General features: G+C 39.6%; 1 protein-coding gene and 1 long non-coding RNA gene across 2 annotated transcripts; one reads left to right on the top strand and one right to left on the bottom strand.

Annotated features, from left to right (window-relative positions):
- Positions 1-38,413: 38,413 nt before the first annotated feature.
- Positions 38,414-130,186, bottom strand: LOC111566603 (NALCN channel auxiliary factor 1). The gene is made up of 3 exons (XM_023267292.3): positions 128,711-130,186; positions 47,855-48,026; positions 38,414-44,358 (listed from the first exon to the last, which is right to left on the bottom strand). The coding sequence occupies exons 1-3, from the start codon at positions 129,440-129,442 to the stop codon at positions 44,057-44,059; spliced, it is 1,206 nt and encodes a 401-aa protein (XP_023123060.1). The 5' UTR covers positions 129,443-130,186; the 3' UTR covers positions 38,414-44,056.
- Positions 45,397-125,246, top strand: LOC111566604 (uncharacterized). Its single transcript, XR_002746002.3, has 4 exons — positions 45,397-46,257; positions 64,915-64,995; positions 124,408-124,692; positions 124,792-125,246. It is a non-coding gene; the product is annotated as an uncharacterized LOC111566604 (long non-coding RNA).
- Positions 130,187-133,353: the final 3,167 nt, after the last annotated feature.

Raw genomic sequence — 133,353 nt, 5'->3', positions numbered from 1 at the left:
AATCAATTACCATCTGCAGTCCCAGTAAATCTAATACTCTGAGACAGCCCTGGCTTCACACGAAGGGCAAAGTGACAGCCAGCGCATTATTGACTTTCCCTTTGTGTCACTGTGCAGACTCAGGCTACATTGTCTTGAAACTTAGTAGGCAGACATTCTTTCATAGCTATTGTTTGAACTGATTAACACGGTGGTTATGTCCTCGATCTAAAATATCAAAACAAAGATTAAATAAAAATGCTTATTTGATCTCAGAGTCTCATGGTTAAACATTGTAAAAGCAGACATTTCTCTCACTGCATCAAGTTTTACTGCAATAAACAGCAGGCGGGAGGTTTTCATGCATCTGATAGTAGCATTGCACACATATGGGGAATACTGTTATACAGCCCTCTGTGTCATGGTTTATGAGTGACACTTGGAAAGTGAGGTTTTTTTTTCTGGTGAGCTGAAAGAGGCTGATTTCCCTGCGGTGTCAGGGAGGCCGTTATGCCTTAATCCTCCAACCCACCAGCCACAAACACACACCTGACAGAGTACTTCAGCTTAAGCTGGTTATTATGCACTAATTACAGACAGATGCCAATTATTAGTTCCCACCCACCCCTCATCACTACATTAATACTGGCACATGAAATTTAAATCTCAGTATAAAAATAGCTGTGATGACATCTAGTAAGCACGTTTCACTACCTTATAAATGCATGTCAAAGTATATAGATGTATTACAGGTTACTGTAAATCTGTCAATAGACAAACAGGCTTCTTGACTCCCAGATATTTAGTGTAGTCTGAAATAGTATGAAAAGAAAGTGACACAACTGGATTCATCATTAAAATCAATAAGTTTCCAAATCGATGTTAATGATAAACTATTCAACTGAAGTATACATTGGCCACTGTTTGCTCATTTCTTAGCTGTACCACATTTTAGAGGGGATAATATGTCAATATATTGGGTTTTAATGTACCTAAGAGGTCAGTAAATGGATTACTTCTGCTTTAAGGTTAGGGTTGCATTGTCCAGCTCCCACACATGATTGGATTAAAAGCAATTGTACTTGACGAGGAACATTGAGGGACAGAAGGACACCTACATTTTGTTGCACTTCAGTTTTCTGCAGAAGTATGAAGCAGAAACAGGCACAACCAGCCTGTTCTGGTGAGAGAAATTGCAATTAGACTCGGTGCAGAATGAACAGGAGTGGCAGAAACATTAATACCACTACTGTGTGAGACTCTGATTGTACATTTTGTCACCAGTACTAGTTAGTAACATGCATTTCCAAGATAATTTATAAGCAATGCTGATAGTTTGGGTCTTACATGCCATGTCTTTTAGGTAATAGAAAATGGAATGGGATTTTGCAATTAAAATGGCAAAAGAAAGTCTCAGCATTGTTTTCCCCACAAAACAATTTGTTACTTATTTATCGAGACATTATAATTGATGACATTGACACAGTAGCCTGCTGATTATCTTGTTATTGTTATCAGAAAACATCCTGATGTTGAGTTTTTCAGAGATAAATTTAAATACTTTCAGCATAGACAAATCCCATTTATCTCCATTGTATTGCAATGCTAAAGACGTGAAATATTCCATTGAACTGACAAATTAGCTATCTGCATAGATAAGTAACTCAGAAAATGTATAGTTTTTATAGTCAGTTCATCCAAAATAAAAACACTGTCTACTTTCATTCAGTTTGTCAATCTTGCAGAGATAAAGCGAGATACACAAGACACTAAGAGTAGAAATATGTTGATGTAAATGTCTGTTGTTCTAATGTATACCTTGGTGTGTTACAAAAAAAACCCCAGTAATAGAGGTTAAAGAGTCTCCGCAACAATCAGAACATTTGTTGACTGATCACTATCACACATTCACATTAATTTGGGTAATCAATCATGTTCAGTCAAGACAATGAGGTGGCCTTTATCAAGTGACAAACCCTCACTCACTCTGTGATTATTATGCCCCTGCTGCCAGCTAAACATCCTCATCCTCTTCTTAAAGACCACACAGACATGTTACTGGTTGTTTTGATTGATTTCTCTTCCACCACCGTCAACTCCCTCCGTTCCTGCTTGTTATTACCATTTGACAGTGGCATCTCTTGCCATAAGCTTTATGTGTGCTCATATATCAATGATACCGGATTCCGTGCTGAAACTCTCAATTTTGCTTGGATTGCAGAGAACCCCAATGAGCTCATCCATTTGTTAGCTTAAATTCTTTGACATAAGTGCAGGTGACAAATGGTGCAGCTGTGCTCAGGGGGAATGCTGCTGGAGGACGATAAGGACAATGTCCACAGGTGTTGCAGAGGGAATCTCTGGGGCACAGGGGTTGACAGTTTGCAAGTGTTTAATGCGAGCAAAGCTGATATTTGATGAGCAAATTTGCCCGACTGTGACCAGGCAGCACAGCCTGGTGTATTCATGACAAATCCGAGATGAGATGTGGAAAAAGAAAGCTAGGTTATCTGAATGGCAACTGAAACTGCTTGCGTGGATCTTCTGGCAAAATGGAGCCTGGTCTCAGTCCTAACTGTCACATACCGATGCTTTGTCAGGACCCACAATACAATGCAGTGGGTCATTTTAGTGTCAGTTTTTTAATGCACAGGGTAGGCTGATAGACCTATGAAAATCTGTGCATGTCAGAAATAGATGCCAGGAGCCAATGGCCAAATGGTCCTGCTGGTGTTGTCAGTGTTGCAATGTTGAATCCAAACCACAATCTTTTCCAAAGCTTACCCAAAACGTTTAGGTGCCTAAACTTCAACACCAAGCAGCAAGTGAAATGTGGCTTAAGTCATAAAATCAAACAAAACCAAGTTAGAAAAGAGTGCTGGATGAGAACATCAGTCTCCTATGTGAAAGTCCTATTACCTATACATCCTCCCTCTCTCCAGACTCCTAATGAAGGTCTCTGAAAGGGGGAAAACTCCTATACATCTACAGTATTAGTGTTGAATATTGTGTGTGTCTTGGCCTTGTTAAAATGACAGCATTTGATACAAGATAGTATGATGCAGGCCAGATTTCTAAGTGAACTAATTTTACGGTTTTCCATTTAAGGAGGGGGCTTTAGATAATTAAGGTAGTTTTTAATTATTGGCATATTATGACACCTTATTGTAATCTTAATTTTTCCTTTTTACATAGCTGAAGTAATCATTTAGGCAAAGAAACTGCTTTTGGGAGAGTACTTATCACTCAACTGATAGACTGTATTATGTGTTCTTCAAGTTTGCTTAAGTCCTGCGCAAGTTGCCATGTGGTGCAAAAAATATTTAAACAAATATTAATGTGCAACATGCTTCTTATGTACTATATTATGTTAATATGTCCAGCGCCATTGTGTTTTTTGAGTGAATAAAGCGCAACATTTACTGTATGTACCATGCAAGACTTGCAGGAAGGTGGTTGGGATGGATAAGGGCATAAGACATGGTACAGTTGGACAATAGGACTGTGACACCAGGGTGCACAGCCTGCTGTGTGTGGTTAAGTTTACGTGAAAAAAAGGAGTTTGGTCAAAGTTGGGGAAATACTGTGGTTTTGCAGTGTTAAAAACATGCTGTGTCTCTCTACAGCAACCTTTACCAAGTGCCTCAACACAACCCAATAAAAGCTGAATAATGCCGTAGTCACTACGAGCAGATATTTTATTGCCAAAATCCAATATTCTGGCAGACAACAAGTGAAATACATTGTCAGTGAACATTTCACAGTTAGACTGAAAAGCAACATTTGTGCAGCTTTCCATGTGGGGTAATTAGCGTTAACTTTGATTGACATATTTTCTGTAGTAAATCTAATTTGACGAGATGATGTTGTATGACCACAGTGTAAACTAAAACTGAAGCACTAAAACAAGAGAGCCACATTAGCTAATAATGGAGACCCTCATTTGCTGATTGTGCTTGATTGCAAACTCACAAACAAAAATGTAATTAATTAAATTACCAAAGCAGCACCGTGAATTTGGGGCTTTTGGGATCCCAGGAGGTCTGGAACCTCTTTGCTCAACCAGTAATCCAGCTGAACCCTTTATTTACTTGCACACATTTGCTTATAATACTAGAAGCTTATTGCTGTCACCACAAAGGTTCCATTAACACAACGCTACCTTTTTTGTTAAAAAGGCTGTCACAAGCATGTTTGCTTTGGAAGATGAACAGAATTGACAGTTCTTCATACATGCGTAGCAAGTCGAGCATGAGTTATGTTTTAATATAGTCGTCAGGGTAGTAAAGTATTAAAAAATGTATTAGCTATTTCAGCCATCATATCAATGTGATCCATGTGGAGTGTAGAAATCACATTGTGGAACATAATGATGAGGATTAAAGGCTGCGCTGTCTGAGAGTTAAGTATGTGGGTATTGTTTCATTAGTGTCAATGTTTACTGCCTCTGGGGCACATTTTGGATTAGTGCAACCGTCTTGCTGTGAATGTCAGCAACAATGTGAAGGCACAAATGCCTCTGTTAGCAAATATAAAACCATATTCGCTTCAAACCTCTGCCCATTACCTGCTCATCTGTAGCATATTTAATGTACAAATACTACTCTGGATTGTACTGAAAACAGATGTAAACAATATTAAACCTAAATATTATCTTGTACATTTGCTTAGTGATGTTTTGTAAAAGGAAAGCGCTGACCTTGTGTTTTGGTGATATATATAGTAGCGTGCCATGTTTCTCAGCAGCTTGTTCAGGCTGCAGGCGTCTATGTGGCGAAGGGTTAGAGAAGCATACGAAGGCACATTTAGCTTTACTCCAACAGTCACAGTTGCCAGGCCACCATTGCCTTAAGTGTGTTTTGAGTGTACAGTAGCTGTGCATTTGTGTGTGTGCATGTGTGTGAGTCCTTCATACATCTCCTGTGTGTATACATGAGTCACTATCGTCTGAGGCAAACTGAAAACTGAAGATGTTGTTTCTCCATCCATGGAAAATAATATGGGTGATGACAAGCACCCTTCATCCTGATGAACTCAGCGTTGACTTGACATATTCAGCTGTCTGTGGGCAAATAACTGATAATGGAACAGAGTTTATTGTGATTGATGTCTTTTCTTAATCAGTGACAACTTTGAGAAAACCGTCTCAGAAAATATGTTTGATGTGATTTTCTTGGCTGATGCTGTCTCGACAAGTACGTTGGTGCCGCTATGACATTGTAAAGCCTTAGGTGTTCGCTTGTGGTTTGGAATGTGTAGTTTTCCGTTCTGGTTTATGCTCTACATGGAGGAGGTTCAACAGGTCTACCTCCCGTAAGGACAGCATAGATTCATTGCTATTATGATCGTCATGAAAGCCACTATTCATTGCTTTTAACTTGGCAGACGTGGCAGATGCTATCTCTCAGCAAGAGGATCATCTGGTTAGCATTTGTATATTCTAAGTATGGAAAGTGTTTACTGTAGCTGCTGTGGCTTACTGAAAACTTATGTCTGACGGATACACACTTCCTGGTTTCCTGTCTGTTTCCTTGTCTTTCTGTTTCTCAGATGCACACAGTGTTACATGTACAGCTAAGTGGTTTTCCAGAGGATAGTGAGCTGCTTTAGATTTTTTGTGCAATGTTATGTAATTCTAATAAAGTCTCTACGTAAAAGAAGACCACGTCTTTGTGTGTCGTATTTGTATGAATCTGACACTGCACTGCAATTATATGTGGCTTTATTTCGGCTCTTTTGATGCTCTCCATGAATCTGAAACTCCTTTAATGACCATTTTGCAGGAACAGAGGAGTTACAAATCCATGCAGTCAGGCCTCATTTGAGTAATATTTGGTGCCTCTGTGCAGTTTTTTTCTTTACGTTTTAAGTATGAAGCCATGTGGAAAGTTGAGATGACAAAGTGCACAGGCGTTACCATGGACTTTTTCTCTTGCTTGCTTGGTAGCTCTGCTTAGAGTGATCTTAATGGACTCAAAAGAAAACTTAATGGTGGCTTCGCCCATCAAACCTCTCAAAACACAAAGAGCACAGGAGACATTAATGAATCTATACTTTAAAACTACCTCTTGTTCATAATTTATGCTAAAACTTACAGAAAATGTGGCAAGAGAATTCTGCCGCATGCAGTAATGAAAGATTTCATGTATTAGAATGAAGCAGAGACAGGCTATAAGCACCGTTTTCTTGACCTTGAAAACTCAATGCCCTTCGAGTTATGCCCAATATGTCTTGACAACATGTTAATTATAATAGATGACTGAATGCATGAAGAGGGACTCCCTGCAAAATGAAGATAACTTAATGCTAAGGCTTTGCTTAATGGATGACTATTGATTAAGGGAGTACTTGTCATCAACACTGTAGCTCTGACAAGCGTTGCATGGCTAATTCATGAAGGAGCAGTGTTTATCCATTTCATTCATCATTTATCCCAGAAATGCATTTGAGGAATTTCATCCTTCCTGTGTTTCCTGCTGAGACACACTTTGCCTTGTGTACAAAGCACAATGGATGTGTCCCCATTTCAACAGAAAAAAAGGACGTAATGCCAGTAAATTTCAGGAAGCAATTTTCAGCAATTGCCATTACCTCCTGCTGCGCACCCTTCAATCACCACCTTAGTGCAGTACAAGTATTGAAGGTCAAAGATAGCACTGCCTCAGTACGCCTCTATAGTGAATAGCAGTGGGAGACCAATGTCTCTGCCACTGCACAATGATACCGCACTAGAAAGAAAATAAAATGAAAACTTGATGGACAAAGTGAGATTAATAAAATATGACCATTTTGATCTTGTTTTACTCATACAGATTATATTGTGTATCACATAGACTAATGCCAGCAAATTAATCATACAGATTTCAAAAAAAGACTATAAAAGTAACTTCTGATGTTATTTGACAGCTGACAGTAATGTTGCGCTGTATATCTGAATTTGTCAGACCCTAGACAGACCAACAGCAAAAGCTTAGTCCACTTTAATCTTTCGCCTTGACACAGGAACGGCTGACACCTTCTCAGCCTTTGTGCTGCCCGAGGACAAGATGATAAGTTTGTTCCCCAGACAGAATCTGGGGACCAAACTGTGAAGTGCTTGATAGGCAAAATCTTAAAATCCACCGTGTAGTCCATTTTGTCCTCAACAGCAAAAAACGGCTGATTCAGTAGAAAATATTCCACAGGATACACTTCACCCAGCACAAAATTCAAGAAACGGGATTTATGGATACACCTGTGCATCAATAGAACAATCAGCACCATCTACTTACAATTTCATGCCATGTGGCTCTGCCCGCTCAATAAAATATAAAAAGAAATATTATATTGTAGCATAGGCATTGCATTAATATTCAGATTTGTTAAATTCAGTTGGACGCCAGACAGGGGAATAAAGGCTATTCTCCACCTGTCACTTTAAATTCCATAGCTTAACTCCCTCGTGACAAAAACTACACAGAAAGAAGAAAGCCATAGTCATGAAGTTTCATTATTTAAATGAGGCTATATACCACCCATATCAGAATCAAATGCAAAAATATCAACATAGACAAACCCTCATTAAATCAACAAAAAAATCCAACTAAATATCTGAACTAGAAAAAGGTCACTCAATTTCAGTATCCTGACAGGAATAAAAATAAGCTTCTTGATTAATTTAGAAAAAACTTCAAAATAATGTCCACTGCTCCCATGAGTATCAGCTTTTACCAGGGCAGAGGCAACATGGAGAGATCCATAATGTGGGTCTGTGATGTTGGGATTTCTCTGTAATAGGTGAAGTGCAGCCAAATATTATACGACCAGGTGAATGCTAATGTTCATGCTTTGCAGATAAAATGCTGTTATGCAAAGAAAAGGGAACAAATGCTTGGTCATCCAGGATGTTTTCCCAGATTGGGCCAAATGTCATAATGCTACATTAGTTGTTATTTGGCCAACAAAATTCAAATCAACAATGTGCACACCTCTGCCCTTTAGTTCCAAGGGGGATCATCATGCAACGACATACAATGATGTTGTACATAACAGTGAGCTCTAAACTTTCTTTGTTGCAACTGTTTAGTAAAGTTAAGTAAATGAGAGCAAACTCATTTACTGTTTCAGCACAGCACTGGTCCGGACATTCGTACCGCATTCAGCTGATATCAGAAAAAGGAGGCGCAGGGCCTCAGGACTAAAAACAAGGAACGGGAATGACAATGATCTTTTTCAGATGCCAGAAACATGCCACAGTTTTTGTTTTACATTTTTATTCCACTTTGTGACAGCTTCTACAACATGTTCTCTGACATTGACCAATGGGAATACAAAAAAGCTCTTTCAGTCAAGATAGGCTGAAGGACAGAAAAGCGATAGTCTTCTCTTTCAGATGGATCTGCAGATGATTTTTCTTTTCTGTTCTAGGTTTTTCTGAACACCGAAGACTATATGTATCATGCAGGAAAATGTTCGTTTCCATTCTTGCTTTTGGAAGTTGGTTCCTGGCACCTGTGGTCTTGTGTCTTGGCTGAGTACCACAACAAATAAGACCGTGAAATGCAAAATCCGACACTTACCAGACAGGCTCAGCATTTTAGTTCTAAGACCACACATGGGTAAACAGTGCTCCATTTAAAAAAATACATTTCTCCTCATTCATTTAACCACCGCTAAAGCACAGTTACAGGCCAGTTGTTAAGGATTCTGGGAAAAGCAAGCAAGCCAGTTGAGCTTGAAAGGTTTTCGTTGCCACACCACAGTGCAGTCTCATACAAAAATAGCACAGTGTGTTTGTCTGTGAAATAGTGAAAAGCAGGGTGTGAACTCCCTCCAAGCAGGAGGCATTAAAGGGAAATACATAATGTTAACCCTTTGAGCAGAAACATACATGTAACACATATGATACACATGAGGATGGCAGTGATACATAATTAAGATGTGTGATGTTGTTCATCCAGGGATTCAATGTTTCTAACAGAGCTCACTGGAAGCAGAAACTTATGACAGCTTTTGCCTGTTCTACACAGTTCTACATTACTAATATTTCAAATGCAATACATCTGTCAAAAACACCTTTAACTCTTACTCTGACCATGTTTTTGATACATCTACTATGCAGCATAATGCATTTATGGTTACTGTTTTAACATTCTTCCTCCCTCGTGTTTGTGGGCAAAACAGCTGAGCCTTTGCAATCTACATCTCATCTGAACAGCTCTAGTAAAATTGCATTGAATGGAACAAACAAGTGGAGGGAAATATTGCATGCAGTGCTACTCTTGCTGTGAAGTGACATTTTAGCTTTAAAAATCAGATAGCAACCTTTCAGAATGTTTTGACCAATTGTTGGAACTCGGTGCTCCTGGGGTCAGTAACTGCAGTGTTGGGTGAGGTGCTAAAATCAATCAGCTATTTTATGCCACTTATCTAGGATCTACCTCACTGCCCAACGCTAAACAAAATGTTAATTATATGATAAACATGAATAACAAGCATACACAGTTCATTGTCAAAGCCTGGGAAACCCTTCTATTTCTGCTTGTTAGGTCTTAAAGGTAATATATTGTTCCCCAAAGTAATATTTGTGTTTCATTTTTTCACCTTAAAATACTGGAAAGATTGTTGATTTTATTTTTATAACTCTGGGTTTTAGTTCTGTTCTAAACCCCTGTTGCAGTGTCACTAGCTTTACATGTAGCTCTGCTGCTGCTGCTAACACCGTCTTCAGGAAGAAGACTCTCTGTGTCTGTAATTGATTGTGCAGAGCAACACAGTTGACCACATTCTTGAATGAGTGTGTGAAACCAGAACCTTATACTGCAACTAACTTTACCTGAGGGATCATTTTACATTTAAATGTAAAATCAATTATTCTAAATGGCTCACCATGATAGCAGCAGATATTAAGGTGGCAGGATCATGTAAACTTTGAGCTATACAACTACTGTTTACTGTGTTGGATGCTTAGAGCTTATCTTCTTGTGAAGAGGCTAGAGGAATGACAGAGGTAAATATTCTCATATCTTACCAGCTTTTACTTTACATCTCCTCATTGACAGCAAGCACAAAACACAATAAAAATAGATTTTCACCATATGGGACCTTTAATTGACCTGTTAGAATGTAAAACAGGTCAAGCATTTTCATTAGGAATTATCCGATGACTAATTCAAAGTTCAGAAAATTCTCTGACTCTTTAAACCTTGTTGATAGATAATCTTCATTGTCATAGACTGTTATGATCCTGCTCTAGCCTCTGCCCTTCTTCCTCCTTTTCTCTTTTTCCTTCTTTCTCCCATTGTTCCTCATCTGTTTGTTTTGACCTGTCTCTCTCTCTCTGGCTCCCTCTGTCTGTCTGTCTTCTCTCCCTCCTGTCTCTCTCTCCCTGTCTTGCTCTCCCTGCTTCACCTGCCTGCACTCTGTTTTACTGATTACTGCAATGAGTGTCACCTGCAGTAATTAGTTCACACCATTCACCTGTTCTCCACCTCACCTCCACCCATTTAAGCTCTGTGATTCCAGTCACTCCCCACCGGATCATAGATTCTCATTCCCTTCTTAGATTCTGTTGCCTTCCGAGATTCAGTTTCCGCATGGACTTTGCTTCCCCACCTTTGGCCTCCGTTTTACCCCTTCCTGGATTTTCCCCACATGGACTCAGTTCTCCTACTGGATTCTCACCAGCCCTGTTTCAGTCTCCAGCCTGTTTTTCCTGCCTCGCCTCCATCCGCCCCTGGATTCCCTCAGTCTGTCTTCTCCCTCTGTTGTCAGTTCCCCATCTTGTGAGTACCCCTCTTTAGCTTAGTATTGTTTATTCACTTTAGTTTTGTAGAGGTCCATTTTTGCGTTCTTAGTGTTGGTTTGTAGAGTTTTGATTACTTTGGTTTATTTTGGTCCCCCCCAGTTTGGTTCTCCATTTTATGTATTGGGTTATCTGGTTTAATAAAACTCTTTCCTTTATTTACTTGTCTGCCAGTTTCTGTGTCTGCGCTTGGGTTCTCCAGCCCCCACCATAACACAGACAGAGATTTGAGTTCATAGGTTTGTCTATAAAAACTGTTAAGGTACTACACTACAATATATAAAACACTTCATGACATTAATTTCCACACACAAAAAAAGAAAAAAAAAATCAGTGCTATGAAGTTTTTTGTCAGGGCTGCAATGTCAGATGGGACAACATTTCTGTCAAAGCAAGTTTTTTTTTCATCTTAAAGTGTTGTATTAGCAAAGGAATGGTAACGGTGTAAAATGTCACTCATATCTGAGAGACAGAGAGTGATGAGACGATGATCTCTGAGGCAGTGTGCATGATCTTGCTGGATTTGTTTTGTTGGAGATGGTTAACATTGCACACAAAAAAAACACAACCAAAAAAAACAAGATGCTTCTTTACAATAGCAGCAGAAAATGTGGGGCAACTGAAAACAATGAGCTTTTATTTCATAAAAAGCAACAATACTAGATTGCCGTTTTTGTTAGAGGAGCGATGATGGACATTTCACACATCATGCTCATCCTTTCGTTATTGTACAAGGTTTGTTTATCCAAGAAACCAAATTTAGCAGTGCAGACAGCAGGTTAAACATGTTGTTGGTTAAACATTTCAGCCTCATTTGAGGAACTGCCATAGGATCTGTCTGAGAGAGCTACAAAAACGCAGGCAGATATTGTCATGCTGATGGACTCATGGATGGAGTAACGTTCCAACAGACAGGCGAATAGAAAGACAGACCAGCAACACGACACATGACTCACATCGCTTTAACAAAGCAGCCTGTAGTTTACAGATGTAGGGACAACAAGACCCCCCCACACCCCCCAGCAAAAAACATAAAAGATAGAGAAACACAAAGCATTTTGGGGAGTCTTTCTCTCAGCAGGTTTGGTTTTCAATGGAACATTTCATTCGATGATTTCAGTAGCTTAGCAACTAACTCTGTGATAAAAAAGGAAATAAGATCTTTTGTTTATGTCACAGTGGTGGGATGCAAGCATCTTACCAGACATTGAAAAGGGATTTGGCAGCTTAGAAGAATAATAGCTCGAGTGAATTATGTCTGCCACTCTTTCTAAGTGATTGTACTTTGGACAATCTACATTATATTCAATTCATTAAATAACCCTGGTCTCCACTTGAATACATATTGTGTTTTTAGATAGAGATTGGTTTCTGAGGCAAACTAAGTGCTGTTAAAATACAGGGTCGGGATAGTTGGCCGCTTCTGGAGACTTCCAGTTCGTTTCACAGCTGCTATTTTAGAATAATGAATGATGTTAACTTGAACACCTTCTGAATATCTTTTCTGGAGTTGTGTCTTTATGTATAGCAGGATTTAGGTAGAAACATACATTTGAGGGCTTTATCTGAGCTATTGGAGTGTGTTTACTGAGATAATTACCTGTACAGGCAGCAATGGGTGTGATTTTCACAACACAGGGTACAGTTGGTCTGCACAACTGCAAAAGGTCCTACACAGCTGTTTGACTTGCAACATATTTAATTACATTTAAGAACATTTTTGGAAAGTTAGAAATTAAAATAAATCAATAGTTTGAAATGACAGCCTCTAATTTAGTAGTGGAGTCCCTTAAGTGTGCTGACTGTCAGCTGCTTCTATTTCCCGCAGGAATTCAGTGTGTCATGTTAACTTGCAGTTGTCTTTGAACACGTGTCACAAGAATTTATGAAAATATCAGCACCACTTCACACTACCACGAATCAAGAGGGCAATGGACGCAAAATTATAGCAAATCAAAGGCAATCAAAGAGGCTTTTCACACACTGCACACACAACAGCACACACAGCCAATGGTCTAATGTGTTCATTATGTTTCCCTCCCTGATACTGAGCAGGCATTGGTTCAAAGTATCCTGTGGCTTGAATCTCTAAATTTGGCCCTGTTTGAAAATTATTATTCATAACTAGTTCCAGTTGCTGCACCTGACAGGCTGCTGCTTAAATTAGAGCTGATCCACAGCTCTGCAGCTTTAGTGGCTCATTCAGGAAATCACAATTATACTTTGTAACAATAAGACACTGCAGATGTGAGGCAATTAATAACGTTTTCGAAAGGTTCTGTAAGGAATGGTGAGATTTTCAAGCTGAGCTAGTGTAATAAATGAGCCATTATACAGCAGAAAAATAATAATTAACCAAATGGCATTGCAGGTATGATAATATAATTAAAAAGCAGTATAATTTAAACTGAAAGTGGCTGACATTTTCAGATCATTTTTCTTATGTTTAGATTAAAACGTTTGACTAAAGGGTTAATGCACACAGTGAGGGAAGAGAAGTGCTGTAAAAAGGAAGAAGGAGCATGTAGGCGTGAATGGTCAGTGACTCTCCCATCTCCTCTTACCTAGCTGCCACATTAAAAGACGGGATGGAAAAATGGATAGAGCCTTGAGAGCCATGGAGATAGAGCCAAGAGTGAGTTTTAATGTAGAGTACAGCAATTCCGCAGACCTGATGGAGCTCACTGTAGATACTATTACCACATGGCTAAAAGCGTGCCGCAGAGAAGACCAAGCTCTCTTATTTTCCAAACCTCTACTTTAAAATCCATTAAGGAGCCGTTGCATTTCCTGTCTCGAAGATAGATGTCCTCAAATGGCTTCAGTTCATTTGCAAAATTACAACAGAGAATTTCACAACTTCTCCGGCAAAACGAACGTCGTTGAGACAAATGCAAAGTGACTGAAATCCAGACTTTAGCTTTTTAAGATTCGTGAAATGAGCTTTTAGATTTCAAGCTCCTAAAGATAACTCAATCACACACTTGGAAACCACTCATTTGGAAGAAACATGCTCACCAGAATAAAAATATCAAACTCAAATAGGGGCATTTTGATGCCTTAAGAAAATACAATTGCGGATTCGATGGACTGCAGAGCCCATGCTTCATTGACATTGATTGTAATTCTAGTTGCAGGTGGCACACTTTGACTAGAAATCTGTTATTAATGTCAAACTAAATGCGAACGTGGAGACTTTTCAAAACCCCAAGTACACTTTTCATGTTTTACCTCAAGTTCTCAGGCTTGGAATCTACAGCAGATTCCTATTGACTCTCTTTGTTTAAATTTAGGCACAAAGACAACTTACTTGCAGTAGTTTAGGCGCAAGATGTGTTGAAATGCAGAATCTTCGTTGTTATGGTTACAATAATGAACACATAGTTAAGGGTTTGGAATATATTATCATGTGAGTCCTTTGTTTTGCTCTTATTAATAGCTTATAAATGATTATTTAACCATTAATAAAGCTGCTAATTACAGATTCTAAACCTAAATGCTGCATTATCAGAAGTCTTACCCTGCTGGTTAAAGCACAAAACAAAATGATAAGCTTGCTCAGTGACACTGGACCCATTGACTGCACTTCAGCTCCTCCAACAGGTGATAGGATCTGATACCTTAGCCCCATGGGAGTTGTAGTTATTGAACACAAACCAATGTTCTTTTGTTATATTTCCCTTGAAAAGCAAGGTGGTTCTTAACTTTCACTATCAAACGGTCAATCTGCATGTCAGGCAAGGTCACAGGTATTGCTGTATTATAAAGATGACAGAAGTATTACTTTTAGCTACGCTGAAGAGAAACTGCTGAACATGCAAATCATTAGCAGGGCAGTGGTGACTTTTGCTGTGATTTGGGTTCACATTGGGATCTTATCACAGTTTTTTACTACAATTGCAGCCCTCTGCAAATGGAGCAAAGCGGGAATTTATAGACTCTCTCTGCTGAAAATTAAGTTTTGAATCCACATTGTGTTTTTTATACACTGAAAGTCAGTCAACACCATGGCAGATTATGTCTGCCCTGAAACTACAGTGTACCAGTGGCAAGTTTCAAAACTACGGATTCAAAGAGCCAGGGTTTCACAAGTAATAAACCTTAAAGAACCAATCCTGTCATCTTGCAGGGAGGGGCTTTTTGTATCATTATCAGTTTCTGGGTTCAAGAATCTATTGCTGAATTACTCCAATATTACAACTTGACTTTTTGTAATGTAGAGATGTTGTGCAGTGTTTCAGCAGAGTAATATGTGAGCTGGTGTGTTTGTGCTGCACCCAGCCAGACAGAATGAGGAGTGAAACATGTGAGGACTTTATAGATTTGCATATTCCATAGAAGGCAACATCGAAGAGTTAGATCTAAGCCTCTGTAAAGCAGGAAGGGATTATTTTGATGGGAAAAAAATAAAATTTTGATAAACCAAGATGAGTTTTCAGGGGTTTAATCAATGCCTGGAGAGTGACTTGAATTTATGAAGCAATTTATATGTCTGAATGCCAGTATTGCGGATAAAATTGTGAAATTGCCTAAAACAAACCAGTGTGACTCTAGCTCTGAAGCATACGGCATGAGCTCTCATTGCTTCAATTTAGTGCTGGCCTCTGTCTTACTGAGGGAGTGGGTTGTAAGAAGATTCAAGGAGAGGAGAGTTTGCACAAATCTGCCAATGAGACAGACAGGTGACCTTTAGGTCATTTCATCATGCTAACAGGATATCTCCGCAGGGAAAAGGGTAAAGTGCATTCGAGTCATGGCTGTCACCACTGAAGATGTGAAGTGATGGAGAAGCTGATAATTGGGACAATAATCTTTGGTCACTTTGAAGTCGCTTGGTCCAAACATAGCGACGGTCAGGCTCACCTCAAACACTACAATATGAGTTATCAACAAAAATGAGTAACATTTGAATATTAGAAAAGTTGCACTCTGATATTTTAAAATGATCAGTGCTACATCAATTGTGGAAGTGTAGATTTTACATGATGCAGTGCACCAGTTGCTAGTGAAAAAATAGATATGGAATAATTATGGTTGATTGGCACTGTTCACTTTGCGTCCCATTTACAGAGCCATTTCTTTTTATCCGTCATATAGAACGGACAGCTAGAACATCATGAATGGTAAAAGGCCTGCACTTAAAAAGCATTTTTCTACACTGGCACTCAAAGTGCTCTACAATCTTTTCCATTCATCCATTCGTTCACCAATGGCGACATGAGCTGTGATACAAAGTGCTTGTCTGCCATTGGACGCAACTTTGATTTCGTTGTCTTGCTCAAGGGCACTTTGACATGTGGAACAGCCAACCTTGCAGTCAGTGAACAACCCAGTAAATGGCAGACGTCATCTGTGATGAAAATTCTATATTTTACTGGTTTTACTACTGCTGACATGCTTTTCTTTGGTATGAATGTACTAACTATGTGTTCTCTTTTGTGAAGGTTTGTCTGTTATCGATTCTTGTTTGTGCTTAGGAGGTGAGTTTGACCCTGAGGCCTTACAGTGTACAGGAAGCCTTATCTTGTTGGTTGAAGGCCCACACAGTTAATTCTCTGGAGGCTTTGGAGTGCCTCTCTAGTGGAACAGTTGGACAAAACCCTGAGACTGACCCCCACCTTTTTTCCATGTGTTGGGTGGAGTATGTGGGACAGACTTTCCAATAAGACCGAGTGTGACTTAGTCTTAGAAAGGCAATGAGTCCCATATGCATACTAATGATTTATTTCAATAAATTATGCTCATAAACTTGCTCATCGCATATTTACATTTTAGATGTATTGACAAGTTTAGTGAACATGTTATTTAATGTGCTCAGACTTCATTTGTAGCATTTTTTTTTTAATGCGATGCATGTGTTGGCAACATAGTAAAGGTGTTTTTGAACAATTGCTTGTGCTTTAATCTCTCTTGGAAAGTGCAGATTTAAGCTTTGAAGGTCTATTTTACACCAGTATAGACTTGGTGCTTGTTGTGAAGGCCAAAAAATGTTGCAGATTCTACCAATTAGTTCATGACTTGTGCTTTTAAACTTATTTTTGATATTTTAAATGAACTAATATTGTACGCTAATCCATAAACTTCCAATGTCAGACATGATCAAAGCAAAGACAATGGTTTAACTTTACTTGATAGTTACAGTATAGCTAGCTACTTAAATTCTGCTACTTGATCATGCATGACTTTTCCAAAATATATTGTTTGTGCTATGGGATTCATACTGTACAAACATTTATATATGAACTCCCATGGAAAGTAAACATATTCGACTAAGTGAAATGATGCTCAACAGTAGATGCACGACTGAGGTGAAAGCAACTGAATTGAATATTTTATTTCATCTGTCTGCGTTAGACCACTTAAGATGGAGTCTACTTCCATATTCATGAAGTCCAACTTCAAAGTTAGAAGATGAAAGATGACAAATTGGACTTTGAAATCTAGATTACTCAATTATATGAAGCAAATACTGGCTAGATGAATAGACGTTGAATGCATTGTTGTCCAGAGAGGCGCACAGATACGCAAACACACACACACCAACAATGGCTGCAGGATTGTGTAAGATTACAGGCATAATGTAACCATAATAGTATTAACATGAAATCTGTCTCATCAAAAATAGTTAGAGGTAATTATAGATGTCACCTGCACCTCATTCCCTAATGATGACTGATGTACATTGGAAAGGACATCAGGGAAATAAAGAGGGAGGAATGAGAAAGTGCAACCTGTGTTCAAGATCTTCTCTGGCTGCCCTGCAGGATGTTGATAAATTGCAGTGACAGACATGAATTCCAACATGTTAATCAAACACTGACACAAGGGGGAAATGACTAGTTAACATTGAACTAAGTCCAGCGTTTTCCGGCAAAACAAACTCAGGTAATACACAAGCGAGCACTCTTGAACAGATGCATCCAAACGCAGAGAACACTGTCTAACACACTTAGATTAGTCTATTACCTGCTGACAGAAAGCTGATTGAAACTCTGCCTTGTCATAAAACCTTTACAGCTTCAAATACCATAGTGTATGCCAGTCCAAAATATACAGTTTATACTGATTTATGAACCAGCAGTGGCCTGATAAATTAGCTCAGACTGTGGTTACATCAAAGATGAGCTGTGAATGTCACTGGTATGATGACTGAGCCAAGATGTCTTGTTTTATTATATATTAATGCGCTTCCTGCATCGGGCATGAAAGATCTCATCAACCTTCAATTAACCTTGTGGCTCTTCATCTCCTCTGGCCCATCTTCTTGTGCTTAGAGGTGTGGATGACCGGAGGCTGTTTTTACAGTCGCACCAGGGACCTGACGACTCAGGTAATCAAATCTGTCAGTACAAATTGTTGGCTTCCCCCTCAGTGCCTCTTAGAAGACAGAGAATCAGTGCTGGGATAAAACGGAGCATAAGGAGCGAAGATGATGGCAACAGTAAGAGAAAAGGATGTTTTTTAATGTTTGTACTTCCCTTTGTACCTTTGGATTTTGCAGTTTCCATTTCTAACCTATTTGTTTTTCCTTTATCTGTTGTTTTGTTACTGGCTAATTGTGTAAAAACTGGGCTTCAAATAAGTTGTTGCATCTCACATTCAAAAGCTGCAATGACTAAATAAATGAAATGTTCTTTCCCCAACACCTCTAAAATGTGAATAGACACAGCATTTATTATAAAAAATAAAGGGAGAAAGTTGTGTGGCCATGGATGGATATTGATTGGTGAAAGCAAAATCAGAGAAATGAATTTTTCTCTCATTCATATTAGATATATCTGAAGTTTTATTTTACTCTGAAAATCAGAAGTTATGGAAATTCTAATGAAGGACATTGTAACTGAATCCAGAAAAACAACTTTCATAAATTTAGAATTAAATTGAAAAGACAATTCTGTTTGTTGATTCCTTTTGTTGGAGATATTTGTATGTCTGTAAAATATGTGTTAGATGAATTGCCATAAATTTTGGCATTGTTACGGCCTGTGGTGGCCGTGTGTTGGGAAATGGACTTTTGTACAGGCTTTGTGTCTGGATGGCGTGCGGAGTGGATTGATTACACCTGGCCCAAGACTGAGCTCCAGATCCCACCTGGCAATCATGAGGAGTGAATAGCCTGGAGCTCCACACCTCCTCCCAGCCCTGGTCTTCCACACTTTGAATTGGTCCAGTACCACAACTCCTCCCCCTGCAACATCCCAGCAATTACCTCACATGAGTATATAACTGCAACCAAGACTCTCAGTTGGGGCGGCTGGTATTTGTGACCAGTTCGCCCTGGTGCCTCTGTGTGTATTGTTTGTATTCCTGTGTGGTCCGTGGGTTCCATAGTCACTGAGGGGGGACTACGGACATTTAGAGCGTCTGTTGGTGGCTGATAATTTGGTGTGGAGCCTCAAGTCTTAATGGAGACTGTGGCTCCTGTTAGTAGTCCGTGAGAAGCTTTGTTATTTGAGTCTCTGTGGATTATGTGCTAAATATCTGTGTGTAGAGGCACCAGTTTTGTTTAGTTAGTTCTGTGCACTATTCATTCATTTATTAGTTTCTGTTACTTGTGTTGGGCGTTGCTACTGTGTTTTGGTTTTGACTAGGGTATGTTGGTTTGCTTAGATAGTTTGTGAACTTTGTATGATTTTGTTTAGTTCTTTGTTTTAGCAGCATCCAACAGCCCTTTTTTTTTCTTTGTATTGCCACTGTTCTTTTGTGTTAATTTGCCACTGAGCAATAAATTCCTTCACCTGAACCAATAACACCTGGTTCTTTTGTTACATCCAGCTGACCCTAGAGGTTGGATCGTAACAGTTCCATACCCAAATTTCTGGCTGTGAGAAAAAGTCTGTGGCTTTTTTGAGTGACTGCTCTGGAATACATGATGCGATAACCTGTGGTTTTGCTTCAAAGTATGCTATATTGTCCTGGTTACAATAACAAACATGCAGTTAAGAATTTAAATCTTATCTTTAAAAGAAATCTCACATCCTCCCTTGTAGCTGTCATAATGGTTAGAGGTTGATTTCAAAGTGAAATGGGGAGACCTATGGATTATTATTTTTTTTTTTATCCAAGGACATCCTGACTAATTCTAATGACTAACTTCCAAATACAGTTGTGTTTTCCGGTTTATCACTGACTATCCTCTACAGTACAAGTATCAAAAAGGAGCCTGCTGATACCTCCAGCTGCTTCCTTCTGTCCTATGTCCTTCACCTCATCTGTCCTCATGGTTTGTCCCATGTTCGATACTCAGGCATCCGTCCTTGTTACTTTGACAGGCAGCGGGCCAAGATTCATCATGGACGGTGTTGGATCTGGATGCAGGCGTTCATCTGGGTGAGTGTCATACAGAGATCAGACTAAAACTGATCCAACAGCGCATACACATTCAATTTAATCTGGATGTCAGTGAGGAGGCACATCATACCAAAAATAATTCCTCTGGAGCTTCTTTCAACTGCTCAGCATGAGAAAAGAAAAAAAAATTAAGATAAATGATGCAAATGACATGTAATTATGCTGTACTCAACACACTAGTTTAAAAGTGATTTAAAATCTAAAATCATGCACAAATCAGCCACAGCCAATGCAGTTGATTTTAAGAAGAATATAAATGTAGACGAATGTTTTGTATTCTGCTTTCCAGTTTTCATTTGTTGATCTTTTGGAAAAAAATTTTTATGATTTGAGGATGACTGAGACTTTTAGATAAATGGAAAATCGAAGTTATCGCCAGCACAAGTACTGGAGGTGTTTCTAGAAACCGACCATGGAGACATGGAGGGAAACACAGTCTCTGCCTTCTGTTTGCTTCCCAACACGTAAACACAACCTGACCTTGAGGCCCCTTGTTGGCCTTTCTGATGGAAAGCACTGATTGTAACTTGGAAGATTTAGATAAGGACTGGATAACCGATAGAGTTACCACTTCTGGGTGGAAAAGTGTGTGCCACGGACAATGCTCAGCCTAGACGGGTAGACGTCCACCCACAGCAGCTTAACTGACTGGAATCCTCTGTTGACACGCGGATCTGGCAAAGCTTAACTGGTGACTCAATACAGCGTGTAGAAGAAACAGGAACATCTCCGGGAGGCTTTGCCCACCATGCCCTCCGCATTACATTCGCACACATCACGCACTGAGTGTTCAAACCCACATGAAGTGGAAGTCCACAAACTGGCAGCGAGAGATGGAGTGAATCTGAAACAGGAGAACAGAGGATGAAAAGTGCTTTTACGTAGAGGAATGCATAACAGCAAAACAGAAAGAGAAAACGAGATGAGAGAGAGTTGATTATGGTAGTTAGTTTAAAAATATATATATAGAGAGAGAAATTCTCAGAATCTGGAGAGATACAAATGTATCTGCACAGCTGATGTAAGGTTGACTTGACCATAGCACTTATTTGATGTGTGTGGATGTTATTTATTACTGTTAATACAGATGCAAAAATGTGCTGCTCAAACATTCTTTTTTTTTAGCTTTCTTTCATTCTCATGTTAAAGAAAATTCATGTAAATTAAAAAAATAGTAAATTAAGCATTTAATAGTTTTTCAACAAAGGTTTTGAACAATACTGTCATAATTTTAGCCAGCAGGTAGTCTGTAATGCAACTGATTTATAAATCAAACAAACCCAGCACTGTAGTAATGAACTGCATGTTTGCAGCTCTGTACAAAACCCTTTGGCTGTGAATTTAAAAAAAAAAAAAAAAAAAGAGGATGAAGCCAAAGTGTTTTGCCAACAGTGATATTTGGAAGTTCTGGGATGGACAGCACAGCACTTGGAGCACAGTAGGGGTCCAAGCAAACCCACTTGTCACTATTTTTACTCACCGAGCCTCTTAGAAATATTTCATAACATCAGCTGATATTTTTACACCACCAAACAAACATCTCTTCTAATTCAGTCAATCTCCTGTCTAATTCAAGATGAACTGCAGTCTGGGCTGTCATATGTTTGTCTACTAAAATGTTTCACTCACCTTTTTCCTCCTTGTCTATAATTAACTGGAGCTACCGGCATTAAAAAAGAAGTACAAAAACATCAATAGAATTTGCTTTTGAAGATAGAATGCTGCTGCACATCTTTTAAACAAATCAGATATGTCAGTTAATTGGGTCTTTACAGATGGTGTACAAACAAGAGCTAATTCACACATCTAAGAGGAGTACAGTGATAGACAAGCACCTTTTCAGTAGTTAAAGGGAACTATCTGAGTCCCTTGGCTTGGTGAAGTTGTTGTTTTGTACTGGATGGACACCGCTCCCAGCGGCTATGTAAAGTTGTATATGCTTCCATTTACATAGGTGGCATTTTGTTTGCTAATACATAAATGCAGAAAGGGGGAAGCTTTTCTTGTGTCGGACCTCAGAGTGCCCATGCCTCTTTTGTGGAGACACCGTGTACCAGCATAAGCTTGATTTATCTCAAACTTGTAAAAGTATGTGAACAAATTAGTACATTTTACCACTACTGAGCTTGAAATACATTTTATGATATTCACAGTGGCTTATATTTGAGTGAATTTAACCATAAAAGCAACTTGGTTAAGGTGACAAGATCAAATTTGTGGTTTAGGAATGGAAGTTATTGGTTGGTGAAGATTTACGGATGATCGTGGTCACTGAAAAGTGTTAACTGTTAGTTTGAAAATTGAAATTACAAGCAGTTCCTAAAATCTGATGTTTTATTGACCCATTCATCTGCCCTGACTTTCTCCCAAACCTTTGTTACTCTGTAGTAATGTCACCTGAACTCCTCAATTTCCTCCAGTCCTATCATGGCTTCTGGAGGGCTTTGACCCTTGTCCATGAACTGGAGGCAGTTTTGAGCACTTGCTTAAATGATTAATGCTTAAGTATTGTACTTGAAAGGACAATATCATAGAAGTGTACCACAAGAGAATGGTAAGTAGATTTAATTGGTAGTCAGTGGAAGACACACAAATGGAGATGAAATTAAATTTGATATTTTAGGCAATTTAAATTTGTAAGTGATCTGAGTCACGCTGGGCAGAGCTAGGCCAGGAATTGTCAAATGGCAACAAACTAAACTCATAAAGACAATAAAACTAGTAGTAACATAACATAACGAGAGGGTGAAAAAGAATAATTTGCCCACACAGTCTTGATAAAAGGTCTAGTCATGCAAATTAAGTGTAAACTCCTGTGGGTGCGTTTCATGCTTCAGTTGGAGCTATAAACAATTCAGAAATTAGTTGTGAATTATCACTAGACTCCATAGAATTAATTTAAATTTAACACTGTTCATGGCATTGGCAATTTCTTATCACTGGGGTAATATGATAAGTGATTAGCTGCTCAGGCACATGCACTTTCATGTCTGTTGTATATTTGCACACAACTGACATTTTATGCATTCGGTGAACACAGAATCCCGCTTTCAGTAGTGTTCTTTGAACTATATTTTATCTTTCTTCACACACTATGGATTCTTGTCAATTGGAGCCTGACATTTAGAACATATTACACAGCTCCTGTGTAGAGTAGGTTTCCTGTCCAGTAAAATGTAATAAGGCAGCATGTAATCAAAAAGTCCTTGGCTTGTTTACCAGAGTTATACATGAATACAATGTCTGGCATATTTTGAACCCACATTTTGGGCTAATAATTTAATAATATTAATAGTTTTTAAAATTTTTAAGACTAACAGCACAAAAACGGTTTCCAGTGGCAACATTAAACAATTAGAAATATAAAAACACAAATGCATCAATGACAAAATACAAATGAATGATTCAAAGACCGCATTCAAGAAAATGACCAATAAATCATCCGCAAAGGCTGAACCAGTGAAACGAAGCACATCGAAGGCATGCCTAAATTTAGACTCACTGACAAAATCGAATGCTTGTTCATATCTAAAAAGTCCATTGGCAGACTAACCTTGATGGCACCATATCTGGTGGAATCATCTATCACTCTACTGATTGCCAGTGTAATTGCTGTCAGGCAATAGTAGTAACATTACAATATCAGAGAAGATTAGAAGAAATGCCAACCATTGCGGTCTGCAAAAGTGATGTATGGGAAGAAATACAAATACCTCAGCAAGGCTAAACCAAACTTTATTTATGCCTCCGAATCGAGGAGATCTTTTGCTTTCTCTATATTAGATTTTGTTTGCATTAAGAAAAACACCAATATGTCAGTACTATTGCACTTGACATTGGAGGCTCAGGTGAAGCAGAATAACTACATTTATGGTATCCGTCTGTCTGTGTGATGTCATTTTATTTATTTGCCCTTGCCTTAATCTGCCACTGCTAGTAGCTACTGTGCCACACTGAGCATGGCTTGGTCCTCCACATTATCAACTCTGTGGTAAACATAGTTCACTTTTGCAAAAACGATTTTGTAAAATGTGTTCTTGGGGAATTCTGAAGGACTAATGGGCCTTCGCGTCATTGGATCAAAGTTGGCTCAGTCAAAGGAGGATTTACTGCTATTTAACAACATATGTTTGATAAAAGCGTCTCAGTTTTAAATACAGCAACACAGGTTGACATAAATGTAGCTAATTTGCTGCTAATACAGTATTCACTGTTCATCTATTGATGGGGTGGCCAGGTAGCTAGTAGGAGGCCAGTTTGAGGGTTGTTACACTTCAACAGCTTGGACTCAGTAAAGATTGCCAGATTAGGCAAGGTTTTGCTTGTGCAGATTGAGCCACTTCGGCCTGTGAATTAGTACATTTAGTCACATCTGTACTGACTATGAACTGCAAAACGATTTGGTGGTTAGCATTGTCACCTCACCCGCTAGGAAGTGTTTTATCTTTCGAAAAAAGATTTCCAGAACAATCAGAGCCTGAACTTTAAAGAGAATTGTCAGATTTCCAGTTGTATGATGAACCTTGAACTATGTATATAATTTTGACAAAGATTCGTCTTTGGCGCAACCAGCAAGCCATTGGTGACTCAGCTACCAAGAATCCCATGACAAAAAATTCTGTTACTTTGTAGTTGAAATGGGATGGATTGCAGATTGTATTTACAGACAAGTATGGCAACACAATAAGAATGTAAGTAGTATCTTTAGTAAATACACCCACTAAATATTTCCAATTTTCATAACATCTACTTGGAAAAACTTTGCACATGTTGATTCCAATTTTCTTTCCATTTTTTAATAGTCAATTTTTAAAAATGAATCTCCTTTTGTTATGATTTATGGCATTCTAACTTTTTATATTGCATAAAACATATATTTAAGTTCTCTGTACTTCTAGCCAGGGCTGTGCTGTTTCTACAGGGGTGCAGGGCTTTATTTTGCAGTGAAAAATGAGTTAAAATATAACAGGAGCAAAACTGTATATGGCTCAGAGGTTTAAAAGATTAATTAATGTTCTTGCACACTGAATAATGTTCCTTCTCTGGTGAATTTTGTGCTTACTCATGACATGAGTGGTGATACATTTAGACCACCTTTGTCACTGTACTAATTAATTTTGATTTCACTTTTATTTTGAATGCACTGTGTTTCAATCAATCCTATTTCATTCGTGCCTCAAGAAAAGGAAAAAATCAGGACAACTCCTTAAACTTTTGCTAATTGTGTGTACGTAGCTGCATACATGTGCACATACATGCACATGAGGGAAGAAGATATTTAATCAACAAACCAACAAAGAAAATAACAATTCTGTAACCAAATTGGGTAAACTGCAAAATGACTGTTAAAATTCTGTGTGGCCTATGGCTATCTATATCACAGAGAGTGGGTTTGCATCACACCAGGAATCCTCAGCACTCTTTCTTTGCTGTTTAAGCAGCTCATGTTGATTGATTTAGTACTTGTAGGTATATGGAATAAACAAACAGATAATGGGTACATAAAAGCAGCAGAGTGCTACCACTTCTAATCGCTTAATGGTCTGGAACTGGCCGCTTGATAGAATACAAGAGTTCGACCTTAGCTATCCAACTTTAAAGTTTCATAACCAGTTGATTCAAATTAAGCCATCAAGAAGCAATTATTAACACATTTGTCTTCCATCTTCAAGTCTGAATAGCTTAAATAAACATTAAAGTCATTTCAGAGCTTAGCCCAGTCTTACTTAAAAGGTCTACATTATCAAATCTCACATCTTACACTATATTTATAATGTTCTGTGCTGGATGCAATGAAAGAGAAAACCAAAGAACTCAAGTGATTGTTACAAAAAAAATTTTTGTTTTAGTTTTTGATGTGGTTGAGGAGGTAGTTCAAGCATATTGGCTGCAACAAAGCTTTCTGGTGTAACATCATTACAACAACCTAATTCTTGCCATGGCTGCAGGAATTTTGTTCTTCCGGCACAAAGAAATCAGACTTATTATTATTTTACTTTTTTCTTTTGAATAGTAATGAGCTAATGCCAACTAGAAAATATTCGTATTAGCACAGCCTTAACCTCTAGTAAACACGATCAAACCTTGCTTGCAATATTGCTCAGACAGGATATATCCTTGTGGATTGCACCCTATCCTTGGACAGCTATCATGTGCAGAAATGGAAACAACCAGAGCAGATGTTGTGGAAAATTTCTAGCGTCATGTTCTCCTACACATATTGCCATATATGTGATATTCCCTGCCTTGCTCCATCTGTACTGCATACTGTTCAAGATTAAATGTAAGGTGGAGGTTCAGCCTCTGCTAATGAGTTAATCAGGATCAGTCATTCCACCACTCTGATTAGGTTAATATCCAGTTATGCACTGTGTGAAATCTACAAGTCAAAAAGGTGCATACGTTAATTTGTGCGTAGTGCAAGGCTTCAGTGGGGAGGAGGTTTAGGTTGAAAGAAAACGGAATGAGATGAAAGATGAACATCATCATAAATGTTCATGGCACAGCAACCATTGGATCAAAGACTGATAGCTTCCTTTCCTATTATGATGGTTATTTACTCTCCTGGCATGGTATGTTATTTACAGTGTGTGATTCCTCGTTAGAATCAGTTCCTCTGAGGCTGCAGAGGCTGATTATTTCTGAGGCAGCCGTTCCTCAAGTGTGTTGCCGGGCAGACACGGTGCGTAATCCACACAGTACAAGAGCTGAGGCTTGCTTTTAATGAACACCAGTCATACGATCAAGCTCTCAACTATTAGTGAATCATATGTGCCATCCAATACATTAATGTTTCAGTTTTTTTGTAGGTCATCATCTGAGTTGTAAGCCCTGTGAGGAAAACGCGTCACTATCTATGCTGTTTAACTTAACAGACTCTGTCGCAGTAAGTCTAAACAAGAAGTGAGTCACAGTGCTGGTAACAGAAGGAAATGAGTTGAGATCAGCTGGTGTGTATCTCAGGGTGGAGACTCATTTATGAGATGCAATAGTTCAGCTCCATTACATAGACAGATCATTAATCTGCTCAAAAATATTTGCTCTGACGTCTGTCTAGATTCTCAGTCATTCGTATCATGGTAAACCATTTCACCTCTCATCCAAGAGGCTTCCTCAGTTCATCGGTTCAGAGCTGAGGAAGCCTCTGTTTTCAAGAACCAGCTGTCCTCTACTGATGCTCTTAGGATATTTGTTTTGAAATTTTCAGGAAGCTTCACAGGTAATTGCAGCAGTTACCACTGGTTAGTCTTTATCTCTGCTTCCACACATGTTGACCACAAGCAGGAGAAGTAAACACTATGTGAGTAGTATTCTCTGTAAAATATTACAGTTCTCAGTAATTTCATCAAAATAGCCTTTTAGCTTCTGTCTTTAAAGCTTTTCACAGTAGCCCATTTGTTCACAAAGTTACCAACGGCTTCATTTGATTTCAGTGTCCCAGTATGACGGTACCTTAAAACTGAAGAAGCTAAATTGAATTAATATTAAAATTTACTGATTACTATTGTTTTTATTATTGTTTTAATTTTACTCTAGGTCAACAGAGGCTGCACAGTTCACATCCTGCTGTGGGCCTGGGATCTTTCTGCATGGAGTTTGCATGTTCTCCCTGTGCATGTGTGGTTTTCTCCAGGTTCTCCGGCTTCCTCCCACAGTCCAAAAACATCTTGAGGTTAATTGATGTTTCTAAATTGAATGTGAGTGTGCTTGTTTGTCTCTATGTGTGGCCCTGTGATAGACTGGTGACCTGTCCAGAGTGTCCACTGAAATTGCCCTAAGTCAGCGGGGATAGACTCCAGCCTCCCTGCAACCCTAGTGAGGGTTAGGCAGTAATGGATGGATGGACAAGGTCAACAAGTCTGTGAAAAAGGTCAGTGATGCTGGAAAACCCACACTTGTAAAGATGTCTATAGCCATTTAGAATAGCATGTGGGTTGTCAAGATTCCTAATTTACCAGTTCTGTATCTTAATTTAACGAAAACAAAACAAACATGTAATCATCATTTGCTGCTCTGCCTGAACAATGCTACACAGGTGTCACTGCTCCAGGTCTTTTTATTGCAGACACTGTCAGTCCATCATCCAGTGGCTGATGTCTGCGGCAGATGGCATTAGAAACAGATGCTATCTGTCAGGGTTCAGCTCCATTTGGGTCTAATCACTGATGCTCTGTGTGATCCATGTGTGTTTGTGTGTATGTGTGTGCACTTATTAATGCATGCATGCACGTGTGTGACTGAGAGAGACATTTGAGTACAGGATTGGTTGTCTGTAAGACCACTGACTTGTTATGTTAGCATGCGATGTGTCTGTTAATATACTGTGTGTGTTTGTGTGTGTGTGTGTGTGTAGGATTAGTCAGCTCAAAATAGCCCTTGCAAAGCCGACAGCTAGACAAACAATATTTTTACCCATTTACCTACTAACTTTTAAATCTTCTGTTCATCCCATGAGCCTGGCCTCTTCAGTGACTGATGCAGTGAGTGCAGTGGCTCATGTAGCCGCTCAGCTGCAGCTGGACATCAGTGTTTATGCTTTGTTCTCTGGAGTGCCCTGGAAGCCATGTAGTTGCAGCACACACCACATACAGTAACCACGATGTCCACGCTTTCATTTTGACTAGGCGACCTGCTCTGTGGCACATCATGCCCTTCCCTTTCCCCTTTTCTGGTCCAATAAAGTGAAGAAATGCCACAAAGAAGGTTTTAAAAATTTAACACAAACACTGTAGTGAGGACCAGTAAGGAAATTTGGTTTCAGTGGTCTCACTCTGTGATTTTCCATATGTTTGTGCGTTCATTTGTGAACCAAAATAAGAGAGTAGGAGATTGGAATAAGGGGTCCACAACACCTCAGTAATTGGACAGAGTCAAGCTTTGAAGATTTAAACTCTCAGGCGGCACACAGTCTTATTGAGGAGAAAAATTTGATGGCATATGCCTCCTGCTTTCCAACATGCTTGTCAAGTGAAATTTCAAAATGGCATCATAAATATTCAGGTCTGTGTTGCTAACATTTGAGTATGAGAAGAGTCTTGCAATTGGTAATTTAAAGAACTATTGACAGAGTGTGGTTTCGGTACAATTGGTTGAAACTGTGTCCAGCTTCACTATAAGGTTAACTCATCCAGCGTCTTCTTTGCACAGGAAACTTCTTCAGCTCTTTCACTTCCATACTAACTCTGAGATAAACAGATCCAGCATGTCTAGAACCTCTTCTCATCCGTCTTGTTTGCATATGATCAGGAAGTAGTGGTCAAACCTGAGAAAGATTTCATTTCTAAAAAGGACACATGAATGCAACTGCTGTGTTCACAGTGCTGTAGTGTTTGTGTGACCCACATTCAAGGTGATGTTCTAAGAAGTTCTTAGTGCACATTAGAGCTTCAGACCAGCTCTTTCATGTGCTGCCATGGCGATGAAATGATGGGAATGGCTTCCAGATTGTGCTGTGTTAATGTATAGTGGGAAATGTTCAGACCCCATCGCTAACTCATCTAGAGCACAATGGGGACAAGAATTCTGTTGTGTGTCCTCACTACATTTGTGTGACTTAACAAGGTCCCTCATTTATAGGATCTGCATGTAGCTTTGTATTGCAAAACCGTTTTTAGATACTTTCTCAAATATAAAATGCATCTCCCATCAAAATGTATAAATCAAGTTCGTGATACTTGCTCTAGTTGTGTTATTATCCCTGAGCTCCCTGCACATGGAAGTTGTATAATGCATCCCCTAGCAATTCACTCCTAAAATGGCATGTTGCTTTATTAATAATGCCCCTGAGTTTCATTGGGCGTATATGTTTCCCTCTGATAATCCCATCCAATCAACTAAACTGTATGAAACAGATTTCCATCCCAAAGACCAGCTGATGCCAGATTGTAAATGATAGAGAAAGTCACAGTCTTTCATTTATGATGGAGGGTTCCTGCTGGTTTTCTAGCCATTGTAGATGTAAAGAAGACTTTATGTGCTTGCTCTCCCTATAAAAAAATTCATTTCCACATTATGCACCATTGATTGTATATAAAGATGGATGGATCCGCTTTGACATCACCCACAGCTTTCTAAAGAGCAGTTTTGAAGCTCATTGTTGTGCGTCTGGCTATCTTGGCAGTGCCTGACTAATTCTTGCTAATTCCAGCAAATGGTTTTGGTCATGAACTGCCCTTTGATGGCACCGACCTCTTATTCAAAGTGGTCACCTCCTTAATTGTGTATGTTTGTAAGCTTTAATGCAATTTAAGCACAAGAGTTATTTAGAAATTCACCTCTGTACATTTATCACGAATGGAGAAATAAGCTATAGAGACCAAAACTGTTATTTTATTAGACAGTAAACATGTTTACTTATGTTGTAAAGCTAGGCATTTTAACGTGGGTGTCTATAGTGATTGACTAACCTTTGGAACCTGCCTCTAGTGACCATTTAAGGAAGTGCAGTTTATGGCACTTTACCACTGGCCTAATTTTTCAACCTCTCAGGTTGTTGCTTGATGTCAAGTCAAGCTAAGTCACTGTTAGTAAGATAGCACATTCAAAACAACAGCTGTTGAGGCAAAATGATTTCCAGTAGAAAAATAAGACCGGCATTGCAAATTTACCTAACATGTTTAGTTATTAAAATGTTATTTATGATGTGAATTTAATAGTACTGTTAAGTACCTACAAACTTAAATATGGACAAGATTCTCTATGAGGAAGCATATATGCCACAGTGGAGACGAAAACACCCTTTTTTCGGGGGAGATCCCCAGCAGAACTAGGTCCAGAAAAGCAGGCATTTGCCTCAGCCAATTGGAGTAAAGGATAAGGGGAAGAAAGACAAGGATTGCAGAGATAAGCAAACAACAGAGTTTAAACACTGGACAGATTGGTGGAACCATCAGAGCAGTGTAGATGATGCACACCACTAGAAAAGAGGAAAAAAAGCAACTTTGATAACTGTTCTCTCCTGCCTCAAGTCTTTTGTTTTGTTTTGTTTGCACTGTGTGGATTTCTGTATCTAATGCACAAAATAAAGCTAATCACTAAGCTGGGTTAGACAGGAAATAAGAATATCCCCTAATATGATGCAGTGATTCATTATGCTTGCTATTAGCCACAGCAACAGTAGTCACAGGAAACGAACTGTGAATGGAAAATTGTTCCTTTCATCTAATTGCCTGGAAATATCAGCACGCCTTCCTTCAATACAGAACAAGCCATAGCGGTACATAATAAACTCTTTAACTGCACGAAGAAACAAGCAGAAGGCAAACTTATGTGTGTGTGCTTGTGTGCCTCGCAGTGCTCTGTTAGATATTATTAGTACATTACCTACCAGCTGAGCTTCGTTGACTGAGCACTGCCAAGTTGGAACGGGAATGCGTTGTTTTCTTGTTGTTTATTACTGTGATTTATTTCTTGTTGCTTTATCCAAAATGTACAAATTGCAGAGCCAAAAATTTTATTTGACCAGATTCAGGTGCATCATTAAACATTCAAGCATCTGCTCACTTTAATCTACAAAAGTTTGTTTTCTCCTAAACAGCCTATTAGGTGAGAATCCGAAAAATTTCACATTGGACTTGAATTATCCTCTAGTTGTTTCTGAATTGAAGTGCTCCCTGTGACTTTCAATTGCTACTGTCATTTCTAGACTTATTTATTCATCTTTTATTATAATTCATATGGTTTCATTGTATAAATATTTTTTCTTTGTCTTTCTCATTTAATTTACGTATATCTGTCTACCTCCTCTCTTTGAGTGCTTGAGTGGTTTAATATGTTCAACTATTATTATTATATAAGTGTTCTTGTATGACTCAGAGTTGCCAGCATGGACATTGCAGAAAGGCTGGAACAATTCAAACTGATAATATGTTTCTGTCTTAATAAGTCTTTTTCGCTCACTAGATCAACAACTTGAATTTGTCAATAAAAATGTGTTTGAGTCTCAAGTATCTGAGTAGCTGCCTGGATGTCAGGGTCAGTTGTATTATGTTGTCACATTAGTGATTGAGGTGACACGTGACATTTTATAAATCATTTCGGCTCACGTATGTGCTGCTTATGAGATATTCTGACTGAAAGCAGTATTGCATTAAACATGTGTTGGTGTGGTGTTGCTTCAGGCACTGGTGAGACAATGAGCTGCGATACAGGAAGTCTAGTTTGTGCTCAACATCTAGAAATCTGAGTCTATCAGAAGCTTATGTGAGACAGAATGTGACGACTCTGGAAGTTATCATGGCAACCGTCCTTTACCCCTTCTGACGTAGGTAGAGTGATTACGCTGTTTACATTATAAAGCTGTCTGCTTGAAATACCAGCTTGCATGCGTGTGATGGTTCAAAGCAGCATGGTACACACATTTTCACACTGAGATGAAGTTGTCACACGTTAACCTTCTCATTAAAATGATTGTGGCAGTGGATTTAGATTGGATACAAGCATCCAACCCTATACATCAAGTGCATTCATTATTAGAAAAATACAGATGGTTTTATTTATTTCAGTGAAAGTTACTCTCTAAGATCATATGACAAAATGCTTTGCTTCTTCTGATTTACTTTTACAACACACATGGATTTAGAAGTTTAGAATTCTGATTACAATTTGGAAAATTACATGCAGCTGTGTAAAAACTACGCCAAGTGTAGAACTTGTCTAAATTTATTATCATTGGTCTGTTTATGTACATATTATGAAGTTTAAAAAATCAGTATAGTGGCCACAGTCTCCATAAATTATAAGTCTATCCTTGAAACACTTCCTATAAAAAAAAAAAAAAATGAAGGCTTAATTAAAGGCCTCACTTTCAAAGACGTGGGCAGCCATGTAACCTCACTGATTGGTTTAATAGACTTTTACATATTTATGGTCCCTTGGGTTTTAAACATTTGTATTGCTGAAACCCAATACTTACATCTTAGCGTGTAATCTCTGCACATCATCTTGCAGGGCTGCACAGTTGCTCAGTGGTTAACCACCCGGGATCTTTCTGCATGGAGTTTGCATGTTCTCCCTGTGCATGCGTGGGTTTTCTCTGGGTACTCCGGCTTCCTCCCACAATCTAAAAACATGCTGAGGTTAATTGATGATTTGAAATTGCCCATGGGTGTGAATTCGGGAGTGCTTGCTTGTCTCTGTATGTGGCCCTGCGATAGAGTGGTGACCTGCCCAGGGTACCTCCTGCTTTCACCTCAAGTCAGCTGGGAAAGACTCCAGCCTCCCCACGATCCTAGTGAGGATTAAGCAGTGTATAGTTAATAAGATAAGATAAGTCCTTTATTTCTCCCCACGCCAGGGGAAATTTACATTGTTACAGCAGCTTATGTAGCAATAGACATAGTAATAGGAATAAAATAATAATAGAACAGTAGTAATAATATTTACAATATATACAGAGGTGAGAGATGAGGATGAAATAGATGGAAGGACATCATCTTGCAGAAACCCATTTTGTAATCTCCTGACTTTTTTGATCTTATCCACTGTTCTCAATACATTGCTTTGTGATTGGCATAAACTACGCTCTATCAAGATTTTACCACTGATCACTTACCAGTGTGTAGATATGTGAATAACTGGTTGGATCAACTTGCATGCTACTGTATGGATTCTGTAGATATCTGGAGTCAGACAGAAAGGGATAATTCGAACAAAGAAAGAGAATAGGACTGAGAATCAACAGGAAAAGACATGGAAAAACGCGGGTGAGAAAGCACAAACAGCTCTAAATGAGTTCTTCTCATTATGTCCTGCCATATGCCAAAGGACGTAAGATAAGAGGAGGTGTGACTACAGCAGGCATATGTGAGGTCTGAGCGATCTGGGTGCATTCAACTGGCAGAGAAGGATGCATGCAGGAGTGAATTCTTCTGCCTGAAAGCCAGTGTGTGATTCATGCCCTGTAATCTGCAGTTTGAAAACTAGATGAAAGCCAGACAAAGACATATTCACTATTTTAATATTCTTTGTATCCGTCTACTAGTTTTGAACATTTTGGACTGTGTTTTTGAAGCGTTTTTATTCCAACTGCATTTTTATGTACCTCGTCTCTCATTGTCTGTCCAGACACCCAACCAAAATGCTGCCTGTAATTTCTACACAGCAGTTCCACTGACGATTAAAAGTGTCAGGGTAACATTGCACAGTACTGAGTGATGTCGCTGTAGCTTCATGCATGAGAAATGCAAACGCATGGAAATGTCTCTAGTCTGGAGTCATAGAAAAGTGTATATTGCATTTCTGGTGCCAGTGCTTCAAAATGCATACATGTCATTTCACACAAGGGATTGGTTTCTCATGGTAGCTCCTTGGGCTACCTTTTAAGTTCAGGTGTGATTTCCCCCTCCTTCTTTAATCTAAAGAGATCTACAAAGAGGGTGCACCTCATCAGTAACCGAGGAGGGACTTCTCTCACTGTGACTGACATTTGCCATATTGCCACTCACGCTATCGTAAGCAGTGCCTAAAACCCAGTGTCCAACTCTGCTTAACTAATCAACGATGCTTCAACATCTGTTTAATTATGCCTCATCCATTAAGCCCTGTGATCAACAAAACATGATGCTCATGGATCAGGAGCAGTGCAGCAAAAATGAATAGGTTCCCTTTTTTTTCTTTTTTTTTCATGTGCCAGCAATGATGTGAACGAAGCTGCTGCATCTGATGTGTTGGAACGTCCTCTCAGGCAGATCATCTCCTTTAAATCCCTGTCCTAATGTTGCTTCCCCACCCCCTCCCTCTAGTTATAAAACCTGAACAAGCACAGTAACACACGCTGCAAAAAGTGAGTGAGAAAAAAAACGCAGGAGGATGCGCCAGGACTTGGCTTAAAAACTGTTACGAGAGACAATTACATAAGGATTGCAGAAGCTTTAACTTTCTGAAATATTAAACTAGGCTAACATTTTTTCAACCCCTCTGAAGAGATGCTTTTTCTAGGAATCTATAGGAAGCAACACAACCGTGAAAGATACAATAAGCAAGTGCTTCCAAATTAAATCTAGCAGTGGTGAAATATTTCATGTGAGTGCAGCTTATTATGAAACATTGTAACTTTTACTGTGACAGTGCCCTGTGAGGTGACGTAGTTATAGAGCAATGACGTTCATGTAGGGAGAAGGTCAGGGTTGATAGATGGGTCGGTGAAACATTGCACTTAATCATTGGAGATGTTAACCAGGTAAGGGTGAAAAATTTCACTGCTATACAGGAAACACTTGGATAAATGCCACGTGTAGCTATGCATTGGTAAATTTCCTGTACCTGCACAGTACTGACCTCTGTTGGTGGCTACATGACATCGCAGAGTTATCCCACTAATGTCAGGACCTCAGATATGAAATATTCACATACCATTTTTTTGCTTTCATTAAAGTAAACATGCATATTGTCTACTACCGGGTGATGTCTATTAAGGATTTAAAAACCAGAATCAGTGACCCTTTAATCTTTGCATTCATTAGCAGTGCACCCGGCAATCAACTTCCTTTCTAAAAAAAAAAATAACACATGGCCTTTTAATACCATACATCCACACAGTCTGAGTCTGTGGCTTGAATGACAGGTGGAATATTGGATGCTGACTATTGGCGGGCTAGTTGAGGATTAGTCAGCTGAGCACTTCATCCCTGCAACAAGCTGAAATAGAAATGAGGGCTTTAATCCGAGATGGAAGGGCCACTGGCACAGAGCGGGAGGCAAGCAAGAATATGCAATTTGTTATTGTACTTTACCATCCACCATTAAAATAACACTGTTGTTTTGAGCCTGTCTAGAAACAATGCAGCCTAAAGCTCACACAATAATTGAATTCACACAAAAAGCACAAACAGCACCAACTGTGACTCCATTTCCTGAGTTTTGTACAATATTATGCAAACTCAGGGGGCAGAATGTCACTGATGCTGGATAAACAGCTGAATAAATGTCTGGGCTGTGACATTCAATATTTAAAGGTGAATGAGTATGCAATGGACCCAGCTGGCCCCAGCGGCTCTTGGTCAGCAGTTTCATAATGTATGAATGGAAGATATTTCCAATCCTCTGGGTTAATTCTCGTCTCAGAATGTAGGTATGCACAATATTTGAAGAATGTGGTGCAATACCAAATGAGGTAAATACTTTATGTAGAAACTCATCTCTCTGCTGGGGTGTAGGTACATTGAGTCTGGCTCAGAATTGAATCAGCACATGTCTGTGTAGCTTCCATTCATGATTCCTGTGGCTATGCAAGCTACAATATTTTTTTTCATGGTCTATTTTTGTACTCTTGGACTTATACCAGTCCACACTCCATTTAATGTGCTTTCACTGCCATCTCAAGGTTTCAAGGAGAACTGCATGCTTTCTTTTATATCTGGTTTTAATTGTTTTTTTTTTGCATGGATGGATACTACAGTACAAATATACGCTATAAAATATGACAGCTTATGTGTAATATGTATATTCCAAACCAATGATCCCTGTCAGTGGAGTTTCACTGGACCTTTTAAATTGGGTTTAATTGAGAAAATATGGTTTAATTGAGAAAATATGGTGCTGAATGATTTTACTGCTGAATTTATACCCATAACATGACCGCCTGCCTAATATTGTGTTGGCCCCCTTTTTGCTTCAAAAACAGCCCTGACACATCGAGACATGGACTCCACTGGACCCCTGAAGATGTGCTGTGGTATCTGGCACCAACATGTTAGCAGTAGATCCTTTTAGTTTTGTATGTTGCGAGTTGTCGCCTCCATGGATCAGATTTGTTTGTCCAGCAAATACCACAAATGCTGGACTGGATTGAGATCTGGGGAATTTGGAGGCCAAGCCAACACCTCAACCTTGTTGTTGTGCTCCTCAAACCATTCCTGAACCATTTTTGCTTTGTGCACGGCACATTATCCTGCTGAAAGAGGCCACAGCCATCAGGGAATTCTGTTTCCATGAAAGGGTATACATGGTCTGCAGCAGTGCTTAGGTAGGTGGTACGTGTCAACGTAACATCCACGTGGATGACAGGACCCAAGGTTTCCCAGCAGAACATTGGTCATAGCATCAGACTGCCTCCACCGGCTTGCCTTCTTCACATAGTGCATCCTGGTGCCATGTGTTCCCAGGTAAGCGACGCACATGCGCCCGGCCATCCACGTGATGTAAAAGAAAACATGATTCATCAGACCAGGCCACCTTCTTCCATTGCTCTGTGGTCCTTTTCTGATGCTCACATACCCATTGTTGCCGCTTCCGATGGTGCACAGGGGCCAGTGTTGGCATCCTGCATCCTGACTGGTCTGCAGCTATGCAGCCCCATACACAACAAACTGTGATGCACTGTGAATTCTGAAATCTTTCTATCCAAACCAGCACTAACTTCTTCAGCAAGCTGAGCAACAGTAGCTCGTCTGTTGGATCGGACCATACGGGCCAGCCTTCGCTCTCCACGTGCATCAATGAGCCTTGGCCGTCCATGACCCTGTCGCCGGTTCACCAGTGTTCCTTCCTTGAACCACTTTGATAGTTACTGACCATTGCAGACCCCATAAGAGATGCAGTTTTGGAGATGCTCTGACCCAGTCATCTAGTCATCACAATTTGGCCCTCATCAAACTTGCTCAAATCCTTACACTTGATCAACAGATCAACTTTGAGGACAAAATATTCACTTGCTGCCTAATACATCGAACCCATTAACAGGTGTCATGAAGAGACAGTGTTTGACATTACTAGAAGTGATTTGATCATAAAGTTAAATGAGTATCATGATCTCTACAACACAAATTTTGCTTTTAAGCAAAGATAAAAATAATTTAACGAGGTTAGCAAATGTTACCAGGGAGCACGTTGAACATTTGTTTCTATGTAAGTTTTGAGGTTTGTTGTTTTGTAAAATGTTGGTACTTTTCAGCTTGCTGTCAGGAGACTGGCAACATATCCTTTGTCCTTTGCTGGACACAATATCTGCAAAATGCTTCATGAGGGACTAATGCAACTGCAAACAAAATATGTCATATGATTGCACCTTGAGTTATCACAGTTGTGAAAATTGGTTATTCAGAGATTATTTTAGATGTAAACTCCTTCTCACTCTGTATTTTTTGCAAACTAGTTTAACCTCTTCTTACAAATACAGGTGTTCATATCACATTATTAGCTCATCAAAACTTAGTGTAATTTTGAATATCAGCTGTATGTAGCTAATAGGGTCTCTTAAACTGCAAAGATTGGGTTTGTTGTGACAAGTGTTGAGATATTGTTTTCAATGCTTTTTCTGTATCTTGACTGGAAGTGACATCATGCAAAACCACAACAAAGGAACAGATTATATGTCTGTATTTATTTTCATCAGAACACAATTTTAATCATTGTAGCAGTAGTTTTCATACTTTTCGAAAAGATCATGACTTGTGAGACTGTTTTATAAATCATTTCATCAAAGTTGTTTGTAAAAAAATTAAAGAAGTTACTTGAACTAAAGCATCTATAATATTACAATATACTGGTAGTATAATAGTAATCATAATAATCATAATCGCAATGATACTTCTATATGCCTTTGAACCTTTTTCATTTCTATAATCATAAATCTTTCGCTTTCACACACACAGAACCACAACCTTTCACAATAAGGTTGCGAAGCTGAGGACGAGTCTATTGGTTAAACCTCACCACATTCTCTTTTAACATCAATGATTTCAGACGCTCAAATTAAAGAAAAAGGATTAGAAGAAGGAGAAGAAGAAGAAGAAAGTAACAGCATGACATCAACTCAAAATACACAAGGAGAGACATACATTGTTCAGCATACTAGGGAACGTATTTACAACCAAAAAAGGAATGGGCTTCTGCATAGATCCACAGGATAGAGAACAGAACTATTGTGAAAACAGAGAGAGGCTGAGAAAGAGTGAAAGAGGGCAAATATTAGTGTACATACCATTTGGTGCTGGGTGCACAGGGGGGTGGGGGCAAGAGGCATACATAGTCTATATGTGCAGGGGTTAAACACAAAATCAGTTTTGTAGTGTGTTATGGAATGTGACAGACCATACTCTACGACTGCTACAGACCATTGTCGGGGATCTAGACTGAATCTATAGGACCCTACGCAATTTCTTCTCAGTATAATGCAGTAAAAAATTGACAAACTGAAACGTAAATAAATAAATAAATCATCACAGAGTAACTGCTGCGTGCATGCCTGCATTACTAACAAAAGTCAAATCAGAGATTTACTTCAGTTGAATCTAATTCTATTATCGTTTTGGAAGGAATCTTGCGCACAAAAAAATTGCCAATCCTTGGTGCAAACGTGTGTGAAGGGCAGCGATGGACAACACATACGCACAGCATTCGCACCCATGCAACCACAGTGAGGACGCATTAGTGCATGTAAAGCAGACATGCTCTCTGCATGACTTGTGAATGCAGGCTTATTTGTATGAACAACAGTTGGCTTGTGATGGCTGTTACATCACACTGTGACTGGTGGCATGAGACGCAGAGTGAAACCACACATACGCCGCTTATATGAGATCTCTGGTGTGTGCTGGTGACGAGGGTTGCGTGACCATCGCGAGGCGCAATCATATATTGCTAACATGGCACATTTCTGCAACGCTGGCAGACCCTGTATTCCTCCTTTTGCTCTTTTAATTATATAAAGCACTGTGTTGTGTATCGATTTGGTTTATTTTACTCAATACAAGGAGTGCTTTGGCACCAGTCACTGTCATTTACTTCATGGTCTTATCTGCACTCTGTCTGCCATCCTCTACTTCATTTCATATTGGGGATTGGGGGGTATTCTGTTAAAATAGGGGCAAAGGGAATATAAATCATCCCTGGGCTGTTTCTGGGGTCTTGGGGCAATAATGCAGTTATTACACACTGTACACTACAATGGTTTCATACTACAATTCATGCAGCTTCAAGGCTGCGCTGAGTGATGGGACGGCTAATGTAGCGGCTCCCTGTGCGTCAGAAGACAGTGGTGGTTTGCCACATCTGTCCCGCAGCCCCAAGGTCATGGCAACGCCGATGAGTTCTCCAGAGAACATGCAGCAAGTAGAGATGGACACACATCTATGTATATGCATTTAGGCAGTGGTACACACACACACACACACACACACACACACACACACACACACACAACAGCACACTGTTACCCACAGATGAGTGGGGATTCACATTTTCTTCCACAGCCTTCCTGATCCCTGTATTTCAGACAGTTCCTGTGTAGTCGGTCGTCAGCAGCAGTATCAGAGTAAAAGAATAAATAGATTTCCATCTACTGGTGGCCATTGGTATAGCAGCAGTTTTCTATCACTGAATGCAGTCATTCAAGATGGGCATGGGTGCGCTGTGCCAAATGAGCAGTTGTGTATTTCATGCAAGCAGGAGCGGGGCAGGGTCTAAACAGCAAGTGTCAAAATAAGCCAATATACTTTCTATATAGACATGGTGTGAATAATGATTAATTTTAAATCTTCATATAAGGTGTATAATAAAACTCTTGACATCAGATATCAGATTGGACATCTCATATAAGTAATAAACACACTTTAGAGTGGAAAAGAACAAATGCTTCCAGCTATATCTGCTTGTCTTTATCAGACACCTGATCTCACAGCCATCAAAAAGACACAAAGTAGAACCAGAAACTAAAGAAGAAGTCAGCCCTTAAGGTCACGCCATTCCTTTCTGTTCACACACTGGTCGACATTTAATAAAATAAACCAAAGTGTCAGCTGACTTAGACGATTATCAGGAAATGCTATTAGTGCTCACACAAACAATGACGTGCTCCTCTCTCTGGATTTGTTTCTGTTCCCCCTCTCCAGTAACAGCCAGTAAATGCCTTTGTGTTGAAGTTGTATGAGTTTACAAAGTAGGAAATGAGCCACGTTTCGTTGTCGCTTCATTTTTTTTTTTTTTTAATACCCTTTGCCTGCTAACAATTTGGGCGTTTTCGAATGTGTCTGAATGTGTGGATGAGAATGTTTGAACTGTATATCTTAATAAGCCCTTTAATTAATGAGACATTAGTTTGATGTTTGGAGGAGAAAAGTACGAGACAGTGGGCATGCTACAGGAGCTGATTTGGGATCAGATGTGGTGCTTACAGGGGAACGGGGCTGAGGACAGTCAACAAAAGAGGCAGCCATAACCTCGCACAGCCTCCACATGCAGTTCATGTAGTACACATTTTGATTTAACAGAAACAAACAGACTTTTAACCAAATCGTCTCCGTGTTGGTGGTCAGATGTAGAGCGTCATTCAGTATGCACTGTATAGGACCAGCTCAATGTAATTGGCCAGAGGAGCAGGATTATCATGTCTTAAACCTGTATATTTGCAGGTAGCAAACTACCTTTCTTAGTGAGATGTTTATCTTCTGTATAACTGCATGGGAATTACAGTTGACCAACTGTGAAAAATCTTTAAAGGTAACATCAGGTCATCACATTTCCTTTGAATAAAAAGGCCTGAGGTTAAAATTCCAGTAAAGGACAATCAGTAAATTAGGCTTTCAAGTTGTGTTGGTGGAATTAATTAATATATTACTCATACTGCAGTCACATTATATAATAAATGCATATCAAAGAGAAGACTTCTAACCTTCGGTAACCACTTTTTCTCTGCTGCAGACATAGTTTGACTGGATTTTACCTTTAAAATCTAAACTAAAACCCTTAATGTCTGGAGGAACAGTCTTAAATATATTGACCCAGCGTTACAATCCCCGTATCAGTTAGCTTTGCTGAGCCATGTGGCTGAAAAGTGACCAGAATCTGAACAGGGTTTTGGCAAAGGGACTGAAAGAACTTTCTGGGTTAACACAAGTCAGAGACAGTTTCATATTTGTTTGGTGAGATAAAATTGTCCTATTTTTGCTTTGTTTTTAGTTGAGTGTGCACTTATTAACAAAGGTGAAAGTGATTCCTGGTCTAATATAGAATCAAGGTAACAAGCATCACATAAGGTTGATAACTGAACCCTTTTACTGACTATGAGGGTAGTTTAAAAACAACATAATTTTAACTACCCTCTAGGTTCTCTGGAAATTTTGAATATGTATTTTAATGATTCAAAGATTTATCTGTCATTATCGAGGTACATACAGATATGTGGTATTATTTTGTTCTTATGGCTCAGCCCTATTATATTGTTAACCTGAAGCCTTAATGATCATTCTGCCAGATTACAACTTGGGTTTCTATATATTTTTGCAGTTTTGATGATTTGTCCTGTTGGTTATGACAACATTCTATAAAACATACAAATTGGTGCGATCTTAGAAACATTTCACTACAATAAAATCTAGTGTGTAACTGCCACTTATTTTTCTGATTTGCTATAAAAAACTCAAAATGAACGCATTTGAAATACTCAGAATGATTCCTTCACAGTAAAACAATGACAATGGATTACTGCTTTAGGGTCAATAAATAATTGCGGGACTTTTTGGAACATAGTTGACATTTTTGCTGTTGCTGAACACAATTAAAACTATTTTTGAATAAGATCATTTTATTATTGTTTAGCTAATTAGAAGGTGGTTGTTATTAAATTTGGATGGCTACTGAGTTGACATTTTAGTGATATCCAGTATTTTTTTTTTTATTAATAAGTGATTTTTTTCCATAATAAACAATTATGGAATTTGTAAAGACATGATCATGATGAACATAAAAACCATTAGTTTTTTGTTTTTTTTTTAAACTTTTAATAGAAATGTATGCAAGATATATCCCATGGACATCAAAAGTCCCACAGTTACATATTGACCCATTAAGTTTATGCAGTGAACTGGGCTTTATTTAAGCTGACCACTTAAGTTTCGTCCCTAATGAACTTAATTTTATTGTAGTTGTTGCATGGTTGCATGATAACCACATTGCGATGATAGGAATAAAGGTCAAAACTAAAATAAGTAAATAATAAAAAGCCCAAGTTGTAATAAAAATGAATGGAGATATAATTTTTAGACTTGATTGCAGGACCGCTTGTCTCCGGATGCTTTTTCAAAGTTGAGCCAGGTGTTGGCTTTTTACTGATGTTAATTACGGACATGTTTTGATCCTTGTAAACAGTGTTAATAGGTGAATATTATCTCACGAAACAAAGTGAGGGCATAAACCTGTGGAAAACACAGAATTTAATACGAACATCAGAACCACATTCAAAACCCAGTTAAGCTTTAATGGGATTGTGGCCAAAAAACCAGCATGGCAGAGCTAAGTGACATCTGAGGGGGGGCCTCTGTAAAATCATCAGCTGCACCAGCCTGTTAGGTAGACTTTTAGAATACGTGTTGGCAATACGCACTCATTCTCACACACACACACACATAGGTAAAGACATGCACACAAGCACACGCACACACGGCCACACACACTCGCACGCACACGGTAAACCTAGAAAAACAAACCATCACACACGCACAAACTTGCAGCTAATTTTTTTTTTTTTTTTTTTACACTGTCTTATTTAGAGAACACATTTTCTTCCTGTATGAGAGACCCAGAAACAAAGACAAAGGATGAACATTAGAAAGAGAATATGATTGTGTTTTTCCATAGTCAGCCAGTGCAACAGAAACCAATAATTGGAACACAGTGTAAAAAAGCGTAGTGAGAGAAACTCAGCCATGAGGAAGCTGACCTTCCCTCTCAACAAAAGGCTGTGGCATTGTCCCCTTTTTCCTACCTAAGGGACCGGTCGAATCCCTTAGCATGTCTGTTTGTTTAGTTATTTATTTGTTTTTGATTGATTTGTGTGTCTTTCATCTCAAAGCCTCCCACATTTTTCCATTTGCCGGAGAGCATTGCAGAATGTCCACAGGCACACAGCTCCGGCCGTTCACGCAACTGTGGCTGTATTTTTCCACATCGGTTGCCATGGCGAGGGAATCCCCCCACCCTAACAACCTCAATCTCCTCCTGGCAGCTCTATCACTCCTCGTTGGCAGGGCTCTCCTCCAGAGGCGTGATGGCGGGGAGGCCCAGTCCTGTTGCATTGTGGGATGCAGTGAGGCTGGCGACGGTGTGTAGGAGGACGAGGACCAGCAGGCAGAGTTTGAGCCGGCTGTTACACAGTCTGCAGGCTGCCGAGGAGCTGAGGGAGGTACGGTGCTGGCATGGCGGGTGAGTTCTTTTCAGGGTCCCCCGGGAACGGTTGTCCACTTTCAAGTCCCACCGCACGTCACAGCACTCTGCATGCGGGTCCACACCTGATGGATAGTCCTCCAGCAGCCCTGGAGGAATGAGAGACGCACATTGACTGTACTTGTCTGATGTAACAGAAAGCGCATTGCACCTTGTTCAACCTTTTCCACTGGTAAGTGTGTGATACATCTATTTTGTGGTTTATTTTAGTCCTACCTGGTTTTGTTTGACCTGCAGTATTTCTTTTCTCATTATACTTATTTGCAGCTAGAGTTAATTACTTGAGGGATTAATCTTAAGATGTTTTTGATACTGGTCAATCACTTTTTCCAGGCAAAATGCCAAAAATCCTTTTCATGTATTACTATTTGCTATTAAAAAATAGTTAATCGAATGTCTTTGGGTTATAAAATGCTGTTTGGACAAAGCAAAATATGTGACTATGTCAATATTTTTTAACTAATTAATCAGTCAGGAATGAAAATAATGATGCCCTAGTGGCGGCACCTTTTACATTTCAGTGTGACATAGCATGCAGTGGTAAAGATGTTTTCTTCATTTGTTTGCTTTTTCATGTGTTTTCTAAAACTGCAGTGCATCCAGCAGTCTTTATTTTGATCGATATATACACATATTTATATTTTCTTTCCCTTTGCTACTACACCTCAGAGAATGCATGATGTATGGGAATGTCAAAGAATAAAGTATTTTATACTTTTTGTAAAGCACCTAGAAAGGCAAAATGCCTTTTAAATATGCCAGCAAAAACATTGTGTATCAGAAATTACCAAAAGAGGAGTAAAATCACAAACAATAGACCAATGCAATATCATAAGCAACATGGGGGTTTGTCACCGTCTGTGCGTTTGCTAACATGAAGAGTGAACTTGCTTAATTCTCTAGTTTAACTGTCAACAGTTTAAGTGTGAAAAGATGAACAATGTAATTACTGCTTGTCAACACTTACAGCTACCGTGAAGACACACATTCACATTTACAGTGTGCAAAAGCTGTAGATGCAGACTGAGGAGCTCTGATAGCTGCTATCATGTCACTCACTTACTTAATAACAGAGCCTACATCATTTATCACTGTTGCTGTGTTCACAGAGAAAATCATTTATTTGGAACAGGCTGTGTAATGGGGGAAGCCCATGGCCTAAAATAAGACACAGGCACACATGAAGCAGGCTGTCCACCATCTTGCCTGTTTGATATCTTTTCTTTTGGTTTAGATGTATTTTGCAAATGTTTACATTCAAAGCACGCCTAATACATTTTGCAGTTAGTACAAAAGAAAGACCAAATGGTGCAGCTGCACTGAAAACATTTATTTGCTGAAATGTTCTTCATCTTTTCTCACTTTTACATTTGTCTCCTCCGCTGTCATTGAACAGGAACTGCCAAACCTGCACTGGAGCGTTCCACTGGTCTAAGTAGAGGGATGCACAGAGGAGGAGACCAAGTGTGGTGGAGTAGGGGGGTGTTTTGTTTCATTTGAGGGTTTTTGTCATTGAAACCGTTGTTTTTGATTAAAACATATTTAAAAATTGAATTAATAGCATGTATAATTGATAATATCCTGAATTTGTATATTGCAGCCCTTGTGAACAATTTGTATTAGATAACTGATTTTGTGTCTTGAGTAGGTAGAGCCCACCTGTATAAAAGGCAGAAGGGAGGGGTAAAAGTGGACTGATTGAAAGAGGGAAGCGCAGCTGCAGCTGCAGCCCACAGCTCCTGCCCTGGGCTCTTTGTTTTTTCCTTTAAGTTTTCTGCCCTATTTCCCATTTCCTTTTGTGTACTCTACAATCTTTGAGGAAAAAATTATTTTATTTAGGATTTTTCCCATTTTTTGCTTCTGTCTTGGCCAACAATTTTTCACTACAAATATCTGCACTGGATCCACTGCTGTAAATGAAATCCACTTGGACTGCGATTCCTTATCCACGTGTTGGCTTCTCAGCCAATCATCACAGACTGCCACTGGTAAGACTGTTTTACTGTACAGAAGTCACGCACACCATCCTGTTGCTGTTAATACTCACTCTATGGTTTAAACCATAGCTGATAATATTCTTCTCTGATATATTATCAATGTCTCTTTTAATAATATCATGCGATAATAACTAAAATTCCTGAAATTCCAAACTGCAGGGATATTTTTTAGCAAAATTAATCAATTAGATAGTTACAGACAGACTGCCAAATTAAAGAAAAAAATTATTTACGAATGGACTAACACAACAGTGGTATTAGACTTTTTTATGAGACAAATTATAGATTATTCACAGCCTTAACTTTCAATATCAGTGAGCGACAGCTGTGGACTGATTCGGTATTCTTCATAACAAATATTTAAAATTACCAGTACCAAAAGACACATAACCTGACAACTTAAACATTGTACTTTAAATTTCTTTATACTTTGTGTAAATGTAACCTAATGATCAATATAGCCACCAGAGGGCAGCATCAGCATGTGATACAAGTCCTTGTATTAATCATGTTCTTGAGTGCAAGAATCTGTTCACACAGTCGTATTGTGGGGACTCTCTTCCCTTAAACATGTTGACTGATGACTGATTCTGACACGTTTAATCATTTAGTTAGGATTTAAATGAATGCATATTTGCCTCTATGTGTGTTCTGGGTCATTGTATTCGCTAACATTGGGCTAAAGAATGTGTGTTTCCACAAGTAATTGTTCAGGAACTCAGTCCTCCTAGTCTCTCTGTTTAAGCAATTGGGGTCTAAATTTGGTCCTAGAGTTTTACCCCCTAAAAGTCTCTGCTGTGGAGGTAGTTATTTCTGAAGGATGAAGCTGTTCAGTGAGGGCTTTAGTCCTAAATGTCCCTAGTTGGTCAAGTGTGCTAACAGTCTTCCACACCTGACATTCTTAAAAATCTGCTTCAAGTTGTGGCCAATGGTAATCAGGATGGAGCTGCTGAAGATGTTTTATGTTCGATGGACTGATGATGATGCCCAGGTTGTGGTTAAACAAAACTCCATGCTAAACTTTTATCCATGGGGAAACATCCTGGACGTTAGCGTTAAGGAATTAAAGCACCTCGAATGTCTGGTGGAAAAGAAGTTCAGGATGGAATTAGACCCAAAGAGGCCCACTGTGCAGCTGTGCCTTGCTGCTGTGAGCAACTGGCAATAATTTGTTGTTATGGTGTATTGCCCTGTTGGCCAGATGATTCGACAGAACATCCTGTAACTGTAAAGTCACAAGTGTTTTCTGTGTGTCCATCAGTGGTTTGGTGTCCCACTGAAGTAATACTGAGTGAGATACTCTGAACACGTGTTCACTCTTTGTACTGCTAGCAGCAGAGATTAGAGAAACTTGTTACCTGTAGCTTTGATTCCCAGGATTTAAGGAAGTAACGTTCTTTTATCTGTCAAATAATCAACAAAACACTTCAGACCAGCTGCTTATAGACTACTGGTGAAGAAGTAAAGTTTCACTGGGCACCAGCATGCGCTCTAGTGAGGCCAATCTTTAAAGAAAGACAGTCTGAGAGGGAATAAACACGAAGATTACAAACAGAATGACGCGTAAAAATGTGTGATTATTTTGTACCTGTGCATATAAAACTGGGGCTGCCTCCGTGAATGAGATCATCGTTGTCGGGCAGGACGAAGGGGCACCGCTGTTGCACCTCCAGGCAGTACTGACCACAGGGGATTCGCTTGCTGCAGTGCATCTGGGTGGTCTGGAAGTACTGAGAACACAGCCAGGGCTTATAAACCATCTAGGTGGAAGACAGAGAGGTGAGAGGATATCGACGGGTTAGGGAGGGTTTGCCTTGGATGATGCACACATGCACTCTCTCACATGCATCATCATGACCTCTACAGCTATTGATTCATACAGGACTGAGCAGATATCCCGGTGATCCTAATATCCACTGATTAATGAATGTGGTATGTTGCTGGGCAGTCATCACTTTGTCAGACAATACAGAATATAACAAACCACCTCTTCAAAATAAATACTGCTGTGTACTGCGGCTGCATTGCACTGAAGGATAATTTTTTTTGTTACATGTGATCTTTTGGCAGTGAAACACGCAGTAGATATTGCCGTGAAGTGCTAAATTTTAAAGGTATTAGAGTGCCAGCAAGTGGTTTTAAATATATTAGTACCAGCATCACAAACCAAAATTAACAACTCAGATTTTAACCTACTCTCAAAATACAAAGTAATGAAATCCAAGTGCATTGCTAAATAATTTGTTTACCTCAGCATGGGGGTTTTCATTTTTTTTTTAAGTGAGTATCAGCAAACAAATATACGTCTCTGTGCCAGAAATGCAAGAGAAAAAGTCTGTTTACAGCAGACAAACCACAGTCTGAGTGGATTCATCTTCTTTTAATAAAGAAGATCACATAAGACAGTAAACAGTGTTCCACCGTAATGTAAAATGCACAAACTCATCCATGCGTGCATTTCATGTAACATTATCCACCGTACATCCCATCCAGTCCATGCATGCATTCATCAGTGGAACTCTTGTGTGTGTGTGGAGGTGTGTGCGTGTGTGTGTGTGTCTGTGTGTGTGTGGGTATGCAATTTAACACCTGTGTGGGGAATGCAGTCTCAGCCATGAACTATAAAAATAGGCAATTATGGTGTGCAAATGCACTGAATGGCTATATGTGGAATAAGGCTGACCGTAATTTCTATTTAAGATATTGTGTTTACATTTACTGCATGTTTAAATATAGTTATTACATTCAGAAGGTTTTGACTGCAAAAATAGACTTTACACTGTTTCCAGAATCAGTATTATTAGCTCAGGCTATAGGGAAACAATCACGGGTCTATATATATACCTATATTTGACATGTTTGATATATATTCTCATCTTCAGTTGCTGCACCTGTGTTTTATCCCAATTAGCTTGCAGCTGAAAACTATTTAAATATTGAATGTGCATTACATTGTCAGATTCCAGCACTTTCTCATCCATGAAAGACATTCAAGTCTGCCAAATGATGATTAAGTGGACCACAGTGAATGAAATGTAACAGTGTTAACTTCTTAACTCTTTTTTTTCCAATTCAGACTCTCACTGCTGCATTTTTTATAGATAAATTGACACATGTAATATTTCTACCTACACTGGATTAAAATGGAGGCTCTACTCTGTATTTACCCGTTGCCATGGTGAATCATAATATTGGAGCTCCATTGATGATGGCTTTTGTTCATTCACCATGCACACACTTAATTCAGAGCAAACATAATCAGAGTTGATTGAACTAACTCTGATCGACTGGTCTGGATCCAAAAACTAGAAGTTTCCTCTCAGCGTTAATAAAGTTAACATCAATAACATTCGTGAAGCACGGCAGATGGAAATTAGTCAACAACACTGACGCCTCTGCTAAAACAAATTACACTGTATATTACTATTTTAACATGTAGGTGAGGTGAGCTGAAATGTACAGTATTTGATCAAAACAGGGCCTTTAATACACAATGTTACTGTTTGTTTGAGGTAATTTGGTGAATTTTCTCACCCATTTTCTTGTTTCTGTGAGTGCGCAAGTGGGGACAAATGATTTACTTAGCACCTCATTCTTCCTTTTCTCATGTGATAAGAGAGTCGCCTCATTGTGTGGTATTATCACCTGCAGCAATTAGCTGGTATTTCCTGTGAAGCACTCCAGGGACTGTGAGGCAAGCTAGCACCTGCTGTGAGCTAATCATCGAGCCTAAAAACAGTGCACCAAACCACAGATCATATCGCTGCTGCATGTAGACATACTGCTTACATGTTGCCTGTGTGTGTCTGTGTATGTGTGGGTGTGTAGACAGCAAGACCTGTATGTTGATATCATATATCACGTGTGCTTTCTCTGTGCTGCATGATAGTAATAAAAAGTCTCTTGTGAATGAAACATGCAGTGGCTGGACACACAAGAGAGACAATATTGCTCCATAAGCACAGAATAATGATGAAATATATTAATAGGTTGATGCACAAATCAAAATTGGAGAAGACGGGCAACTAAAAATAGAGTTTTCAATGCCTATTTCTTATACGCACACACCCAAAGGGTTAAATAACACACATTACAGCTTATGTTTAGGAACTAATGGTGATAATAGTAGTGATATGTTTGTCATCACATATCATTTTATCATATTTTATGCTGATGATTTTCAGAACCTTCTGGTGCTCCTCTTAAACATTCTCACTTTTGTTCACCCTGCTTAGTGATATCACATTAATATACACTTTTGTTTCATTTAACACATTATTCTGGATATAAATAAGTAAAAGGCACAAAAGGCGACGGAATGCGTGATGAAATTGTGGAAGAAATAATTAAATTGTCGTATTATGATTTTATTGTTGCTAATATATCAGATAGCTGTGCCGAAATCACACTTCTGCGATTCATGTTTGCGGATTATTTCCAATTTAGGTGAGCACGTATTAGGTTAAAATGTCGTCTTCATTGTGACAAGCAGCGATTGTCTGCTGCTCAAATATCCTTTGAGCTTATAACGGTCTGTCTGACATGCCATCCTCTAGTGTCTGAAATGTGTAATATCATAATATAAATATTGCTTCACGGCGATAGAGGACCTGATGAGTTGTATCATCTGTCATGCATATAACAGACTGAGAGGCATGTAATATATACATGAGCGAACATGTGACCGAACACACGCACACATTCTGAACAATTTACTGCAGAGTAAATTGCTGTGTGCTAATAATTAGATTTCCAGCTAAAGATAAGGCTTGTTCCTGGCGACATCACACACACACACACACACACACACACACACACACACACACACACACTGCCCTTCTCTCTTATCAGCTATCAATATATGAATGTCATGGTATCAAAATATGGTCACATGACCTTCTGCAATGTCTAGCAAACATTCAGCTGCTATTTCTAGATTCTTAACACCCCATATGTACATTTCTACAGATGCACAATACTGTCAAAAGTTTCAGGCCGCTTCGATGTTTAGATTTTCATTCAAGGAGGCATCTGATTGGTCCTGAATTCATTCTGCAGAGTGACTATCAGCCTTTATATGCAGCCAGAGTCATAAAGAGTTATCTGCAACAACAGGAAGAGCACAATATCCTGCAACAGCTGGTATGGCCCTCAGAGAGACATGACCTCAACATTATCAAGTCAGTCTGGGATGACATTAAGAGACAGAAACAGCAGAGACAGCCTAAATCCATAGAAGGACTGAGGAAAGTTCTCCCAAATGCTTTATATAACCTACCTGTCATAAAACACTGCACAGGGACTGGTTTAACTGTATAACCAGCTAAACTTCAAGCAGTTTCTGACAGATATTTCCTCCTGTCACAGTTTTACTCATTGTGGGCTCCACTGCAATATAAAGTCCTTCACCTTTATTAAAACAGCAGATCCATGGCTGAAAGTAGACATAATTAAGAAAATGTCCTCTGTGCAGGACAAGGCAGTTATAATGCCATGCATCATAAATAAATAAAAATGCCTACAGTTGTTGCCAATAATAGGGAAAATGGTAACTCCACATACTAAAGTTGTTTTACTCTTTGCATATTTTTAAGTTGTTTCCAACTGGTCTCTGCTTTGTGTAAACACATCAGTTAAACCAAAGAGTCCCTGACTTTTTGTCACATGAGTGTTTTGGTTACAGATGATTCAGTCATGGCTTCCTGGTTGGACTGAGGACTGCAAATGTTATGTCTTGTTTTGTTTTTTATAACATGAAACTTATTTTTGCAGATTTTGATGAAATATCATGGATTTAAACTTAGATTTGGTGATGAAACAGCTGATGAGTAGTTTAAGGACTGTCAGAAAGTCCAGCTCTGATAAATGATGTAATTTTGGCAGTTTTAAAAAAAACAACATGTCTTTTAAATACATCAGGGGGTTTTAGATTCAGAGGGTTAAAAGCAACATTATTTCTATATTTCTGTTTCTGGACTTGATACAGAATGAACTGATAAGTAAAAAATGATTGCATTATTCCTGAAAGCTTCCTTTCTGTGCTTGAGCACTGACCACTTTTGCACTGTACTGCATCTACTGTATGTGTGTGTGAAGAAAGACTGTCCAAGAAAGTGTGAGGCTGCACTGTTTTGCATTATGCTTGTGCAACACATTTCCATGCCCCCCTGTCCCTGGGCGTTTGGATAACTGTTCATCCTGCAGCTGTCAACTTGGGAAGATAAAGACAAACTGAGTGAAACGCCAGGTTTCCTCTCATTCAGCAACATATCACATTACATTAGCAATGTCACTGGCAATGACTGTAAAGTGGTGTCTGTTTTGGTATCTGTCAGACATTTTCCCAACTCAGCAGAATCTCAGAAAATGATGTTAAAGTCAAGGTCTGTCTGGTCATTTGCCATAGACTTATGACGCAAAATGAAAAGCTGAATAATCCATAACAACTAGAAGGACTGTCTTTTAGCATCATGTAATGCAATCTTTTAGCATTGATTTGAGCCCAGGGAGCCCATCTGTTTCACATTTATCTATATCACAATTCAAGATAATGTTACTGCTGGTTATTTACAGTACAGAGCTACAGCAGGTTACATTTATGTGGCACCTATAGGCAGCCCACAAGCCCAGGTCTCTGAGCACGTCAGTCAGCAGAGCATCTGTCTGAAATGCAAGAGATGTGCTGTAAAAACCTCAGCTCATTTTGGCCCTTTGCCACACCGTCATGTCCTTTTGCACTCAGCCCCAGTTAGTGAAGCCCACTGCTGCTGCATACGAGATCCATCAAACATCAGTCCACTGTAGAAGCGTGACCGCTAATTTATCGTCCGCCTGTCGAATATCTGAGTGAAAGAGGTAGGGAAAGGAGTATCTTGATAGACACAGTGGTAGGATGGACTCTTTCTCCTTTATGTAACTTTTGTGTTCTCTCGGCCCCCTTGGGGAGAGAATAAAATACTGCCTTCTCCTCAATCACAGACTCAGTGAGTTAGAGGTCAGCCAGCTGGCTCTCAAATTTTTATTCCCCTTTTTCCATCACCTTTCACTTCCTTTTACATCTCTCATCCGCTTTCCTTGTCTTAACACTTGTCACTGTGTTATCTCTCCCACTGAGGGCACTCCCACATTATAGGCCCCATGGTGGAAGCATACTTGAAAAAATCTGACTAAATGCAGTTTTAAATAATGCCTGAGTCATAATATTAATAATCAAATTTCAAATATTTGCAGCTCAGATTGCCTTGAAGACAACATATCAAAGAAAAGCTCGAATCTTTGCTTCACTTAGTTAAATATTTAGATGGGATAGTGCACAATAAGCAGGGTCAGTGTTGCGTAAATGTACCAAACAGACAAGAATGGACCATTTCATTGGCAGTTCTATTGGCAGATTGATTCCACATAATTCCAGGAATTGCATATGTATCTCTTTTCCTGTTGTTTTAACTCACTAATTGGTAATAGTAAGACATTTAAGTGTCTGCCAACATATTTTCTGCAGATGTTTTATATTAAAATGATACAAGGACAGGAATTGCCAATCAAGTAGATGTGACATGATTGTGTTGTATTGATGGAATTAATGCTATACAATATAACCTAAAACCTTTAACCTAAATAAGATAAAGATATGTTTAAGTTTGCATTAACAAAAAACTGCATCAGCATCACATAAAGCAGCTCAGAATCAAAAACAGCTTACATAAATTAATAGTAAAGCTCAGACTGTTTTCCAGTGCTATGTTGGAGAATCTAAGTGGTAAATAAGATCTAAGTATAAGGTAAAAACATCTGACTGGAAATAAATTACAACAGAAAAAAATTCCTTAAAAAGTGCTTATAGGCATGACTTGTTTTCACTTTAGACAAAGTAGAATAACTGATCAGGATGAAGAGCTCATAGTCCCTTAAAAGGCTACAAATAGCAAAATGCATTCCATGCATAAGGAAAATACATGTGGCTTTGAATAAAAATGTCTTTCAAATATATGGGTGTAAATTAAAGGACGCCATGTTAAAGAATGTCCTAATTAAGATAAGGAACACATTTATGGATGAAGCTGAACATTTTCCAAGTGCCTAAGATAGTCTCTAGGAATTTACAATCCAAAGAGGAGGCTTGTAAACAACAAAATGGATGGAAAGATGAGGATTCTGATGAACACAAGCATGTTAGCAACAGGTATTGCAAATCTAGGTGAAAACACCAGATTAAAGTGTTTCAACTTGAGTAAAAATAAAGCAGCTTCTCTGCATTGTTTTTCTGATTCCATTAATGAGAAATCATCAGATTTATAAAAAGGGAGATATTCATGGAAAAGAGTCGAAATGATCTTGAAGAAAATGAATGCAACTGGAATTTCTAATATCTAACATCAGTCTGTCAGCTCTGAGGTGTTGGTGCTAGTAATCACAGCAAAGGTGAGTCAGGAAACTTGTTTGTTTCTTGTGATTGAAATGCTGAGAAAAGTAAAATAAATAAAATTTAACTGATACTTCAATCTATTCTTCAGCTCTCCAGTGCATATCAATTTTGTAATCCGAAAGTATCAAAATGTTGTTACAACCCCCTCCCAACCCTACTTTCTGCTGGTTCACTTGCCTGTTGGTGATCTGCAGACTTGAGACTCAGCTGTCTTCTGAATTGGATTATTTCATTACGATTAGGCTAATAAGGTTGTAATTGATGGAAGGCCTTATACCCTGCCCCATGGTATTGGTTTTAAGTGGCCCCGGATGGCCCTGCCTTGTCAGTGCCAGGTCTTTAATGTTTTATCTCGATTTGTGATTGTAGCTAAACTGCTGACAGAGGCTGAGGGGGCTGGTAGCCCACAAAAATGACTCCAACTCATTCTTCTTTAACATACTGTACAGTACAGCAGCATAAATATATGCAAGATCTCACGAGCCGCCTTTTTAAATGCAATTAGCACATAATTCTGTTGTCCTTCATCCTCTTTTCTGCTCTGTTGACTTAAATGATCCTTGTATTACATAATGGACTAGGACATGTGCAGAACACAATACAGTTGTATTTGATTATTTCCAAATTGTGTCAGAATTCAATGAAGGCAATGATGAAGACTGAATGAGTCCAAGTTAGGTCTTTTATCCATTTTTAAAAAAGAAAAAACATCTGTTTTCTTTTATTCTAAGATATTTACTCTGTTATAAAACTGATTATTACTTTCGATTTCATCTACATGCAGCAAAAAGTTCTGTTTCCTGCTTCTATAGTGCTTTGTGCAAAAGCACCCAATTGCCTCTTTTTCTCTCTTGATTTTAATGTGTTCATATTGAAAATAATTGATGGACCCTATATACTGTCCACTGAAGGAAAAAAATCCCATATCTTGTCCAGAGAAGCAGAGCTTATAAGTCTGCATGCTCTCTGCAGTGTTGGATGAAATGAGCAGTCCATTCAAGCAGTGACACTAAGGCTGTCAGAGATAGAAAGGGTCAAACAGAGGGTGCTCTTTAGAGGGAGCCAGCTTGTAAGCTATCCCCTTAATTCCTGCAGCAGCAGTAGCAATGCCTCATGGGAGTTCCACATAAATACGGAACTGAGGGGTCAAATAGCAAAGGTTACACCGAGTATAATCTGTAAAACAACGTCCACATTCACATACGCAAACAAATGTGTGCATGGCTAAACACACCGGTAAGTCAATGAATGTAACCAAGCGTGAATGCAAACACGAAAGGAACAGCAAACCACTGAACTCTGCAAAGAAAAGCACATCAGTCCAATATCCCCGCACTGCTATCATGCTAAGTTGTGCAGATAACATTTAATTAGCTGTTGGATATATGTGCATTGGCCTGTGTGTACAGTGAATTAATGCATGTGTTTATACTGCCTAGCCTGAGGCGCTGATACCTGGCAAACATGCAAAACGTGTCAACAGCAGTTAGGTTGAGGAAATGTAACATAACTAATGATCCTAACAACAAGGCAGACATGAAATAAACAGACATGTTTAGCCAAGATGGTTAGAGGAAAGAATGCAATAGTAAAAAGGCATGAGCAAAAGGCTGGAGCTACATCCCAATTCATTGACTGAAGTGAAGTAGAAAGCATTCACACCTATTCAATTACATTCATGTTACATTTGGGTGACTGTGTGCACACATGGGGCCGGGTTTCTCAATAATGACCCACCTGCTGCTTGTGCTGATACGTAACAAAAACACATGTACACACAACCACACACACTTAGCAACATGTCCTTGTGTCTTTTAAAATCGGCTGCACATTTGTTAAGCAAAAACCCAGGCTAATTATTGCACACCAAGGACATACAGTGTTGAGTGAGGTTAATAAATAGAAGAGTAAACGTATCTGAATAAATACATAAAAACCGAGAGGGACATGTGACAGTAACAGAGCGAATGGCTCAAGAGACTGTCACGCTGAGACGTTTGACAGGCCACATTTTGGTGTAGTGTGATCCTCAGCGAACAGGAGAAAATACAACAAGCTTCAAGAGTGCGGAATCACAAAATAGCAGCAGTACAGGGGTTACATGAAAAATTTATGAATGAAAGATACGGTCATGACAGTGTGTGAATTAATAATGAAAGGATGAATTTCCTCTGTGCAGGGAGGTGTTCGCTGCTTCCAATAGTGTGTACTAGAGATGGTCCCTTTCAGGTTCATCATTGTGTCTGCACCACTTGAAAAACTTCCCCAAGTTCCCCTCACACATGCCTTACAAACAGGACTTGCGTTGAAATGGTGCAATTACTGAACCAATTGTGTGTAACTTTAAGTCTGTTAGGGTGACAACTGTATTAGGTCCCCCACTCTCGCTCTCTGTCTGCTGTGTATGTGCTTAGTGTGACCCATTAGGCAGTGTAGGGGAAGAGAGTAATTTGGGCCTCAGCCTATTAAACTGGTTTCTCTCCTGAACTTGCCTCTCCTCGTCCTTTCAGTCCTCTAACCACAAATTTGGGTTAACTTTCTAGGTTTTGTAAGCACACATTGCACCCTATTCATCCGCACGCTGCATTCATTACTGGCCTCCGTGAATCGCACTTTATTCTCTGTGTGCTGCTCTTTTATTACTTACTCTGGGCTTTGCTTTTAAACACACATATGTGGGATTTGATTTAAAGGTTAGACCGCGTGCCCCGAATAATTAGATCACGAGGGCAAAAACTGGTCTCTGAAAGGTTATTTCTGACCTGTCTATAGTAAAGAGACGACAAAAAATATTTCATACAGTACAAGTCATATGAGGTGAAGAGCAGACCGTCTTGTCCAGTGGAAAGGAATGAAAGAGCATTAATTAGAGGACATGATAAAAGTACACAGAGGCTGTAATCAGGCAGTCGTGCTTTCAGTTATATGCCAGTATTTTGTATGCTATTGTGTTGATTTGCAGTTCACTATGTTTACCTTTTTAGTGTAGTGAACTAATGTTGGATCATTTGTACTAAACACAAAGAACAGCTGTGGCTAATAAAAATGTATTCTGTGTTGAAGGCATTTGCTCATAAACCAAAGTAGTGGTCAAATTCAGATTTTTTCATGATGACATTGCTAATTTATTCAACTTATGAAGACATACAGTAAATATTTGTACATATAAACCAAATTCCAAATGGTAATGCAGGAGGAAAAGTCAGGAGATCGTCAAAGTCATTGGGATTCATCATTCTACCAACCATAATGTCTGTACAAAATTTCATGGCAATCTGTTTAATACTTGTTTGGATATTTCAGTCTGGACCAAAGTTTACAGTCACAGCTCAGCTGCTCTGTATGGTGATTGTGCATACTGTAGGCAGACAGCTTTGTTTTCTGACTCAGAAGATAAGAGGAAGAGCAGCTCCTCTAGAAGAACAAAATGAGTAGAGACAGTGGCTGTGAGAGGAAGAGGAATAATTGATGTGAGAAGATGAAGATGGATGAAAATGGGAGAGGACATTTTCTACAGGGGGGACATCCATATGCACAAAACATTTGCCCCAAAACTCATTTTGTTGATTAATCAAGGTTATCTGGATGTAATTCATCGGCACTGTCACACTGACACTTACACTGATAATTAATTTGACAAAGATAATTATCAGCAAGATGGGCCTACTGTGAGTGAGAGTGATGAATCAACACCCACTGCAGTTCTGCAGCCTGCTGTTAGTTCTACCAGACCATGGCTGCATGTGCTGTATGTGTGTGTACCTGCAGCTCAGTTGTCGACTCTCTCTGTCTTTGTGGGGTCCCATTACTGCATCCCCAGCCATGCACACCTTTCAAATAATGCAAGTAATCTCAACAACAAACTGTTTGCCGTAACCGCGCGGTATTGCCGCAAAAAAAAAAATCCCCTTCTCGCAGCACTGCAATCTTTCCTGCTGATATCCATGCCCCCTCCTACCCCACCTCACCCCACTCTACCCCCCTCCTGTCTCCCTCTGCAGTGTGTACTGCAGCAGCTGGATGAAAAATGGCCTAGAAGGGGGGGTTGGTGCAAGGTTGCCAGCAGAGACATAACAGATATACATACTCACCTTCAGACACACACTGTGGTAGCGCTCCTTCCAGCTTTGCTGTGCTATTTCTCTGGTACTGACTCAGACAGGCATGTAGATAAAGAGTGAATGAGACAAAGACTTGGAAATGGACAAGGAGGGACTGCGGTGTCAGTAGGCCTTTATAGTACTAATAGCCTCCAGTTGTCAGTAGCTTGTTATTCGAGGGTTCTACTCCCATGGGTGCCGCTGACCCAGCTGGACCGACCATGTCAGGCCCTGTGGAGCCTCTCAGAGGGGGGCTAAAAAAATAGAGCTCATATCCTAAATTGCCCTCCAACTAAGCACTCTTTATACATTAGATAAGCACACAGTGTGCATCTGCAGCACATGCAGCTTTGAAAGTTCAGATCTGTGAATGCTACACTGCAGATAGTGCATGCAAACCTGCATATGTGTGCATGCACGTCCACAAAACCTCTGCATTACTCCGTCAGATGTTTTGCTCGTCACATCTGCATAAAAAAAAGAATCCATTCCATCCAGGTTCGTCTGGCACAGGCGTGAGAGATAAAGTCAGAGAGAAAGGAGGGAGGAATCTTCAAAGGTTGTCGCTGAAGTTTATCTCTGCGTTTGGTTGGGGAGGGGGGGAATCAAGGCTTTCTTCAAAGCAACAGAGGAGGAGAAAAAAAGCTGCATCTTTTAATTAAAAAGCCTGATATAAAGGTAGTGACCACTGACGGCAGAAAAGTATAAGGTGATGGGACAGGAAACAGAAAGCATCCGCAAGACTTAAAGGAAATTCAGTCTGTTGGTCTGCAGCACTATTAATGAAGAGGTCACATGACACAGCAAGGCTAAGCAGAAAGTGAGAGGCAGTAACACCCTCACCTTATCTAAAAATGAAGATGTGCTCCTGCTGCTAAATATGCCCATTACAGCACACAGATCCCTCAAGTAATGCAGAAAGAAAGACACTGAGAAGCAGGCAAACGTACTGGCTGCTCTGCACACCAGCCCATCGCAGTGTGGTGCAGTAAATGCTAGACGTTTAAGAGCCACATATTTCGGAACATCCAGGCATAAAACGCCACAAATTTTCCTTCTTAATTCAAGAATTCCGGTTCTAGCTCATATTCTTATCAAAAATTAGTAACTCACATTAATCTTTATTTGACAGGTTATTAATATGTGGCAGGTTTATAGTAACTTTTGTGCATTAAAAACCTAAAAAATCTGAAAGCAGAGACTGATTCTCTATAATCTATAAGTCAATCCTCTAATGGTCTGCCTGCAAATTGTCTCAAATGTACACAAAGTCAAGCAATATTGATGTCACATCCTCAACAGCGGTACACTTCCTGATTTTCATGAGCTTCCACACCTCAGACACACCTGATCTGGACTCAAGGGTCCCTCTTTCAAACGGACCTGGATGTTAATTGTACTGTTTCCGGGCATGGTGCAACATTTATATTTAAGAAATCCACTGGTGTGGAAGAAAATGTGAAAATGAAAGACAAAAATATGTATGAATCCAAGATAAATTCAAGTTTATAGTTGGCTAATTGTTGAACATTTTTGATGGAATGCAAACATATCATACCCCCAACAAGGTTTGTGTCAGTTTAGAGCCTATGTACTGCATCAGCCTCACAATAATGATCAAACCAGACACTAATGACACTAGAAATGGAACAGTAACATACGGAAAAGATGCAGAAGAAAGACAGAAAACATCAGCAAATGAAGAAATCACTTCTTCTTTGTGTATTCTTCTGTGTACTAAAACAAAGCAAGACTGACAGTCAACCTGTTCCATCAAAATCACTGATTTCTGTAAAGCCTTAGCAGATCAAACCTTAGAACTCCAAGGTCACACGGTTCTTTACTGTCTGTGTTCTGTTTGTGTTCTCATTGTTTCTGATTTAGTCAACAACTCCTGTTGCTATAGTGCAGTGTGACAGTTACTGCCTAAGCTTCATTCTACACTATTTTTATCAAATAATGTTCACTTTAAAAATGTGAATAACATTTTTCAAGTTAATACGTTGTTGCTAAACCTTCAAACAGATACATTTAAATTGAAATATAATGACACAGAGCAGTTACTGCACTGCACTCCTGTCGATTATTCTTTTCAAGAAATAGTGGCAGTTTCTTAGAAATGACCTACATGTAAAACAAAATGAATTGGTCATAGCATACAAATCATACAGCACATTGTATTGCATTGTATTGTCAATTTTGATTATAGCGCCTGAAGTCGTATATATTGTGACCTAAAAAGAATCATAATGTACATTGCCTTTTTCTCCAACAAGGAGGCTGTTAAGGTGGAAGCATGTGAAAGCTGTGTGAATTGTACAGCCAATGCCAGGTTTATTCCTGCTGTCCATTAAGTTAAAATTCACTTTACTTTACTCCCAGCTAATCCATAATTGAGCAAAGACGTGGAATGGGACCGAAGCTAAGGCAGGCCATGCAAATGTTTCTGGGGCATAGACTGTCCTTCACAATGCATAACTTTGAGCCTTAATGAAATTTAAACTGATGACTTAATGGCGAAACACTGAGCACTTTTTTTGTCTTGTCACTCGATCAAGTACCTGCCTGTCAGGTTCAATGTGTGTCATGTAATTGGATTCCAAATGCAATAATTTTTTCTGCAAAACCAATCTTCCCACGGGTATAAATAAAGTAACTTTAAACCTTATAAAAAATTCTCCTGCTGTACAGTTGAAATTAACAAGGAAATTAGCTATAGAGACCAAAACCCCTTTTGCACCAGTCTGTAGAGGATTTTATTTCTGCTGTAAAGTTGGACATTTTAATTTGGGGGTCTATGGGGATTGACTCATTTTTGGATCCTCTAGTGGCCATTTGAGGAACTGTCGTTTTTGGTGCTTTGTTGTTGACAATTTTTCTGCCTCACAGGCTGCAGTTTGGTTTATATTGGGACAAATTGTGGTGAAAAGTAATTAAATATATTATTTTGACTTCACTACATTTATTTGACAGATTTAATTATTTGTTATTTTGCTTATTTAGAATATTATTAGCAAAAGTTATGAAAATCATAGTTTCTGCCCCTGTAAAGGGTTAGAATATTTCTGTAAATCAGAGGTAAGTATTTGATTTTTAATAAAATAGACAAGCATTTCAACAAATGTACTTTCACTTTTTGACTAGTGGTTACTGAGTTAGATTGAGGATCATAAATGACAAGTGTATCTACATGAATTTGGATATGCAATACAATAAAGTGTAATCCAATGTGTAGCCTTTAAAATCATAGAAATAAGGTGCTGTCATTGTGGAACCTTTCTGATTAATTTGAAGGCATATTCCTGTGAGGGGCTTATGTATAGTACAAAAACAAGTGACATCCATCTCACTGCACATATAAAAGTACATGCAAAAGCACAAGCATAGACATGACATGCACGGCCCCTTGGTACACAGTGGACAACCAGAACTATCTGCTGTTTAATTATCAGATGAACAGCTAACAGAGTTGAGGAGTTATTGATAATGGAATTCTTGTCTGGGCCGGTTGAGCAGCTGCTAAAGTACATCACACATACGCTGAACTAAGGCCAGCTCCACTGACTAGAGGTTTGCCTCTGAGCATTATAAATGCCAAACCACAAAGAAAATTGAGCTTGCTGACACAGAATGACCAGATCAGAAGGTAATGCTGTAGAATAAAATGTAATGCTTTAAACATTTTTCAGTTCTGTTATTATAAAGCTCAGACTGTGTCTGACACTGTGTCAGAGAGGTGTGAGGTCAGTTTTCTAACTCGGTGATTATTATTGAAGTGATGATGGTGTATTGGCCTCAGCTGTAGTAAAACGCCTTCCTGCAAATGCCACGTTGTGCATTAAAACCTAGAGAAAAAGGCTGTTCTTAAATTCACACGAATAGAACTTTGTGTTTGAAGATATAAGTAAGTGATTTGGGAGTTATATTTAGTCGGGCTTTCATGATAATATGCGGATGCAATCTTTTTCTTCTTTCTTACCAAAATAATCATTCTTACAGGTTAATGTAAGTAAAATGGCTCACAGTGAGCAATTTGGAGGCATATTTTGCTACACATGTCCTTGGAATTAGTTTGAGGTGACAAAAATGCTAAATCAGAGACTGACTCAGTTAAAAAGCTGGCAAATTAAAGTGTGAATTGAATAAAATGTTATCATATTGAATATTGAACCAAATTAAACACAATTAAATTAAACAGTGAAGTGTTAGAATCAATTACCCAAATTATGTGATTTCACGGCGTTAAAATTATATTGTCAACAAATCATTTCATGATTATATTTGATCAGAATGACATTTATTTATCAACAAGAAAATTTAACGAAAATTGGGTTGATTTCATGAAATTTTGCTTGCCACTGGGCCTTAAAAGTCATTGTGGCACTTCGTTTGATATCACAACCACATCTTCATTCAGTATCATTTTAGATGGAAATCTAGCTGATATCTTACCACACAACATTGTGATGCACCCATGTACTTGATAATGAGCATATCTTGCCATTTAAAATGTGCACATATAGATTTGTGTGTGTATTTCATGCAGAGAGAGCAATCATCTCTATGGAAACTAAGGCATCAATGAAATGTCTCACTGAAACCTTTAGAATGTCTATTGTTGCCTACATGAGATACACTATGAACAAACGAGCTGGCATTGCTTGAATGAACACAGCTGGGACAAAAGTTTATAGACTGAATCATAAATCTAGCAGAGGTGATGATGGTTTCATGAATTAGGTCACTACATGTTTCTAATTCAGTGCATATGCAAATTTTTTGTCTTGTGTCTACATAAAGTGAACCAACGGCCTTTGGCCCAATGGTCATCGTTTCACTACCTGAACCCCAATACCCATAAGCAGGTTTAAAAGTCATGTTATCTATTTTCTTTTTTCTTTTTTTTTTGTAAAAAAATAAAACTCAAACCATTTATCAAAGCCAGAAATTATAAAATAAAATCAATTTAGGCTACATGCCTCATTTAAAAGTTTATCAAATATATATACAAGCAGATCCTCTTGAACAGAGAAATATCAGTGCTTTTCAATACAACTAAGATCACCTACTCAGCTGTCATTTTATGAGGGCTCTTCCAAACCCGCAGGATTAGTCTGGCAGCCACCACAAATGCAGCGACCACCAAGCCGGACATTTCTTTCGTACGCTCGGGGGGGCATGAGAGATGCGTCTCCCAGCAAGCACAACTGAGGCACAATTGGGATAGACAAGCCTGTCCATTTTTCCAAGTTTTTGATAGCTTCAGTCCAAAATGAGAAAACTAAAGGACATTCCCAGAAACAATGGAGATACGTACACGTGTCTGTTCCACATTTCCAGCAAGTATCAGTTTGTAACAAGCCCATTTTGAATAACCTTGAAGGTGTAAAATAATATCTATGTACAGTTTTATAGTGGATAAATTTGCTTCTCGCATCTCTAGTTGCCCATCCTATTTTTGAGATAATATTCTTCCAAGCCTCTTCATTAATCTCAGATTATAGATCCCTTTGCCATCTCAATCTTAGACCATCACATACAGATACAGTACCTTGATAAGACAAAAGTTTCTTGTAAAACACTGATGCTGACTGATGATGACTTGGTAGACACTGAAATAATTTGTGAGTTTAGTCACAAAACTGGTGTGTATGACAGTTTAAATAAAAAATCTATCAAGGTAAAGTGAAGTGCTGTCATGACTCGGCTTGCGTCTGGGAAGCTGCTCTTCAAACAAAGATTTCACTGTATAATGATATTTAAAGCAAATATTCTTATTTTAGATGGGTTAGACAAGACAAGGCCGAGCGAAACGGCCTGTAAGTACATAATTCATGACAGGAAAAGCATGTGTTTATTTTGGGCTTTTTTTTTTTTTTTAATATCTCAGGTCAAACAAACCAAGCTTTGTCAGCAATGCCACTGAGAAGATTAATTTTTAATATTATTAGCTCACAAAGAAGCTGCAAACTCAAGGGCAACATTTGGGTGTGTTCATGTGTGTTTACGTAGGTATGCAGATATACAGTATACACACACACACGTACACACACCTACACACACACATCAGGAACAATATGTGGAACATGTCACTGCAGTGAACTCTTTCTCCTGTTTTTGCAGAGATTGCAGTTTGAAAATGAGGATTCCATCACCCTTGTGAGATTAATTCCCAGTGGTGCAGGGTGTCCATGGAGCAGAAAGGTCAGTCGTGCCTGTTTTTTTTTTTTTTTTACCTCAGTGACTCATTAACCTGATCCACAAACCTTGAAATCTTTCAGCATGGCTTCCTCCCATTCTCAAGCACACATTTCTCTAGTTACAGAGCAGCATCAGCTGATTTCTTCTCTTTCACAGCTCACATGCATTGACGCACACATAGGTAGATCTCTGCCTCGACCATTTTTACCCATCACAGGTTTCCATTCTTTCATGTTCTTTTTTGACGTTATCTTTTTTATCACACATATGGTCAGGAAAGTGGGCCAGGACTGGCCAGTGTTTGAAATGCAGGACAAAATTAGAAAGGCATGGCAGAATCTGATGGGGTCACATCGTCTGGGCCAAGCCTGAGACGGAGCTGCTTTGCTGCCCCCAATTAGGCTAAAAACTACAGGCAGAAAGTCTGAGTCTGATATATTCAACCAGGCCACATTCCGCCCCTGTGCTTCTATCTGTCAGAGAAAGAAAGGAAGTGGGAGAGCAAGAGAGAGAAATGGGGAGATGCAAACATTAGAAGAGGAGGAAGGAGAGACTGAAGATAAATTGGTCAGCCCTCCCCCCTCCTCTCTCCCTCCCTCCCTCCCTCCCTCCCTCTGCCTCTCTCTCAGGACTACTGTGTGCGAGACTGCAGATAGATTCTGATGTTCTCATTTATGTCTTAATGATTGGGTTAGTATGCAGCTTGTGCTCTGCAATGCTGCGCTTAGACAGAAAGCAAGATCACAGAGGCACACAAGCATACATGGGCACTCATACACACATAGACTGCAAGATGAAAGGATTAACACAGAAATCTAATGCATGCGATGGCAAATACGTAGATCGATGTTTTAGTGGAGCCACGGCGAGGACACTATATTTTGCAAAGCGCGCAGTGTACACCTGAGAATTCAGTCATGTATTCGTTAGTATCCTGCAGTATATTATTCTAAATCATATCATAGCCAAAGGGAAAATACATGCATTTAACACAGACAGCCTCAGAGTGCACTGATAAGCCAATGCAGGAGGGGGTGGGGTGGGGGTAAAGTAAAAGTTAGAGGAAGGCAGATAGACAGAGATGGTACTTGTAATGACATGTCATATCGGCATGGGTGGTTAATGCTTGAAATTCCGGGATGAGTATCCGTTTTGGTAAACAGCCGTATCATTTGAATATTTCATTGAAGCCAATTACTAGCTTGTTTACTTATTAATTTGATTGCTGCTGCCAGAATAAGCTCCAACCCTGTATCAAGGAGAGAATGAGAGTTTGTGCAAGCAGAGGAGAGCAGAACAGAGCAGCCCCCGCACTGCTTTCAGGCCTACTGCAGGGAAAAGCATTGAGTTTACACTGAATTATAATGATAGCTTGAAGAATACTATCATGATCATGTAAAACATTCAAGGTCCTCGAAGATATGCAGCTGTTCTACATGTGCATCCACGACCACCATAAACTTACTGACGTGGTCAGAGAATGCGAAAAGTGTGAACAGCTGTGGATGCAAACCTTTTTTTACTGCACAAATTAACTGACAGTTTGCTAAAACCTTCAAGCAGCGATTGTTCAGTAGTAGCTTAACAACCGTGACTCGCATGACAGGCCTGTTAAGGTTTGGATTTTGAAGAACGTCAAAAAAGGTGTATACTGGGCTCCAGCAAGAGTGATACTTTAAGCATAGAAAAAGTGCTAGAAAAGTCACTCAGGAATGATATCGACTGCAGGTGAGCTACTGTAGCATCAGTCCCAGATGTTTCTACGTGAGATTCAGTCTAACATCAGCAGCTCTGTGTTTGATTTTACCTGAGATGAGTTTGTCAGCATCATGGGTTTGCTTTTAAAACCTTTTCTCATGTCAAAGAGAAAAATATCGTCAGAAAATACCCCCTCAAATATATAAATGGAAACTTTCTGTTGCTTATAACTTGCACATTTCTGTTTTATTTGAAGAGCATAAACTGTGTTTTTTTGTTACTGTAGTAGCTTGGTTGAAAAAAGAAAACAAGAGCAATGCTTTCCCTTTTATATGAATCATCTACTGTTTAGGGTACATCTTAAACATGCTGGACATTAAGTTATTACATAAATAATTTATTATTATTAATTTCATATTTATTAATTAATTTATAAATTAATAAATATGAAATAACTATCTTTGAGTAGAAAGCTTTTTCTGTAAAAGCTATGACTCAGTGGAACTCCCTGCCTGATGACATTAAGAACTGTGTTTCTATCGGCAGTTTTAAAAACAAACTGAAAAACTTGCTTAAGGACACTCAGAACTGCAACCACTAATGTCTTTTTAATTTGCATTTGTGTGTGAGTGTGTGTCCGTGTGTGCATTTAAGAGTGTGTGTGTGTAATGTTTTGTTTCACCGTGTCATGTATTTTATAGTCCATTTTTTTGTTACATTTTAGTAATATGATGTTTTTATTGTGACCTGCCAATGGACTGCAGATGGAAATTAGCTTAAAGCTTACTCTGGTGCAATACAACAAATGACAACATTTATGTTTAACATTGTACATGGTCCCTTTTTAAATAAACCGGTTAATAATAATAATAATAATAATAATAATAATAATAATAATAATAATAATAATAATAATAATAATATTTGCATAAAACAGTGACAGTAACAATAGCAATAACAACAATAATAACGATGACGATAAATAAAATTTTAAAAATGTGTCAGTTAGTTAAATCAGCAAGTATTAAAAAATAAAAATTTCAAATTGTACTTTCTGCATGAATGGCACTGACCAGTTACTGTGGAGGTCCTTCAAGGTTTAGTGAGCAGCTAACCAATGGGAACATATTTGCTTTGGGTTTACGGCAGACTTTCCCCTTTTATTGATTGCATATTGATATATATATATATATTTTTTTAAAACATTTTCACCATTGACTATATATGACTGACCCTAGTTCTCTCCCTTTGCAGGTTCTTCAAAATATAAGAAAATTAATTTTACAAAAAATTCCAATGCAATTCATTTATTATTATTATTATTATTATTATTATTATTATTATTATTATTATTATTATAGCAAAAGCAGCAACAACAACCAGCGTATTTGTGAAATCCAGTGTACACTAGGTTTGTCAGGTGGATGTGGGCCATATGTTCACATCAAGCAGCGACAGGTCCATTAATCTAAGCTATCTTCCATTACATCAGGCCGTATAGGAACATGGTTATGTCCTATTCCCTGCTGGCTTATTACAACTCAAGAGTCCACTCCAACACCTCGCCCGTCATCTCGTATCATCAATCTACGCCATGGCATCACATGTTACACAGCACATGTATCACACAATTGCTCTTAAGACTTACAGGGGAAAAACAGAGATAATGGTAGCAGTGACAGAGAAAGGCACCCTATGCTGTGTTCTGTCAGGGCTTCCTTATTCACATCCGATATTTATCTGAATAGGAATATGGCTGTAATTCCATGGGCCTGTGATGACAAAATGGACCATCTAATAGCATCATTGGCTTGAAGAGAGGTAGCCAGGGGGCCCAGCTCACCACTGCTTAGGGGGGTTGATATATGAGAGGATGAGAGGAGAGCAGAAGGAAGGAGAGCACCTTCAGGGCAGCAGTTTCCTATAATAGTAACACTGCAATACCTGCAATACTCATGATGTTGTGTGCATAGCGCAGGTGCACAGGCGCAGCAGAGTTTTACATAAATGGGGTGGGTGGAGCATGTCTGTAGCAGCGTGTGCTTGTGCGCACGTCCCTGGGTCAGGCTCTTCATAATCCAGAGATTTTCCACTCTGTTGCCACCATTGTGAGGAGGAGAGAACACAGGAACTCCTCATGCACTCTGCTCCACTTCCAAACACATGCTCCATGTAACAAAAGCTAATACCACACTTCAGCCTCATCAAGTATATGTGTCCTCTTGAGCTCTAATCACTGTCACCCACTCATAGAGGGCCCGCTTAATGAAGAACATTCTCGCTAACTGTCTGCTGTGATGAAAGTACAACACTCTTTTCTGTGCACAGCAATAATAGATAACCCATATCTCACTTCAATAATTAATAGCCTATATCTCACTGCAGTTCAGGGTCGGCTCGGCTAGAAGTTAGAGCTCAGGGCCCTTCCACATAAATCTTCCAAGAAGATGGGTTAGTGCCAAGCTGTGGTACGATTACAAATCCAGATGTATGACCAAGCTCAGTTCAGTTTTACCTTTGTTTCAAATGACAAGTCTAGTCTACTATTGTCAATACGATACTAATAATAATAATAATAATAAAAAACAATAGTATGTGTGTCCATCTCTGGATGCTTTCTGACACGTCTGAATTCTGTACACTTTTACTTTTAACGACACTGTAGTTTTTAGCAAATGTTGCTCAAAATGAAATAAATTAGTTTCAGCTGTGGTTTTGATGGACAACGAATGCTGGTGGCAGCCGAATAGTTTATGCAGAAACGTCCTGAAACAAACTGCAGCGCCTGTATTCATGGTAATGAAGGAACATATCACTGATTGCAATGGTGTGGCACACTGATTACTGTTTTTGGACAACAATGGGCTAAAATGGAGCTCTATAGATAAACAATGCCAGGCTTTGACAACACGGCCAACACTGTTTACACTGCAAATAGAATTGGCAGTAAGAAAATTACAGGCCGGACTCGTCCATGTATCTACTCTCTTTTCTACCACAGACAGAATTCAGCGTCTTTCGTCACACTGACCTGCTGCTGGGTTAGTCATTGCAGTAATTTTTGTATACATATGTTCAAATTGACAAGCATCATTTAGAGTTTTAGACTTTCTTTAGAAAAACTAAACAAGTATGCAAGGCAGAAATTACAATAAAATTGAACAAAATTATGTAGAGGCCTCCATCCATTCACGTAAAAGCCCTGCACAGAGTATTACTTGTGTATGTGGTGCTTTGATCTGGTCTAGTCCATATTTTTGCTATGAATAAGTGTTGCCTTCAAGAAATAATTGAGATGTAATCAATTATTCATGTAAAAGCGATGAAGGTTTGCTTACTTATTAAGACCTTTAATGTTCACTGCAGGAACTTGGAATGAAGTTTTTCCACAATGGTGTGCTACCCATGAGGCTATTCACCGACTCCACACAATCCCTTAGAGATGAACCATCTGTGGGTGTTACTCTATACATTTGGCACCCTAACCATAATTACATATCTGTTTTGATCTTCCAGAGATCCACTTAACTTCATTTGTGTCTTGTTTTTGGTTTCTGACCTCGACTATTACTCTGCCCTCTGTTACCAGTTTCATTTCTCTCACAAATTGTCATCTCCCCCATGTTTCTCCTGTGTTTCCTTTGCTCAGTCACTCCCCAAATCATCTGCTACTCCATTCACTTCTACAAATACAGATTCCGTGTTACCTGAGAAGTGTGGAGATACGGCTTTCCCAGCCATGACCACGTGTTTTATGAAACTGAAGATTTACAGCATATTTCTGCATAGTCACAATCCCCAACGAGTCTGTTCTATTCCATTATGTAAATGAGCCTGTAAGAGTTACTCCTGGGAATGTATGAAAGAAGATTTTTATAAGGCCTTACATATGCTGTGTCCTCTACCGGACTGGCTGCAGAGGCCAGACTTGTAGCTTATAACAGAGTTACTGTGACATTATTAATGGACAAGCAAGCAACAGCTTTTTAAAAACGCTGCTGTTGGCACAAAGACAGCACTGACCTTCTTCAGGTCATTGTCTGGCAGATGTAATGATCCCACCAGGTCTAGCCCTTGGAGATCTTTCTAACAACAGGTAATAATGGGTAATATACTCGAGCCTCTAAACATCCTTGTACACACATCCATAGCCCACTTTCCTCTCTACACACACCTAGGAGCTCACATTCCCAAAATTTGCATTTAAATTGAAAACAGAGTAAGTAATTCCTTAATTCCCTGAGTATCCACAGTCCCAGATGACCCCCCCACTCCACAGTGTCCTCCCACACACATCTACAAGAACAGAACAATCTTTTCCTGGATACCACTGTGTGCTTGACACCTCCTCCTCCTCCTCCCCCACATACTATGCACAAAAGGGTGTACATACACGTGTGCTCATGCACATACATGAACACAAACAGACAGGACGTGCAGGAAAACACACACAAACACAAAGCCATGTCAGGAGGGGATGTGTGAGGATCTGTGCTGTTATTAGGGAGAACACAATGACTCCTGCACTGCTGCGAGCTCTGCTTTCTTACTGATGACTTTATTATGTGGGCACTGGCTGTTGTCTGAGGACACCCTTTGTCTACTGCATTTCATCAGCCAGGGAAATTATCCTCAGGAAGACACAATTAACCGGCACAAAATGTCGGGAGTCCCTTTCCCACCGTTATGACATAACATTGCCAGGCTGCTGCTTTTGATATATCACCCCTGCAAAAGCTCATCTTAACTGTGTTTCATAACAGCTTGCACTTCCCTCGGCTTGATACCTGCTTACAGATTGTAAAGCCCTCTAACGATTACATAAACAAAACTGACTGAGCTGAATTGATGCAACTCATCCAGAGCCACTGGAAGCAACACTTTTCTCCAGAGCCATCTTACTGCTCACTTCAGACAGGAGGTTTGAAGTGTCGGCAGTCACCCGTGTTTCAGTCCTGTGCTGTGCAGTAATACTGTAACACATAGATTTACCCATAACATTAAAACCTGCTGAACGATTGGAGCCATGAATTGGATTTAGTGAACCTGTGTGTTCAGAGAAGGGGGGAGGGTGAGTTGGTAGACATTTTTTTTTGTTAACCACCATGCCAAGCTATCTTTTGAATTATTTATTTGATATAATTTGATAATACTATATTTTTTATTACATTTATTCAGTATATGTGTATTTTTTTTGTCTTTGTCTTGTCTACTTTGTAAAAAAAGCGCTATATAAGTATTATGCATTATAATTATTATAATTTATGCACATTGTACTGCAGGTTACTTAGAATATGCTTTTGGATCTCAGCAAGTCTTTTTTGTAGCACATCATATTGGATAAACCAGGCTAGATCTCAGGCTCTCAGCAACTTTTAGGTTGTTTCTCCAGGTCGCTACATTAACATCGTGTAGGTCCACCACTAAAACAGCTCTGAGAATAGATGCAGGACCTGAAAAGATGTTCTGTTGTGTCTGACACCAGATTTTTTAGGTCCCATTGGTTGCGGAATGGGGACTCTGTGTATCAAGCTTGTGCCAACGCATTAAATGGATGAGCAAATTGGAATTTGGGGAATTTGTGATGTCCCTTGAGCTGTTCTTTAGCAGTTTTTGTGGTGTGGCAGGACACATTATCCCGCTGGGGGACGATGCTGCGGTCGGGGGAGTGTTGTTGCTGTGGGGGTTTGTGCTTTGTTTCGAATAATGTTAGGTGGCTGGTCAAATGATTGCCAGAACTCAAGATTTCCCAGCAGAACACTGAATTTTAACGAGAGAATCAATGTCATTCGATCCACCCATCAGTGGTTTTAATCTTGTGGCTGATTTGTTCATATGGTTCCGTGTGATAGTTTCTGTGATCATTTTCATATTTGTTGACTAGTCTGTAGTAATGATAATCACTCTCTATATAGTTTTTTTTTAATGTTTTTTAACAGCAATCTCATGTGTAATACATTGGATGTTAAGATTTTAATTGGCTTTGACCAAAGGAAACATCAAAGTCAGCATGGTAGGCAGTGAGGAGAACGGATACGAACTTCCCTGCTTCTAGGGGAAGGTAGACGCAGAACCCACAGGTGAGCACTGCATTGCTTGGGCTGTATTTATGTAATATCACCGTAACACATTTTATATGAGGATCTGCGACTGAAGCTTCTGTTTTCTGGGGAATATAAATGCAGGGCAATGATACATAGTATGTGATGCTGGATTGGGTAAAGAGCAGGCGCACCTTGACACTCGACAAGGGTTCTTTGGTTGCTCATTGAGACAGTGACAACATTTAGAGTGTTTGAAAACACGTGCATGTGCCGCCCCAGGTGCAGCGTGGCCTTAAATGTTCCACAGTGTACAAGCTGTTACATAACGCAGAGATGTCTGGACATGTATTGCCTGCATACCCGCTGGTCTTCGTCAGTGCCAGCTTCATGGCATCATGGCGGATTGTGTCGTCTGTATGTGACTGGCTCCCCCTCCCCTCCACTGTCTGCCTACCTGGCAGCTGCGACCTGAAGGCTTCCTCAACAGCATGCTGAAACATAAACACCAGCAGGCTTTGCGTCTCTTGCCGTTTTTGAGTGAACTAACACACCACATCTGATCCACTGAATAACTGTGATTTTCACCATAGCAAAACGTACCGCATGTGTAACTCGGCAACTTTTGCTGCATCACAACAGAAGCGAATCGTTAAAGATGTCTGCAATAAATCCAAACTCTATTTCCAGCTTTACCTGTCTGGCAAAACTCATAGAGATGTATCTTATTTAACAAGAAGGGTTTGAAAACCTTCTATCAACAGTGACAAGATGCAAGAATACTCAGCATTGGTGTGTAGTTATTTTTCTCTCTATTTGAACTTCTTTTTTTTAACTTCTGTAAAAGATGCAGTGATTACAAATATGTGTGATAATAGAGCAAACAAGCGCGTCTCTTGGGAACTCACTCCACTTCCCCACATTATTCGATCTGATATTATGGCTTTGGTCTGCCAGCTTACTGCCATGTCTTAATGTCTCCATCTTCCAAATAAGGTCCCCTGACTCCTTGCTCAGCTAAATGTCATCAGCATGCGAATGCAGTAGCCACAAACCTCCCATAAGTGGCTTCTGCCTCTAAGCCTTGAAGGAAAAGGTTCCTGCCTTAATATGCTAAGTAAAGATGAGCGCCTCAGTGCTTTCCTAGCCTGTATCACTTATTAATAAAAGAGCTAAGTGGTCCACTCCCTGGGATTCTGATCAATCCTGAATCTCTTAATGCACTTCAGTGGGCCTGTGTGTATATGTGTGTGAGCATGTGCTTGTTTATGTTAATTAGTGCAAATATAGCTAGATGTTTATGTTCACATTTGTTTACCACTGTTTACCAACTGTTTTGAACTTGGCTATCATTGAGGAAAGTTCAGTCAGTCTTCAGTATGTCGGGGCTTTGGGTGTTGTTGCAGCTTGGGGATACTTACAATCTTCTATTTTAAATTCACGCATATTTCACAGGTTGATTCTAGTATTGTGGACTCAGTATATTAAATTTTAAACGATTCAATACTGTCCCATGAGACTTTTGAAAGCCATATTCGTAATTCATATTCTTTACTCAACAAGTGCTCTAACCTGAATCACCATATAGGTAGTTTGTTTCTACCCTCTGAATTCACGATCCTTGGAGAGTAATAGAGTACAGATATTTTTCACCTGTGCTTCAGGACCATGTTGGTGGTTCATTTCTTACCAAGATACATCACCATGGTAACTTATGGTGCACAACTAACCTACCCCGGAGCAGGATGTGTTCGAGATACCAGATCAACACACAGAAAAGTAATACTCACTGACCTATCAGTTCGAGAAGATCTTGCGGAGCTCAATTCGCACATTGTGAGAGGGTCTATTGCTTTTTAGAGACCATCTATACCCTTTTCTTGACCTGTTGAGCATAGATTTTTTTTCTTCCTGCTGACTCCAAGCAATTTCCAAAGACATATTACTGATTTATAGTATTTTTTATAGCAGTATAGTTCAATAAGGTTTGACTAAAATACTAAAGCCTTGTGCTTGAAGACCTTGGAAAGTTTGTATTAATACATTACATATGTTCAATTCAGCTCAGTTTTGTTTATATAGAGCCAATTCACAACATGTCATCTAATAGCACATCGCATAGTAAGGTAAAGACCTCCTAAATTTTAAACAAAGAGCGGAGAGCCCAATAATCCAAAATTGCCTTTGGATTACCTTTGAGCAAGCAATCAGCGACAGTGGGAAGGTACCAAAAAACATTCCCTTTAATGGGGAGGGCGAAATAAAACCTCAGACAGAATGAGGCTCAGGCAAGGCAGCCATCTGCCTTCATTGCTTTAAATAGTTCTGTGGATTTATATTTGCTCTTTACTTGTTCCCATGATCTTTTAACACAGGGCTGCAGATGTAAGAATAATGCTACATTTTGACAGGGGAGTTTCTGAACACTGCACTGCTTCCCAGCAATGGATAGTGAATGTGCAAATGACTAGACAGCATCATGACAGAGGATTGACATGCACTCTCCATCGGGAAACCAATTAAAGTCACACCCTCCTCAATCCAAAGCAAACATTACCTGCAACTGAAAAAATAAGTACTTGACCCCTCTAGTCATCTGCTGCTGGATATCAAACCCGACCAGTATGGCAGCTCATTGTATTACAAAAGCAGTTCCCAAAAATGTGTCTCTGAAAACATTTGTCGCAAGAAATAAGGCAAGCAGTTGCTGAATCTGTTTTCATTTTTGATCAACAAGGGGTAGTTTAAAAGTTGTTTGGGAAATTCCCAAGGTGTCCATTGGTGAGTAGATGTCCCTGATTTAAGTAGCCTAGATCTCAAGTGTGTACAAATGGGGAGCAGCAAATGAGACTAACCGTGTCTTGACACGTCACTATGCTCCCAGGATATGTTGCATGGCTGCTTACATGTCGATAAGACAGACCTTGTGGTCATGTACCATAAGAATAAAGTTGTCGTACACAATAAGAATAGGCTATTCCAAAGCGGCACATATAATGGAATTTACAGTTGTAATCATAGTGAGATCTACACAGGCCTTAATGAGTTATGTTATTCATTTTTTGATTCCTCATATTTTTGCAACAACGTGCCTCATCAGTTTTCAAGTGGAACACCTGCCAGGATAAAGACTGGTTCCTTCTTATAGAAATGGGGTCTGATTGGCTCCTCCCAGCTTTCGGTTTGAAATGAAAAACAAAACAGCAAACACCCTTGGTAAAGTTAAATGTTTTGTCAACCCATCCATCCAACCCAACCTCCTCCCTACATGGATATTGTAGTTTCACAATGAAATCTAAGTATGTGTTGCAAAGTTCTTTGACAAACTATGGGACTGTTTTTTAATGGGAAGACAATCTGTCTTTTTGACAAACACATATGCACTGTGTGTGTGTGTCTGTGTGCACTTGTATCCACACTAGTTCATCTGACTTTTTGGCAGTGGCGGATCATTTTCCAACTGACAGCTTAATATTTTTTTTTGACATTAAACTGCCTATGTTTTCTCCATTTTTCAGAGTTTCCACACAATTTACTCCCAGAGTTATGCCCTCTATCTTGTCTCTTCTCTTCAAGCTGTTCTGCCCTTCCATCAAGAACTCTATCAGTCCTTTACTTCTCTTCATCCTTTTCCTCTAGCAACAGTGTCACAGTTTTTTTTTCTTTCTGGTGTTGCTTGTTTTACTCAAAGTCTTGTCTATTTTTTTTCTAGACTTGTAATCCACAGCACCAACCAAAAAAATACACAGCATGTAGCAAGTAAGTAGCAAAGCATGTCCTAAAGTGGCATTAAGTCAACAGCTCAAAAAAAAAAAAAAAATGACTATATGTCCTTTCACCATCGCTGGATATAGCAACTTTTGACAGCTGTGGAGAGGTATCATGTGGATGAGAAGAGGATAAGCATGCAGCATGGTTGAGATAAATAATCCCATGGGTGTTTCTGAGCTGACAAAGAGACCAGCTGTCTCAAAGACTTTTTTCCGCCAAACAACCGAACTCAGGTGAAATCTGCCCATTCATTTTCTCAGTGTGATCTGCCGCTGGAGCTGTTTAGAAATGTTACCAGCAGTAGCAGGTTTTCACTCCCTCGGCACACATAAACAAACTAACATCACAGGCCAGCATGATACGAGTAAGCATTGCTTCCAGCCCCTGAAGGGAAGGTGTGCAAATGTGTCTGTGTTTTTATGTGTGTGTAAACTAGGTCTGTTTCTGTGTGTGTGATACTTATGAGTTCTATTTTCTATTTCTGTCTTTTACAGTTCGTATGTTCAGCTCATTTACCAATCATGCATACATATATGATTACATTTTGCAGTTTGGTTTCTCTTTATTACCATTTTTTCATTATATCATGTAATTTTTTCATCCGGTAAAATGCATAATTAAAGGATTGCTTTAAATGATCAGTTCCTGTGTTGAAACACCAATATATTGATGACTTTGCAAGCCTGTCTTATCTCAAAGCACCTGTAGCCCTCAGGTAAACAGGTAACAGATGAGCCAAAGCTAGCTGTTTGTCTCAGGGCTGAGATGAAAACAAGTAAACACATAGAGATCATAGTCCCTGCACCAATATTTATTCAACTGTGTTGTTTTGTGTCTTTATAAGTCCCAATATCCTTGTTTCATTGTCGGGCACAGCTACTGTGAGTATACAGTCACTTTGACTTTATCTTCGCTGGTAAAAACTTTAGCTCTAAACTGTTAACATTACTGCAACCACGTGCTTCTTCTTAAGAATTTTTTTAACTTTAATTTTTTTTTTTTTTTTTTAATTGGGCAATAGAAACAGCATACTATAAACAGCTTTTCTCACTTATGCCACTTTTGTAGGGGGACCACAGCGTCAGACTTTGAAAATCCTTGTTCTATGGTAATCCTCTGGTATTTGTTGGCAATTTGAAGCCTTCTCAGGAATACATTCCTCTGAACAAAAAACTCCAGCATGACTCTGCAGAATGCCCGTTGTTCCATTAAATTTTCATAAGGTGAAGAAATGAAGAAACAAAGCTGTGTCTCAAGTGTAAAAACAAATTATTTTGTTTTTTCAGTGCTTTCAGGACACTTTTTTGGACTTTTGACGACACAAAAAAAGCGTCTTTTTGCTGTTTAGCAAAAGCAGCAAAACCTTTCAAGGGCTTCCATGTTTAATGAACAACATAGAATTTTGTTAAAGCAAAACTGAAAGCCTAATTGAAAGAATATGCAAGAAATATCATCTTAAAAAACTTTCACTTTTTGTAGCATGACCTGAGGGATGGCAATGTCAGTTGGTCCAACTAGTTTAGGACAGACTGAAATACAGCTATAAGCAAAAGTTCACATAAAGAAAATCTGCTGGGTCAGAAATATACATACAGCAATGCCAATATTTGGTTAAGTGTCTTTTGGCCATTTTCACTTTGACAGAGCACTTCTGGTTGCCATCAGTAAGTTCCTGGCTGTATCTTTGACCACTCCTCTTGACAGAACTGGTGCAGTTAAACTACAATTGTGGCTTTCTGACACAGTGTTGTTTCTTTATCGCAGTCTACTGGTTCTTGATAGGATTTACGTCAGAACTTTGGGGAGACCAGTCTAAAACCTTAATTCTAGCCTCATTTAGCCATTTCTTCACCACTGTTCATGTGTGCTTGGTGTTTTTGTCTTGTTGGAACATCCATTTGCATTCAAGCTCCAACCTTCTGGTATATGAGTTTAGATTTTCCTGAAGAATGTGGAGGCAATGCTCCTCTTTCATTATTCCATTTGCTTTGAGTAAAGCACCAGTTCCACTGGCACCAAAACAGCCCCAAAGCATAATACTACCACCAGGTTTGTTGTTGTTGAAGTTAAAGGCCTTCCCTTCTTTGCTTCAAACATGTTTCTGCAAAGTTCTGCAAAGGGCTGGAATCTATCCCAGCTGACTTAGGGTGAAGGCATTGGACACCCTGGACAGGTCACCAGTCTATCACAGGGCTACACAGAGAGAAAAACAAGCACAGTCACACTCACACATATGGACAATTTAAAATCACCAATTAACCTCATCATGTTTATGGACTGTGGGAGGAAGCTGGAGAAAACCCACGCATGCACAGGGAGAACATACAAACTCCAGGATGCAAATCGGGGATCTTCTAGCTGTGAGGGGACAGTGCTAACCATCGAGCCACTGTGCAGCCCCAAACTAGCTCAATTATCCAAAAAAAAAAAGATTAACAAAGTTTTCTCCATCAGCAGACTTGATAATTGAAGTGGGTGTATGTATAAGTTCGAACCAGCAGACTTAGTCATATTTTGTCTGATAAATCTATTAAAGAATTGAAATGCATGATGATTTTTATGACAAAGACGTGTGTTTCAATTATTTCATCATAGAAATTTAAAATTTAGAGGAATTATAGGAGACTCAAGACTGCCATGATACACATGGCTTTTAGAAATCTACATAAACTTTTGCTCACAACTGTATCTCAACAACTATTAGATTGGTTTACCATGACATTTGCTACACAATTTCAAGCTCTTCTCAGGATAAACTGTAAACATTTTGCACTTCTTTTGGCTTTTCATATAGCACCATCATCAGGTCAAAATTCTAGCTATCACCAAAAAACAGCAAAACTGATTTCCAGTGGTGTCGCCTGTACATTGTATTTACTGCTTATTATTAGCATGCTATCATGTAAAACTTAGATGGTGGCCATATTACAACCATTGCTTATAATCAGCCTGTTGGCACTGAGACCATTGCGAGTAGTTGAGCTGATCATAGGTCAAAGAACCACCTGACAGTGCTGCTAGAATAGCTGTAGACTCTTGTTCAATATTCATTTCTCAAGAGAATCGACACCAAGACCTGGCATCAGTGTTGTTGAAGGAGAGACTGACATCATGATTAACTGACATACTGACAAATCAGTCAACCGGTTGCATAAATAGGATAATTAAATCAATGAATCTTTCAAATATTGTCTGTGCACAGTAATCACTTTGGGCATATGTGTCTGCTTTATGCATTGCCTTGTTGCATTCCAAAGCGAAGTGTGAGTGGGTATAATAAGTCTGATGCTCTGAAGAGTGAAGGAGAGACATACAGAGAGTGAGAGGGAGGGAGGGAGGGAGGGAGGGATGGAGGGTTAGCTCTCACAGAATGCACAATGGGGCAAGCAATGAGACAGGAATGTCAATATACCCCGTCAGCATTGCCTGGAATACCTAAACGTGCTGCCAAGTGGAGACACAGTAGGACAGTCTCAGCCTTAAGGTGGTGTGTGTGTGTGTGTGTTTTGCAGTAGTGCAGTAGTGCAGTAATGCATCCTCCCTGCGTGTGTGTCAACAGCTAGCAACACCCAGAGCATTTCCCAGACTCTCCGAAATCATCTGCATACACACTCGCATGCAGGAGGGAGTGACATGCAAGACTCTTCCTTACAAGGTCAACTCGCAATTTCCTCGTCATCAGAAACGGACTGTAGGACAAACCGCATTAAATAACGCAGTCAGAGTTTATGATGACAAACACACACATCAAAACACGCATGTGCAGCGCTTGTGTAATGACTGAGTGAGGGAGACAGATGGTGACTCATACTCCACTTTAGATTGCCAGCACTACATTTCCCATGAGGCCACTCGTAACGCCTGCTGTCAGAGGTAATGTTCTTCCTCTTTTTCTTTGATTGGAGTGCAGCCTCATGGGAAACGGTCAGATGTCAGAGCAAGAGAGGGTGACCAGAAACAATATGTCACACAGGAAGATTACAAATAGTATCAATTAGTTATGTTCACTGGAGTCGAGATGATATTTTTGAATTAAAGTGTGTAATTTTATTTTATTTTAAATTTCTAAAGATCTCTAAAGACAAGGAGTACACTTGTTCTGCTTTGCTATCTGTGAAACTAAGCTTCATTTCAGATGCTTGCAGATGTTTATAACCAAGACCAGACTAATGTTATACAAGGACTAATGTCTTAGTGAATAAATAATATTAGTGCAGTAGTTGCATAATGACGTAATGAGAGCTCTATTCTGACAAACCATGATGCAGAATAAATAGAAAAAATTCCTTATTTGAGTTTTAGTCCACAACTAATGATACTTTTCATATGTGAAATAACCAGTCACATCTATATATTCATTCAGTCAGTTTACAGTAAAAGAAAATGAAAAAAAAAACTGCAAATATTTGGCTTTTATGCTTGAAAACTCAATGCTTAATAAATATAACTAAAAATAGTTGCCAATGAATCACCTGAAGTGGTATACTGGAAATTTCCCCTGACATGGGGAGCAATAAAGGATTATCTTATCTTATCCTATTAACTTCTGATTTTCAGACTCAGTATCTGATGTTGATTTGCTTTTAACACAGGTTAAATGCAAAGTATTGGCTGTTTTGCTGTAATACATCACTTAAAAGAGGATATTACTTATTATATGCATATCACTGCATCATCTCATTGACTAAAAACATGAAGCAACAGCTACATTAAAGACGATATAAGATATAGCCTTATCGCTCAGATGTGAATCCGCTCTGGAAGTGACCACTAAAAGTAACATCTATAATGTTTTCATATAATTAGCTGCAGTATTTTTTTGTGTCAACAACCGCATTGACAAAAAAACAGATATAAATAACAACATAAAGTTTTTTTATCTGTCTTTCATGTTTTCTGTCCTCTCTTTTGTCGAGTCCCTACTTTTTCCATTCCTTTTTAAAGTGTTTTCTCACTTCCCTAACCTACTTTCTTGTTTTGTCAACACTGTATCATGCTGCTTTGGTATCACGTGAAAATCGTTCTGAAAAAATGTTCTGCTATCTACAGTTTCCTGGTTATGTATGACAATCCAGCAAACAACAACATCATCCAGTGGCCGATTGTCTGACAGTGTTACAGTGCAATGGAAAAAGTGAATTATTTCTTCTAAATTGTATGTCTCCTCATATTTTAATTGATGGAGTAGTGGTATGGAAGCTATGGAGGGACCGAAGGCAGGCTGAAAGGCCTTTTTAGCCACTTTGTAAAGCTCTGAGGGATAGCCCTGAGGCGATCGCTTAGAGTTTAGACAGACTGATCCTCACCTTCAGAGCTCAGAGCTGACAGCTGCTGGTCAGATAGTGTGAGTGCTGAAGAAGACATCATGTCTACCTCCATAAAAGTAAGTGAGTCAGCTGAAGCCAGTCACTACAATAACACACAGAGTCGGAGCTACGATAGTGCATCTTATCAAAATTCACGTGTGTATGCCATCCACAAGTGCAGGCGGATAAGCCGAACAGGCATACATACACAAGATTCTTCCTGTTTTAAAGGTTTTCCACATTTCTGAATTAGCATCATATTTTCATATTTGGCCTGTTTCCAAGCGATTAAGCTGAAATGTCCAGGGGGAGAGCAAACAGGAAGCAGTCATACATCACCCGGCATGAATAGAGCGGTTTCCATGACAACCGCAGACCTAGTTCCACCAACAGCTCTTGATAGGAAGTATGACTGCAGCCATGTTTTCCAGGGTTACACTTTTCTGTGAAAAGCTGCTTGTACATTTATTAGAGTGTATTATTGTATCCATGGAGGCTGAATAGAGACTTGAATGTAGTGCAACAGATATTTACAGATTATTACTACTGTAATGTTTTGGGAGCTTCACAATATTAAATACCTTATTTACAATAAGGTAGGTGATGTATGTATTACATAACAGTGCAAAAGGCTTTTCTAGTCCAGGTGTCGTGAAGTAATGAACTGTAAAATCACTTTGGATTGTAAGTGTAGTTAGCATAATATTAAGTTTACACCACTGGGTGTAGTGACTACACTGTAATGTAAGTGAACTTGTAAAGCATTGTTAGGACATTTTAAAAGTGGCAATAAGCCACTGTACATTACATCTCCCACCCCAAATGGCAGGTAGTTAGCAAGTAGTCACCTAATACCATTAAGTTTTCAATAGCTAAAGAAGCAGCTACATGCCTAAGGAGTTTGTAGAGGCCAAAAAAGATCTAAAACATGACATGCATGAAAACCATGAATGACAACTCTGCTTCATAATTACTGCATTTGTAAATAAACAACTGTTTGCTAACAAGTTCACCAGATCACAAGAGGATGACGAGTTCACCACAGGTTTATGCAGCTCCCAAGGGGCCACAATAATAACTTTTAAATATGTAAAGCTTAATCAACTGATTTATTCTCTTGCACTGCTCACCAAATGCAACATTTGCTGGGTATATGGTGGACTCAGCATATCCCTGCTAGCATATTCAGTGTTTTTATTCTTGAGATATGGGTATATCCCACACATTGCAAACAGAATGTGGTGACTGCATATGCCAAGAAAAACGCAAAACATTTGAATAACCACACAGTAAATATGTGTGCAAATACTCAGTGGCAGGCATACAACTAGATCTCTCAGCAATCTGAGTCAAGTTTGGAAAAGATCAGGGAAAGAGACGTTTCACTTGGCCCAATCCTAAAAACAAACAGTTATATTACCACTGAAGATTGCCTGACAGATTCACAGAATATATTTACATCTTTGAGCTGTAAATTAGACATAGTTAGCCGTGTGCCACGGAGAGCCCACAGTGTGCAGGGTTTCATTCCACCTCATGGCAGGAGAATTTGTCAGCTGATTTTACTGACATTCTTCCTCCTCTACTTGACAGAGTGACAATCAGTGGGTTGCATATTCAGTTGGAATGAAACCTGCACAATTGAAAGGTGTCAGCACTTGACAACAACATGCATGATAATAAATTAACCATTAAAACACAGCAAGTCCAAACTGTGGAGTGTAAATAACTATGAATACAAATGGATCTCAATTTATTTCTTGCCAGTGTTTGGCACTTATGATTACAAACAGCAATGCTGACTGTTATACACTGAGACAATCAAGAAAATTATTAAGGAAGTATACCCTTTAAAAGTTCTCAGTTTTATTATCTTAATGAAACCGGTGTTTGACAGTGAACCAATTTTTTTATGTTGCACTGGCAAGATACAAATTTCTGCTGTAAACAACAAATCACTAAGAAGACAAACAGTTGAAGCACCTCAAAAGGAAAGATGATCAGATGGAAATAACTCATCTGCATGTCACATCACAGATGTAGTTGTTAATCAAACTGCCTCAAACATTGACCATGACTGTTACAAAGCAGCTGTCTGATTCTTGTTTTCACACTTTTCCACTGATCAAATGGCTACAAAGCGGCAAGAAAAACACCAAAGCAAGAGCAAAAAGCAGAGCAGACTGCTAGCCCACATAAACATGCATTTTTACTGTAACAGCGCAGTTTTGCAACAGCTGAGTTTGCAAGTGTTTTATAAGAATCCAAATGTATTTAATTAACACAAGTGTCCCTAAAAGAAGCACATGATATGTTTTGCTGAGAAATGACAGTTCATAATAATACCATTATTGGAACCAGTCTTAAAATCTCCACCAGGAAAGTAATTTAAAAGAATGTTGAATTTTTTACTCCACTTTTGTTGTGCATAACAAGCAAAGAAGCAAAGATACAGCATGCAGGATTTCTTCTTCAAATTCAGTAATAGAGCTGTATACAAGCCAGATGAGTATTTTTTTTTCTAGCACGTTCAAAGAACACAGCGGTGCCACTGGTGATGATGTGTGATACGACGAAGGCAAAAGCAAATGAGACACATGTGCCATTAAATATTAAAAACAAAAAAAAGCCATTATGGCACTGGTGGTTTTCTTAAAATACTCGATGGCTGTGTTCATTTAACACTGTTAAATAAATCCATTCCTCTGTTTCATGTTCTGAAATGCAGAAGTAAAGTCAAGGTTTAACTGTAGTCTTTACATGAAGGGGCAAATGTAATAGAAATTCATTTAGTGTTATGTTTTTTTAAAAGAATGTTAGGAAAAATATTGTTATCTATAATGTTATGATCTCATTTACTCAGGAAAAAACTGTATATAGACCGAATCATGCTCTTACACTTCTTCTGCTCAAAGAATATGTTGTTTGCAGGCGTGGAGAAAACATGGAAAAGATGAAAACTAATAGAAAAACATTATATTAGGCTATTTCAATTTCTGTAGATAGTTTTTTGCCAGTAGTAGTTGTCCTTTTTCATCCACACTACCCAGTGGAAACACTTTACTTTTATAAAAATGACCCAGCTGCTTGTATTACAATCACAGATGTTGACTTTCACCACCATGTGACGATCAGTCAGCTGATTGGGTGATATAGATCCACTTAAATACAGAAATATACACAGAAGCGGATACATAACACTGGTCTTGGTCCTTCCTGTCATGTCTGCTTAGATCCGTCTTGATTTTTGTATTATAGTTCCCTTGAATTTCATTTAACCCAGTGAACCTGAACAAATGCACTATACCATTATCTCATTCCCCCTCATGTGTATGTGTGTGGGTCTGCAGGGGTAGCAGAGAGAGCCAGTGAAAGAAGAAGCTTATGTGCTGACAAAAGCCATTTATTTTCTCATCATGCTTCTGCAGTGTGGCTGAAGACCCGGAGAGCTGTGTGGATTATCATATTTGTCTGCTCATTTAGTGGGTCATGGTCAGAGTCCTCATGTTAAATCCCATATTTTACTTATTTCTCATGTGATAGATCATAACTAATATTGCCAATTGACTCCTGTCCACTTAAATGCTGTGGCAGTGTTGAAGATAAGAATGCTTTAACCATAAAGATAAAGAAAGAAGTCTCTTGCTGGGATCAAATTGGATGAATATGTGTGATAGACATCCACTCAAGCAACAGGAAGCATCATAAAAGTTTAACACATTTAACACAGGTTGGACATGTTTTTGTCATGGGAATTTTTGCATTGGTTTGACCGCAGACAAACTATTGCAATTCACACAGTTTTAGTAAAATCCTGCACAGACAACTCTCATAGAATCCTACAGCTATGATGCTTATTGATTTAAATGGATGCCGTATTTAATTTACACGTCACACTTAGAGAGACACCTGCTATTCGGTAAAGAGTCAAAAAATACGAATCTGTTACATCAAGTTATTAAAGCAGGTATAATTATTATATTTTTTTTAAATAGCAAGTGACTGTGTAATGTCAAAAGACAAACCCATCAGGTATTAGCATCTTTCAACTCATTATTTTTGGATTACTGTTTTGGTTCACACTCAGCCACAGCCGGCAGTTGTTTTTATTTAAAAAAAAAAAAAAAAAAAAAAAAAAAAGAAATGCAAAAGTGCAAAAATCCCCTTGAATCCATTGACTTGGAACTAAACACCTGGCAGACATTTAGTGACTTGATGGTGAACATAAGAGAGCATTTATCGTCAGAATAATCAAAGATATTTTTCAAGCATCAGTGGAAACTAAAGACAGGTGGGTCAATATATAATTGCAGGACTTTTTGTATCATAGTTGACATTTTTGCTGTTTTCAGGCCTAAAATCAACATGGCTGCCTATAACCAAACACCACATGGCATTTTTACAGAAAGATTCTTCTAAATATTATATATACAATTGAGTAAGATTGAAATTGAAAGTTATTTATAAAGATATTGTAGTAAACCTGTTGACACTTGACTCACACACTACTTTATATTAAATAACTCAGAAAGCCTTGGAGTCTGGCCAGTCTTTTATTCAGGAGGAAATGACATCATGTGGAGCAGGTCATGTGATCTGGAATTAATACACTTCCTTGAGAGGTGTTTTTGTTACTTAGTTGAAAGTGATTTCTTGGACACAGATACAATTTGATAGTTTCCATATAAAATTTAAAATATTGCTAAAAAAAATTTCATGATTATCTCAGCTTAATAAAAAGAACACAATCAAAACAATTTCTGAATCAGCTCATTTTATTATTGTTTAGCTAATTAGAAGGTGGTTGTTATTAAATTTGGACGGTTATTTAGTTGACATTTTAGTGATATCCGGTTGTTTTTTATTAATAACTGATTGTTTCCATAATAAATAATTATGGAATTTATAAAGACATTATCAAAATTAACATGAAACACATTAGTTTTCTTTGCTTTTAATAAAAATGTATGCAAGATGTATCCCATGGACTTCAAAAGTCCTTCAATTATATATTGAACCCAGGTATTAAGATGTAAATATGTAAGTAGGTTTGATATATCAGCTTTCATAACGTTATTATTATACATAGTGTCAGATTTTTGGATAACATTTTCCAGTAAATATGTACCCAAATTTATTAAGTCCAAAATATCACCACAGTTTTACCTCCTCCTCTACTCACACACACACACACACACACACACACACTGGGTGTGGTTGTGAGTGTGAGTCTTTTGCAGCTCACTGATTTCCACAACAGCTAAAAGACTGAGCAGCAGTGCGAGAGTCTTAGCAACATTGTCAAATTAAGAGGAGCTGTTTGAGTCAGTGCTTGTACAAAGCAACAGCCAAATTGAACTTCAAATTAAAAGAAAATTCAGTTGTTCTGTCTGTGGGATGGATTCCACTTGTGGCTGTTGGTAGTGAGCAATTAAAAACAAAGCAGCTCACAATGACGCTTGAAATGGAAATTCATCATCTCTCACCAAAAGCAGATTTTTTTAACACTCTGACTGCTTCATTCAATTACTTCGAAAATGCTTAGTTTGTTTAGCACAAAACCACACACAGACAAACACATATTCGCCCGAGTGCACACAGGTGCTCTAACCGGTGGCTGATTGAATTTACGGCAAGCTAAGCCCGGTGAGCGGAGCCCAGAGAGCATCCATGGCGTGTGTTTAGAGGTCCCCCAGGACTATTAAATCAGCCCAGAGTGGATCAGGAAGTCATTGCCATAGTGACGGGGGAAAGAAGAGGCTGATTTACGGCGGCCCCCACCGTACGCTGTAAACATATCATGACCAATCCCACACACAGACACACATCTGGCTGTTTTTGCTTTTCCTCCCCTTAGCCATTTAATCTTGGGGTTGGTAGTGTAACGCTGGGTTCTGCTCAAAGCTCTGGAACAGCAGCATGTCACAGTTCGGTAGCTGAGGAGAGCAAAGTCGACTGGCTCAGCTCCAGGAGGAGGCCAAGGCCTTCTGTTGCAGAGCAAACTCTGTATATTTCATGGATTCATTGATTCAATGAGGGGCTAAGCTTCATGTCAGTAATTTCAGCAGTTCAACTAAAGAGGGTGGTGTACCTTTCTTTCATTCTTTCACAGCATGAACTTAATGACCCAGAAGTTGAATTGCAACATGCAGACTTTGGTTTTGTTCCTACTCTAAGCCTGCCTGGAGCATGAGCAAATTGCAAGTTGTAGGTCTCAGGTTGGATGTAGTACAATATCTTTCAAAACATGGCAGTTATTGATAGATTGTATTTATTTTATTACTCTTCTTGGAGCTAATTTTATTTATTGTTGTCTATTTTATGTAGAGTTCTGTTTTTTTTAAATAGTTTTTTACTTCTATTTCTATCCATACCTACCTCTTTTAACAATAATAGATATAATGATAAATATTTTATTCATTCAATTTTATTAATCTATCTACCTCCTCTGGTGTTCCTCATCACAGGAAACAATTCCTCCATTCCTCAATCCTTGTGTTGTAGAGTCCTTGGTTGTTTGTACTGTTTTGTTGCATTTTAATTCCTGCTATCTGTAAAGCACCTACAGCAAGCACTTTCCATGTAAACCATAAGCTGTCTGCACACTGTTGGAATAGTGCACCAAAGTTCAACATTTTCCGGTTGTGTTCAAGTTTTTTCCAACATTATGCATGCATGTTTTCCATTAGTAAGCTACTTTTCCCACCGAACAGCTTTGCAGAGCAATCATATGCTGCAATGCTACTTTTTATTAATATTTTTCTCACAAAAAACCCATAAATGATTGTGCTGCATTGCAAAATCTCTTCTCTACCAGGTTTCTTTCTCCACCTTCAAAATCAGGAGTGAATCAAGAAGTGCTTTTTTTGTCGTGTTTTGGAGTAGCTAAGCTGCCACAAAGAAAACATCTGTCAATGGAGCCAATCATTGTGGTGAGAGACGGTCTGGTGGCAGCCTTGTTCACTCCACTATTGCCTACGATTTCCATAAAGTTAATAATACTGATGCTTTATGTGACAGAAAAATCTTGACCATTTATCTCACACCGGATTTGAGCGAGGGATTCACAGGATGGTGCATGCATGTAACCCACTACTATTATCAGTTTCAGCAGCTGTTTACTCTCCTAACACCATACTATATGTGTGTAACGTTACTTCCAGTGCAAGAAAAAACATCTTACTGCTGCTAGTTCACATTTAAAAGATGCAAATGGTGATGCACAGGGTGACTTTTATTATAAAGCCCATTATATTACAATGCATTTGTCACCATGATGATAACTGTCACGCTCTACCGTGAGATGAAGAGGTGGAGGCAACAGGCGACATTCCTCCAACTCTGATTGACTTTTTTTTTTTTTTTTTTAATTAAACTAACACGAGTTTGTTTACTTGCACTTGTTACCTGATACATCTATAGTCCTGCATGCTGTAACATTAGGCTTCACTTTTCCCCTCACAGTCTGTATTTGAGAATCGTTGCTAACAGGAGAGTTATCGGCCTTCATTTGCCCTGAAGTCAGCCCACACCTGAGCACATGTGAACCAATCCTGCAGTGTGTTTACCGAGAGAGAAAGAGAGAGGGACAAAGGGAGGGAGGTGGGAGGACTCCAGAGCACTGAATCTATAGGACAGGAGGAGATGTTAAGTTGGAAGGTGAGAAATAAGTGGTGCAATGCAGGCGAGTGAAAAAGAGGTTTAGCGTAGGGGGTGGAGGGGTGAGAGGAGCAAAAGTCAGGCCTCTGCAGTGTTTTGCTGTAGGAGAACATCAATCCAGAGCCCACTTAGCTGCCATTGCTGCTGTCAGACTCCAATGGGACCCCATATAGAGAGAACAGGAAGGACATGATCCGGCCGTGCAACACCCTCCGCTGCTAACTGCACTATGCGATGGCATAATTCACTCCTATTACTGACCCCATGTGTGCATTGCAGCAAATACAATTATCTCTCGTTCAGTCCCTTAATCACCCTTCAGGTTTGTGCATTAAATCTCCTGTGCTGTGACAAAAGCAAAGGTGATAAGGCCCAGTGCTTCTCTCAATACGTCACTGTGGAGCTTTTCAATCATGCCGCTAATTGGTTTTTAATTCTTGAGGACGTTTTTTGCTTATTCTTTGTTTTTACCAGTTTGCATTGTACTGACCCTCTAAATCCTGCCCTCCTCCTGTCATCAAGCTGCAGCATTCATAATCACATTACCACTGACACAGCCTCGTTGCACTCAAGTAATGATGCTGAGGAAAAAGTCCACTCCAGCTGTCCACTGCAGATCTTTCAAAACAGCATCCATCATGGAAATTAACTCAAAACGCTCCAGTATGTAAAAACACTGGCCCAGCGTCCATTTACCTCTTGGTAGTTTGTGTATATCCTCGTCCCATTCCCTCTGTGTTTAGTTTGCCTCCCATTAGTGTGTTGACAGACAGTGGATGCTCCATGCTGTGGAGATGCAGAGAGCGTGGGAGTTGATGGCCAGGATTATGCCACACAGCGCACTAGATGCCTGCTTTCTCACATATACCCATCATGGGGAACGCATCTCAAAGTATTAGTGTGAAACGAAATGCACCTCCTTCCAATGTAGTGTTTTCAATTCAAATTTGAGTTGGTTTAAAAGCATTCACCTTATGCAATTATCGTACACTTTAATAAATTACTATAAAAATACAGCCAAATTGACCAAATTTTGGTCAAATCTGGTGTTTTTTTGCTCTCAGAAAGGCCATATTTATTATTATTAATGTTTTTTACATTAAATTGTTTATGAATTGATTTCTCTAATATATTTAATAGACTACACTACTTACACCTTTCATTAGGTGTTCCAACCCCATAAAAATAGTTTCTATTATTCTTTGTTTTATTTTTTTAGGTGTTTTAGTGATATATGCATTTCTATATTTAAACAGAGCTAATCGATCCCAGTTCTCATCGATACAGACAGACAGTCGCATTCCTTGAAGATTCCTGTGATCTGAAACTGTCATCTATAGCATTATCTTAATGTCATCCAGTGAATTATAGAATATTTTTATTTTATTTTAAGACCCATTTTCCTGATTTGATTTACCCAAAGTTATTTTTTTATGTTAAAGTCAATTTTATTTAAACTGAAATGATTAATGTGTGCTTTTTTCAGAATGGTTCCACTTTTAGCTCCATATTTTCTTAACTTTCACAGTTGTTAACTTCCACTGTGATATAATACAAAATGTTTGTGCCAGAAACATCTGTGTGTTAATACTTTACCCAGCTTAGCCTCATACACCTACAGTGCTTCTCTCCATTTTTCTTGATCTCCCACACTGCAGATTAATCGAAGCTGTTTTTCTTAACTCATCCCTTTTCTCTCCTTTGCCTCCTTTATGTCTTTGAGTCTCTCTTCTCTATAAATCTCTTTGCTGCTTTTATCTGATTTTCTTAACCTGCACTCCAATATATAAAAAAATATACAAAATGTAGCATATTAAACTGTTGATAAACCAGATATTCCAAAGTCTGCTGAGCTGCAAATAGATGGCCTTCAGTGATGCAGCTTCTCTTGAATTCTCACAAAGAATACAAACCTTTAAAGACACGGAAGATGTAACATTGCTGGCTTGAATTTTTCTGTTAAAGGTGTTTTGGAAATCAAACACAAAGCTCTGCTGCGTAAATGTTCTATACTGGAGCTATTTAATTGTGACGGGGCTGGAATGTGATGTTTGGCATCTGGTGAGAAAGTGATGAGTTTTAAACTTGTTTTGCAACTGAATATTTGTTTATCTCCATGAATTAAAGGTACCTTGTGAACTTTCTGACCACTAGCATCCGTATGGAGACATATCAATACTTGTGCATGCACGTGGGCAGCACAATTCACATTCTGCCCTTGGGTTCACACTGTTCCATCGATCGACAGTTGGTGGTAGTAATGCACCAAGAAACATAGTAGTACGCTGACAAAAGCAGCAAAGAAGAAAAACCTGCAAGCCAGTGAACCTGGGTGCAGAAAAGTAAGATTTTACATTTTTAAAAGTCTTTTGTGTGGAGGAAAATGCATTAAACACATTTTTTATACCCCAAGGATACACACTGTTTGTGTTAATGAGTACCATTTAATGTAAACACAAAATTATTCTCAAGAAACCTCCACAGGGAGCTTGTATTTAAGAACTACTGCAAGCGTCTGTCATCACTTCTTCTCACAAGTCCAACCAACCTCGACCCACTAATACATTTTCTTAATATATTCTGTCTGCAATCTGACAACACCTGAGCAAAGTTCAAGAAGACAAGACTTATGACTCATTGAATTGCTATTTGCTCAAAAGCAGCATTTTGCCGGACTATCGAGGCTAGTGGAAGAAGTTTACATGAATGAAAGATAAAAGTTGCACTGATCATCTGATGATTACTGTGGTTCTACTGAGGTTTTTTTTTTTTTTACCCCCTTTTTCTTTACAGACTCATCCAAGATGAGAAGATTAAAATTAGTAAAATTAATTAAAAACCTCAACAGATTAAAATTAGTTCATTTGTGATATTTGGTGGTATGCTTAACTGATCTTATTTCCTTTGTACATAGTAGATGATGATTAAATTACATATTTTTTCCTTAAAATGAGGAAAAAAAATCAAATTTAATCTCTGTTCATTTTTGCCTTGTGCTGCCTTGGTGTGTGTTACAGAGGCACTGTGGGTCTCTTCCAACTTTTGGAGCAAAGTAAGTTTGTGGCTTGTGACAAATTTACTTAACTAGCTTGTCTGACAGGGGTTTCAAAATATGATATTCTTTCTTTCCTTCCTACCTCAGAGGAGGCAGCTTGTCTCACTCATTGCCAAAACACAGGCAGTTTCCCTTCTCCTAATTGGATTATCAGTAATCAATAGTGATTATGGGGTGGAGCTGCCTTGGCCTATAGCTGGCTTGTGTGTGCCAGGAGTCAGGAGTCAGTAATCACTACAGCAGAGGGCTGGAGAGGGCCAGAGCCTTTTCTCAGCCAAATAACACGACTGCCAGGTCATCACTGTCGAGTCCAACATCAGAAATCATCCCAGTTACACCATTACACACTCACAAAGGTGTCCACGGTGCGATGAGCAAACACATATTTGTTGACGCCGTGTGCACCAATGAGTCGAAATGTTGTTATCGCTCGCAGATGAAGGCTTTAACAGGTTATTTTTCAGCTGTTTTTCATTACTTCCAATAATCAGTGTGTTGGATGTGGTGCAAAGACACAAGCAGCTTTCACAGGAGCTAAATCACTGTGGGTCAGAACATCTTGGAAACAGCAAAGCTTGTGCTGTGCTCCCAGCCAGGAGTGGAAAAACAATGGACTAGTAACACAGTGCTGGCTATGTGCTGGAACAAGGTGGCTCCAATTCACAACAACACAACAACATAACTTCAGAGGTCATGTAAAGTCCATTCCTCGATAGATCAGAGTGGTTCTGACAGCACAGAAAGGACCAACAGCTTAAGTGGTCATAACACTTTGGCACGTCGGTGTATTTTTGATAGAGAAATGTGTACCTAAAAGGATTTTCACACACCTACAGTATACACACATACTGTATTCCACATGATATACCTGGAAGCAAAGGTCTGCTCTAAAAAAAGGCACGAATGTGAGTTATCACTCAAGGTTATTTTCTGATACCCCCGAGGGTTCCTTCATGCCATGAAGACAATTAGTAGTCCTGAGTCATCGCTGGCTCGAACCGGGAGTGTAGGAGTGAAAGCTGCTAAAAACAGCAGCAACAACACCCTGATGTGAGAGTGAAAGCTACTGTCGAATGCAAATTTTTCAACGTGAAACAAATTCTGCTCGGCAAAGGTAAAAGCTGAAAACTTGCCAAAGCCCAGATCTGAGTGGAAATTTATTCGAAGTGCATAGAGGGCCTCAAGTTTATAGTTGCAGCCGTTTAAAAACATCGAAGGTGCATATAAAAAAAGTTGCTTCAGATACTGTAACAGTACGGTGGCTTTGTTGCATAATGCCCTCAGACTTCTTCAGGAGAAACCGTGGTATGCATTTCCTCTGGCTGCAACTACACACTTGAGGCTCACATCAATTGCATGAAACATCACATAATAAACGGGGAAAGTCGCCCAAGGCCAGTCAGCCAGTCTCGCACGCACATAGCAAAGTCATGTAAGGTTATATAATCTCATTCAGCCAATGGAAAGTTGAACACTGTTGGATTCTATGAAACTGTGAAATATTAAAATAAGATTACTTTTTACAATAATCATTTTTAGAATGTACTTAACTACAAAGGATGGAGTCTCAGCCTGTATGCGTGTGTTTGTGAGTGTTTTTTTTTTTTTTTTTAGCTTTTTCTTCACAACCAGTTATCCAGGACCTAAGTGCAGTGCCCAATGTGAAGTTGTTTCCTCATATTTTGGGCTGAAGGTTGTTTTCTGCTGGATTTTGATGACAGTATGCTGGGCGTCCCTTCATCATTAGGGCTTGTTGAAAGCTCACTGACTGCGGCTCATTGGCCCAATCTCAGTCACCACACTCACAGTGTTGAAGTCCATTCCGGCTAAATGTGTAAGGGCTGGGAGTTTTGGAGCTGTCAAATTGTCAAGTGTATAAGGGCTCTGATGTGAACTTTTTGATGCTTTCTGTGAGTTCACACGTCTGCAGACTTTCCTGAGGGACTTCCTCATAGTGACACTGGTTATGTATGGACACGACTGTCCTCTTCTCACATCTGGCTGCTTGTTGTTTTAGTTGTTTATCGCACATGTGTCGAGTTTTTGATTGTTCAGTCAACTGTCCTTGTAGGACTCACAGATGTTCATTGCTTTTTTGACTTTCAGTAGTTTGCTAAATCTACAAACACTTAAATATCACAATCAGGGAGTGATAGCAGCAACTGTCAAACACTGGAGGTGTGACTTTTTTCTTTTTCTTTTAAATGACGATTTGTTGCTTCCAAGCAGCATGTCAGTGTGTCCTGTTGCTTCTTTTTATGCAACTTTGAGCCCTCAGGAACTCACACATTCAAGCACTGCAGATATGCACACAGGTGAAGCTGTTTAAGTAACAACCCTCCACTTCCATGAAAAATTTACATATCAAATAGGCTGCTTTGCATAGCCATAAGCACACTTTACTTTAAGAGTGGGTAATGTTGGATTGGAATACACAGTTGCAAATCAAATATGGAACTTTTCACAATAAACATGCAAAAGGAGTGTTGACTAAAGTTTGGTTGTGTTTGCTTGCTGATAGAAAACACCAGGAACTTCCAGGTCTGCAGTGATTTTTGATTATTTTACCAAGATATTTCTCATGGTTCACTTACACACGAATTTGCATGTTTGGCTTTAAAAAGGTGTGAACAAAGAGGGATCTTGATTTGTTTTCGGTTGGTATTTTTATTGGAAAGTGAATCTTTCAGATCTATTCATAGTGTCTGTGGTTTTGCATGCTCCACAATATGTTGGAAGTGTGGGACTCACACTAGTCTGGTCTTGATTTTGGCTCAGTTTCTTTCTGCTTTGGTCTTGATCTTGGCTTGGTCTCAATTTCTCAAAGTGTTGGTCTTGTCTTAGTCTCGATGCATTGTGGTATTGGCCGTACCTTGGTCTAGATTAAAGTGGATTTGACTACAGCAAGCAACTATTAAAAGTCAAGTTTACATCGTAACTTATCCATTTTTCACTAAACACAAACTGTATGCAAACTTTCTATGGCTCAACGTAAATTTGTTAAGAATGCTATCTCTTGTAACCATCATATGTCCTACTATCACGGTGTTTATTCTCCACGGTGTTTTGAACAGAGCCCTGTGATAGACTGGTGACCTGTCCAGGGTGTCTCCTGCCTTTGCCCAAAGTCAGCTGAGATAGGCTCCAGCCCCCCAGCCAACCTGATGAGAATTAAGCGGTGTATAGATAATGGATGGATGAATGGATGTTTTGAACAGGCACTGCAGTTTCAATTAGAGAAAAGAAAAAAATGCACACAAAAGGAATGTTTTCCCATATTCTAGAACATGATAGCACTGGAAAACATTGTTCCACAATAAAAGTACAAAAAGCGAAAGGTAGGAGAGGGGAAAAATATGAAAATGATGTGACAGTCACAACTCAGAAAACAAATCCTTCAGCCCACTGCTTCCAGCTGCCCATTTCCACCAATCTACTCTGCATCACCCTCACTATACTTGATATGCTCATCTACATACTGTTTGAATTTTACTACCAGCTATATATGTAATATATTTAATCCCAGAGCCGTGCACCATAGCAGTAAACTATGAATCAATTTCGATGTTAGCTTGTACTTTGTATGAATCATCTATCTTGTCATGCATGTATCCAACTATGTGTCATATGTTCCTTGTCCCCCACCCTCCTCTTCTCCCATCCCTCCCCCTCTCTACCTCTCTACCTCTCTACATCTCTACCCCTCTGCCTCTTCTGTCCCTCTCAACCCGCCCAGCCAGCAGCAGATGGATCCCCCCCACATAAAAAGCCAGGTTCTTCTCAAGGTTTCTTCCCTGTTAAAGGGTGTTTTTCTTGCCACTGTGGCCTTAGGGCTTGCTTTGGGGGTTCAGGCAGAGGGGTTCTGGAAAGCGTCTTGAGACAATTTGACCTGTAAGTGGCGCTATATAATAAAATTGAATTGAATTGAAATAAACTAAAAAGTCTGTTAACATTACATTTTACAAACTTGTATCTATCAACTTTCAAAGAAGAAAGAAAGAAGGAAATGAAGAAAGAAAAAAGGAAAGAAAGAAAGGATGATTTCTGTTCATGCCATTACAGATAACAACAAGATAACTTTCTCTTTTTGTAGATAAACAAAACTTCCATTATTATTAACTGTGATTCTATAGACCTGCAATCACATCTTTGTCCCCTAAAGGCCCTTTTTTGTGTTGAATCAACAACATTCTTGCGCTTCAGACCTCTAGCTCTACTAATATTGGTGCTATTTATTGAGTACACATAGTACACTTGGGTTATTTTAGTACATCTTCTTTAGATTCTTCTAAAAATTCTAAACATGCAGGCCTCAGTCTCTGCCCTCTTTGTTTTTCTCTGGTCTTGCAGTGAGAAGAGTTGAAGAATTAGGTTTTCAGTTCCCCTCTGGGTTGATAAGCTCAATAAAGCATCAGCCACAGATCATGTGCATCAGTCTTTCTCTGCTCTGCTCTCAGTGGAAAACTTTATTCAGGGGCTGGGAAGATGTTATCGTGCAGGGGACACACAAAACCAGACAAATCTTCCATTTCCATACATGCATACATGTGTGTTTCCACAGCATTTTGTATTTAAAAGCCTGTTTAGACACCTGATCAGGGTTTGCTATTTAAAGCTATTTATTCCAACATCACACACTCTCTATTGTGATACCTGTGATTCATTTTTTAGACACCTATATCTTTTTTGGACCCAAAGTGACATTCTCACATCACAACATGCTTGTTAGAAATAGGAGACACACTCTCACCTCAGCATCTACGCCCAAAATAGCAGTGAGAATTAATTAAGAACTGGCAAATGTTCAACATAAAAGAGACTCCTCTGTCGTTGTTTCTAGCTGCCATGTGTCAAAAGCTAAATCTCTTACACACAAACAAGACACATTTTCACCGCCTTCTCTCTTTCAGTGCTCCTCTCAGCCTGGGGGAACTTGTGGCATTTCTATGGTTTCTCGCAGAGGAAGCCAACGGCTCCCACTGCTTTCCTTAATGCTGCCCTTCTGTCCTTGATTATCCTTACTGCATGTCCTCACTTTCTCCCTCCTTGGGTTTCTAGGCCCTGTTTTGGCGCAGAAGCAGAGAAAGCAAAAACTTGCTGGCAAACATGTAATCCTGTACTTTTCCTGATATTTTGGTGGTTTTGCAGTTGCATCTGACAATCCAGTGGCGTGTTGCATTTCTAGTGAAAATTCTGACTTTGTTTTTGCATTGTCTGTTAAACATCAGTACAAAGCAGTTATCCCCCTTTAAACACCCTCATGCACCTCTACATAATATAGTTGTGTTTTACCCTACAAATCAGTAACACATTTATATGTATAGCAGAAATTCCAAAATATATCCAGTAATTCCAGCAGTGTAGTGTGAAGTTAATGAAAGCTGTGTGATGTGTTAATTTTGTAATTTCAGCACCAAACCACACCAGGGAATATTCACTTCACCTTGGTGAGCTGCAGCTGTTCTGGTGGCAGAGGAATGACTGACAGCATATTAGGCAGGGAGGTCGTAATTTTCCATCTCATCAGTGAACGCTGAGATAGCGCAGTTGTGCTTGATATGCGTTCTCACATTTCTGTGATGTGCTGTCAAAAGTGCTGACTTGTCAGCTCTTGCTGCAGTGAAGCAAATCAAAAAAGATGATTTCAGCATGTTTTTGCATCTCACTGCAACACTAGCTCTTGTACACATTAAGGATGCTTTTTTTCAGTTCCACAGCCATGTTTTTGTGTGTGCTCTAGGCTTGCTATTAGCTCCACACTCTTCCAGAAACACTTGATTACGTGACTGGAATAGTTTACTTTTGCAAACACCTCCCTCTCGAGAAAGCATCATCAAATGTTACAATAGGACTTCGGCTGTAATAAGCTGCAAAATGTGGCAGAAGACACATGGTTTGCTAATATTTGAAGAAGCACTTCTTTTCAAAAGTATTAGTCCGGAGCCCAGATGACCTACCATGCACTCCCCTACAATAAATGCCACTTGATGTTTTTTTAACCTTTATGATGTTGTAAATGAGACTTTTAGTGGTAGCAGTAAAATAACTCATTCCCAGTGCATTTTTTTTACGTTACGTTTTAGTTTTCTCAGAAATGTGATATTTTCCACAAATTTTTTGGTTCTTTTTTACCAAAAACTGACATGACTATTGTAGCTATTTCACTCATGGCAATCACAACATGTTATATATCATTTAAAAGCTTGAAATCTCTAGTTTACAAATAAAATCTTATTGTTTTTGTATTTTCATTACAATAAAAATGACATGATAAAATGACATTGACAATGTATTTCTGTCAACTTTTTTATTGATATATAGTATATTCTCAATAGAATGTATTTTATATTTCATATCTGCAATATAATGTCATGTATTGCAATGTTTGGTTATTTACAAGTATTGACTTACTGTATTATCTTTGGATTCATTTTTGATTACTTTTCATTTCTTTGTTGTTCTTGTTACTTTCAGTCATGTTCTACCTTAGTTAAGGATGTTTCAAAGGCTTTTCAGTAAAAGACGAGACTCCATCATATATAAAGTTACTTACTAACCTATATACAAAGAAAGCTGCATAAACTAGTAGTTCATGCAATGCTAAGTGTTAGTGTCTTTTTATGATGCTACCAGCAGGGACCTGGCAAAATCAGGAATCATTTTCACATGGTAACTTCAATTGATTTGTATAACCCCACATTTCCTATAGTTGCTGTATGAGCAGTCGAATCATGAGGAAGTAGACTCAGATATACTGCATGACACTTTCATTGCACATTTCAAGCAGCATAGATGCTAAAGTTGGCAAGTTTTGATAAAGATCTGGAGTGTGCAATACGACAGGCCTGCTAAGTTTTTTGATGAATTAACCATATGAATCCAGTGATCGCCTCCCTGCATGCAACTGCTCCACCAAAGCCAGTTCCTCCCAACAGTATTTATGTCACTGCATTTTGGCCTCAGCATCACCCAAGACTGTGATAGGTTTAAGGAAACCGAGCTAGAGTGTTTATTTTCTCATAGCACAAACGATAATGGGGTGCAACCAGACCATTTCCAGCACTGACACAGAGCTGTGGTGATAGGTCGGCCTCTGCGGGACTACTGAATCACTTTTTATTAAACAAAAATCACACATCATTAAGCATAGTGAACATGAAATCTCAATCCAGCCCAAAAGTAGCTCTGCTCTTTTTTCCCCACTTTTAAAGTCTGTATACTACAACAACTCAATTAAAGAGGTATTCACTGTATAACTACCATGTAAGGTAAAATAAAGCCATACAGGAATAGATAAAGATGACACTTTTCCATTTATAGAGAGAGACAAAGATACTAGAACAACACCTAAAACTGCACATTATTTTAAGAACTCAGGAACCTTTCCTCTCTGTAAGCCCTTTTCCTGAGTTCATCTGACCGCAGAGGAACTGCTCCCGTCCTGGTACTGTATTTGTTGTGAAGTACAGGCCATCGGAAATAGGCTGGTACAGTAAATGATGACTGTGCCAGCCACAATGACACTCAGGAGCCTAGAGCTACAGCACACTCGCTCAGAACATAGCACAGTCTCTAATTAACTAATGAAATATTAACCACCTCTTCATTTTCCTTCTATTCTCTCTGCCTCCTTCCACACTTTTCTCTCCATGTTTCTTATTACCCATCCTCTTTACCCCCATTTTTCACAAATGTCTCATGTTCTTACATACTGTATAGATGAAGTCATACCTCTGTAAAATGGGGTGAAGAGAAAAGACGTACATGTGTATCCCCTGCTCTCATTTTCCGTTGATAATGATTAAACATCACTCTGTTGCTGTTTTTGACGGAATAAATTATGACATTTGAAAATTTGAGGCAGCATCAAGAAAATGATGTTGACTGAGGTAAGAAAAAAAATCTAATGACATGCACTCTGGTTCAGTGAAAATGCCACAGGACCATCCCATGTTAGGCTCACGTTATGAATGTGTTTGTGAATCCATGTGTGTGCAGCCAGAGCTGTTTGGATGCTCAAAAACATTTATCTTACATTGCCACGAGGGACATTTTATCAAGGATGGAAAACAAAAAACATAAAAAGTAGAAAGTAAGAAAGTGCCACAATACAGACACACACAATACACAAAGTGCCCCCACTCTACAAACACACACACAAACAAACACACATTAGACGACAGCCTCTAGGTCCATGTGCTGCTGTGATATTGGCAGCTCGGCTCGGTGCCTATCAATAAAGCTCTGGAACAGGCCAGAGGGCCAAGACCCCATACTGTTCTCCCAGGTGCCTGATCTATATTAAGGTGGGTTTCCAGACCAGCTGAGCCAGCAGGGGGTGCACAGTGAGGGTAGAAGAACAGTAGTTGGCTACCTCCTGCCACAACTCTCTCAAAGGAAAGCACTTATTAGCCACAATGGTGCAAAAGAGCAAGCAGTTTAATGCATACAGTCTAGAAATTTCACTTCTTGTGCTAGTGGCAGCACAATGTGAAGCATCTCTTTTCTGGTACGTGTTAGTATTGCAATGTTTCAACAACAAAAAAAAATGTTTGGATCAGTTTTGGATTTACTCATGTTTATCAGCTAAATACTTCACTTGTGCACAGCATTATACACTGATGCAAAATGACCACTTCTGTCTAATAGGTTACAGGTGATTGTATGGCACCAAAACAGCTCCAACCTGCTGTGACGTGGTTCTACAGGACCTCTAAAGGTGCCCAGTCACACCTGTGCCAAGACCTTAGCAGCAGGTCCTTTGAGTCCTTTAATTTGTGAGGTGGAGTCACCAGAGATCAAGCTTGTTCCACAACAACCCATACCGCCAATGCACTGTCACCAATTTATTGTGTGTTTCTGCACAGGCCACTGTTAGCAGAAACTCAACACTGCTCAGTTTCAGAAATGATCCTACAATTTGGCTCTTTTCAGCTACAGTTACTTCCTTACAGCAGCCCAATTCTCTTTTACCCAAAATGCTAACAATTACTGATTTTACACTTTAGAACTAATACATCTCTGCCCTTCGTGTGCACTGTTTTTTACATGATCTTTTGCTTCCTCAGTGTGTATTAGTTAAATATTCAGGCTTTTTTTGACTGTTGTAGTCTGTTACTGATGCATGTGGGGCAGACCACTGCAAACAAGGGATCAAGCTGTTTAGAGCTGATATAATTATTGTTTTAATGCCATCAGGATCAGTCATTGTGATACAGATCACTGATTCATTCCCACTGGTAAATATATTAACACGCAGCTCCACTTCTGTGTGACTGTACGCCATCAAGTAAAGTAGGGAACAACACAATGCACGTGCTATGTTTCAGGACTGAGAGTTTATATTAGGTAGCACAGCTTGTGATTCTCTCGCCCTAAATGAAGAAGGTGCAATGTGTGTGGTTAACAGGCTTTTATTAGAGAAAGGTCTCCATATCTGAATTTTGTGAGCACCATGCATCCATTTATCGTGGTTGGTTGTACTTTTCATTTGGTGTCCATGAAAATCAATGCTTCCAGGACACATATTTCACACTAAATGCTTTCCAGCAGCAGCTCCATGGAAGGCATCGCACGCTGATTTCCACTAAGAAAATAGCAAGCATTGATGCAACCAAAAATAATTCTCCCAAAAGCCTGTTGAATTTAGAAAAGCACACTGCAATTCTTCACAAGTTCTGGTTACATTGTTAACTTTAAGCATACGCAGACCCAAACACGAGCAAGGCCCAAAGGTCCACACAGACTAGACTCTAAAAAACAACCTATTTTATAACCTTTATTTCTAATTGGTGATTTATTCAAGTAAATGCAGCTGCAAGTCCAGCCTCAATAAGTCTCACACTGGATCAGAAGTACAATGAAAAGTAATTACTGAATGTAAAACACTGAGTGGTTATTATTGAAATGCAGAATATAAACAGGATTTGATTTAATGGAAATCTAAAGGATCATAACAGCTCATTTATGGCCAACAGATGTACACTTAAAAGGACAATTTAACCATCATAGTGTTTCTCCTGAGACTCAAACTGTCTAATTTATTTGAACGCTGCAGATTGTTGTGCTAATAGATACATTAACTCAAACAGTGCATTTGCATGTACATTACCGTTCAAACATTTGGGGTCACATAGATAGATAGATAGATAGATAGATAGATAGATAGATAGATAGATAGATAGATAGATAGATGGATGGATAGATGGATAGATGGATAGATAGATAGATAGATAGATAGATAGATAGATAGATAGATAGATAGATAGATAGATAGATAGATAGATAGATAGATAGATAGATAGATAGATAGATAGATAGATAGATAGATTATTATTCTAGCTGGAAACTACTGATTTTTAATGGAATATCTCCATAGGGATACAGAGGAACATTTCCAGCAACCATCACTCCTGTGTTCTAATGCTACATTGTGTTAGCTAATCATGTTGAAAGGCCAATTGATGATTAAAAAACCCTTATGCAATTATGTTAGCACATGAATAAAAGTGTGAGTTTTCATGGAAAACATGAAATTGCCTGGGTGACCCCAAACTTTTGAATGGTAGTGTAAGTGCAAATAATTGCATGTAAGAGGGCATCTGTGAGGACTAAATAAAACAACAGGGGCTCTTGATTGCATACCCAAACATCTGGCATCTTCCAGTTACAATTAATTAGCGGTGGTCATGGCTCCTGGGCTGCATCAATCATTTCAAACCACCGGCATACAGTGTTTCCTCTCCGTATCCTCAAATGATTCATGCTTTTCAACATTTTCCGTTCCATCTTAATCCTTAGGAAACCTGCGTGTGTGTGTTCACATCCTCGCTGTATCAGCGTGTGATGCTGAAAACAACCGGGCAGTAAGGGAACAACACAACTGTCTCTCTGCTGTCTTTCAGGACACTGAGTTTATATTAGGTGACAAAGCCCTGCTGAATATTTCAGTGATGCTACCTTGCTACTGGGAGGAATAATACTTTAAATGAGGAAGCTTTAAGGAAGAAAAAGACCACACGTCACTAGGTAGAGCCATGGTCCTATTGTTTGTGAATAAAGACGGAGTAGAATAGGAGATATACCTGTGTTTATCTTTTAATTTTATGTTCAGTGAGGCTTGGTTGGAAGATATACAGCATATTGTAGTTCTCATTGTAATGATGCAGTCAACCATTTTTGTGCTGCATTCAAATTGCCTACACAATCGCAGGAAGAAAAACATTTAGCACAGTTTTACTGTTTTTCGTTTCATCACACTGATGTCAGCCTCATTCTCAGAAATGTATGAGGTTACTGCTAACACAAATAGAGCATTTCTTACTGTTACTGCCTCACATTAAAAGCATTCTTTAGGCAAAACCCACAGTGGCTTTTATTGTGTATCTTCCAGTACAGTTAGCAAATCATATCAATGAAGGATACTGTCGTCTCATTTTTAAAAAAATAAAATGTAGGATAACTTATTACAACCTGTCATTATGTTTTAGTGGTCATGTAAGACAGAAGCGGTCATTTACTTGTATTCAAGTGATAAAGCCCTCAAGTGGCAACAGAAGTGTGTTGATGTTATGGAGCTCTGAAGTCTGCCTAGGGTCGGGTCCAACAAAACACTGGGCTTTGGAATATGAGATCACTTCTTGTTTCCAGTTCAAACTGATAGTCGACATTGTTTCTTTAGATTCTCAGCGTTAGATAATGTAACTGTATGGTAACTGTTGTAGCCATGGCGACAAGGGTGCTATAATTTTAGCAAAGTGCTGACTTTAAATGAAACTATGAGCCTTAGCAAGCTACACAGACAGCTGACTGCATTCCACCTTTACCACTACATAAAATGCAATTTGTCAGTGACCGACACATTTCAAAAGGTTGAAAGAAATGCTGTTTGGGCAGTAAAGACTACATCACTCGATCATCAGGCAAAAGGGAGTTACTACTGCAGCGACTGTTCAAGGCACTTGGTCCTTTAAGAGATTATACAAAAGACTGATTATAAATCCAAAAGGATTTAAGATTTGCATGAAATAGCTTAATAGCAGGCCAGTTACCAGCGTTTAGCAGGGTGCATGGAGGACTTGAGAAACCGCTCTTTCTTTCTTTATTCCTCTCACAGGCACACCTGGAAAGAACAAAATCTACTTTTCATCACCAGACGCTGATAACATCAGACTTCAGAGAGGCCACGCTGACATGGGACAGAATATACACAGGTGCACAGTTTACAGCGGCTCTGTGTGTGTGTGTGAGTGTGCAAAGCAACAAACACAAAAACACACTGCACACAAAAAGACACACACAGGCACTCACAGAGGCAAACCTCTGACGGCTAAGGGGAACCCTTACAGTCACAGGGGCCATATGCAACCACAGCTGTTTCTATATGGTCTTTGATAGGAAACTCTGCACACACACAGAAAAACAGTACAACCTTGAACCGCACTATTTTATTTATTTATTTATTTATTTTGCATTTGTGTAGCTTAAAATGTCAATTGAGTATTTGTAGAAAGATAAATAGAAAAGTAAAAAAAACGTTGAATCTTTTTTTTAATGAAGGGGGGTTAATTTAACTTTTAATTGAACCAGTATGGGAAAACATATAATACTACAGGTATTTGTGAAAGTGGAAAGAAAAAAATGGACACACAAAAAACTGTGAAACTCCAAATTACATGTAGAGACACCTGAAAAATATTGTTGCAAGACTCAGACAGTAATCTAACACATTTTACATCTGCATGAATCATATTATTAGCTGTATTTTTACAGACATTTTAATACGTAATAGATAAGAGAGAGAGAAGTTAAATGAGCAAATACATGACAGTTGATTTGTGATGTTAATGAGCTCTGTGCAAGCGCACTTCTGTTGACTAAATATATCCAAACTGAAACTTTTTAACTCTGCAATTTTCACTATGGGTCTGTCTGTGCAGAAATGTGAAGAAAACTGGACTGCTGTAACTTTACTACCTGTTTTACATCCATGGGCTGTATGCATCTTGTAATATGTTTTTGCATTATATGCAGTGTTTCGTATTAGGTTCTGCTCTGTTAGATTAATATACTAGGTTTAGGAAATTTGAGGTTTGAGAGAATACATGATTTCTTATGTCCTCCATCTTCTGTAATTCGGGGGGTTTTGACATTTTGGGCCTTTGGCTTTGGACGTTGCTGGGCTGCTAGCTGGCTGGTTGAGTCAGTTTGAATGAGAGTCAGAGAGGCGATGAGATGAGATGAGAGGGGGAGCTGCAAGGAGAACTGGTAGCTTGAGCAGGCAGTGCGTGGCGAGGTCCTAGTGCATGCAGTTTCTCATGTTGTTTATCTACAATAACATTAGTTTTCAGACTGTAAAAAGTGGAGGGGTCTGATACTGCCCTCTGAGAAAGTATTGTGTAATACTACAAACCCTGTTGTCTGTCCAGAATCACCTACATCTGGATATAACAAGCAAAGTTTTCTTTTTTTTCTCTTCACCCTTCAGCTAAAAGCCTCCGACAGCATGATCTGATTCCAGATCTTGGTTTTAGTCACATAATTCCTGGTTGACAGTGAAAATCTCCAAGTGAACCAAAGCGATGTTTAGAGTTGACAAGACTGCAGTCAAAATGAGCTGTGTGTGGGTTCACTTCAGGTAATGCAAAGTGAGTTGAAGGCACATTTAAGATGTCTCACCCTAAGAGAAAATGTTGTTTTTGGAGCTGCGTGGCACGTCAGGTAAAGAGGATACAGGAGTAAAATGGAGAATGTCATAAAGGAAAATGATGGAAACAACTGCTCCTGTTAAGTTGCTGCAGCTGTATCCCACATATACAGACATATTGCACACACACAAAACGTACATTATTCGCTAAATAACTTATTCTCTGTTAATGCAGCTGAAAGGTGCAATGGGATAAAATGAGAGGACTTGCACTGGATGACCAGCTTCTAAAAAATGTCTCGCAACAGAAGCTTTTACCTCATTGACAGACAAATGCTCTTCTAGTTGTTAGATCACTCAGGGCCTGATCCCTGTTAATGTAAACAGAGTTACATCTGTTAAGCTGAATATTTTGCATATCAAGTTATCATCTGGTAGAGCTATAGGTCACTTCAAGAGAGAAGAGAGAATTTATTAAGCTATAGCTCCTATTGTAATACCAAATATTACAAAAGGAGAAAAAAAGTAAAACAATAGATAGATCTATTTCTAATCAGAGCTCATATGTTTTGAAATGTATTTGTGATTGTCTGGAATAATCACTGTAGGAGAGTGTTGAAGGACATTCCATTCAGTCATTGACAATCGTTGGACGGAAGCAGCCCATGAGAGATGGTAAATAAGAAAACATTGTGCACATGTCCCCATCAATCATGTTACAGGACTTACTGACCACAGATAAAGCCAGTGCATTGACATATACAGTAAAAACTAGCAATGCAAAACATTTGATTTTAACTAGAGTCAATGAATTTATTTTATCGCCCTCTGTAGCATTAAAAATGTTTATGGTTATCTGTCAGTTTTTGAGAAATACCCTTCAAACTCATTTTGTTGCTCCTCGGGGAGCTAGTAGCCTACACAGCCAGTCATGATGCCAAATATACAGAACACCATCTGTGACTATTCAGCAAAGAGAAACCCAGTGAAACCTCAGCAGTGGTAGGCACATATACACTTCTATCCAGAACAGGGTGGAAGTAGCAAGTTAATTTTACTGGTATCACTGTAACTCATTTTTGTTCATTTATCTCAAATATTGTACTTCACTGTGTTTAAAATTGCAGGGGAATTTATGTTCACTGGTCCAGGCATGGTAGTTTGTTATCTTTACAAAAAATGCACAACATTTTAATAAAATCAGGGAATACGTCATGCTAACATGCTCATGGTAGACCCTGGTCATTCAGCTCAGTGTCTGAAAACTTTGAGAGAAACAGTGAGACAGTCAGGTCAAAGGGGCTGAACATAGCATTTAAGAATTAACAAGCAGAGTAGTTGAACTTTCAGCAGACAGGAGCACTTCATGGAGCACAAGATTTGCAGGAGGAAGTTCAGACAGGTGAGCACACGTAACAACACAATCACTGTGGAGAAGAGAGACTGTAAAGGATCGCTGCCTTGACTGTGCAGCAGCTTTTTGCATTAAAACGTGTGTTAGTGGTAGCAGCCACAGTGGAGTTTAGAATTCTTCTACGCTGCCTGCCTTAATGATGTTTTATTCTGCTGTTCATTCTAAGACAAGTAGATTGCGATTTAATTAACCAATCCATCTGTCTTTCTCGCATTACATTTTCTCATCACTTGTGAACAAGATCCCTAAATACTTAAACTCCTTCGCTTGGGGCAGTAACTCATTACCAACCCAGAGGGACTAATCCACTGGTTTCCTACAGCCTCAAGCCTGGAGGTGCTGACTCTCATTCTGAATGCTTTACCCCCACACCGGTGTGTGCTGAAGCTCACTGCTTGGTTTTGTTTATTGTTGGGATTTTTTTATTGTAGCTGTCATCCCAGTGAGGCTACATGAGACCAGTTGTACACAAAGGCTGCAGATGTCTGTCTACAGAAATGAAATCTATTTTTTAGTATGATGTTTGTATGGATACAAGGGCACCACAAGTCCACCTCACAAACTGTCTTACACAAATACAGGCATGCACACACACACTGCTTTAAAAATGTAATGCAGCAATATTTACATTGCATTTTAACTGACTTGATTCACATAATTGACTAAGACAGATGTGGAGAGTCAAGTTCACTACAATATGATTGAAGTTGTCACAATGAGGTTACTAATAAGCCCCTACTGAATAGTGAATAATATTATTTTCAAATTTTCTTTGTCCAAACTCTAGAATAATACATTCTGTTAAAGTTTAGCTTGCTTTCAGTGGTGCTGGTGGTGACTTACTAGGATGTTTTCCCTTCGGGGGTTCACTGCAAAGCTGGTTTTTATCTCCTTTTTTCACTCCACATACATCATTTACATACATTTTCAGCTGCATAGCATTATTTTACTAAATTAATTAAGCTTTTCTGCCTTTACCATATTCAGCATTTGACACTGATAAATGTGACCTACCCAACGGTGGAAATGAATTTGTCAGTTTGCTATTCAGAGCAGTGATGCCCAATAAAGTATTGACTTTTTGTGCAGGTTATCACTGTCCACATGCAAAACCTGACATTTTTCAATGATCTGGCTATGTTTATCTGTGATGGGTTTACAAGGTTGTCCTGAGTTTAATGCTAGAAAATGACAAGAACAGAAGTCACAGCAACAGGAGGACCCTTTTGGACATTAGCACTCATACAATGTTAAGGTCACAGATGGTTTTTAGCACAGGATTACAACCCGATTCAAACTAGTACACCATTGCGAAACTGCCTTATAGAAATTAAATTTATACACAACTAATTGACAGCTGAAAGGTTTGAAGGAAACTGCACTGAATGCCCAATACTGAGACAAACTGTCAGCAGAAGAATGCTGGGGGTGACTCTCACTGTCATACAGCTTTCTGTCTGCCACTTTTGCAACCCCATGATTTATTTACATCCCATTTGAGTAACCAGGTTAGTTATGTTCCCTGCAGACATTATAATATGATCCGCACAAGGATCAATCACGCTCAGAATATGGATTACACTGTAGGAGCGCAGCTGTGTCCTCAGCTCGAGTCATGTAGCAGTCAGTGAGTCAATAGGTTTAACAAAAGAAAGCCTATTGAGATTAAAAAAAAAAAAAAAAAAGATCCACACTCAGAAATTAAAGCAATGTCATTGAGGCAGATCCAAGCATTTATAGGTGGCCAATCAAGAATGAATCCAGATGTTTGCTTCTGGAATGACAGCTGTCAACGTCACCCCGCTGCACTCTGTTAGAACACTAAACAGACAACTTTATGAGGGAGTACCCAGCTGAGACACTAAATATAGAAAAACAGCTTCAGTTTCACTTTCAGATATTTAACAGCAGGATTGTGTTGTACCTCTTTAGACTGATATTTAGAGGTAAATTTTAATTGAAAACATCAGCGCTTTGTTAATTCTAATATTAGGTGTTTTTCCAAACCATGTCCAGATATTCCTGCCACAACAGATTCACACTGACATTCTCTGTTATAGAAACCACAGTAGGAGATCACAGAAAATACAGTGGACATGCATCCTCTATGCATCTTAATGCTAACCTTTTCAGCTTTTAAATAGATTAATAGCACCTGATAAAGGTGAAGGAAATATAATGGTCTGGTTTAATACACAGAAAGCTGGCAGGATTTGAAGCAATGCATTATTTACATTAAACTTAAAATAAGCTATATTGTTGCTAACCTAAACCTAACCACAGATCCCAGTCTCTGGACAGTCGTGTGCTTTCCATGCCCACCATCAACCCCAACAACCTCTTTGCCACCTTGTGATTATGCTTCATTCTTTCAGTAATACACTGCAGGTAAACATATTCTAGCAATTATCTTCCCCCTACAGTCTGAATAGGAAGACCCTTTAGTTTTGTATAAACAGAATTTCTATGAAACAGTGTTTAAATCGTCTGTTAAATGATAAAATGAACAGTCTTTGCTGCACAAACTCCCAGATATTTGACCACTTACATTAAAGAACAGCCATCTGTGCTACTAAAAGTACAAACTTACAAAAGTGTTCAATAGAATGCAGAAAAAAAGATTGTTATATATTCCAACCAAAAACCAAGGAATAATTTAAATATATATGGTTTTTTTGCAATAGGTGACTTTCATAAATTTCCTCTAAGATTTAATCTGCATTGAAAAACTTTGCGAGCTGACCTTTCAGAAATCTGTCCTTCCCCTGAGGAAACATCTCAAAGATGGTTCCTCTCACAATGGTGACAGAGTTCAAAGCAGTTACAGAAGAAAGATATTACAAATCTTTACTTTAAATACACTTCAGCTAGCACGATCATTAGTTGGTTCCGAATCCATTTGTTGGACAATTAATGAGAAGCAGGAGAGCAGGAAATTGGAATAATAATTATTATCCTTCCTGAACTTACACTGAAAGGTATTATTTTGGTACATGGGTAAGTGGTTTGAGGTTGTCAAAGAAGCAGAAAGAATTACTTGAAAAAGGATCAAGTGAAAAGTGATAGATGTAATTTGTTAAAGCACATGCAGAATTATTGTATGAGGCAGTAGGACAACACTGTTTAAAGTATAACAGGGACATTTAGTTTTAGTTACCTGAATTCCAAATAATCTAACCTGTGACAACTGTTTTTCCATATGTATTGTAGCAGTTTTACTTGGTCATTTCTTTATTACAGAACTTAAGGGCTGAGAAGTTATTCTATATTTCAAACAGTAAGCACTGATAGGGTTCCTCAGTAGTTTGCACGGTTTCTAAAGCCATATCAACCACAAAAATATCATATTTTTCTTGGGATCCTGGTCTTAGTGTAGTTTAGTGTTTGTTCCTACTGAACTGTGTCCATGTTCGCTGTTTGACCTGTTGTGTTCATTCATCACTACAAGGAAATTCAGAATCTAGTGAGTCAGTCACATGTTCTCTATATGCACATTTGTATTAATAAAGTAGAGGAAGAAAGAAGATAAAAAAGACGTAATTCCTCAGAAGAACAGATTTGTTAAAGGCCCAGAAAGATCATTTAAAACTGTACTTCATTTTCCACATTAAATATTGACGAAACTGATATCAAACATACTGAAAGGGAATGTTCAACCAAATGCCCTTGTATTGCAGGATTAAGTGTTTCATCTTGAATGCATTAACCTTTATTAATTAAGCAAAAGTTTTCAGTGGTCCATTTATAGATCAACTGTGACTGAATGAGCTTAAAAATGGCTGGTTAAAAATTTTAAAAGCCAGCGAGAAAGCACACGTTTAATGAACCGCATTTATTTTATGTAAGACATCTCCCATATGTTCTGTATTTGTAATTTAAGTGCTCTGAAACTGGTGACGCAAATGTTGTAAATTCCATTAAATATAAATATTGCTGTGTTGTCAGTGTAATTGAGTGTCTGTGTACGTGGCTTAAGTGCAAGTTACCGCTGTTAACAAGAGCACCACTCAGCAAGTGAGCAGAGCAATAAAACACTGTGGCTGTCATCAAGTTGACTCTGAATGACTAAGTGAACCTGTCACTTACCTCTACAACAGGAGAACAATAGTAATTCATATCATTACGCTTGCTATGAGTGAGAACTACCTGGCAACTATGAGGCTGTTTTTGTTTCACAGACACACAAGACAGAGCCAAAAAATACTTGACATGCAGTTTCCAGCGCTATCAACTTGCTTCAGCTCACTGCAGCCGTCCTTTAATCTCAGCCAAAACTCTCTAAAACTCAACACCAAAAGAGCCGCCCCAGGCCCCCTTACACACATCAACACACACACACACACATGCATACACACATGCACACACACACACACACACACACACACACACACACACCAGCAACATCAAAAACTGGCCTGAGCACAAAGACAAACTAAGAAATCCACCCGTTTAACCGGCAGCACCGTGCCAAGCCCTTGCTTTATAGTTCAACAAATGTAAAGCTGATATTTGTCAACTTTGTACCTTGCAGTAGATGCTTTGGTGTGGCAGCTAGGATGCTGCATAATGCAAATCAGAGACTCCATTTCCTCCAGAAAAAAAAGAACTACTTCAGCAGCCTTGTCCCACTGCAGGTGCTGAATGTTCCCTCCCTGAGCCTCAGTGTTTGTCTCAGCCCCTGACCCTCGAAATGTATTCTCTTTCTGTCTGTCTCCGTCTCTCGCTCTCTGTTGTTTCTGCTGCAGAAAAACTGCAGATCTGCGTCACCAAGGACACAAGAGACAAGTCTGATAGATCTGCTATCACTCCCTCCATCCCTTTTCTTGCTTTCACTTTCTTGCTGCCTTTTACACCAAAGCTACCTTTTCTCACTAACTCATGCAGGATGAACTATCCTCAACCACAAAATCTAACCTGTTTTCAACTAAGGCTGCATCTAACAACTAGAGAACTGGCTGCACCTTAGTTTGCATCCACACTGTCCATACCAGCTGAATTGGTTTGCTAGTGCTTGCCTTGAATGACCCAGAATAGAATTTCTGTGGACGTAAAAAAGATGTTAGCTTGTTAGCATTCTCCTCCCCAGCCAAGAACAACTGCTATAGTAGTGCAGCAGGCTTGTGTTAGCATGCTGGAGCAAGTGAGGACGCTAGGTGTTAGAGACCGATTAGCTGGAACGTGTGAAACGAGAGAGAACCGGCCTGAATGCAGACGCCCATATCCTCCCCTGACCCACTTCTCTCACTCTCGCTCTGGTTCTTTTACTTAATATGCTCGCTGCAACAAACAACTCAGACTAACTTGGTGCAGAGCGCTCAAAGCCATGCCTATTCGAGCAGCGTGCAGAGGTGAGTTGAGGGATGGGTGTAGAAATAGGATGCCGGTGGAGGAAAAAAACACACAGAGGAGATTTGCACAGCAGCTTCAGCCATCTCAGATTACAATAGCAGTGATAGAAACTTGCACTAACTCATTTATTGTGCTTTCCACTCAGTCAAACGGTCCACACCACATCTTTCACTCAATTCCAACCCATTTCCTGTTACCATAGCAACCTATCTCTTCCTCCTTTCCCAACTCTTCCCTCATTCCACCTCTTCTCTGTCATTCATCCAGCTTTACTTCGGCATCCAGCATGTCTAGTAGAAAGAAACAGTTAAGTTATTTAATGAGAACGGCGAGATACAGTATGTTTGATCTCGTCTGGTAAATCAGTCGCTTGTAATTCCCCAACTTTTTCATAGTGCATGCTATTAAACGAAGCAGCCGTGTACCGTTTAATCTAATTTTGCCTACATGAGTAATGAAATCAACAGCACATTAACAGCGACTAAGAAAAGAAAATGAGGAGAATGGGTGCGAGGAATCATTCAAACTGTTAACTTAAGCTTTTACACTCTCTCTGCCTAACACACACACACACACACACACACACACACACACACACACACACACACACACACACACACACACACACAGACACACACACAGACTCGTGGTGGGTAGACTTTGCTGCAGTGGATGTGTCGCTGGTGTCTTCACAGTGACATTGGTGCTGAGTTACAGTGCTAATGAGAACTTTAATGTCACCCACACACAGAATCCTAGCAGACAGATTAGAGCTGTGATTACACTGGGCCCCGAGAACACACAGGAACACAATTATACACACGGAGACACACACACACGCCCCCAATCACGGTCACGCGTGTCGACAAACAAACAGGAATGGGGTTGAAGTTTCACAAGCGAAGGATAATAGCATCTTGTGCTTCACCTCTGATCTTCTTCTTGTGGAGAGAGATTCAGACAGAGAAAGCTGACAGGGAAAGAAAGAGAAGGAACTCAAACTTTTGGATCAATGCTGGAGCAGATATCACCAATCCACGTTTTTCGTTCCTATATGAAGATGCATTTGAGCTTCTCCCTGCATTTGCTGCATTTCCACAATAATTTGAAGGCTGGGGCAGGCTTTTATTGCATATTCAGAGGTGTTGACAATGGCTTCAGGGGTTACATTACCAAAGATTTACTTCATGCAGTTTTTAAAATGAGATTAATAAAGCTTGATGAAGGATAATAGCTCAGACAATGTTGCATTAACAACTAAATTTTTGGTCTAGGGGGAAAAAAAACCCCCACAAAAACAGAGCCACAGGTGAAGTGGTTTAGATGTAGAAGCATGTAATTATGTGGAGGGAAGCCCTGCTTCTGACAAACAGCAGCTCAGTGCTGTTGTCAGGTCTGTCACAACAGCAGTTATTATACAGCTCTATCTGTGTGTATTGGACAAGAACAGAATGATGTCTTTGTTGTCAGGAGGTTGACGCACTAAATGACACAATTTCATAATCCTTCAAAACAATAGGAACAGGAAAAATGTGCTGCATGTTCTGTAGCTCTGTTTTTGGGCAGAAAAGTCGGATCGGAGGGGAAAAAAACAGAGAAAGCTAATATGGCATGCAGGAATCAGGGAAATGATGGTACAATGGTTTGGCGAATGGATGGAAACAGAGGAAGAGATGAAAGAAAGACTCTGTCAGTAATAGTCCAGCTGTCCTCTGTACAGGATATGACCCTAATTATCCCCTCTCAATCAATCACCATCGTTTGCTATGCCAGAGCCGTGCTACCAGCATCTGTGTCTTGACTGATAGCATCAATCTCAGATGGGGAGGGGAAGGTGTAAGGTGAAGCCCTTCTGCTTCCCACTACCAGCCCTCCCCCCAGCGTGTCCACTCTCCTTCCATATCATCACGTGTATCATTCTGCTGGCAATCTCCAGCCCACCTCCCTCTCTCCACCTCACATCTTCCTTTTTTCTGGAGGACTCCACCTCCCAATCTCTCCCGTCCCGAACTTCACCCCGGCTCTCAAATTGGAAATCAATAAATACGGTTGTGAAAGTCGCCCTCATCCTATTTCTCTTTCTCTCTCTCTCTCACTTTTTAGCTTATTCACTCACACAGTCTCACACTCACATACAGTCACATATAATATGCTTTCCCTCGTATCCCACCAACACTCCTACTAACACACACACAGAAAAATCATTAAAGCCTGAGACAAAGAAATTTTGAAAATCTGTCTGACTAATTCAGACCTTCTTTTCATACTGTCCTAATCAAAGACGACGCACTGCAGGAATGAAATAACACACAAGCTGGATTATACTGTAGGAATGATGCAAAGGTGCTGGAATGCATACCATAATTAACTGATACCATGTGGACACCAAGAAATAATGAGGAGTCCGCAGTTATTTGCCAAATGAAAGTGAGGATAATCACGTTAGGAAAAATATTGTTTAAAAATACCATTATATAGTATAGCATACAGCAAATGCTTAATTATGTCTTTCAAAGTCTATATTCAAACAAACAGTTCTATACACTATTATGGGCTTTTAATAGAGATGTTTCTTGCATAAATTATACCAGTGTGTCACAAAGCCAGTTAGCAATCAAAATGTCTCCATTAGAAAAATGTCCTTCCTTCATCTTTCTATTTTTAGTTTCTGTTTAACCCACTAACCACAGTCTGTCCATTTATATTCATCCCATTCAAATGCTGGCTAGTTTGTGTTTTTCAGGGACCTACATGGGACTTCTTTACATTGTGTGACAAAATTCTATGCTCTCCAAAAGAGCATGACCTTGCAACAGTGGAAGCTACCATAAGAGTGCTAAAAGGGGGATGTGAAGGGGTTCTGCTGTAAATCCTGCCATAAAGAGAAAGGATGGGAGACAGCTTTATCCAGCTAAGAGCCTGCACAGGAGGATTAGGGCTACGGGGAGCAAGATACAGGAGAGAAGGAGGAGGTGACGAACGTGGGCAGCGTTTGTGTGACGGGCAACCACCTTGATAAAAATGGAAAGAAGGAACAGAATATATGCAAAGAGGAAATGGGTAGCAGGAGAATGGGACATGACAGTGTGGAGGAAATGTCAATACAGAGATATAGAGGTCAGACTCTACAGGATTACAGTGGAAAGACGATATCTTCACCAAAACACATGCATGCCCTCCAGGTTAGAGCAAAGCAAACATACACGCAGACACACACATTGTGACTGTCTGGACATCAGAAACAGCTTAATGTTAAGTGAGTCTCATCCCCACCGTCTAAATACGCAACAACTGCTGTCTCAGCCGTGCTCTGTGGGATTCAGGACACATGGATATATGGTGCTGCACGACAGATGAGGAATGAGAATGGAATGATAATTTTTGGCACATCAAGCACATATAAATGGGTCTTTTTGGTAAAAAAAAAAATCAAAGAAGTTCCTGGAAGAAAACACAGGAACGTTTTGAACATTATGATTTAGCACATGTACGTTTTCTATTTTCTTGATTTATCAAGATCTGAAATAACAGATGAGTAAATGATATTTGACATGCAGTGTTTGCATGCTGAGACATGGGTCATAAATAGATGGGTTTTTTTTTAAATTTACTGTTGTGTGCTTGTGATGAAAAACGATGTGCACAGATTAAAGATAATGATGCCTGTTTCCCAAATGGGTTTTCTCGTACTTTTGTACGCAACTACATTGAAACTGACTAGTCTTTCTTTTCATCAATTCATCCCTCCTTTTTCTGCATCATTCAGAAAGTCATAATTGCTGTTTGAACATCAAAAACTGTTAAATGTTCCAAATCATAATGTTAATACAAATTAAACAGAGAAGCTTTACAGTCTAAGTGAATCCTATACACATATTTCACAGCAGTAAAGTGAAGGCTTGGTAGTTGTTGAAATGACTTTTTTGGGGGCAGTAAAAAATATTTTGATGCTGAAACATTAGAAGTTCTGTTTGAAAGGATTCCTGGAATCTTGGGAAAGTTCCTGCCATTGCCAAAAGAGCATCTGCACATATGCTTCCTCCTGACTCCATGTGTTTCATATGAGCAAAATGTTTAGCTCATACACATGCCTACATGCGTAAGTCTGTTTTGGACAAAAAGTGAGGTACAGCAGTGTATCACAAGGCTGTAGGAGCAAAGGGAGAGCAGCGTTCCAGGTCCTCCTCTGTGCTTTTTGAAAAGTCGGTGATAGATAAATAATTTAGGGAGAATCACAAAAGGCCTGTCAGTGCCACTGTAAAGAAAAACTGCAACAAAAGACACAAATCAGGACAGGACTGGTGCTCCATCCATATCACATAGGTAGTTTGCAAGTAAAAATATAGAAGAAATATTGAAAAAAGAGAGGAATAAATAATAAATACGGTAATAAGAAGTTGAAGAAAGAGTGACAGTTGCAGATGAGGGCAGAGGACAAATGGATGGAAGTGTTTTGCACAAAGAGGTAAACTTTAGCAGGTGAAAAACCCCCACTGACCCCTTCCACTTCACACAGACACACACACACACACACACACACACACACACACACACACACACACACACACACACACACACACACACACACGCAGCAGGTGAAAAACCATTATGAAGAGGTGCTGATAAGAGCCTCATCATCAGGTCAAGCTCCCCTCCATTCCTCTTCTGTCTTGCTTTGTTCCTTTTCCAAGTTCTATCTGTACCCATCAATAACCCCTCTCTCTCTGCCCCTCCCTGCTCTATCCACAATCAAATTACTCTGTCGGACCAGAGGAGGTGCAGTGGTGGTGGTGGGGGGAGGATACAGCTTGCTTAGCTCACACAAAATCCTTAATCGGACCATCAAACTTAGATCTGACATACTTACATACAGGCCTGCATCAGGCAGCAGAGCAGGCTCCTCGGTGGTGAGGTGGTTGCTAGGTGCCACTGGAGTAATGATGTGAATAATCAGCCTCTTTGGCTTCATAATGAGGACTGTGAGGAGGACAACACAAACTCATCTGCATTGGTTTTAATGGAGGCGTTTAGTGTAATACAGTCTAAATGCTGATTTGGAGGTTTTTTCCATGCCACCTTGAAAAAGTCTTTTTAGTTAAAAAAAAAAAACAAAAAAAAACACAAGCGCACCATTTGGAAATTGCAAAACCATCAAGATTAAATGTTCGACCTTCCATCACGTAATGCTAATTACCAGACGTTGATAAAAATATGCATCATGACATCTAGATCAAAGCAATAGTCAGATTTTATTTTTACCCATCAAGAACATCTACATTCACAAACCCACTGTGCTTTTATGTCTAAATGGCACCACGGGTCAAATTTACATCAGAACGCCGCAGCTAGAGCTAAAACATTTCTTTTTTTTGATTGATCAGTTAATTGATATGGAGGTAATTGGCTGTTGTTTTGCTTTTATTTGATGATTTAAGAGTGTACATTGAAATGTGTTGAATAAAACAAGCTGTGTAGATATGTTGCCCTGAGCTCTTGGGAAATGATAAACATTTGTCATTATTTTCTGACTCAGATTAAATTTTATAAATTGGGGAATTAACTTGCTGATTAATTTAGAATGAGAATCAGTTGCAACTTTTGAAGTGATGGAAAATATGTTTCAGCAAACATAAGAAATATGCTTGTTTGCTTTCTTGTCAAGAGTTAGATGAAAAGATCAATGCCACTGTCATGCCTGCATGGTAAATACGAGAGCAGCACCAGCAGTACTGGCTCTGTCCATAGGTGACAAAATCCACACTTCTGCACTTCGAAAGCTCACTAATTAAAACACAAAGAGTTAAAATGACAAACTGCAGAACTACAAGTGGTTCACCCTGCTGCTGCTAATAAGCTAATCATCATCTGGCTTCCTACTTAACAAGCAGCCATGCAAATGGTGTCAATTTTTTGCATCTAACTCTTGACAAGAAATTGAGAAAAGTACCATATTTTCCATAACTATTTCTCTAAAGCACCTTTTGCAAAGACAGTGGAAACAATTCACAACATACCGTTTCCACTGTGCCACCATGCACTCATGCATGCACATATTCACCCTCACTCACCACGCATTCGCTCACTGAGAGAAACACTAGGCTGATTAAAATGGAAAGGATTACGTAGGAACAGGTGCTCAAATCGATTGACAAAACCCAGAGAAAATACAGTATGTCAGGGCACGTCAAGGCTGTCTGACACAAACCCATCATGCTGCACACATCGCTGGGTATTCCCTCTAATCTAACCATTCATTTGTCATTTCCTCCTCCTCTCCAACCCCCTTCTGTTTGCTTCTGTCACCTGATGGCTGTCAGCCTCTCTCCCGTGTGTGTTTTCAGTATGCATCTGCTCATGCTGTGTATATACAGTACGACTTTATGGACATGATACAGCATGTACATGTGTCTATCTTTTCTCCCCGTTCTGCGAAGCTCTCTCCGAATCAGGACATGCTGTGAGCGACTGATGATGATGATGACTCAGTAATGTGAGAATGTCACCAGAGTCTGGGAACTGTGACTGGTTTCTGTCTCTCTGCTCAGGCTGTAGCTCTCTCAGCACGCTTTAGTATTCCTGCTGTAAGTTTGTTTCTGTTTTCCTCTTCGCCCTTGTCTTCATATGAGAACAAAATAAGGATGTGACTTCATACACTTTGTTTATACTTAAAGATATCGCTGCTAACCAAAAGCCAGGTTTTTGCAGGATCCATGCAAATCAGAGTTGACATTGCTTTAGTCCTGAGGCTGGTGGTAATGCACCTGAAGCTCTCTGGCTAATAAACACAAGAAGAATAATACCTTGTACACATTTGTTGGAGGCTCACAACACTAACATTACTAGCTCATTTGCAAACTGGCAAATACTAGCAAGACAGAAGCTGTGCTCATCATTTTGGACTCTCACTGCTCACTTACAGGTAACAGATCAATGCTCTCCCCCTAGTGCTTTGCTTCTACAGCTAGGAACAGTGTCAGTTAGTCACCATTTACTCTGATGAAAGCAAGCTAAACTCACCCGAGCGCTCTGTGACAATATTCAAATGTAACACTACTGAAGGTTCTATGTACTTTTGATTTATATAGCTGGCAATTAGTTTGCAGAGAAGGAAACACCTGACAAACTTAAGAAGACGAGCATATGGACATTTCCTGGATGCCGCTCAAACCACTGCAGGCCCAATACATATCACAAGAAATGCCAGTAGTTGGTTATTCATTTGCAACCAGCCCTCTCTCATTGCAGATTGGTGGCACTGATCATAGACCAGATAAATGCCACAGTTGCACATTATGTCTTCTGTCTGACCTTATGTGTTGAAATCACTCTCTTGCTTTCTCTCGCTTGCTTTCAGCGTGACAGGAACAGTCATTGCTATAATTTCAGTGTCACATCAGCTTTCATTATCATAGGTTAAAGGCTACTTCCATGAATTGCTCCATGGTGCAGTTACACTTGGAAGGATAGAAGGTTACAGACAAACACGTATCATTTTAAAATATGTAATGTAATCAATGTCTCTAGGCTGAGCTTTAAGGTGGTTGAACACAGGTTTGTGGTGGTTTAGGTTAGAGTTTGCTTCAGGATTTGTTCCTCAGGTTGTGACAAAATGCTGTCTCACCACGTTAAGCGCATGTGAACAAGGTAACCTGCTATCCGTGCGTGCAAGTGGACTGATTTGATAAAAACTGTAAGCTTGTTTAAGATGAATCCCTTTCTCGCCTGGAGAGAGGACAAGAGCTGGTGACTGCAGCCGGGGGAGGTGACAAAAAGCTGCAGTCAGCTTGGATGGTTTCCAGTAGTATATACAGGGAGTCACATACGCATTCATCAGAATCTGACTGAATAAAATGGAATTTATCTGCTTATTCTATGCAACTTTTACAGCTGTTTAGAATAGGCTGACAGAGAACGGTTGACATACCACAGGGCTCTTAAAAGGGCTGTTTGTTATTGTTATGATGGTGTTAATGTTTATTCTTTAACCCACATTTATCAAATCATTTCATATTTTACCCTCTCCACTTCATATTCATTCATAATTTAGATTTAAAATCTAATGTGCGGTTCCATTCCATTTCCCCTCCAACATGTACAACACCAGCGAAGCTAACTGATATTACACCTCGAATAATGTCCAAATAGCACATCTTTCCACTCCCTGCTTTATAAATAGCTTCCCCAGAGCTGCTTCAATGAACTTCTGATTAAATGGATTCCATTTTTATCAATGACTCATTCCATTGAAAAGCAAATTTCTCTTCCTTTCAAATAAACAATCAAATTTACAGACCATTGTCAGTCTTATGCCCAAGAACCGAATTAACGTGCATGTCAACATAAAGGAGAACTTTGCTGTGCTGCCATAGTAGCACTTACATATCTCAGATACTTTTTGTTTTGAAATCAGGGTCCTTTAGGTAATCCAGCTAATGCTACTTAAAACTGAACTATAGTAGATGCCAACCAAACCCTGCACTCAAATGCATAATCTGCATAGAAGCACACTGGTCACTGATAATGCTGCAGTGTTAATGGCTTCATAGTAACATGGGAAGTGAGACACCTCAAAAGATTATTAGCTTAAATAAAATCCTGATGTTTACCGATTCGATGCCTGCAGTATTTAATGCATTTTGCATGGAGTTATGGAGCCATTTCCGCTCTCTCGCCCCTCCTCTCTCTTCACTTTGTCACAGAAAATCAAACATAACACATCACCCACTCGTCAACTCATTTATCTAAGCGTACCAGCAAGAGAGAGGGAGTAGAAAAGAGACAGATAGCAAAGTGCGCATTTTTAAAAGTCCTAATTTGTTTATGTCATGGATTTGATTGAATTGGACGCATTACAGGAACTCATTGCAACTTTTATCTCATTATGAGTATTTCTGCAAGCCACTGGCTGAATACTTCTTCTTACACACAGACACAATCCACAGTCACACCCATGTGCATGAACAAGCAGTAGCACTGTAGTCTTTTAGCGTCCTTAACCGACTCAAACAGTCCCACATGACAGAGAAACAGGACATACACTGACACACTAAATGTGCAAGTAAAAGAACTCTTTCTGAGTAGCAGCCCACAGAGGAATAGGGGGGAAACTATATGGAGTGAAGGAAACGGTTGTGGATATGTTGATAGGAACTGAGGCTCACGGCAGCGAAGGAGGAAACTGTATGGTCTCATTGTGCTGTGTAGACAGGGAATAGAGGATGACGAAGAGGCGTTTCCATGGGAGTGCTGCTGTGTTCTTCTCGAACAGACGCATTCCCTTATCTCCTGCCTGGGGAGAAACAAACACTGGCAGCTCATATGAAGGGGAGTTTCCCTGGATCTATTTGAGCTGCGTAGAGAAGCAACGGAGCCCTAATTGAATTTGAGGAAGAGAGACAAAAAGTGCAGGACATCCACTAGGTTCATGCCGTCTGTGTTGATAGCAGAACCATCTGTACATTATGTGCTTCTGACAAAGCCTTCTTTCATTTAATTTATATAAAAGCTGTTCGTTTCAAGAAATGTGCCATTAAGCACAACATGAACTTACATTGAAATAAAATATGTCAACAGAAACAGATGCTGTATCACGTTTTCTTCTTACAGTGTTATTGCTGAATGTGTAGTGATCCCAAACCTAGCGTGAAATATGAAAATACTGTAATTTTATTTTAATATTTTATTTTATTGATTAATTAGCAAGGCCAATGCATGTATTGTTTCAATATAGCAAAAAGCTCATTTGTGGTAACTGTTAACTGTCACATGATACGATTTGATATGATACGATACAACATGACATGATATGACACCACCCTGTTGTAATGGACAGCATATAACTTTGATTTAAATTTGTTATGTGTATATTTATTATAAGCCATGGCAGCAATAGGTCACACTTACGTTATCTTGGCATTGCTGCAAAATTTTGCATAGATGTTCATGACGCTTTATTGACTTCACTGATCCACCTCCTTAGTGACACCATGGTACGCAGATTCTGGCCATATCACACAATCTTCCTCCAGTGATGAAGGATAATCTTTCAATCTGAACCCATACAATATGAATGAAAAGTCTTCTGCGCTCAGAATAATAGAAATTTTAACATCCACAATTCCATCATAAATGGGCAATCTCCATCTATTGAGGGAGATCATGTAATGCAGTCAGAGGCTTGAGGTAATATTGCCATTTCTAAGGCAAAGAATAAGCTTTTAGTCTCAACTGCTGGGTGTATTTCTATGAAATCTGGAACAAATATTCCTGCTCCGTTCAGAATAAACTGCAATCAATTTGATGGTGCTCCTCTGGCTTTTTACACAGTGGCATCATCAAGTCAGAATGTCTGTTTACCCAACGTCTTACAACCAAAAGCATAAAAAACGAAAACTGACATCAGCTCCCAACAGCCTGAACTGTACTCTGCTGCTGTGGAATATGCACATAAACCTGAACAACTCAATTAAATGAGGGCTCACCTGAACAGTCTTGCAAAAGCAGAAAATGATAGAGGAGTAAAGGTGACTGAAAAAGCTAAGGGCCAGAGATTGAGGATGGAGAAGCATACAGGGGAATATGTGTGGACAAGCCTGTAATTGAAGGGAAGTAAAGGACTTTAACCTAGATCAGTATCTGTCACTCCAGCAGCAAAACAGAGCTCAACACCCACATATTTCCAGAAAGGCAGAAGGGAAAGAGAAAACCACGGCCCCTGATGGGAAGACGGTCTATGAGGATGAGGATGAGGTAGAGGGGAGCAGAGGTGATGCAGAGGCAGATACTGGACTTGTGTGATGCTGCTGCTTCCTCAGACCTCTGGCACAGATGGGAGAAAGACAAAGCGGGAGAGGATGTGAAAGTACGAGAGAGACAGTGACAGATAGAGGGAGAGAGGAAATCAACATGTTGAGACAGAACCCTGGAGACACAGCCACCAGAGAAGCAGAGAATTATGGGAGTGCAAATTAAATTACACCGGAAGGGACAGTCAGGTCTGGACCTGCAGGAAACACTGCGCATGGGGCTCTGCGTGTGTGTGTGTGTGTGTGTGTGCGTGCGTGCGTGCGTGCGTGCGTGCGTGCGTGCGTGCGTGTGTGTGTATAAACTTATATGCTTGATTATGAATGTTTCATGCTCTTAGGTGTATCTTGAAAAATAAATCTCAATCCCAATGTGACAACCTGATTCAATAAAGTTTCTCTGTGTGTGCATGTGTGAAATAAACAGGTACATTCAGCAGAGAAAAGGTGTGAAAAACACAAGTAGCTTATGGATTGCTTGTCTGTGCGTGCAGCTGTGACACAAGAGAAGTACTGGCTTTGTATGTATGTGCCTTTGAGTGTGTTTAGTGCAAGAGTAAGAGTTTAAAATTGCTTTCACTTGCATGTTCTTAACTTCTTGCTACTGGACTTTAGAGCACACACCAATCATGCACCTGGTTGAGCTTTTGATAAATCCAGTTTTTTTTTATCCAGCTCCAGAAGAACATCCAATTCAGCGGACATGTAGTGTAGCTGGGAGGAAGCATCGCACCACCAGAGACGGGAAGATAACCAGCTGGAGGGGTTGCACAATGGAGCGACCACGGGAGGAGAGCAACTGGATCGGCAGCCAACGGAGCAACATGCGAGCCACAACACAGCTGCACGGAGCTCGCCGACCCAAATGGACGAAGAAAGAAGGTCTATGGCCGCACGGACAAGTCGGGAGGATAAGCAACCCTGTGCCGTGACACAGACTGTAGACTGCTGCCCAAATGTGTGAGTAGCTCCGGGCAGTGACAGCAGTGTGATGTGTTGATGTGTGTGTGGGCTGCACATTTTCGAACTTGTCACTAGCAGTATCGTCTCGTCCCCAAGGTCCCTTTGGAGGCCAGTTGAACCCGCGATGACAGAGCCATAGGGATGGTCAATTCAACAAACAGCTCAGGACAAACTTCCAGTGGACAATTAGCAGCAAAGTTTGCAGACACTTAAGTACCCAGTTACCCTTTTTGTCTTTTAAAGGATCTTTTGAAGAGACTTCACTTTTAAACGGACTTTCTATTGTTGAATTATATATTAACTTGTCTTTTAAAAAGCTTAACGTGTTACTTAGTGCTTGAATAAGAATTGTGGCAGTTACTAAATTGGTTTCATCATTGTTTTATTTCAATTCATTGTTAAGGAGTTTTAGTCTTCCCCTTTTACTCCTTGGTCCGAGCACAGTAAATTTCACGTTGCCAATTTCTCATCTCAGAGAAATTATTTCTGAAAACATCAGCCATTGAGGACCATATAAAGGAGTAATGGGTGGCAACAAGCCAGGCACTGCCACCAAAAAGAATAGTGCATCAATAGGCCTTGTTCACAAGACACATTTTGGTTTGTCATAGAAGGAACATCCCAGGTGTTACAAATGCGCTTAACAATGGCTCCATTTTAGTCAAGCATCACAGTAAGTCATGATAGTGTGACAGTGAGCCATCGCAAACAAAACCATGGCCCTGAAACTGAAGTTGCAAAGTGGAATTCAGCTGTCCTTCACTTTACTGTTCACAAAATGTGCTTCTCCTACAGTGACGTGACAATTTCTTGGGGGGAAAAAGGCCTATCATGATATCTTATACAGCAGCTTGGCAGTGGCAGTAATCTGAGAATGATAACTGAGCTAAGGAGGTGGGATCTTTTACCCCCGTCAGTCAATGACAGCATATGGTACTGAAACTTAAACACAATTTCTTCTTTCTGACAATCTTTTTTAAAAATTAGTCTCAAACATTGTTTCTTTTTAAAGTGATTTTCTAAGCACTAAAAGGATACTGTAGTTTTTGTTGGTTTTTTTTTTTTAAATCAAATGCTACTTAAACAGCGCTACATGTTGGAATAATTGTGGAATAATACACAATTTACCCACTAATGGGTATTTAAAATATACATTGCCAACTTTGTCCTTTTTTACGCTGAAACACAGGATAGCTTTCCAACATTTGGAACTAGACAGCGCATATGATCATAGTAAAAAATGTCGGTCAGCACCTGCCTCCACATGGATCAGATTGTAAGAACAGCACCAGGGAGTGTTTATTTCCACTGACAATGCCAAACCTCTTTTTTTTTTTTGCATTTACACATGCTGGAGGTTTTTCCATTGAAGCAGCTCATGCATCAGCTTCTCTGACTCACATACGGATACTGAACTCATACTTGTACGATATTTAGAAGCCTCTCGAAACTCATTTTTTGGAAAGTTATCACTTTACCTCACTATGTAAAGTTACAGTTTAGAGTTAAAGCTGCAAAATATCATGGCTGCTTTACACCATCTGCTTCACTGACACCAAACAAATACCCAGATATGGTATAAGTCTGCTTATTTTTGTAATTATTTTGGATTTTATTTTGTTAACTTACTAACAGGCAAACTAGTAATGTTATTCTGTCATACAGTAAACAAGCTGGTTCAGTGTTACCAGAGGAAAACAATGCATTTGAATGATGATGATGGCAGCCCACAGTTTACATTGTTCATAAAGATTATTAGGCTAGATTAGCATGTGTGTACAGTATGTGCTGCTAAGACATATTGATATTATCACTTAACTGTGACATTTTCACATCTTCACTGCAGTGATTTTTTTCTCTTGCCTCCTGCAAAATCACCTTTCAACCTCACTTATTCTATTATCTCTCCCTTCTTTCATCCACTGAAGATGCACAATACTGCACAAATTACGCAAACAAAATATAATGTTACAATGTCAGTTCATTTAGTGCTTGAAAAGAAAGCATGGAGTGTTTTTCTTTAAACGTGGATGAAGAATTTACAAGAGGCTCGAGATGAGAGAAGCCAGAGATAACAGTGAATAGAAATAATTATTGTTTCAAGCTGCTGAATGTCTTTTTATTGTCCAGCAGAGTGCTTCTTCAAGGAGCAGTGGCTTGTGATGCAGGCCTGGGGTGCTGTGCTTTCACAAAGGTCACACGAACACTGAAGCAGATTAGCAATTCAGATTGGGCTAAAGGGGCTAAAAGGCTGCTGTAGCCCTGCCTGAGTCTTATTACATTAGCAAAGAGTAGGAGTGCAAAAGCACACCACTGATTAGATAGCATAATAAGGAAGCAGCTATAAGATGCCATAGGACATAGTTGCATGCACATACATATAGAACATACATATGCATGCACACACTCTCTGACAAACAAGCACAACGATCAGGTGTGACTCACAAAAAGCAAGCTTCATACTACAGCACATGATTCCACTGTGATGGTTTATCCTTTGTATAACCTCCCACTAACTAACTATCCTTCCTCACACACATGGATTATCAGCGCTCGCGGTCCAGCACCCTGATCATCTGCCCTTGTACACCATCTATCTTGCAGAAATGGGTTAAGGTTGCAGTGTCATTATGACAGCAGTTTTCAGGAAAGATTTCCTGCTTTCCAAGGTTCATCCTCTGACCTTTGTTGTAGTGCTGCTGTGGTGATAATGCAGCTCGCCCGGCATTAGACACATTTGATAACAACTGCTTCTCCGTACCTTAATGTTCAGAATGAGAAAACTGGCCAAGCTATGCCGCGTCAAACTCAAAAACATGTCACAGCATAGGAGTGAAAATCAGGCTGCAGATACAGTGCTGCAGTCTAATGATGCACGTACCGTATCTCCACCAGATACAGTGCAACCCAGGCTAATAACATAAATTCTGCTGTCCTTGTCAGGCCTCACTCCCACATATTCACTGCCTTTAACTATATTCCATAGTTTCCAAACCATTGACTCTCAATCCTGCTTATGGACGTCCCCCACACTGCATATTTTATATTTCTCGGTGGTGTTAAGCCAGGCAAGTAAATATTCAGGTGTGGGTAGAATATACTGTGGTAAACAAAGTCCAAGAAATGAAGCTGATTGTGGTCTTTGCGTCAACATAGTTAACTGCATAACCACACTTTACTGGCATACTGCCAACATAATGGATATAATTGAAGGTTTACACAGCTAAAGAGAAAATGTCCAACTGTCAGGCCTTTTGCTTTCTTTCAGCACCATGGACAGTGAACACAGGCTCATGCACTGCTGATGTCCAGACAAGCCTCTGCAACAGTCCAGTGCACAACAAATGAAATAGACTAAACTGTAATTTAACAGGCGTATCGCCCCGATGTTTCTCTTTTCAGGTGTTTCACTGTTCAGCTGCTGTGACAGCATAGGTAGCATAAGGCCAAATGTCTGTGCCTGTGTTTATATAGGTGACATAGTCCGTGGTATATTATATGCTGCTGATTTGCACAGCATGTGTGCAGGATAAAGACGTGTTTCTAAGGCTGCTGCGCTACTGGAACAACAAGCATACTGTGGGACAATGCAAAGCCTGGATTAGGTGCAGAAATCACTGGAGTGCTATTAACGATATTGAAATGTGCACCACCAGACAGCCTCACTCTCCACTCATCTCATACAGCTGTGCCACAAACCTGGACCTTTCTCCAAAATGCCAAGCACCACTAGTACAGTCACAGTTCAACAACAACAACAAAAAAGTACAATATGAGAAATAACAGGTTTTTTTTGTTGTTTTTTTCCATGAGGTGCAGCTTGAGTGTTCATGCAGAAGCCCTGACAGCTCCAGCTGATGCTGCGGAGACACTGGTGGCCTACTGGTGATCTGAACTCGAGAAATGAAATACCACCATCCTGACAGATATGCCCAACGGTTGCCATGACGACTGTGAACCCACCCCCTTAAAAATGCACTTGCGTGCGTGCGCGAACCCTCATTCCCAGTCCTACCTTGCACTCCTCCATGCACGTCCTAACCGAGTACGCATCCGTCTCGTATTTCAGAACCAACAGTTCAAACTCCCGGTAGTTCTCCTCCGCCCGCTGGTCAAGACGCTGATAAGCCCGGACGCACTCGCTGCATCCCAGCAGATCCACCCCCTTGGCCATATCCAGGGTGCAATTCAAATCGTCCGGACTCGTAAACCCGTGAAACAAATCCAAAAGTGAGTAGGAATTACAAAAAGAAAGGTACAAATCGCTTAGATTCACGTACGCCAACGGTGTCCCCTTTTCCCCTCCGTCAGAGAGGCCCTGGCACACGGTCTCCGCGTCCGTGAAAGTAAAGCAGTCCTTGGACACGCTGTCGGGGAGACAGGTGTCCATTCGCCACAGAGGTTTGGTAGAATTCCCTAGAAAAATAACATCTTGCTCTCTGGCGAGACGGTGGGGGTCGGGTGATGTTGGGATATGGTGTCGCTGGAGGGAGTTTGGGTACTCGCCCATGTCCGTAATTGCAAGCCCCTCGTCCGACCGCTTGTCTCGGGTTCGCGTCAGTTTCGCCTCGGCGCAGAACCACAAGTGATCAGAGAGCAGGACGGTGATGAACAGCAGAGAGGCCAGCGACAGTCGCCATCTCTGGGCCCGCTCCGACTCGGTAAATGGCTTCTCGTTCTCTCGGGGTGCAAACCAGTATTTTAAGCCTTCGTCATGCTGCCGACGCATCCAAGCACCCCTGGTCATATTTTAGGAAAGTGCTGCCCTGGCCGACTCCACCGCGGGGGCTGCTCTGCCACAATACTCATTGACTTGTTGGGAGATGGACTCCGGTTGGTTCTCCTCTGTAACGGTGGGGTGCCGTGCCTCCGCCGGTCCAGGGCGCTCCACTATCGCGCCCGCAGCAATCGGTGCTATTCCGATCCAATTAGCGTGCCCGCACAGATTAAGCTTCGCGCTGCCGCATCCCGGTTCTCCATGGCTCTCCGGGGGGAAACGGCGTCCTCTTTGACCGCATGTCCCTCTTCTCCTTATACCGTCCCTCCTCGGGTTTGTTCTCTCGTCGGGGGGCGCAGGGAGACCAGCTGTTGCGAGCCTCTCGGTGCTGATGCTGCGCGTCTGCCGCCGTTCGCTTTGCAGATTCACTTAAAGGAGAGCGACGAGCCTTTTGATGCAGGCAGGCTGGTTTCTCTGTCCCGTACCTGGGCGGAAAGCCTAGAATCCTTTCTCCTGTTGGCCATTGTCATCTTGGACCGCGGTTAAGTTGCCGCCATGTTCGTCTTGAAACACTTTTTCGGAGAGCTGGGTCTGTTTGCGTCATCTCCATCGTTGCGATAGCTCCATCGTTGCGCAGTGGCGGAGCAGCTTATTATCTATATGCACACCACACACACACGCACGCACACGCGCGCGCGGAGAGGGTGAGGGAGAGACCACAGACACAGAAAGAAAGGTGCTTAATGTTGTTTTGGTGATCCACTCAGCTCTTCATGAGTAATAGTCGCCAAATATCCTCCTGGCAGGGAAACAAACACACTTGTGGCGACATCTTGCTTTTGGTGCAGGATAGATGCAAGTCCATTCACAAGAACAACAATGCAGTTAAGAGATCACACTCACTGTTTCATCATCAATCATCAAGACTCACTGATCCGGCCCATTTTCATCACCGCACATCCAGATGTTTTTCTTTTATTCCCAGAGGAGAAAAAGAAAAAGGTGGAATTAAGATGCAGGGCTAAACTACTAAAAAAATCAACAACAACAACTAGTCAGCCTTGAGCCCTCTGAACAAGTGGAAAGCAGCTGAACAAGCATAAGGCTTGTAGGTTTAACAATATTATCTGTTCCCTGCAAGTGGGTCCCATTTTATCAGCAGTGTTGTGTTTGGTCAGTGGGTTTTAAAACAAGCACGACTTGCAGTATGGCTCTATATGCAATGTGTGTGAGTGTGTGACAGTGAGAGGGGATGGAGAGATAGATGGTGGCTGCTCTTAGGGTGTTGAAAGTAAATTACAGTATTTATCCTTATCCTTAAAGCTACTAATCATTGTCAGTGTGCATGGCTTGGAGTGCTACCAAAGAGACAAGAGAGTGTTGCTTAATGTTAATGGGCTGTATTGGGGAGAAGACAAGAGATGATTACCTGATTAATTTGTGCTTAAGGCCATGCGGGAGGCAGCTTATTCTACATTTTGTTGTTGAGAGGGGGGGGTGGGGGTGCTGGTCCAACACCAATCCAATTAGTTTTAGTGCAGCTAGGGATCCCTCTGCCAAAAAATGGTGCAACAACATATTGAATATTTAATTTCATACATTGTTTAAAAACTTTCAGCCCTGCGTTTCACTGTACTTCAGCACCATGGATAGCTCACCACTTACTGTCTTACTATGCTGCATTTAAACCACTTTCCCAGCACAGATGCTTTACAGAACTGCTCCCAAACACAACAAAAGGAGGTGCTTGTTCCCTCTTGTTGGGTTGTTGATGGCATTACACCTCTAACTGAGCGTGCTTAAAGTCCCTCTCTGGTTATTGATGAACACCCCAAAGAGCTCATCTCTGTGTATCAAAAGTTAGATATTTAGATGATTTTTGTTTTCATGAAAACAACCCCTTCTCACCTTGAAATGGCTTAAATGTAATTCTACACTGTTCCCTTCTTACTTGCTGCAGCTTGAGCACATCAGTTTACCGACAACTTTGCACAAACACTGTAAAACTACGCTACAGAATGGCAAAGTTGAGTAATTCAGCCATAAGTGTTCCAACTGGAAAGCGATTCTGAAGAAGAATAATGATAATAAAGCCCCAAACTGCAAGTTGACAGGATTTGAAACCCCAGCAGTCTGAATCTGTGCTTTTTAGTTGGTCGTCTGTGTCTTCTAGCAAATAAAAAAACACTACATGGATATGTAAACAAGGTAAAAGACTTGATTTTCACTTGAGGGTTTTTTTAAAGAGGTGTTAAAGTTCACATCTAACAAAATAAAATGCCACCTTTGTATAAATCTGCTTTACAAGCACCAGTTCAGTAACATAACTCCTTCTGTCATGTTTGCCTGAATGGACAAAACAGGTCCAGTTGATAACAGAATTAGCAGATTTATTACCAAAATGTCACACAAGGGAGATCCAATTTGCTTGATGTTTTTGAACCCTTGTTCGCTGATTCACATCTGATTGTTATGGCAACTGAAAGTTCACTATGCAAGGGCCCAGATTTTGAAGCCGTAGATGGTGATATGGGAAACATCTGTTGTGCCGTTGCTAGGGGTGCTTGAATGCTCATTCATCACTCATTGGTCTCACATATTATGTCACTGCAGGATGCTGTGATCATGCCTTGTGGGGATAGATGTCCTACTTCGGCTGGGATTGTCTAGTCTGCCTTTAACTGTAGTTGCTCAATTTCACGCTCTGTCTTTGACCCTGACTGTGGTGTGTGTGTGTGTATATGTGTGTGTGTGTGTGTGTGTGTGTGTGTGTGTGTGTGTGTGTGTGCGTGCGTGCGTGTGAGTGTGCACCTGTTTCCCCTTACACTCTGCTGGAAGACATATGGATATAAGGACGCAGCCACGAGTCTTATAATAGAATTTCTGTATCTTTAGTTGGAGCGCTTCTGAACGCCTGACTTATGTCGGATCCTAAGAGGGGACCAATGAACAACATATGGAGCTGGTGTCTGGCGCAGCAGAGAGTTGTCAGTTTCACACCACCCCCAATATTTTCCTACCTGTGTGTTTGTATGTGAAGGAGACGGAAGTAGTGCAAAGGCAAGAGAGAGACAAAGTAGAGAGACAGAAAGAGGTGAGAGAGAGAGAGAGAGAGAGAAAGAGAGTAAGGTAGAGAGTCTGTGAGATGAATGCAGATTGCTGGCCCTTAAATCTGGAGCCATCACAGTAACAGTAAGGGCTGGCAGACATGACTCATCCACTATCCATGCTGGGGAACGTGTGTGTGTGTGTGTGTGTGTCCTCTCTGAAACAACTGTAACCTACATACGTGTAGAATACATTGTATTTCCTCTTTTGTATTTCTAAGTTTCCAGGAACTCGAAAGTAGGTAATAAGTGCATAAAGCAAAAGGACTTCTATGTCTATTTTTATATCGCTGTCCTGTCTGGCTTGTCAAAGGCACTTTAAAGTGTATTTCTGTCACACAGAAGAAGCTCTAATAATCTGTTTATAAATGTCTATTTAGAAATGCTTGATAAACAAATCCAAAATAACTGGGGGGAAGCTTTAGTGGCTTTTGAGTGCTCTCTTTGATGCTTATAAAAGTAGTTCATTCAAAACTATAAAAAGTAGCCACATTTTATGTTTTTTTTTTTCCACTGGAACTTAATGGTTGCTGAGAATGTAGCTTTAATAAGCATTTTAAGTTTCTTGTCGAGACCTTTCTGCTCCTGGATGTTTACGATCTCATCAGTGCAATGTGTTTCCCGCCTATGAGGATTCCTGTTGGAGGCAGACAGGGAGGAGGAGGAGGAGAGAGGTGGATGCTATAGCTTCGACCTGCTGACAATCAGGGGAGGAGGAGGAGAATGGCGCGAGAGAAAAAAGAGATAGGTGACATCATCTAACTGTGCACATGGCCATTTGCCAAAGTGTGTCAAATCGACAACCTTCACACCTCCTACACACTGTGTCAGCAT

Source organism: Amphiprion ocellaris, chromosome 11 (genome assembly GCF_022539595.1).
Source record: "Amphiprion ocellaris isolate individual 3 ecotype Okinawa chromosome 11, ASM2253959v1, whole genome shotgun sequence".
Taxonomy (NCBI): Eukaryota; Metazoa; Chordata; class Actinopteri; family Pomacentridae; genus Amphiprion; species Amphiprion ocellaris.
Note: the sequence above shows the minus strand (reverse complement) of the source record. Positions and strands in the feature narration are given on the sequence as shown.

Coding starts and splice junctions, on each gene's coding strand:
- LOC111566603 (XM_023267292.3), bottom strand. CDS start 129,442: ATGACCAGGGGTGCTTGGATGCGTCGGCAGCATGACGAAGGCTTAAAA. Junction 48,027..128,710: donor CGTGCATGGAGGAGTGCAAG/GTAGGACTGGGA, acceptor TCTTCCACCTAG/ATGGTTTATAAGCCCTGGCT. Junction 44,359..47,854: donor CCCCAGTTTTATATGCACAG/GTACAAAATAAT, acceptor TCATTCCTCCAG/GGCTGCTGGAGGACTATCCA.